The 144,179-nt window shown below is 39.5% G+C and overlaps 1 long non-coding RNA gene across 2 annotated transcripts; it reads right to left on the reverse strand.

The window, feature by feature from the left end:
- Positions 1–12,251: 12,251 nt before the first annotated feature.
- Positions 12,252–117,758, reverse strand: LOC124106794 (uncharacterized). 2 transcript variants are annotated; one of them, XR_006856162.2, is made up of 3 exons: positions 117,476–117,758; positions 42,227–42,281; positions 12,252–12,511 (listed from the first exon to the last, which is right to left on the reverse strand). It is a non-coding gene; the product is annotated as an uncharacterized LOC124106794 (long non-coding RNA). The 2 variants fall into 2 exon arrangements; XR_009228687.1 differs by having other exon boundaries at positions 117,618–117,755.
- Between the last annotated feature and the right edge of the window lie 26,421 nt (positions 117,759–144,179).

Here is a 144,179-nt window from a genome sequence, read left to right on the forward strand (position 1 = left end):
ATGGAAACCCCTGCTTGCTTCTGCAGTCCATGTTAGTGATATGATTTGTCCCATCTTTTTACCTTCAGTCTGTGGATGTCTTTACCTATCAGATGAGTCTTCTAGAGGTGGCATATTTTTGGGTCTTTTAAAATCCAATCTGCTAGTCTATGTCTTTTGTTTGGTGAGTTTAAGCCATTAACATTCAGGGTTATTATTGAGACATGGTTTGTATTCCCAGCCATATTTGTTTATTTTTGTAATTTAACTTGACTAATTTTTCTTTTTTGATTAGTTTTTCATTTAGTGTACTACTTCCCTCTGCTGATTTTCATTGTTGTTTTTGTTTCCTCTTCATGGAATATTTTTCCAAGGATGTTTTGTAGTGTCATTTTTCTAGCTATAAATTCTTTTAACTTTTGTTTATCATGGAAGGTTTTTATTTCATCTTCAAATCTAAAGCTTAATTTTGCTGGATACAAGATTCTTGGTTGGAACCTATTATCTTTCAGAGCTTGATATATGTTGTTCCAGGATCTTCTAGCTTTCAGGGTCTGTGTTGAAAAATCTGCCATTATCCTAATTGGCGTTCCCCTATATGTAATCTGATTCCTTTCTCTTGTGGCTTTTAAAATTCTCTCCTTATTCTGTATGTTGGGCATTTTCATTATAATGTGCCTTGGTGTGGATCTGTTGTGATTTTGTACACTTGGCATCCTGTAGCCTTCTTGAATTTGGATTTCCAATTCATTCTTCATGTTTGGAAAAATTTATGATACTATTTCATTGAATAGATTGTTCATTCCTTTGGTTTGGAACTCCATGCCTTCCTGTATCCCAATAATTCTTAAATTTGGTCTTTTTATGCTATCCCATATTTCTTGAATATTCTGCTTGTGGTTTCATACCATTATCACTGTGTGGTCTACGTTCTTTTCAAGATTATATATTTTGTCTTCATTGTCTGATGTCCTATCTTCCAAGTGGTCTACTCTGTTGGTGATGCTTTCATTTGAGCTTTTAATTTGGTTTATTATTTCTTTTCATTTCAAGGATTTTTGTTTGTCTGTTTGTTTGTTTGTTTAGCACCTCTATCTGCCTGTTGAGGTGATCTTTTGCTTCCTGTATTTGTTTATGTTGCTCCTTGTTGAAGTGATCTTTCACTGCCTGTATTTGCTCTCTTATATCTTCCTTGAGTTCACAGAACATTTTAACCATGTACATCCTAAACTCCTTCTCTGTCATTCCTCCTGCTGTGGCTGCCAATGATCCTAATGATGTGGTGTCTCATTTGTTTGGGGCACTTCTTCCCTTGTCTTTTCATGTTGCTCATGTGTCTTCTTTTCCAGCTCTGTGGGTCTGGGGTGTTATTGTTTTTACCCTATAGGTTTGTAGTGCTCTTGTAGGGTTCCAAGACCTCTCCTTTGTGGGGAAGGACAGTGTTAACAGATCCCAATATCAACAATATACCACCTATGAACAATTTGTTGTTATTAAGACGTTTACAGTTTAGTCTCAATGTACAGAAATGTTGGATTCAATTATTATCTAAAATATAATCAGTAATTTTGTAAAAAGGTTTACAGTTTCTGACAGTGGACAATAAACTGGGGGTGGGGTGTAGGACGATATGCTGAGGAGGTAGGATGTGAGGATATAGAGTTAATATATCTTAGGAAGTATGAAGGAGAGATCTAGTGAAGAGGGTTAGTAGCAAGATAATAGACAGGAAGTAATTTAGGTTAGGCAACTACGTGGGAAGACAGTAGAGTACATAAAACAAACACACATATGTGTTTAGAAAAATATAGATGTTAAAACAGTAAAATTTGAAGGGGGAAAATGAAACAATAAAAAGAAAAAGAAAAAAAGGGCATATACAATACGTCTATATTATATTACTCAGATGACTCAGTCCTCAAAGTCTTGGTTTCACATATGTTGGGGATGTGAGGGCTGGAGGATGGAGGGGGAGAAGAGAAAAGACAAACAAACCAACAAACCAATCAAAAAATAAACAAAAAACTCAAGCCAGGCTAGCTTTAGAGATTCGTATCTTTCCTGCTTCTCTTCACATCCAGGAGGTGGCGTCATCTGTTGTAAACTGTCGTCTCTGCCCTCAGGATGGTGGAGGTAACCAGGGTGGGTCCTGGCCCAGTGTGCCTGGATGCGGGGAGTGGCACCCACCAGTCTCTGCAGAAAGACTGCACCTATTGGGTCTCTTTTGGGGACGGCTCGCTCGTATGACGTGAGTACCTGGTACTATCTCCCTCTCTTGCCTGGAGATTTCCCAGTTCCTGGTCTCTCCCTCTCCCTTAGCAGTCAGTTCCCAATTGAGGAAACTCTCACCCCAGGGCTCCCGTGGGCGGCTCCCTGGTCACACTGCTCCCCTGTGTTGGGCAGCTACTGTGTTGGGTTACTGCCGCTGGGGAGGGGGAAGGTTGGAAACCTGGTACCTGGCCGCTAGAGATCTCATCTGAGAACTGCCCCCAGCTGAATGATGAGAATGTTGAGTCAAGATGGCGGCAGTCTGCTTTCAGCACCAGGGTGTCTGGTGAGGAGGGGGAGCCAGGTGAGGTGGGGGGAACCTGGTGAGGTGGGGGGAGCCGGGCGATGACATTGTGCTATGGGTAGGTGGCAGCTGAGTGACTTGAGTGGGAGAGGAGCAAAGTCTTGACAATCTGCAGATGTGTCAATAGGTGATTCTGCTAAGGCGCTCCCAAGTCTTGTGTGGACTGGAACTTTGGGCTTTGGGTCCTGCTCCAAAGCCGGGCATCCTACTTGAACGCTGAGGCCCGGAGCCCAGCATGGTGGTCGCAGTGCTGGTGATTTCTGTGGCGAGCAGCTGGATAGGGGTCCTCTAACACTCTCAGAGATGGAGTATTCTGACTAGGCGAGATCTGCCAGTCTGGCTGCATGGGGCACAGGGTAGCTCACTCCCATTCCGCTGCCATGTTTAGTACCCACCTCCGCCATAGTTCTTAATCCCTAGAATTCTCAAGCTTGAACCAGAGTAGCCTGGATAGCATGTTAAATCATGTGTTGCTTGGACTCATTCTCCTAGATCCATTCAACAGGTCTAGAATAGAGCCTGATCATTTGTTCTAACATGTTCCCAGGCCATATGGATTCTTTGAAAACCAATGTCAATGTTATTTGTTTTTCATTGTATTGGTATGTAGTGTTTCAAATATATTATTTTAATTTTTAATGGTAGTGGGACAAGGAAGGAGGAAATTGGGCATATGTTTTGGCACAAAGCACTGGGGTGAACTTCACTGTACCCCAAATCCAATATGGTTGAAACACTACTGCTCTACAAGTTTATAGCGTGTTCCCATCTATTTCAGCACCTCACCTGGGCTTTGCCCACAGTTTATGTTTCAGGGTTGCTTCACACAGCAGGTATTATTGCCATGACTTCGCACACCAGTGAACTAAGTCAAGATCAGTAAGCGAAGGAGACTTTCTAGACTTCAAGTACCTTCAGTGCTAGTCTCTGTCCTGAAAGGTGGAACCAACAGAAACACCATCTTTATTCCATCCCCTCAACTAAAGCTTGTCAGCTTGCTGCAAACATTTTTCTCAGGGCCCTTCAAATTCTTTGCCCGTCACCTCAAACTCCCTATTTCCATTTTTCTGACTTTAGGCCCTGCCACTTGATGAAGGCAAAATGTTTTTCCTACCAGTTAGTTTAGAGGAAACTTTGAACGTTTGATATTACAGCAGACAATGTTTCATTATGCTCTTTTGATTGGAACAGAGAAATGGCTGTTCCTGAAGGCAACCAAAGCACACTGTGCAGGATAAAGTTACTGAGCTGCAGCCCAGAAACCGAGACCACAGGGAGCTGGACTCCATTGAGAAAATGCATCAGCAAAGTGGGTACCAAGGAATGCTGAAGAAAAGGGTTTGTGCTCGGCATCAATAGACGTGTGTGTGTTATAAATAAGAATAAGTGTATTCATTTTCCTAAAGGGCTTCAAAATCTCTGGCTGAAATATACCCTTAAGATTTGCTTTTAAGGCTCTCCCTATCCTAAAAATAATGTGCCATTTCCATGTGGGAAGTGTTAACTCAGAGTTTGTTCAGTGTCCTCTTCACTGACGAGAGGTTATATCCTAATTGTCGAACACCCCAAACCTTGTTTTTCAGCATTTCTTCAGCAAAAAAAAAAAAACAAAAAACAAAAAACTAAAATCAATGGTCAACGTTATTTCAGAATATTCGTGTCCAAAATACACAGGCCGTCATACATTATAGCATAAGTAAACATGTAAAGTTTTCTTTTTTGAGGGTAGGAAGTTTGAAGAGATCATCAGGCCAAAAAAATAAAATTAAATTAATAAAAGAATATTCCAGGTGGAGAGGTCAGATGATGGCCTCAAGGTCAAAGGCATCATGGTTGTTGGGACCCAGATGTAGTCAGTAATTGACTGGAAATAAAGTTAGAGACAGGGACTTCTGTGGCAGATTAAATCCTATTCAATCCACAAGTCTAGCTAATGTATATTAAACTTGTGTTACACACATTTATATTTATAGTTTACATATTCTACCAAGTTCCTCTTTTATTAAACTTGCATTTTTCTAGTGCTTCTGAAATTGTTTCCATTTATCTCAAACTTTGAGTTTCTCATTGTTACTGTTAAAAATGGCACTAATGATCAGAACAAGGTGTAATTGCATTTATGTCACTCAATTCTCATAATAGCACTAGGGACATGGAACGATTGATTTTATTATTTCTACTTTCCAAATGGAAATCCTGAGGCTTAGAGGCTTTTTAAAGGAAGTAAGAAGTGGCACAGCAGGCGCCTGTGATATTCCTACCTATCTAATGACAGTCCCTCTGTTTCTTTCAAGCCCTGCCTCCTCTTGCCAATATTTAGTAAGTTACATTTCACTCTGAGCTCAGCTTCAACTGCTGGTAAATACCTGTTATATCTTCTTTTAGGTTTTGAAACATAATCTGCAATCCAGCCTTCTCTTCTATGTTGAGATTGAAACATAAATTTTTTGGGGGGTAGGGGACAGGTACCAGGGCTGAACTCAGGGGCACTCTACTACTGAGCCACATCTCCAGCCCTATTTTGTATTTTATTTAGAGATAGGGTCTCTCTGAGTGCTTAGTGCCTTGCCATTGCTGAGGCTGGCTTTGAACTTGTGATCCCTCTGCCTCAGTCTCCTGAGCTGCTGGGATTAAATGCATGTGCTACTCCACCCGGAGAATCATGAAATTTTTGAAGCCAAACGTGGGACATGATGGTTCATTTTATGTGGTATGCTTCAGCCTGACTTCTCTGAATAATTTTGTTATTCTGATATTGTCATCTAGAATGTTAACAATATTCTATACTCCTGTGTCACCCTGGAACTCGAGACCAGGAGTTATCCAGACCCTAAAGGAATGACAAGCAGAATAAACCCATTTTTCTAAGAAAGTGTAAAGTAGTGCATTTCCTAGACTTTTTCCAGATGGTGGAGACCGCCCCACCAAACAAGATCTTGGGGCATCAAGTTGAATACCAAACTTGGCAACTTTCCTGCCATTTTATTTTGCATACTCAATATAAGGATTTACCTATAATTTACCCTATAGATATGAAAACTGCAGACACACCAACCATTTCGCTATTTTCAGCATAATAGCCTCTGTGGTCTCTACGAGTGCTGCTGGATAGAATACTGTAGTAGAAGCTGGTAACATAGGGAGACAGATGTTTTACCTGCCCTCAAAGAGGTTACTATCTGAAAGAAATTTAACAGAACATGATAGAAGTTCTAAAGGCAATGTTTGCTCAAAGACATTTGTTAGAATGGAACTTTCTTTGGACTCTTCTCATTCACCTCTTTTTAAGTTGTCTTGGCAAATGCAAATTTTCCAAGTTGTTTTTCCATAAAAAAAAGTATGCTGTGAGCATAGGAGATAATTTTATTATCTTGGTTTGGTTTCTATTTATATTAAAGCAAATGATGAGCTCGTTCTATTTGAAGTTTGGAAAGTTTAAGGGTAAGAGATAATTAACTAATTCCTTCAGCCCCTGTCTCCCCTTAAATATGGCAAATTTGCCCATCTTGAAAGCAATTTCAGTTGTCAAAACATTGGCCTTCTTCAGGGTTTTTCAAATCCTGACAACCATCAAAACTTGGCAAGCAGCCGCTACCTGCCTGGCAGGATGTTATATTTAGTTCTGTGTGAAACTTTATTTTCCAGTTTCAGACATAGTCAGCCCTTGTCACTGGGTTCCAACACTCACACTTCCAAATAAAGAGAGTTTCTGGAATTCTCTTATGCCTGGTCGATGCTTTGACACATGTTCTCACCCTTTAGAATAACCTGACACCAGTCAGGCCCCTACTGCTGGGAGACAGTCTGTTGTTGTTTGGAATTTGGCCAAAATAAACAAGCCCACTCCCTGTCATTTCTTTGCTGGTCCATCAGTCCAACCCATGTCTCAAGGTGAGCTCTGTTGGCACTTAACATCATATGAAAAAAGAGCAAAAATGGGAGCAAGGAAGGAAAGAAGGAAGCAAAGAAAGAAGGGAGGGAGGAAGAGAGAGAGAAGAAAAAAATTATTCTCATATGAGACTCAGCCAGTATTTACTCAGTAACATCACCACAACATGCAAAATGTTATTTGAAAATCTGATTTGGCCCCAGCATTTAATCATAGTATTCATGTTGGTATAAAAATAATCTGTCTCTATGCTTTCTTTCCTTGTAAGTGTGCTCTGTTTCTGAGCATTCTGGAGTAGTGCATTAAGGAAGTCTAAGATGCCACCAGATGGTAGTGAAGTTCTAGTTCCCTTTTCTCCCTGCTCCTTCCTCCCTTTCTTCACAACTGTGTGACCTTGGAAAGACTGCCGAACATTTCTGATCTTCAGATCCCTTGTATGTAATAGGATAGTAGAAATTCTCCACTGCATCCATCTCAAAGGGCCATTGTGAGGGATGAGTGAAATTAAAGACAACTTTTCCAATAGATGAATTTAATCCAAAACTAGAATAGAGTAGGCACCTGGTGTTAGGTGGTTGAATGAATCAATAGAGGAAAGCATTTTATATGCTATCAAGTAGGACACAGAAGGAGTGCTCCTGAGAAGAAGGCTGAGCTTGAAACTGGTCAAAACACTTGGTGTTCATAATGATTTCCATAAAGGGGATTCTCAAAAAAAGAAAAAAAGGCATTCTCCAGGACTTAGAGTATACTTTAACTAATTGTGATGGTATGAATCAATGAGGGCGTACTCACAAGTCTTGAGAAGGTCTTGCTTAATGCTCCAAAATTGTGAGTGGTCATCAAGGCTGAAAGCAAGAAACCATTAGTGATCTAAACATCTATATAGAGCTACAAATAATCACAGAAACTTTTCTTGGGTATTTATTAAGAGACCTCTAGCATTTCATCTCTTTCTCACCTTCAGCCCAGTCATCCACTCACCTCCATGTCAATCAATGTAAAAAGACATTTCAAGTGAAAAATAGAGGAAGAAATTTGTCCATGTAATGAGTTGTTGGACTAGTAGCATATGCACAGGGAAGTTCTCCTACACACAAGGAAGTTCTCCTACACACAGGGAAGTTCTCTTGGCTTTAGAAAACTAACGCCAAGAGATGGGTGTGGCTCCATAGGAATCACACACAAATATTGGAGACCTACCTGGGTAGCTTGCATTCTCCAGGACTGGACTTCTTAGAGTACATTTTAACTAACTAGCACCCACCTGTGCAGGTGGGAAGCAAACAGTGAGGAGGGACAGAGAAAGCAACCTAAATGCCTGCCAGTTAGTGAGGCAGCATATGTGAATTCTCACAGATCTGATGAACACTAGGAAGGGAGTCTTACTTGGATTCATAGATCCACTTTTGATGGTGGGCTAAGGTCAGAGACCACATCATCAAAGCTGTAAGATATACAGAAAACAGATGGACAGAGGAATAAAAAAGAGAGCCATTGCTGTACCTTATTCTGGGCATCTGTAGAAGGCCCTACAAGGACTACAAAAGAGCTCATGCTGACCCTACAAGAAAGCCAACCATCAGATACTTCCCAGAACAGGGTTGTGAAGAGCAACAGCTGATACTGAAAAGACAGAGATACTAACAGAGAGGGAACACATGTCCTTCTTGCCACATCTCCAAGTCCCAGTGCATGTTCCACAGGCTGAGCTGCCGGAGGCAGGAGATGATGCTGGTTCATCATGACAATTGAGGAGAGAAATCTGAAATTTTTCAAAACGATGTTAAGAGTTATTGGGTACAAAAAAAATATCAGGTTATCTTTTTGTTACTCATAAGCAAGAACATCTATGGGTTTGTCTGTCTTAGCGAAGAATGAGCTCCGTGTCCTTGGATTGATAAATAGATGGTATAGAATAAAGTTTGGGGTTGTTAGCAATGTTCAATGACCTGGGTCTTCCAAATGAGTATGGCAGATCCATTACTTGACTCCCATCTTGCCCCAGATCTCAGGTTCTCCAAGTGGCAAGAATGAAGCACTTTCTCAGCCCTTGTGCCTATTTTCCCATAAATATGTTTTCCAAATATTCACACTAAATTTAATATCACCCAAGAAATAGCCGGATGCCTGAGCAAGACCATCCCATATCCAGTTAAGTCAGCCACTAGGAATCATCCTTACCTTTCAAAGCTGAAGTTGTCCTCCCTTACCATTCTTGCATTCTTTTTATTAACTCCACATATTGCCAGCATGAATGTAATAATAGTATATATTGCCACTAGTCCCTTCTAAATGAGAAATCTATAGTTACCTGTGTAGAATTTATAAAATTGGAAAGAAAACACTACCACCTCAAAAATCACCAGCAATTTTATCATTTGACAGACACTTTCTATCAGGATGTTGAAATGTTTCCCTGGCTTAAATGGTATTAACTTTCAAGATGTTAGGTTATGTCAGATCTTTAGGGTGCAATATTTTAGATCTGAAGTTGGCAAATGTCCTCTGTAAGGAGTCAGAGAGTAAATATTTTTTGGTCCATATGTTCTCTATCACACCTGCTAGACTCTACCATATTAGTGCACAAGCAGTGGTAAATAATACATAAATAAATCAATGAGTGTAGTTCTGTTCTAATAAAAGTTTATTTAAAAAAGCAGTGGCAGGTTGGATTTGACCCAGAGGTTATTGTTTGCTACCCTTTTGCTAGAGAATTTGCTGATTGGAATGTTCAAAGAATATTTCACTGGACTCTTATCACTATAATAAAAAAATTGATGCTTGTTACTAAAAATAATTGAAATAACATAAAGAAAATTAATTAGCATTCTCAAATGATCACTATTAAATCAGTAGGTTTTTAGTTTTTAATAGGTTGTTTTATATACTGTGAAGCTTACTGTTTAAACAAATTCATATCCTGCTTTTGTCCATAACATGACTTTACAAGTTTTAATGCATTATTTTAAACTATTTATTGACATTATCTTTAATAGCTGTATAAGATTTCATTGAGTAAATGTGCCAAAGCAGAAATTACATAAGCAGCCGTTTCTCCTGTTAACTATTTGGCTTTCCATTCTTTGTTATTGGAAGAAATATGACAGAGAAGCACATTTGTATATTTTCCTATGTATTTTAAATTATTTTCATAGATTGTCCTCACAAATGGAATTCTTGGATGGAGATTTTGAACACCTAAAAGCTCTCATTTATTACATACTTTCAAATGACTTTCCAAAGCGTGTCATCTATATTACCCACAGTAATGAAGAACCCAACTTACTTTAATGCATTCTTAGCATTACTAGGATTTATTGTTAAAAGAAAAAAGTCAATGTTGTATTTTGCAAAAAAGTGCTATTCAATTTTATTTTCTCTGGACATTTTTTTTGGTGTTTTTTATCCATTCATTATTTTTCATTTTGTGACTTACATCTTTGTGACATGATAAGACAATTGTGTCACATGATGGTCATGCAAGTGTGTGTGTGTGTGTGTGTGTGTGTGTGTGAGTGAGAGTGAATGATTTCATTTAAACCTTACATTGACAGTATACAGATAGAGTCTTTTAGCACAGGCCGATGTAGCTTATATACTGAGTGTCACTTGAAGTTCACAGAATGGATTTAGTTTTCATTTGCCTAGAAATATATACGTTTACTCCACTAATAACCCTAGCCTGCATTTATTAGACACTTAGATGCCAAGAATTGTGCAAACTATTCTACATGTACCATCTCAGTTCTATCTCACAGTAACTGCACACTGTAGGCACTATCTTCTTATTTTTACCAATAAAATAAGAAAAGGAATGCACTCCTTTCCCTCAGTCAATATGACCTGTAAGTGACACAGACAGGGACTAAGGTGTCCCTGCTTCCACAGCCCGTCACTACACACTGAGCTGTAGTTCTCTTTCTTCTCCATTCCCTAGGTTTGAGGTTTGAGGTGTGGGGCTCTGTACCCTTTCATAGTTCCTTTCTTATAACGTGATTGGGGTTCCTGGTTGGTGCCTCTTTGAGCTTCTTAAGCTTCAGCTTTTAAAACTTTTTTTTTCTTTTTGCCCTACCTGCTAGTTCATGCAGAAGCGCACTCCCATGCCCACACACGTAGGTGTGACACGCACACACACACACACACACACTCATAAGATCTCAGATGACAAATTTTCATCCAGAATGCTTCCTAGGAAAGAGGAGACAAGGCTTCAAATGACAAATTCCTTTTATGCACAAGTTGATTTCAATGTTTAAATTCTTTCATTGAGGAAGTGCTGGATTGTTTTAAGCTCTTCATTAAACATCACTCTCCTATCAGTGCACAGTATTCTACATCTTCTAAGATAATTTTAATAAGTCATGATGTGGGTACAGACAAAAATTTTAGCAGAGCAAGCTCAGATTATGCAATTTTATAAGGTCGGTGTTCTATCTCATGAGTGTGAGGGACTTCATAGTCAAATCTCTTTTTCTCTTTGCAAATAAGCTTCAAACAAATGACATTGTTGATCCTACCTCTTCCTGTTTCCTTCTATGCCCTGTTATTTCCCTTTTGGCCCAAGTCAGGAACTATATATTTGAATACATTCATGATTTATTTTTCAAAGTTGGTTTTGGTTTGTATTTAGAAAAAGCATCTTGATCCTGAAAAGTTACACTTCTGTGGTCTGTGTCTATCTATAAGTTCAGAGAGGCCTTTTCTTGCTTCAGTCTGGTTTCCTTTCGAACCCATGCAATGGTGGACAGATGTCTATTCTCTGTGTTAAGCAGGATGCTGCTGAATCTAAATTACTTAAGTACTCCAAATCATTGCGACAGATCCTTCACTGGACTTCCATCTTGTCCCAGATCCTAATCTTTCAACCACTCTGCCTAGAGAGAACCCAGCACTTAACCATCCCCACTGCCTGTTTCCCCACAATATGTTCTCTAAATGTTTGTCCAGAATCATCAGATGTAATACCACCCAAGAGGTATCAGGATACCTGGGCAAGACCACTGGTATCTGGATAATAATTCAACCATAGGAATCATCCTTATCTTTCAGTGAAAGCTATCTTTCTTGTACCTCTCATTCTTTTAAACCCTACATATTTTCAGGTTAAATTTAATAATGGCAATTATTGCCATACTGAAATGGATAAATTTAGAAGCATTTTTGTAGATTTGGAAAATTGAAAAAAAGTACCAACTATCCTAAAATCACCAATGATTTTGCCATTCAATCAGCACTTTCTACTGGGATACTGAAGGATTTCTCGCTATTGAACACCATCCAGTTGTTGGGCCCTGTCATGGCCCCATGCGGACAGTGAGGTCCTCACAGACTTCTCCTTTAATCAAGCCTGTGGCCCTAAGTCCACCTCCCTGGGCTAATCCTTATCATTCTAAAAAACTATGTATCAAGGAGTCACTTCCAGGATCAGAACTACTATTCCTGGCCAGGCATGGTGGTGCACGTCTGTAATCCTAGTGGCTCAGAAGGCTGAAGCAGGAGGATTGTGAGTACAAAGTCAGCCTCAGCAAAAGTGAGGCCCTAAGCAACTCAGAGAGACTTTGTCTCTAAATAAAATACAAAATAGGGCTGGGGTGTGGCTCAGTGGCTGAGTACCCCTGAATTAAATCCCTGAAACCCCTGGGCCCCCAAAGAAAAGAAATACTAATCCTGGGATAGTCACAATATAGTGGCTTCTATGTAGAATAGAGTGGGTCTTATTCTTAGGCAGGGAGATTGGCAGATACAAAGATAAGAAGATGACTTAGCATTATCTTTTTTAATTAATTAATTTATTTTTACATACATGACAATAGTGGAATGCATTACACTCATTATTACCCATTTACAGCACAATTTTTCACAATCTAAAAGCACTCCTGGACTAACTTCAAATCCAGATACTCAGGAAAAAGGTTCATGACTTTGCTTCCCAGTTTCATGTAAACTCTCCATATCAACACAATTTTCCTGAGGATAGAGAACTGTAGAGGGATTCCATCTCTTAGGTCCCCTTCTTACTCCGGGAGAAGTCTTTTCTGCTGTCCTTTAATAAACTTCTAATTTCCACTCTGAAAAAAAAAAAAAAGAGAACTGTAGAAATTTTACTAGATTTGTAATTGAAGCCTTTTGGGTTTGAATCCATACACTTGGGCAGGTTTCGGGATCTATTTAAGTTTCCTTGTAGAGATGATAATAGGTCTTGCAGAGTATTTGCAAGGATTCAACATTCTGAAGTATACGAAAACATGCAGGCAGCATAGACATTGGGCCAAATGTCCACAACATCATTTATTGCCTATTCTTTCTCTTTCCTTTCTCCTTCTCTTCCCCTCCTCTTTTTGTCCTTTATCTTCTTCTGTGCAAAGTCTAGCTTTTTTCACCCTTTCTATGGAAGCACACACCTGTTTTGGAAGGCTAGTCTGATTTGAAGAAAGGGTGATTCGTGTGTTTATGATGGGCTAAGAATGGGGGGAAGTACAGAATGGAAAGTAAATAGAAGCAAACATTTTGAGGATGAACCAACAGTGACATCTCCAAAGACCACAAAGAAGCTGGCCTGGATCTGGACCCTCTTATGTTCATTCCCCAACCCTCAGTGGTGCACATAGTGACTCCCACCCATGCCTTTAATGCATTCATAAGGTTCTAGCTTCCTCTAAAACCACTAGTTCTCAAAATGTGGTTCCTAGATCAGCAACATCTGCATCACCTGAGTTCATAATGGAGTTGTCAATTCTGGGGTCCCATTTCCTACTTACTGAATCAGAAACTCAGATGGAACCAACAAGCTGTGTTTTACTAAAGCCTTCCAGGTGATCCCATGGGACTCTCCAGTCTGAGAACCACTGCTTTTCACTAACGCCACCTCATATGGCTCTTCCTACACCAGGATGAGAAAGGCAGCCCTGGAACTTCTCAAGCAGATGTCAAACATGTGGGCCCTGGGTTAGCAAAGGCACAACAGAATTCAGTGCCGCAGGCTATGATTCTGATATGGGTGAGGGATGTTGATTCACCTAACTTCTTTCTCCAGTAAATGCTTTTGAAGTGTCAGTTAAGTAAACATTTGCCGTGAACCCAAACTTTTCTACTTGGCCTCTTTCATCAGGTCCCTATCAAAATCCTGGATCCTCCTCAAAGGGGATTATAAAGGCAAGGCAGGTTTATGACTCCTGCTTCCCAGGTCACAGGATTTATGTGCTATGAGAACCAAACAGCTGCATATTTTCATTGGTCTCCACCCCTACTCTAAAGCATTTAAAGAAAACATTTCTTCTTAAAAAATGGATAGGAAAAAAAATAAATGCCCACAACTGCCCTCTATGGTACAAATTATATTTTGTATTACAAATCAGGAAGTCAAGAATGAGATTAATTACTATAGCAGATGCAGTGGATTCCAGTCCCACATCCCCAAAGACCAGTGCTGAGGTCACCTGAAGCCCACAATATCTCATGTCAAGAACTTCTCAGTCCACAGGCATGGAAGCCCAGAATGGACAGGGACACCTCTCACACAGCGAGAACAGAATAAAGGATAAGGATTTGGGCTGGTCTGTCTCTGGGCAGGACAAATCTGAGATAAGTTTACATATTTACTCAGATGACCCCCAGAAGGACTGAGTGCCAGAGGCCCACATTGGCACGATGGCTCATGCAGACACTCTTCATTGCTTTGCCCTTTCTCTGGCTCAATTTCCTCTGCCCCTCTCTTCTCCTCACATTCCAGATAAATTCCTTCCACTCATGGGTTTGTTCTGGTCCAATCTTAGGATCCCATCAGATGACAGTTGGGTAACTTCATCAAGGTCATATGAACAATTTTGGCAGACTAGCATTCATCCTTCTCTCCACTTTTGAATTGAGCTGAAAAAGCTAAACAAAATACCATCCTATCTAATCAAGGTATTACTGTATTGCAAAGAAAGCGTGAGATCCTGATGTTGCCTTTAGTACTTAGCTCTATTCTTGCCAATACCCTTGAGGACCCACCATTGTGCCAGCACCTAGGAAACAAGACTTATTTAGAAAATCAGTGACTATTGAATTCTCTCTTTCCCTGAACCCCTGTACAGCAAGTGGAGACTCAAAATACACTTTCATATTGCCTATCACTGCCTATCCCCAACTCCTATGTAACAAGCACAGGAACAAAATGTCTGACACATAAGTTCTTAAGTTGAATGAATGAGTAAGTCATGTAGCACTTTTCCCAGTAGAAAATAGGGACCCCAAATTTTGAATCTCATCCAAGGTCACGTCCCTGTTTAACAATGCAGGGTCAAAGCTTAGAAACTTCCTGCCTTAAAAAGTGATTTTCCTACTCTTTCTTGTATTGTCCTTTAAGGTTATATGTGTTCCCAATATTTGTTAATCACTAGAAGAAAATTTATATGGCTAGAGCAATCTTTTATTATGAGTGCTAATTAAAAAATGTATTTACAAATTTATACTGAAAAAACTCTTAATTTACGTTTTAGGACAAAGAAGATCTTTTGGTAGCTGAATATAAAAAACACAATAATTGGTATAGTGCATTCTTGGATAGATTGAGAACAGAGGATATCTTCAAGCAAGAATCTTCTGAAGACTGTTAGAATTTCCAAAACACACTACTCTGAAATGGTGGCAATTCTCATGACATTCTTTATCCATAGGTCAATATGCATGTTTGAGACATTTTCTTTTATGTGCAAAGCCCTAGGTGAGGTGCTTCCTCAAAAATGTGTGTGATGAGATAGCATCCTGCTTCAAGATAATAATTGCTTTATATCTTTTTCTGTCTAGTGCCACCAAAACACAGGCCACCATCCTAAGACATAATTGTCTTTTATAGATTTTTTAAAAAAACAATTCTTAACCTGATGTTTGTGTTGGATTTTAGTAAATGTCCTTTATTAAGTTGTGAATGTTCTCTTTTGTAGTTTGTGAAGTTTGTCTTGAATGGGTGTTGAAAATTTTCAAATGATATTCTGTATCAGCTGAGATCATAGGATTTATTCCCTTTAATCTATTATCATGGTAAATCATTTACACTGATTTTTTTAATGATAGACCAATCTTGATTACCTTAGGTACAGAATTGGGTCATGAGATGTTCTCATTTTGATATGCTACTGGATTAGATAGGCTGGTGTTTTGTTCAGCTTTTATATCTGAATTCAAAAGTGATTTGGCTTGTAATTGTATTTATTTTGTATTTAGTTTTACCAGGTTTTGTTATCAAGATTGTTCTAGTCTCAGAAATTGAGTTTGGAAGCATTCCCTTTATATATCCTGGAGGAATTTAATTAACATGAGAATTATTTATTCTTTGAACATCTGATAAAACTTATCCAGAAAACCATCTGACCCAGTGTTTTTGTTGTAATGAGATTGTAAATTATCAGTTTGAGTTCTTTAATTTTTATAGAAATGATAAAGTTTTTAAATTTCTTTTTGAGTCAAAGTTGGCAAACTTTAAATCTATAAGAATCTTCCTTATTTTAATCAATGCATTCATATTCATTGATACAAAGTTTACTCTTAATATATGGCCCCATTATATTCTTAATTTTTTAAATAACCTCTTTTCAGTTTTAAACCAAATTTGGCAAGCATTTCTGCATTTTCTTGATCTTTTAGTGAGTCACCTTTTGGCTTTGTTGAATCTCACCATTGTATACTTATTTCCTAATTTAGTGTGCCAAATGTTTCCTAGGGAGCACCCTCGTATCCACACTTCTGTAAGAGATGGAAAGGGAGCCGGGCTGAGCAGAGGGGGAGACTGAACAGCAACACCAGCTTCACAGGAGACCCCACCAGACACATAGGGAACTCTGGAGCTGAAAAGACCAAGCTGGGTTGTCCCGAATAGGGGCAAAATGTGTGTGTCTATGCACCCTGCCTGGACTAGTCATTGGAGGTGGGCTGTCTCAGGCCAGAGCATGACCTTGGGTAAAGCACCTGCCTACATCTTAGATAATCCCAGAAGAGGATGCCTGTCATTAACCTGTCAGTTAACAGCACACCCAGGAAGGAGGGAAGTGTCTTTCCTTGAAGCCTTTCTTGCTCAACTCAACTTCATTGTGTTTCTCCTCATTCACTTTTCCTAGTCCCAGATAATGACCTTATGGATTTTCAACTGTTCTTTTCTAAAACAAGCTTTGCGCACCCCCAAAAAATGTGATTCTGATTTAAAGTTCAATTCAACAAGGTTTGGCATGAAGTACCTTCACTATTGTTTAGTTCCACTTATAAGTTACTTTGTATTGGATTTCTAAATTTACACTCATAAATAATTTCCCATATTTTAATTATTTTCCATATAACAGGCATTTTCAATAGGTTCCCTAGTGTACATCTAAAGAGACAATTCTGAAATGATAATCTGTTCATCTGATTTCAAAGATTAAAACCTACGCAAGTGGTCCACATTGTGTACCAAATAGACTAAATTATTTAATGCAATTTAAAGGCTCTTGCTAATGATGGCTTGGACAGAATTTCTTTTCACCACTTTTGTACCCTTTTGCCAATTATTTAGCTCGAATTTTCTTTTATTTCCTCTTTCATAAATCTGGCCCTCCTTTTCTGTCTAATTCATACTTTAAGTGGATCAGATATTTCCTCCTTTTCAAATGTTCCTCTCAGCAACCTTTCATAGAATATGTACCTTCTCTGAATGTTTTGCCACCAAAAGCTTAACTTCAGTGTGTTTAAATTATGTGTGTGTGTGTGTGTGTGTGTGTGTATTGAGAACTGAACCCAGTGGCATTTAACCACTAAGCTACATCCCCAAACATCCTCCCACTCTTTTTGAGACAGGGTCTTGCGTAGTTGCTGAAGCTGGCCTTGAACTTGCAATCCTCCTGCCTCAGCCTCTCTAGTTGCTAGTATTCAGATGTGCTCTACCATCCCTTGCTAGACCAAATCTTTTGCTAGACTGTAAACTTCATGAAGACAAGATACATATATTTTTAATTCTCTATCGCATTTGCAATGCTTAACCTCAGATGCATAGGTATTCAATTTACATTTATCAAGTATTTATTATTAGACATTGAGAATTTGCTAGAAATTGTGCAACAGTTAGTATAGTAAGCCAAATGATGGCTTCTATATTCTAATGCCCAGGACCTGTGGATATGTTGTTACATGGCAAGTGAATTAAAGGCAAAGGTAAATTCAAGTTGAGCTTGAAATTAAAACTGATTATTAATCAGCTGACCTGGAGTTGGTGATATTATCTTCTATTATCCCCCATGTGCCCAGTGTAATCACAGCAGTCCTTACAAATGAAAGATAAGCACAAGAGTCAGTGTCAAAGTGATGCAGCATGAGAAAGCCCTCTCCAAGCACTGCTGGTTCAGAAGAGGAGGCTGCCAGCAATCGCAGAAACTGGAAAAGGCAAATAAAGGGATTCTCGGAGGAGCTCCAGAAGGAAACAGGGCTCTCAGCAGCTTAACAACTTATGTTTAGCCCAGTGAGACCCATATCAGATTTCTAACCCATAGACTGATAACATAATGCTTTTGTGTCAGTTTAAAACACAAAGTTTGCATTCATTTCTTGCAGTAGCACTAGAATCCTAATACAGATTCTTAAACCTAGAAGCTGGGTGCTGCTTTAACAAATTCCTAAAAATGTACCTATGGTTTCAGAATTGGCCAATGAGCAGAGGCAGGAAGTTTTGAGTACTGTGATGAAGGAAAAAAATAGGCTAGATTCTCTTGAACAGATTGTTAGTATAAATATGAGTGTTAATGAACCTGTTAGTACAGACTCAGAAGCAAACGAGGAGCAAGAGAGAAAAATTGTATCCCATCTTAGAGACCAGCTGGCCATGTACAGACAAGGGGCAGAAATACAAATGTTCAGAGGCCCTGTTGGTGGGACTTAGGAGGAAATGTTATTGGAAAATGGAGGAAAGAGGGAACGTCACTCTGCAGCAGCAGAATATTCAGCAGAACTGTGTCCTGAAGTCATGGGGAAAGTGGTGCTGTAACTAATGAACCTGTATGTCCTTCCGAGGAAATTCCCAAGCAAACCACTAAAGGTTCTTGTTGGTTTCTTCTTGCTACCCATAATAAAATACAAAAGGAAATGGATTTGGGGAAAATGATCAAACAAAAAAATCTTCAACACTTGATGACTGGTAAATTCTCAGCCAATTACATATTTAGGAGACTTCAGGAAATGATCTTAGAGATGCTGGAGGTAATAAAAAATCAAAATTGTTCTGTAAAATTGACATGAGAACTTCAACTTTTGGAGTGAATCCAAGTAGGTGGGTTGAAAAGGCCCTATATGGAAAGGAAATGTAGAAACTAAAAGGAGATAGAAAAAAAAGAGAGAAAGAGAGAGAGCACATCGATGTTTATAGCAGCACAATTCACAATAGCTAAACTGTAGAACCAACCTAGATGCCCTTCGATAGATGAATAGATAAAGAAAATGTGGCATATATACACAATGGAATATTATTCAGCATTAAAACAGAATAAAACCATGGCATTTGCAGGTAAATGGATGGAGTTGGAGGATAATGCTAAGTGAAGTTAGCCAATCCCCAAAAAACAAATGCCAAATGTTTTCTCTGATTTAAGGATGCTGATTCATAATGTGGTTGGGGGTTGGGGGACATGGGAGGATTAGATGAACTCTAGATAGAGCAAAGGGGAGGAAGGAGAAGGGAGGGTTCATGGGGGTAGGAAAGACAGTGGAATGAGATGGACATCATTACCCTAAGTATATGTATGAAGATACTAATGGTATGACTCTGATTTGTGTACAACCACAGATATGAAAAAATTTGCTTTATATGTGTACTATGAAGATTGCAGAAAGCTGCAACTGAGAAGAAATGGTAGTCACCAAGGAAATACCCAAAACTGCACTGAGACAGAAGCAGAGAAACTGAAGCCTCTAAGAGCCAATGTTAAGTGATGTGTTGTGAAGGCCTGCAGGATGTTTCATGCTTCAAAATGTCAGTTAATCTTCTGGAAGTAGTAGAAAACTTAACTTCTACAAGATAAAAAGGGGTTCTAGTACAATGAAGTAAAAGAGCAGGAAGAAAAAATATCAGAGAAAATGGGAACAATGGTGATTGGAAGTGTAATTCCTGAAAATTTACTCTCCTCCTGAGAATCTCAGAAATGGCTGGGGAAGGGTTATATTAGGAAGGGGAGAACTTTGGGGCAACTTCCACAGGGACTCTCAAGTCTTGAGTTGATTGTTTTTGAAGAAAAAAAGGACAAGGTGATCTCCACAACCTGAAATACTGGGGACACTCAGACACTTGATACCTGAAACCTGTGAGGAAAAAAAATCACACCAGAAATAAACGTTTTTCTTGTTTTCTTCAACATCCAGAAAAACAACAACGTGGGAGCCTAGGATGCTCCAGTCCTGTTTCTCACTATGCTGCTGTCTCCGGGGTTAATCTTGGGAGCCTCTCTGCCTTAGCTGCCCCTGGGGAATGACTGCATTCCTGAGAGCATGCCGCAGGACTCCAGCAGGCCAACTGTGCAGGGCTCTAGCCATGACGTTTGCTGGAGTGAGTTCACTCTCCTCGGAGGTTACTGGAGACTTGGGCTGAGATGCCTCATTTCCAACCAGGTGTCTGGAGAACTAACCATTTGTACCAAGTATTTTGATTTCTGGAACACCAGGATGAGTCTTTTCCTGTCGCAGTACAGAGATAGTGGTGACAGAATTAAACATCATCAGTCATCAAGAGACTTTTACACTGACCATGCATTGTTTTCCTTAATACTGAAACATTTACTTTGCTCTATATGGCATATTTTATAGAGGGAAAAATTACTTTTCCTCCAAAATCTGGTTTTAAACATTTTTTTTCTCACTTTCTTCCTAAATATAAATCAACAGCATTAAGTAGGTAACTCTAGACATGCTACTATCCTGGTTTACTTGAATCTTAGTTTTTAGATTTAATCCCATTTTACATAATTGCAACCCCAGTGTGTATATTTTGGTATGTTTTCCTATTTTCCCCTTTGTATTGTCTTGCAAACATTTTCTCATGCTTTCACAATTTTCATGATTATAATTTTTATTGTTGGTGTGTATGAATTACACAGAATAGTGGGTGGCATTGTGGCATATGCACATATATATGTATATTTATAAGTTTTGTATCCTCCTACTTTGCTGGATTTATCAGGTGCAGAAGTCTTCTGGTGGAACTTTTAGAATGTTCTGAGTTTAGCATCATATTACCTGAGAACGGGAATAATTTCACTTCTTCCTTTCCTATTTAAATTACTTGTATTTTCTGTTCTTACTTAATTGCTCTGGTTAAGTCTTTAAGTTCTATATTGAACAGGAGTGGTGAAAGTAGACACCCTTGTCTTGTTTCTAATTTTATAGAAAATACTTCCAGTGTTCCCCCATTCTATATTATGTTGTCTTTGGATTTGTCATATATAGTCTTCATAATATTGAGGTAAGTTTCTTCTATTCTTAGTTTGCTCAGTAATTTTATCACAAATGAGTGTGGAAATTTGTCAAAGCTTGTTTCTGCATCTTTTGAGAGAATAGCGTGATTTTTGTCCCTAGTTCTACTCATGTGTTATATTATGTCTGTTGTTCTGCATATGTTGAATCCTCCTTGCATTCATGTCATGAAACCAAACTGATCAGGTGTTTGCTCTTTTTTAATGTGTTATTTGATTTGGTTTGCTAATATTTTATTGAGGATTTCTGCATGTAGGTTTATCAAGGATCTTGGTTTGCAGTTTTCTTCCATTAAAATGATGTTATCTGGTTTTGATATTGCAGTGCTACTAGCTTTGTAGGAAGTGTTTGGAAGCATTACCTTTCTTTCTGATCCCTGGAATAATTTTAGGAGCATTGATGTTAGCTCTTCTTTAAAGATCCAGTAAAATTCAGAATTCAGAATCCATCTGGTTCTGTGCTTTTCTTCAGTGTAAGGCCTTTTTACTTTTCTTCAATATCATTGCTTATTACTGGTATGTTTATGTTTTTTCTATATTCTCTTGGTTCAATTTTGGTAGGTTGTAGGTTTCTAGAAATTTTACCAATCTATTGGGACATACATTTTAAACATAGTCTCAAATGATTCTTTGGACTAAAGTTGTAATATCTTCCTTTTCATCTTTTATGTTATTAATTGGGGTGTTCTCTCTTGAGTATTATTTTGATTCGTTTGACCAAAAGTTTTACAAACCATGTTTATTATTTCAAAAAACGACTCTTTATTTCATTAATTTTTAAAAATTCTCTATTTCATGAATATAAGCACAGATCTTTATTTCTTTTGTTCTACAGGTTTTGGGAATTTTTTTTCTTGTTTTTCTAAGGACTTGAGATGCATCATTAGAATATTTATTTGGGATCTTTTAAAGCCACTTATGTAGGTTGTAATAGTTATAAACTTTCCTCTTTATAATACCTTTGCAGTGTCCCAGAGACTGGTATGATGTATTTATATTTTCACAATTCTAAGAATTTTTAAATTTCTCCTCTGACTTCTTTGGTGTCCCACTAAGCATTCAAAAGTATGTTATTTAATCTGCATTTGTTTGTAAAACTTCTCTAGTTTTCCTTCACATTGCTTTTTAATTTCATTCTATTGTATTCTGATGAGATACAAAGAAATATTTCAACTTTTTTATGCTTGCCAAGATAGACTTGCTTTATGATACAAAATATGATTTATTTTGGAGACAGTTCCATGAACAGCTACAAAGAAAGTGTATTCAGCTGTTGTTGAATGAAATAATCAGATGTTCATTAATCCCTTTGATCTATAGTATGTTTTAGCTCTGTTATATATTCATTGACTCTATGTCTATGTGACTTATCTCTTAGTGAGAAAGATATGTTGAAATCAGATATTGGGTTCTGTCAGATCCTTTATGTGAGGTAGTGCTTGTTTTGTGTAATTAGGGTCATTGAAGTTAAAGGCATAAATATTTGCATCATTATTATATCCAATTGTTGGATGGTTACCTTTACCAGTATGTTGTAACTTACTTCATCTCTTCTGATGACTAATTTTGTCTTGAAGTCTGCTTTGTTGGGCATCAGAGTAATCATTTCTGCTTCTTTTGGTCTCCATTTGCAGTAAATATCATCTGACACCCTTTCACTTTCAGTCTGTGGAGTCTTTGCCAATGAGGTGTTTATCTGGCAGGCAATATAGAGTCTTATTTTTTTTTTTAAATCAAACTTGCTAGTCTATGCATTCAATGGAGAATTGAGATCATTTACATTCAGTATTATTATCCATAGGTATGTATCACATATTGTCATTTTCTAATATGTTTTTAATATTTGGTTCAATTCTAATTCTCATTTGCTTATATGATCTTCTAGTAAGATTTATTCTTTCCTTCTTCACTGTCTTTTTTCTTTTTATGGTTGTTGTTAAATCTTCTTATGCGTATGGGATTCCTGTAAGTATCTTCTGCAATGCTGAATTAATAGTCATGAATTCCTTTAGTTTATGTTTATCTTGGAAATTTCCTATTACTGCTTTGATTCTGAAAGATAGCTTTGCTTGATATAGGAATCTAGATTGAAAGTTATTTTCTCACAGAACTTCAAATACAATCAAAGTTCTCATGAACTTTGGGATTTCTACTGATGAATCTTCTGTTAATATGATTGGATCTAGCATTTTTCTCTTGTAGTTTTTAAATTTTTTAAATTGTTCTGGATTGGGGGCATCTTACCTAAAATTCGTCATGGAGAGTTTTTTCCCTAAATGATTGGAGTGTTTGGAAGTCCATCTCATTCTCAAGGTTCAGAAAATTAGTTGTCACTATTTCATTGAGAAGGTTACCAGCATCATTAGTCTGTATCTGCTCTTCCCTCAGTACCTATGAGCCTGAATTTAGGTCTCCTAATGTCGTCCCAGGGTTCTTAGATATTCTAATTTGTTTTTTTTTTTCTTTAATACTATCTGAATGTACAAGTTCATCCACTTTTTCTTCAAGCTCTGAAATTTAGTATTCTACTCGAAGTTACTCTATTAGTGTGATTTTCAACTTGATATATTATGCATTTTATTTCCAGGATTTCTGTTTCAATATTTCTATATCTTTATTAAATTTCTCATATTATCCTATACTGTCTTCCCTAATGTGTATGGATGCTCTTTTGTGTTCTCTTTAAATAATTGATCTTTTAAAAATTATTTATTGGGTAGTTAATCCACTTTAATATATTTGGAGTCAATTGCTGGCAAATAATGAGTCTTAGGAGGTGTCATGTTACCTTGTTTTTTTTCATTTCTATTGTATTTATATGTTGAAATTTGCCAAAATATTTTGTTGGATTTCCCTTCTAGTTTTATGTAAAGAATTTTTAAAGCACAAACTTCTGAAGATGATGTGTTCTTGGATATCAATTGATGTGAATTGTTGAATATATTTCCATGTAGGTTGTTTTAATTTGAATATGAGGTGTCCCCCCAAAATACTCATGTGTGACACAATGCTTAAATATTCAGAGGTGAAATGATTTTGAGAACTGTAACCTAATAAGTGAAATAAGTCAGTTGATGAATTAATAATTGTGGGGACCACTGAACTGAGGGGTTACTGTAGGCATGTAGGATATAGCTGGAGGAAGCAGGGAACTGGAGGCATGTCTTTGGTGTTTGTATATTGACCCCTCAATCTCTCTATTTCCCATCTGTCATGAGTTGAACAGCTTTCCTCTGTCAGGACCTCCTTCCATTATGTTGTGTTTTACCTCAGACCCAAAGTGATGGAGTTTACTGACCATGAACTGAGATCTCTGATATCACGAATCTAAAGTAAAGTTTTCCTCTTCTAAGTTGTTCTTTTTAGGTATTTTAGTCACAGTGATGGAAAGCTGACTAACTTTTTCTTCAGTGATGACCAATGCACTTGTACACAGTGTGTATTATGTCAGAGTTTGAAGATCCCACTTTGAATGTATGTCTCGTATGAGTGAGATCTTTCTAGTAGACCAGGCAATTGTGTTATAGATAGCAGGGCATATGGGAGATAGCCTCTGTGATTGCTCTGCTACTCTTCACAAATCTGCATGTTCTGAGATGGTATGGGAGTGACCTTTGTTGAGGCTCCTCCTAGGTGTGGTGTTCACAGTCTTTGTGTTATTTCTCCCTGTGTTTCTGTAAGAGCTGATGCCCATGTGTGGGTCTTCAGCTACAGCCTGTCTGTTTCTACTTGGGACCTAGTTTTTGGCTTGGGGATTTTGCTTCTGCTATTATTTATGTTAAAGTATGATTTTGAGAACTGTAACCTAAGTGGTATCTAAAGTTTAAGTGGTATCTAATGATAATGTGAAGAGTAACATATTTTATCTCTTACCTGGGTTTCAAGTGTAGCTCAGAATCAGAGACCATCTATTCTGCAAACTTCCAGAGTCACACTAAATACCTGGCACTTCACAAAAATGAATAAATAAACAACAGTGATATAGGCAGCAATTAATATACAGCAGTAAAATAAATACTAATTTTTATTTTTTAAAAAGATTAAAAGATTATTTCAAGAAAGAGAGATTCTGAAAAAAATATAGCAAAAATCCTCAAAATGAAGGAATCAATAAACCAAATTAAGAATTTTTTTTTTAATATTTATTTTTTAGTTTTTTCAGCAGACACAACATCTTTATTTGTATGTGGTGCTGAGGATCGAACCCGGGCCGCATGCATGCCAGACGAGCGTGCTACCACTTGAGCCACATCCCCAGCCCCCAAATTAAGAATTTAATGGAAAACATCACCAACAAACTAGATCACTTGGAAGACAGAGTTTCAGGAAATGAATACAAAATATATAATCTTGAAAACAAGATAGGGAGGAACTACACTAGAAGAATAGTCAAAGGAGAAAATAATTCAAAGTAAAAATCAGAAATAAAGCAAAATGACAGGAAATAAAAATAATTTCTCAGTAATAATATTGAATGTAAATGGCCTAAACTCATCAATCAAACGCCATAGACTGGCATATTGGATTAAAAAACAAGACCAAACAATATGTAGTCTTCAAGAGACTCCCTTCAGAGGCAAAGACATCTGCAGACTGAAGGTTAAAAGATCAGGAAAAAACATATCATCCATATAGATCTCATAAATAAGCAGGGTTTTCTATCTTCAAGCCAAAGTTAATCAGAAAGAACAAAGAAGGCCATTTTATACTACTTATGGAACTATATATCAACAAAACATAACAATCATAAATATTTGTGCCCCAAACAATGGAGTATCTCTGTACATCAAAACAAACAAACAAAAAATTCACCTCAATTTCAAGAATCAAATTGACCACAACACAGAAAAACTGAGTAAATTTAACATGGCTCTTCTTTCTGTCACCACTAGAAAGATCCTACAAACACAAACTAAATAAAGAAAGTATAGAACTAAAAAAGCACAATGGATAATTTAGACCTAACACACATATATAGAGTATTTCATCAATCAATGACTGAATACACTTTCTTCTCAGTAGCACATGGTTACTTCTCTAATATAGAGTATGTTATGTAAGCTATCACATATGTTGGCATACGATTGTAATATTGCTTTAATATATTTTCAGCATCTGATAGTTCCCTTTCCATTAATATTAATTTTTGTGTTCTTGCTTTTTTCTTGATTAGATTGTTTGATTTTTATCACCTTTTCGCTACATTATTTATTTTCTATTTCACATATTTCTGCTCCTACTCTTACTTTTTCCTTCCAACTACCTAATTTGAAAATAATTTGATTGTTTATCTAGCTTCTTTCTGTTAACAAGTACTTTAAACTATAAACGTTCATCTGAGTACTGTTTTATCCCAGAGATTCTGATATTTTAAACTTTTATTATCAATTAGTTAAAAGTACTGTTTACTTACTTTTCTTGTGCTTTCTTCTTTGACCTGTGAGATAGTTGTAAGTGTGCCATTTAATTTTGAAGTAGTTGAGATGTGGGGGTGGGGTCCTATATGTCTTAAGGTGATTGATTTCTAATGTTAAAAACCATCAGGAAACACAGCCTGCATGATTTAAAATTTTAAAAGAAACATAATGGAAATACTTTTTATATTGATTGTACCAGTTATATACATGTCAAAACTGAGCAAACTGCATACTTCAAATATGTGCATTTTATTGTACTTCAACTTTACTTTCATAAAGCTAAGTGGGAAAAATGAAATAATTGTCTCCACTGAGGTGGTTGAAACTGTGGACAAGAATGGGTATTTACTACTTATGTCAATCTGCAATTTTTTTATGTTTTCTCTTAGGCTATGCAACCTGTAGAAAGAGCAAGGGTCGAGAGTTATCAAACCCTTCTTTATTCTGTTGCCAGCTGGAGTGAGCTGAGGCTGAATCTGGTTGAAATGACTCTCAGCTTCTCCATTCACCAATGCAATGTAGAATGTAAGGGTAAGTACCATCTACTGAAGTGTTCTCCAGACAATTAGACAAATTCCCAGTGTGAGGCTGAATTAAAGTTCTAAATGGGAAGTTCTAGCAGCTGGTGTCTAGCTCTGATCAGAACTTTGTTACGTGAAGTCTACTCCAGAGAGATTTAGATCAACATGCCCCTATTGCTGAACTGATGCTCAGCTCTGCTGGGCATCTGCATCTCAGGCAGCCAAGAGAATCATATTCTTAAGGTAAGGTAACCAACTCCTTGGTGGAGGGGGCATGGCTATCATATGCACTCCACCACCCATGATTATGACTTTCCAAGGCTCAATTCACGAATGTAAGCATGCCCACCTGTTTGGTTTTTCTGACCTTCTTCAGCTTGTCAGGGGAGACAGCAGACTCAAAGGGAAAGTGAGGTGTATCCCCTCCACCATGTAGCTGACTTAAATACCCCTGGATACAATCTTCTCTGTGCCTGTATCATTGGTGTTCCCCCAGGGCCATCCTAGGCTCCATGGTAGGTATCATCAAGGACAGCAAGGAAATATTTGTGATGATCTCCATGGTTCCCCATGATTATTATTCCTAAACCACAAAGAATACCACAATTTGTAAGCCACTTAGGAACTTCAGCTTGTGTCTACATTACCATAATACATAATGTTATAATAATTATTTCATGCCCCTATTGTGTCTTTGCTATAGAGTACTTTCCTTAGCATAAATTCATTGGAATAGAATATGTGATTCAATGTATTAATGTGAGCTTTTTAACTCACATTAACCACAATTTCTTGATTGACAAGATAGATATAAAAAATACACAAACACAATAAAAAGACCTTGGGTTGGTCAGTCCTATTGCTTAATGAAAATGACTTCAAATACCTTTTAATATGTTACACTCAACTCAGGGAACATAATTCCTTCCAGATATGAAACATTACCTTTGCCAGAGGCATCCTGCTTTTATGACCTTCACTTTTTAAGATGCAGTCTGGAGTAGTTGGTATTTATTTTTGTTGATTTGATTAGTCATTGTTGTTGACAGGGATGTTCCTTCAGAATTCAGATCATTCTCAAAATCACGGTGCATTTGCATCTACTATTGGGAAACTCATGCATCAAGAATGCTATGGAAAGCCACTGACAAGTAATAGAGATAGTTGTGAACCTTGCTCTAGGAAATAGGATGTTTGGCAACTGTGAATGCAAATTAAAGTTGATGGAGAGACATTTTTTTCAGCTCTCTTGAAAAAAGCGTCTTGAGACATGCTTATTGTCCAAAACCACATAATTTTGAATATGTTTATCAATTACCACTATTTGATATCTCTGAATTTGGTTAGTGAAATCAAGCAATAGGAGTGATTAGTTAGTTACTTAAATACTAGATTGAGGCTTATGTGGAGAAGTACAATGAAGAATGAAATAAATGGAAGTAATTGTTTTTTTATATGTTTACTATAGATTTTTAAATCTCAGCAACAAATTTTTAATTATTAAAGAGAACTTCTATAGTGTTACAGCAACAGATTTCTCAAATAATCCATCCTCATATCTTTGTCTTGGAAGACCTGTCCTACTTAAGTTATTATTGATTTACCTTGTCCTTTTTATTCACAGCATGTTCTCTGAGAGTGCAGAGTTTACCTTTATTTCTTTTGTGTGTGTGTGTGTGTGTTTGTGCGAATGTGTGTGTGTCTTATATGTACCTTAGCAAGAGAGCACTATAGAAAAAATTATCAAATGAATGAGAAGTTGGCTTTTATGAGTGGTTTATATCCAGTCCTTTGGATTTCATGGCCTATAATTTCCAAATGAGTTTGGTAACACTTGGGATAATAATCTTTATTTTTTCAAAGTTAAAAATAAAAGAAAATGCCTAGTAAAAACTTATACCTTTGGTATAATCCTTCTGGACCCCAATCCTTGCTGAATACAAGTATGCACTGAATAGAAATGTAAGAATGACCTAAAATCAATGTAAAATGAATAAAAACAAGCATATTCTGTACAGGAAGTATAAAAGTTGGACAAAAGAATGTCATGGGATGAGTTAGCCATTGTTCTCAGCTTTTAGTCTGATGGAAGACTGAATCAATGCTACTTAGGGTAGCCAGTACTCTAATTAGAAAATATTCAGTGTTTATAACAAGGTGACATAATTCAGGGAAAAAAAAAACAATTGAAAAGTGATTGCATAAAGAATTTTTGGAAATAACCCAGCCAAAAAGAGAAAACCCCAAATATTAGTGATATCCATGCCATGTTTGTGTGAGGCAGACACAAAGCAACATGTACAAAGAGGAAAGAACTGAACAGAGGTATTGAAATAACTTTACCGCATAAGTTTATACACATAATGAAGAAAAAAGACAGGGAAAAATAGGATAAAGCTAGATAAATAGAATTTATAAAATCTGAAGAAAAGAAAACAAATTGAAAAGATTGAAAATAAAATGTTAGATTCTCAGGAAGCTATGGATCCCTATGAAATGATCTAATGTATGTGTAATTGGAGGTAAACAAAGTTAAGAGATAGAGAATGGGATAGAATTTTTTTAAAAAACATGCTTTTCTTTTTAATTAAAGTGTATTTCGTGGACAAATTTGTGTGTTCCAGGATAACATTTCCACACATGCATATATTGTGCATTGATCTTGCTCATCCTCCTTCCCCCACCCCAATCCTTTCTCAGTCCCTAATAGCCCCTCTTCTACTTTCAGATTATCTATTATTGACAGATCTATTTTAGTTTCTATGTGGAAATCATAAAGTATATCACAAGTTATAATCCACTTCAGGTAATATCCACATTATTATCATTCATATTGCTATAGCAATATAATGCATGATTTTACTTTTAGTATTAAAGACTATTTTATTAAAATTTGCTCCATTTTTTCAAAGCTGTACCATGATCATGCATGTGACATCCAAAAAAGTTGGCAAAATAGCTTCTGGAAGTGACAAGCAAGGACAGTGAGGGTATGGCATAGGAGGTTAATATTCCAGGGGCACTAGCTTTCCTATACACCAGTAATGAGAGCGCCGAATCCTAACCACTAGACCACCAGGGAGGCTATATACACCAGTAATGAATGGAATAATTTGAAGTTAAAAGCAGATTGCTATTTATTTATATTGGCAACACGATAAATGAAGTATCTATAAATTTAACCAATAGGCATAAGATCTACATGAGAAACACTACAAAACTCTGATAAAAGATATCAAAGAACTGAAAAAATAGAGAGGTTTTTCATCTTCATGGATAAGAAGACTCCATATTATCAAGATGCTGTTTCTTCCCAATTTGACCTTTAGATAAATCTAAAGAGTTAATGCTATTCCAATCAAAATTTCAGCAATTAGTTTTGTTAATACGAATGAATTTATTCTAAAGCTTGAATGGAGACACATACAAAAGGTCTAAAATAGCCAACTCAGCATTGAATAAGAGGAGAGTCAGGAGACTAATGCTGTTCAGACTGCTATAGAGTCACAGTAATCAAGACAAGGTGATCATGGCAATTTGTCAAATAGGAGGAAAAAAACAGAGCAGAGAGCTCCCAAATAGAGCCACATAAACATATCCAAATGATCTTTGACAAAGGAGCAATACAATGAAGCAAAGATTTTTTTTTTTTTTAAACAAATGGTGCTGGAACAACTGGACATCCACATCCCTCCACCTCTAAAACAAACAAACAACAACAACAATTAAAAAAAAAATAGAATCTAGATAAGTTGTACAATCTTCACATAAATTAACTCAAAGTAGATCAGAGACCTAAGTGTAAAAAGCAAAACTGTAATATCCTAGAAGATAACACAGGAAAAACCAAGATGACCTTGCTTAGGGCAATAATTTTCTATATGCAATAGTGGCATGATTCATGAGAGAAGTAATTAATAAGCTGACCTTCATATGACTGATAGCCTGGAATTCTATAAAACTAAAAGTGTCTTCTTTGCAAAAGGCAAATGTCTCTACAAAAAGACAGAATATACAAATTACTAGCAATATGTAAGTTTAGGAGCAGAGCAATTATAACTTTAGACGTTAAACTCTGAATACACATACTTCTGTCATGGAAGGCGTAACCACACCTAACAATTTCTTCAGTTTACTATTCCATTCAGAGAAGACCTGTTTGAATTTAGTTTTGTGTCCCAAAGGTGTGACCCTGGACTAGCAGTGTTAGCATTATCCAGGAACATTTTAGAAATTTAAATTATAAGACATGCCTTCAGATCTACCAAATCAGAAACTAGGGATTGGGATCAGCTATTAGTGTCTTAAAACCCTCTAGGCAATGCTGGTGCTTGCTAATATTTAAAAACTTCTCTTTCTAGGCTGGGTGGTGTGGCTCATGCCTGCAATCTCAGTGGCTCAGGAATCAAAGCCAGCCTTAGCAATTTAGCAAGGCTATCAGCAATTTAGTGAAATCCTGTCTCAAAATTTTAAAAATTCAATTAAATTAAAAGACCTGGGGGTGAGGCTCAGTGGTCAAGCACCCCTGGGTTCAATCCCTAGTTCAAAAAAAAAAAATTCTGAGGATGTACAGCTGCTGCATTCATTCAACCAAGATGTTATTTGAGTGCCACATGGTGTATACGTTATCCAGGAACTGTCCCAAACTGACCTAAGTAGAAAAAAAGAAGGAGGAGGAGGAGGAGGAGGAGGAGGAGGAGGAGGAGGAGGAGGAGATGATGAGAAAAAGAAAGGAAAAGGAGAAAGATATAATGTATTTGAAGTTTACATCTGGGTAATTAAGACAGAAACCAGTAGACCTCAGCAAGAATAACTGAAGAAAAGGAATCTCAGAGAAACTGTTTTAAACGGATGCTATTTCAGCTTCCTGCAGTGCAAGTGTGACTTTACTGGAGCCAGAATGCTAGAACACAGTCCACTAGTAGTAGAGAGAGGAGGGGTTGGCACTATGACTGACAGTCCCAGTAAGTCCTTACCTAGTGGCAGTTCTAGGGAGATGCATGATATAGCAGGTCAGACATTCCATTTCCACCCTGGGAAGGCAGCCTGACATAGTGGAAGGCAACTGACTTTGACACTGAACGTTTCTGGATTTGAATCTCAACTCTCTGCTGATTAGCATTGATACCTTGGAGAAATTATTGAACCTTCCTGAGAATCAGTTGCAATATAAGCTGGTTGAATGAGGATTAGAGAAAATGTCAATAAAGGGCCTGGCACATAGTAGGTAATAACTATCATTGGGCACAACCACCAATCTTTGAATCATCAAGTATTGTTTTTACTTCCCACAGATTCTGGGAGGGTTCCTTGGATACCACTTATGTATTCCCTGTGTGTTTCCCAAGGGTACCCTAGAGATCAGAACAGGTCTATACCCTTCCTAACATGTTCTAAACTTCCAGAGATTAAATTCAGTTGTAGAGGAATTATCTGAAGGTGGGGGAAAGTAGCCTTTGAAATAAAGTCATTAGGAGCTCTCTGTTGTATTCCAGCAAAGGGAGTGAGTCACCACTTCCCTGCCAGCATGTTTCTCATGCCAACAGAAAAAGCAAGGTTAAGCAACTACCTGCTCTTGCTTTATTCTCCGTGGCCCTAACCTGCTGCCATAGCAGTGACTTGTGAAATGCTGAAAAATGCAATGGTTGAATGACCTAATTCAAGTCTGGTGCTTCAAGCGGGGAACATGTATGGGCCTCTCTGTCTTACACATACACTCAGAGCCCTAGAGCAACCGGCAGCGATTTTGAAACAGGTCCTGGTGGAAATTAATCCAGGGCCCTACACCTACACATTACATAACTTGAGGTTAAAGAAACAAAGCCTTGTGGATGGGTGCGCCTGACATGCCAGCCAGAAAGATATACACAAGATACCTGGAGCCCTACCCCATCCTTACTAAGCAGAAAAGTTCAACCAGAAACAACCTCTTTGTCATGGGTGGCTAGAACAGTCTTTTCTGAGGATGGTCATGTGAGAGGAGGGAAGAAGTGCTTGACATCTGTGAGAATTCAGGCTGTGTGTGTGTTAAGGTCATCTCTACCTTTAGCGTGGTTTCCGTTTCTTGAGCCGAGTGTGATGAGGCAGTAATTCTCAAATCAGAGAAGAAGAAACTGAGGCTTGGGAAAATGGAATAAAATCACAAGCAAATGGCAGTGACCAGCACGAGACTGAGATGAGTGTGGCCCAGAGGTTCACGTTCCATTTCCGCCCCTCCCTGGCTGTAGGGAAGAATCATAGCCTACATTAGTGTGTGGCCCCATCCCAGTGGGGAAGTAAAGTGAAATGAGATTATTCACATCCCACCAGAGTGAATTCCACTTCTGCAAGTGTTTCTGCAGTAGAAAAAGATAGACAGCATCCTAGTAGCCAAAACTTGGAAGGGGCTATGTATTTGATATAGAAAGAAAAATATTCAATCTTCCTGAGCTTGCTTTCATTTTTCCACAGGATTCTCAATAAGAAAGAGAAAAAAGACTCAAAAGACAAAAGCCTTTTCTATCGCCCAGAAACTATAATTTTTTTCCTACTATTTATTTTTCAATCTTGGCATTGTACTGATCATGAAAAGATAGTCTGACCAATGCTTCTGAAACCCACTGCATCACTGTTCAATTAAAGGGTTTTACAAATGGGTAATTCACAGTTTGAAATAATACATTTCTCCCTGCATTGGCACGTGCATTTATTCACTTACACACAGTAAGTATTGACTGATAGATTGTTATATGCCAGGAATTGTACTTGTTGAGGACATTGCAGAGATAATTAAGACCTAGACCTATTCTTAAGGAGCTCTTAGTCTAGCAGTGAAAATAGTAAGACCTGAGAAATGACAGAGAGATATGCAGGAACTCAGCATGTGGGCTCCTCAGAAGCGGGCATCCAAGGATTCCAAGGAGCAGCACCTGTACTAGAGCCAGAGGCAGGGAGGGGCAGCTGCTGAGGCCAAGGCAGGACAGGGCAGCACTTCGAGCAGAGGGATCACCAGGAACAGAGGCAAAGAGTCATGGAACAGTTTCAGCCTTCTGGAGAAAAGCAAGCAATCCAGAAAGTTGGACTGTGAAGCTCAAGGAAGAGATAAGAGAGGAAGTTGGCGAAATTAAAAAGCTAGATCAGGAAAAGTATTAAAGACCTGCATGGCAAGCATGTTGTGGTGAGCATGGATCTTGATTTGGATTCTAAAACTGTATTCACTCTACAAAATGAATTCTTCAATCTATCAGATCCCTGACCTTCAGAGATAATTGAAAACTGGAAAGAATTGAAGAACTTTTTAATTTCCTTCTGACAGAGCATGCTAACTCATATCTTTTGAAACATATCTTTTATGGTGATCCTTCTGTAGGAAAAATCCATAACTTTTACCATAAAATAACCTTGAATAATCTCTTCGTATATGGCTAAAGTTAAATTAGACACTTCCAAAGATCACTGTTCCCTTGCCCATCTATTCATCCGTCCATTTAAACACCTTTGGAGTCTACTTGTGTGCCACAATTTAGCTTCTCCTTTTATCGCCTGTCTCTTCTGACCAGTGCACTGCTTCAGAGCATGTGTCTTTAGAGAATAAGCCGCCATGTAAAAGCCCAAAGACTCTGGATCCACCATGCTATGGAGACCATATGGAGTGATAGCACAGAGACAGAGAAAGATGTCCAGGGAGTCCCAGATGTTTCATCCCCCATTTTCTGAGTGTTCTCAGTCTAAGCACTTGACCAAAATTCTTGGGTCATGACCATAGCACCTGTCACCATCTGACTACTATCTCATAAAAATCCCAAGTCTGGAAAGTCCAGACATAATGCTTCCAAATACTTGACCCTCAGAAACTGGGAGATAATAGATGATGATGATTGTTTAACACACTTAAGTAATTTGAGATGCAGAAATCAGTGATACAGATCATGAATGGTATTTTGAGTGGAAAAACCAAATGATGCTAATACTGCTTCTTACAAGGTCTCCAACTCTGTGTTTTTGTTGTACTTGTTCTTCTTCCCTCCATTTATCCAATCTTGCCTATGCCCGAAGGTTAATTTAGATTCCAACTTCTCAATGAATCATTCTCTGATCATCTCAGACCACAATATCTCTGTAATGGGAAAGACAGTAGAATTGGACATAGCTTTCCTATGTTTGTATATGACTACATAACCATTGGAATGCCATATCTTGTACAATAACAAGAACGTGAAGTTATACTCCATGTATGAAGTATATATGATTTGTCAAAATACATTCTACTGTCATGTATAACTAAAAAAAAAATTCTAGCCTGGCTCCTCTGAATCCTTTTGGATGAGGCCTCAATTTTAGTCTATGAAGATATGAATGAAACACTTATAAGTTTCTAACACCTTAAGGATCTATCATCTGTGCATGACCATTAAAGTGCACATCTGGGGGAAAGAACAAACCAGGAATGTATGCATTTATGTACCTGCCTGAAAAAAAGAATCTTGAGGAACTTGTAAAGGAGACACCTACCAGGGCCTTTCCCAGATCTACTGAATCAGGATCCATCATGGTAGGCACCAAGAACCTTTACTGGCTTGACATCAGTTGGTGAGTTGGTTTGGACCCGCTTTCAGAAACAATTCAGCTGAATCACAAATCTGAGCAAAGGATTGCTCATTGCCCCATAATACTCTCATTGCAATGAATCCTTAAAACTTTGAAGAGTAGAACCCTGTCCTTTTGTTCATTCACTTAATGACAATTTATTGGGCACTTTGTGTTTGCTGGCTATTATACTGGGTACCGGCAACATGGAGATGAGTAAGCACTGGGATTTATCTCCAAGAGATCTCAGGCAGTCGCTGCAGGGCAGAAGAGTGGGCAATGACTCAGGGAGGCCGCTGGAAGTGAGATGAAGCAGCATGCTCAGCTGGTGCTAAAAAATCTCTGAGGCTTTTATAAGCACAGTCACCCCTGCAAACAGGTAGGACCAGGTTGAGAAGGCTGCCTGTCATCTGCTTGCCTTCCTTCTACCCGTTCCTGTTCCTGCATCAACTCTTCCCCCACTTCAAGGCTTTCCTTTGTATTTATCATAAGCCAATTTTACACACACAAAACCATCTTCAGGGAGGGGCTAACAATATATTCTCTGAAGTCTCTACTTTCCAAAGGATCACCTTACCCACAGCAAAGTCAACACTGACAAATGATTTTTCAACCACATACTAAGTATGTATTATAGTCTAGGTTGCTGTGCTAATTTTTCCCCATTCTTTGCTCAGAGTAACTCCTGAAGATAATTGCTAATATTGTACCCTCTTGTCCACCCATCTCCTCTGTTCCTGTTACACTTTCCCCTATCTTACTTGGTATATTTATCTTACTCAGTATCCCCGGGGGCACATGCATCTGCACCTCTCCTGGATCCAACTAATCCAGTCACCCACTGCTAGAGGAAACTTTTTTCAACGTTACTTTTAAACTCAAAGTGTTATTTTCCTTTTGCTACTACAAAAAAAAAATCGCCATAAGCTTAGTGGCTTAAAATAACACAAATTTATGTCCAAAATGGGTCATAACGAGCCAAAGTTGAAATGGCTATAGGGCTGCATCCTTTCTGAGGCCCCGAGGAAGAAGCTAATCCCTTGCCTCCTCCAGCTTCTAGAAGTTATCTGCTTTCCTTGGCTCATAGCCCCTTTTTTACAACATCAAAGCCAGCAGTATAATATTCTCTCTTTGTTTGGACATCCTGTTTCCCTTTTTTAAGGACTCTCTTGATTACACTGGGCCCCCATTGATAATCTCTCCATTTTATGATCCTTCATTTATTCACATAGGCAAAGTCACTTTTGTCCTGTGTTTAAAATTTTTAAAAAAATGTGAGGGAATTAAGATGGAGGCCTCTTTGAGGTGCCATGAACCTGCATATTACTCGAGTGTTTCCTGGGAGATGGGCAACATTGTTGTCTCTAAGTTCTCCTTTCTGCCGTTACCGAGCACATTTCATTCAAGAACCAGAGAAGAGGAAGCCAGTGTCCATACCCAAAATTCCAGATCTTCTACCAGAGTAATACGGAATTTAATAGTAGAGAGAAGTCATTCGTCTACAAATGACTTTCATTAGTCTTATCAATAATGTGGTCCCACTAACTCACTCTGCCCCCAAAGTACAGCTTTACTTAACAACTATGACAGTCCCTCAGATTAAACTTCCTTCCTCCATACAATTTTGTGAGTTTCCTCTTCTCTCATGCTCCATCTTGTGGTATTTATCTTTCTAGACCATGAGGCCCATCCACGTCCTCAACCTTTGTGTCTCTTTGCCTACACTGAACTGGTTGCTTCCTACAACACCCTGTTCACTATAATCATCTGATGCAGGATCCTTGTTGACTTTCATCCCACCTCTTCTAGATCATGTCTCACGTTCCATCCTTTACCTTTTCAACCACTGTTTTGCTTGTTCTTTTCTTTGATGTTCAATGGCAACCACTCTACCCATGGTTGAATTTCCCCTGCCTCTCTGGGTGCATCCACAAAGACAGTTGTGAGAATAAATGACACAATAAATGTGCCATTTTTTTCTCACAACTGTGTAGACAGGTGATGTTACCAGCTCAAGATCACCAACCATAATTCATTCCCCAACTTGACTCCTTGACTTGGCAATAGCTCTCCACTTGGCACCTTTCCCTTCACATTTTAGTGCTCTTATTCCTTTAGCATACCTCAGGGGCCAGATTGTCTCCTTACAAAGCCATGCCTAAAACCGCCAGCTCCAGACACAACCAACACCTCCTGCTGTCAATTCTAAGAGTCACTGTGCTTTTTTTGGAGTATACAAATATTCTCCCTTGAAGTGCATTGTACAAAGTTCCTATTTTCACAGGTTTGTAATCATTTAAAAGCACATTTTAATTTTTTAAATTACTTTCTCTTTTTTATTCTCTAGTAATTTGTGTTGCTTCATAACAGGCTCCAACTGCATATTTCTCAAGTGCAACCAGAAATAAATGATTACAAATCCACAAAGTGTTCTTTAGTGATACCACCAGGACAAGTTGGGAAACTCAAACTACCAGGCTTATGAAAGTCAACATTTTCCTTCAACAGTATACCTTTCTCCAACAAGAGACCCAGAATACCAATTAAAAGAAGAACCTCCAGTCACTTGTAGTGACAAGCTTTCTTTCCCAAGCTTGCAAATTCCTGTTCTCAAAACAAAACAGAGGTTGTACGTGAGGTATATGTATGGGATAAATATATAAATCTTTTCAAAAACAAACTCTTGACATTGGAATTTTATGTTTTGCCAACAAAGTGCAATGGTCGTTACAATCCTTAAATTATTTTCAATCTTCATACCCCTGGTATTCTAACTTTTCTTGGTAGAGCCAAAAGAAGGGTGGAATAAAGTTGGGGTTGGTGGGGGGAGCAGGAGAGTTTAAGAAGGATCTACTTCCAAGTTGAAAGCACAGAAAATGAAACATCCCTTCCAGAAATGAGACTCCATGCAGTTTTTGACAACAGTTCAAAGCTGTCACGCTTCTTTAATTCCTAGATGCGTCAGCAGAGAAAGGTTTCAGTATTCCCACCGAAACCAGAGATACTTCAGATTTATGTGATCCACACCCTTGGAATCAAGGCATTAGCATGTTCTGCTGGAGGCACTGAAAAGCTTAGCATTTCTCTTTCAAAAAGGAAGAGTTTCCTGTAAAACAAATGGAACCATCATAGATGGACCCAGTCCAGGTTATTATAGGTGCTCACGTGGCTTAGGCCCGGCCCAGCTAAAAACGAGTTTCTACTGCTTTTTGAATTCAGTCTTTCCTTCCCTGATGCATTCCTTGCCATTATCTTTGCCAGTTTCCATAGGTGGGCAGATCATGCTGTGTGTTTTTAAGTGCTTTAGGGATTTAGTAGGATGCTCTGCCCTTACCTAATTCCCCCAGTTCAGGGACAGGCATGTGATCCAGCTGTATCAAGTGCCTTGGGAATCCAGAGGTGATGGGTGATTGTCCTGAATGCCAAGTTAATGAGCTCTTGAAGCACTTAACTATTACAACTATGTTAACTGCACACAAATATTTACTAGCCAAGGCTAAAGACCAAGTGGAAACTAAGGTCATCAGCAGAGAAGCAGATACATTTGGTAACATTCACCTTCTATGTATTGTCAAAGCTTGTCTTTTTTTTTTTTTTCCTGGGTCTGCATAAAGTGTGCCTTTTTCAAAATCACTCAGGAGTAAAGGAGAAACAAAATGAATTTCTCTATAGGAATAATACCTCATTGGGGCACATTCCCTTCTGAGTGGCCTTAACACATTTGTTTCATGGGGTCAGTGGCACAGGAACCTAAGGGAGACTTGTTCCCCAGGCTTGCTGTAAGGTGGAGAGAGCTCACTATTGTAGAGGGGAGTTGAGTAGCATTCCTCAGGTTTTAGGGAGAAGAAAATATGTGACCAACCACTAACCTCAAATCATGATCATTTTTAAATTTTTGCTTCTTACAATTGGAACCTTGATCTAGTTATTTAAACTTGGTATAAAACAGGTTTTAAACCACTGCTGTATATATGAATCATTTCTGGTATTTAAAAAATTCTGGAGCCAAAGTTCCTTACCTGAGAATTACACTTTGTTAGATTTGGCACGAGCCTTTGAAATAGATTGATAGATAAATAAACAGATAGATAGATAGATACATAGATATAAATTTGATACAGATTAATAGATGCTTGATGCTTATTTGATCAATGACCAAAATCAAATAAATATCTTATCATTTTTGTAGCATCACATACATCTGGCACAGATATTGGCATATGGTAGCAATTTCATACACACCTGTTAAATTAATGAGTGACTTTATATCCTTCCTACAGCATGTGTGTGTGTGTGTGTGGGGGGCATTATTTTGATGCCACTTTCTTTTCTCATACATCAGCTTTAGGGAACATCAGTATTTTTTTTCGTACTGAGTCATATCTTTGCTTCAGTGAGAACTTGCCATGTTCTCTCCTACAATAGGGATGTTAGACTGATATCCCTCCACTCACCCTTCATGGTTGACCTCTGTTTACCCTTAAATCTCAGTGAGAGACCACTACCCTGAGGATGCCTTCCTTATACTGCAGGACAGCCTTTTCCCTGCAGGGGCAACTCCACTCTGTGTTCTTTCTCACACTTTCAATGAGATGTGACCAATCACGATTTTTTCTCTCAGGACCCCTTTTTCAAGTTTGAAATTCTTTAGTCAGAGATGTGATTCCTTGTTTAATTTGTTTCTTCTTCACCCCTACCACACAGCAATCACCTGTAGACAGGCACGGGAAGGGTGTGTGCATCACCAGAAGTTCATACTGCCTGAGGGAGCACTCCAGAACTCTTTGCATCCAAACTATTTAGATAATGAGTAAAAGGCAGTGAGAGGTCCTTCTATCAATGCAAGAGCTGACAGGCAAAGTAACAAGCAAGTTGAAAGGATTAAATAGCAAATGCACGTTCTTGCAAAAGACTCGGAACCAGAAGAGCTGGGAATTAGAGTAAGGGGGAAGCCAATATTCTTGGTCCCTGTCCCAGGGGAAGAGATGAAACAAGGTGGCATTGCTGTTGCCCAAACAGCACTTATTAGGTTGATTTATGAACCATGCACGAGTAGTGGTGGACAGGTCAGGTTTTAGCAGTCAAGGGGAAATTTCTGTTCTCATCTCATCTGTCCACTTTCACCTTTTAACAAACTAATTGAAGATACCAAACAGGACAAGTAGTTCTGCAGGGCATGCTAAGAGGTGCAAGTTCCAGAGGCAAAAATACCTGGATTGAACTCCCAGTTCTACCTCCAAGTAATGTGAGAACAGGAAAAGATCTTCATCTCTCTTCGCCTTGGGTTTTTTATTGATGAAACGGGGAATGGTAGCAAAATCAAATCCTTGGGATGGTGATGAGATTTAAGTAAACTAATGTAAATTAAATTCTTAGTTCATAGGTTGGCATATGGTAAGCTTTCACTATTTTATTAATACTTAATTCTTACTAGGTGGATGAAGAATTATTGCAGGGGAGACTACCCACAGAGTCAAAGTAGCCATGGGGGTCTATAGCCACCTGCTCTTGCAATCCTGCAGGAAGAACTGCAAACAGTCACACAAAGTAGCGACAGGAGAGACAGGAGTTTATTAGAAATGTGAGAGATGAGGACAACCTACAGTATGGGTACACCAAGGACCACCTCTAGGAGCATGCTGTGGCTCTTACAGAGTCAGGGTTTTTAAGAGTTTGGGTTCTTTTGTTCTTGCCTTAGTTTCCCATTCCCCCCTAAAGTGGTGCATTGCCATCTGTATAGCCCTCAGTAAATTTCCTTTGGAGGGTTGTGATGACCTGGTCACAAAGGATGGGTATGACCTGGTCTTGAAGCAGTAGTTCCCTGAAGGGGTTATTATTACTCTGACCAGGGGAGTTTGGCATACCAATTCCCACTTTCCAGATGTTTGTCTGTTTGCATAAAGTTCTCTGTGATTCCAAGTCCTGTGACCTGTGACTCTGATGGATCTGACCAAGTCTTCCCTATAAGTTTCCACCCTTCATGCCCTTCTATCACCTACTTTTGCATGACAGACTAGCTACTTAACGGGAGTGGGGGAGATAGCATGTATTGGACATTTACTACATGCCCAAACTTTCAAATCAAATAAGATTAATCCTCATTTATTCCTCACAAAAATCCCAAGAGCTGATTAAAACTCAGCTGCAAGGTGACCAAAGACTTAGGCAATTTTCATAAAGATGACTGCTGGTATCCAGCTTTTCTACTCTGAGAATCCTGGTTCTTTAAGGGGAAGAAATAGATTACATCTTGCCGAGACTAGTTATGAGAGAACTTACAGTTAAAGGAAATTCCTTGCAGTCCATTAAAACAACATTTGTATCCACGGTAGTAGCTCTTTCTACTTGAAAGGCAATGGCAGTCATTCTGATTTTTCCATGTACAACCTCAAAGTATATTGACATTAAATCATTCTTATAGAGAAGAAAGAACCCAAGGCTTGGCATCAAAGGTCCTGGTAGCTTTGGGATCTTAAATCAGGTCCTTGACTACTCTGAATTTCAGTTTCCTCCTTTTAGCAATAAGGATGAAAAATGGGGAATGTTTAACCAACATCTCTGTATGCCTCCCACATCCAGCCCCGGTAACTGCCATTCTCCTCTCTGCTGCTCTGATGTAGACATTTTAGGATTTTAAATGTAAGTGATACCTGGCAGCATTTGTCTCTATGTTCAACCTGGGTATGTTAGTTTGGTAGTATTCATTTTGGTGGGAAGAGGAGGAGGTAAAGTGTGGTAGGAGACAATATGTGGTAAAGTGAGGGCAGGAAGAGGAGAGGAGAGGGGCTGGACACTGGAACTATTCCATAGTACACATTTACCTTTTCCTTATCCATTCACCTGATGATGGACATGTAGTTTGATTCCACACCTTGGCTGTTGAGAAGAATATTTCAGTGAACATAAATCACCAAACATTGTGTTGAACACCATAAACATGCAATTTTTGTTAGCCCACAAACTTCAATAAAACTATGGGGAAAAGACAGTAAAAAGTGTGGATCATAATTCTGACCTTACCTGTCCCATAGTGTTTTATTGAGGATTAATTCAGTACCAACCCAGGCATGGTCAATCCATGACCATGACCAAACACCCGACCCACCAGACCCAACCCAGACTCAATGAGTCAGAATTCCTGGAAGTGGGATCAGGAACCCATTTTAACAGCATGTTTTTTAGATGATTCTTCTGGAGACCATGCAATGAATAAATCATGCAATAAATAAAAGATAATTTTGTTAATTTCAAAAATGTATACAAACTTAAAATGTGTTATACTTTCCTACTACTCTTCCAACCCTCATTCTAGCCCCTCATCCTTCTTTTTGTTCCCTATCTTCATTCTACCTCCTCTACCCCGGGTGTCTCCTATTTGGCCTCCTCCTATCCCCACCAAACTGAAAATATTTAGTCTGTGGCAGCCTATACCCTTAGCAGTCTTCAGTGTTCTCATAAACAACAGGTACAAATAATGTTTGATGAATGAATGAATCTACCAAAGAATACACAGAGTGTACTTAACTATGTCAGATTTTTTTCTTTTTATGGACTAAATCATATTCCATCTATGCATAATTTTATTCTCCAGTCAATATCAAGTGTTTCCACATGTGCCAACTCATGCATCTTCAGTTTCTGAAGCAGGAAAAGGGAGGAAACCTACTTCCAATCTGAACCCCCAAAACCTGAAAGATCCTGAAATAGAAGTGGGAGATGTTTGATACTTGCATTGGTAGCCTGCAGGAAGGAGGAAGGGTCATACTTGCAGACTGGTATTTAGATGTCTCAATCTCTGACCTGATGCCCTTCATTCCTGGGGGTTTTGGATTGAGAGAGAAAACTATCAGCTCTTGCTCCCCTCACCCCAGCAGTTGGTCGAGGCATGGGTGTGTAACTGAGCTCTACCTCTGTACACTTTGACTTAAATTAGAGTGGGTTTGTAAAATGCCTGGAGCACAGTAAGTGCTTTCTCCATGTTCTTTTGGGCTAGCTTCTGCGAGCATTATCAGCATGGTGTATTTGGTTCTCCCCAGCAGATGTATTCAATGGAGGGCAACTGAGTACAGTCCTGGCCTTTGATCAGCTTTCTGTCAACATCTAGGGCAAATAACTTGTTTAAACTGAAAATGAGAAATGTGCTCATCTGGTTTTCTCAAGATGTGCTCCTTGGACTACCTGAATCAGAATGTCTGGGTGTTGGTTAAGAATACAGATTCCTGGGCTCCACCCAAATTACTCATATTCCCAGGGAATAAATCTTCCAAATGTGTTCTTCTTAGTTATACTTAACAGTAGAATCCATTTATAAAATTATACAAGCATAGAGTATGTCTTATTCTAATTAGGACTCCATTCTTGTCGGGGCACATGATGGAGAGATTCATTCAGGTATTGAAATCTATATTTTGAGTAAGCATCACAGGCCAACCTTCATGTTAGGAATGATTGTTTCAGGCACACACCTATAATTCCAGCATCTCAGGAGGCTGAGGCAGTAGTATTGTGAGTTCAAAGCCAGCCTCAGCAACAGCAAGGTGCTAAGCAACTCAGTGAGATCCTCTCTCTAAATAAAATACAAAAGAGGGCTGGCTCAGTGGTCGAGTTCCCTGAGTTCATCCCTTGTACTCCCCCCCCCCCAACACACACACAAATAAAAGATTGCTTTAGTTTATTAGCTGTCAGTCAATCAAACTTGAAAAAGAGCTGATAAACGTTTTAAAATTATAGAAGTTCAAATTCATCTCCAGAAAAAAAGAAATAAGAATATCCAAAGTGGTTGGGAATTGAATGAGGGCTAAGATGGATGGAAATGAGGACACTGTGGGCCAACAAAGCCTCTTTTGACCTCTAATATATCCACTAGAATTTGAATTTGTCTGCTGTCAGAGGAGAAAGAAAATCAAAGTGAGAAATCCTGTAGATAAATAAATTAATTTTTTTTTCTAAACCAAGAACATCAATGAGGTGTCTATGGCATTTTAAAAAGAAGACCTTTTCTCTCTTTTCACATAGGATTCACTTGAGGTGTAAAGCCAGAATGGACTGAAGGTAAGGTTAAGTTTTTTTCTGAAGCTATCCTCTAACAAAGATGTGTTTCCCTTATGACCAATGCACAGAGGAACCCCTACCTAGCATTTAAACAGTCTGCTCTGTTAATTATTGTACTAACATTTTGTCAACTGTCAACTGCTTGGAAATAATTTAATATCCTCCCATCTCTATGCAACACATTTATTGATATTCATGAAGCGAGTTCCTCCAGCCGCGTCTAGACTGAATGTCAATAGGGTCTGCTGAGGGAGACACTTTTCACAGAGGGAGGATATTAATAACGGAATTGAGAAATTATTTTTAATTTGGTTTAATAAAGGATTAGATGGGACAAGACCACTGTGCCCCCTTAATGGTCTAATGCATAAAGAAATGTAACCTGGCTAAATCATTTTGAATATCAAAAATGAGAAATGACCAACTTAACATAATTCACTTTTAGCTGACATTATATTCATAATGTTACAGACCAAACTCTAGTCTTCTGTTATACCAGAGAGTTATTCATGTTCTGTATAAAAAGGACAGTGAATTTTCAGAGGCACTCGCTCCCATTTTTGGAAAACTGACCCATGGAAAAGATTGAAAATTAGATTTGGGGGACAGTTTTGGCATAACTTGTTCTCCCAGAAACTCTAGAAATGCACCTCAAAAAACCATTCAGGCTTCAGATCCAAAAATCTTATAAAGCTGTGACCATCATGGGGTATACAGCAGGTGCTCTGCTAAGCCCTCCCCAGTTTTTAACACACTTAACCCCACCAGCCTTAGGAAGTACACTCACTCATTGCCTGTTCTGTTGTTGGGTTTTTAAGACTTCTGCTTCAGAGAGTTGAGTTAATCATATTCCTCAGTATGAATATGTGGCAATGTGTTTTAGCTATTTCTTACTTTTTCATTAAGATTTAAAGATCCACTGGTGTAGCTCTGTGTATCTCTAACATGATGTGTGTCTGTGAGCCCAGCTTTACAGATGAGAGAACTGCCTCAGAAGGCAAATTGTCCAGCACAGCATTGCAGGGAGGTTAAGTTATTGAGCTGGTCTCCAGGTCAATTTACTCCAAAGATGGTGCTCTAACTATTCTACTGTATTGCTTTCCTTTCAAAAAGCTGTGTAGTTTAGTTACCACAACCATCTGAAGTACAGAGAGGTTAAGTAACTTATGCAACTGATGCAGCTAGTTAATGGCAGAGCTTGGGTGACATCCCAGGTTTCCCTGACCCCTGCAACCTCTCACCACTAGAGTCATCTGAGTTAGACCCCTTCAAACTCCTTTCTCTGTGGTCTCTTTTTGTTTAGTAGCCAGGTGGGGAGAAGAGGGCACTTTTCCTTAACAACAGGCAAAATGTGGAGACAAGAAATCCTGTGGAGAGAAGTGTTGCATGTGTCTGTTCCAATATCCCCACGGCCCATGCCATGGTGCTTAGTCCCATCGGGAGCCAAGGGAGCCTCCGTGGACAATCTTCCTCTCAGGGAAGACTCTGCCAAGGTCTCCTGCTGGAATGATGACAGAGCTCTTTGGTTCTTTTTTTAAGGCTGACATGATGCAATAAGTCTGGTGACAGGAGGTTTTCCTTTGTCTAGTTGTCCTTGGACACTTCATGGCTATGTCTACTAGGGTTATGTAAAACTCCTTGTATTCCTTGGCAGGTGGCCCTGGGAACTTGACTGCATTATCCTTGTGTTAAGAACTAAACAGAGTGAAAGGAGGACCTAAATAATTTCTAAAGAGTTCAGGTCAATCTACTTGGAATCTGGTCTGGTGAACTAAGCTTCGTACACCTCAATTAAACTAAAAGTGTAAAAAATTCGATTGCATGGTTTAAAAACAATTGATTTCAACAATTTGTCACCCAGGCAAGCTTTCTGAATGAGGCATATTTCCTGACATCTTTTTTAATAAAAGAAAAAAAGACATTGACATTTCAGAATAATCTAATTGGGTTTTCTTATTCTAATATAAACTTGAGGGGTTGTCTGGTGGGGGGGAATAAAATGTGGAATGAACTTTAGAGTAAAACAAAGTACACATCTCAGATTCACTTCTTTCCAATGTGACCTTGGGCAACTGACTTGACCTTGACTTATTTCTTCAAATGTGAACTGGGGACAATGACATCCATTTCACAATAGTATTGTGAAATGATACCGTAAAATCCACATAAAATATCTGGTAGAGTAGGAGATATTCATTGAATGTCAGGTCACCATCAGAAAGAAGAGATTAGCAAATATTTTAGAACCTCAGCTAATTTTAAAGATCTTTCTAGTAAGAGTTAAATTATAGATTTTTTCCCTTTGCCCTTTCAGTTCATTTGGTAGAGGACAGCTTAGCTGGGCCTTGAAGCATTTGGAAGGTCATTCTGTGCATGAATTTGTTTTGGCATTTATTTCTGCCTTCTTTATTTTATTTTATCCACTGCCAAGGGGGCATTTTGATTGGCACCGGAGCCAAGTGAAACGAAGCACTCCCTCCGAGGGACATACGAGCAGGAGCTCTGTGAGAATCACCTTCTTTTTGTCTGATGAGGGCTGACTTTCTTCCCCATCACTGTATTTCTGAGAGATGTTTGATGTTTTCCTGGCCCTGTCAGTTTCATTCCTTGCCTGCCTCATTCACCAACACCACAAGGCACTATCAGCTCAGACCCAGAAACATGATGCCAACATTGTAGAATCCATTTAGACATGCTAACGTCTAGTCTGAGGCTTGCGGGGGACTCTGACGAAATTTATGTTAAAGCCTAAACAGAAGGAAAGGTTTCTCTGCTTCTCTGACATTTGGTTTCATTGCTGTGTCTCTTTCCTAGTGATAGGGATTTTGTTCACTGTCCCTTGAAAGATATCAATCACCTGAGCTCACCTGTTCCCATTAGCTGTACTTTTGATCAGTGGCTCCAGAATAAATCATCTGAAAATTTCTACTGCATTAAGCAGAGCCTCTTTTAAGTAGCCTGGGGATGAAATGCATTATTCAATGAGTTCTGTATTCTCCAGCACCCAAAGAAATTTGGGGAGATACAGTGTCTCTGCTTTAGGAGAGAATGTGAGCAGATCAGGTATTCACCAGAAGTGTTTGTGGCACTGTGCACTGTTGAGTCCTCGGGTAGGAAACGTGTCACAAGCAGCAAGGCAGCAGATGAAGTGGCAGCAGTTTGAAATCTTAGCTCAAGTCCTGTTCTTTCAACACATGGGCCCCTACCAGACACCTAGGGAGCTGGTCCTGAATGCAGGATCTCTCTGCTTCTCCTATAAGATTCTAACTTTAGTACTTGGAGTTCTAGAGTTTGCAGGTTACTCTAATGAACACTGACACTTGAGAATCTCTGCGTATTCTGAACACCTTCTTCAAGGACCATATGTTAAGTTTCTTTACAAAATGTCATTTAAAAATTATAAATAAATAAGATATTTACATGAATGGTGTGATAGAACTTTGAAGTTTGGCAGATGTGTCTTTAGCTTTTCTTCTTGATAGCTTTATTGGGATAATATTCACATACCATGCATTTCATCCATTTAAAGTATATCACCCAGCTTTTTTTTTTTTTTTTGTGCACAGAGTTGTGCAACCATCACCTCAGTTGGCTTTAGAACATTTTTATCACAAAGAAATAAACTCCGTAAGTATTAGCAGCCCTCTACATTTCTCTCCCACCACCAGGGAGGGGTAAATGCAGTGTCTACAACTAAGGGGTTTCTGGGAAAACTAAGAAAAATTAATTGCATAAGAGGATCTAACTTCATTCCTAACAAATAATAATCACTGGATATTGATTAGCTTTTGTCTTTCTTTCAGTGAACGAGGCTGCATAATGTTTATGAACGTGTTCCTAATAATATCCTATGTAGAATACCAGCTTCCTACAAATAAGTAAGTTGAGATTTGTGAAAGAACACTTAAAGAGAAGCAGACAGTCATTCTGTGACCTCAAATAGCTTAGCGGATCAGTCAGTTAGGGTATCTCGATATCAGAACCTTGAAATTGAACATAGAGGATAACCATGCCCCACACAGAGATTAGCATATATGAAGATGAATACAACAGATAAGACCATCATTTCCGTCTTCAAGAAGTTAATAGTGCATTTAAGGAGACAGAGTGAACTTATACAATGAGACAAGTGCTGCAACACAGATAGGCAGAGTGCCTTGGGAAAATGGGAGAGTGAATGATGGATTGTGCGTGCCTAGCTGGCGAGGATGTGATAGAGATTTTGTTTAATGTGAGCCTAAAAGCGACAAGTCAGCATTAGGGACATGCAGAACACAAATAAAGGCCTGAAAATCCATGCCTTGTTTAAAACATTGTGGACAAAGGGGTTTGGAGATGAAAAGAAATAGGTATCAAGGAATCAAATTTGGGACCTGAAGGTAAGTTAGTCACCTTTGGTAAGTGCTTAGTAGGGATCTGCTAAGCATCAGAATAGGAAGAGGACATTTTCAAGTGTGTGTTGGGAATGAGACTTATTGAATACAGGGAGCATATGCAGAATGGTTTCAAAGTTTCCATTGTTGAGAAATGCTGAGGCTTCAAGTGTGAAGTTATTGGGGATGAAGATAATGATTTAGGTTCAAGAGCTCAGCCTAGGTAGAATCCAATGGATGTGGGAGACAAAGCAAAGTAAAATAAATGTGGTTAAATTTTCTGACTATAGCAAATAAATGGATGATATTGACTTTGACCAAAAAGGGAACAGAAGAAAAATAAGTGCATAAATAAATTATTGGGATGGGAATAACATACATTTAGTTTTAGGCTCTTTAATATAATTATTAGGTAAAACATAAAGAAAATTCATAACAATATGAGCAAAGCACAATTCATAAGTGAATACTTGTGAACTTGCCACACAAATTTAAAAATACTGTGGTACTAGTAACATAAAAGCTGACTCTGTGTTTCTTCCCAAACCACTCCCCCAACCAGAACTGTTATTTTGTTTTCATAGTTTTACCATTTATGAATATATTCTTATATATTTTTAAATTTTGCTACAATATATAGCATTCTATAAGTTGAATCTTTCAGGTTTTATTATTATTATGAATGTTGTTATTTTAGATTCATTAAAGTTGATTTGTGTAGCTGCACCTTATTCATTTTTCCCTGATGTACACAAAACAGGAAACTGACTATGACAATTTATCCCACTCCTGTGGATGCTCTTGGATTATTGCTATTTTTTATTATTGCAAGAATGCATCTGCTATGAGCATTCTTGCACATGTCTCTCCATTTTGATCATTTTGACTATGAGGAACACATCCAGGTGTTCTAAAGCTCATGATAAACATCCAAGCTGAATACTGGAACCTGGGAGTCTCGGAGAAATAGGTGATACTTAAAGGCTGCTGTCTTGATTGAGCCGACTCAACCAAAGTATATAGAAGACAGGAAATTTAGGGACAAAATCTTTGCAAACACTAACAAAGTATGAAGGTGTGTGCATTAAAGGAGTTTTCTGAGAGTATAAGAGAAACCAGGAGGAAATAATATGAGGGAAATAAATGGAGGAGACTTCATTTAAAAAGTACAGTATATACTTTCAAAAGCAGAGAACATTGAATGGAATTGCCTATTATAACATTATCGTGTCTTAGTGAAAGAGAGCTCACCCAAGGGATGAGGGGGAAATCAGATAATGGAAGAATGTAAGACGAGGTATATTTGTACTGAAATAAGCTGGTTAAAGGAAGGCCAGAATTGGACTGTGAGGTTGAGGATTTATGCGATTCTCCAGTAGTTACATTGAATTAGGGAGCATCAATTTCTGCATTCTGATGATTTCTACATTTCTGCTACTAGTAAAATAGAAGAGAGTGATTACATTCAGCTCACTGCAAGCTTTTTTTTTTTTTTGTCTCATAAGAATCAGAGCATTTAGTTGACTCAATAATCAGAAGAGTTCTTCTTTGCTAATCTTTTGATGTAACTCTGGGGGTTTTCTTTGCATAAAAATAACTTGACTAAAAGAAAACACTTGAATTTCAGTTTCTTTAGATTATAGAACTTAAAAGCACCTAAATCTATTTAATTCAGAATATATCCATATTTTTATAATTTTATCCAAATCTTATAAAGTTTTATTGCCCACATCTATTTCATCATAAAAATAAAGTTGTTCACCCTTATCAAGTCTTTCTAAATTGCTCAGCTAATTATTCATAGAGACCATTTATTTTCCTACTCAAATTTTGGCAATTTGTAAACCAATAGCTATTATAGAAATATATAGATTTGGAACATGGTTATCTCTTGGTGGGAAAAGTGGAGGGAAAAGAAGGATCAATGATGAGCTGTTTAGCTGGCCTGGAGTATCACGCATGCCATGGATGTCAGACAGCAGGTTTCACAGTAGAAGAGTAGAACATTATTAATGTAAACGGAGTCAATTTAAGAGATAACTAACTAAATTTTATTCACTTATAATTTGTACACCAGCATACTTATTTATAAAATATAAAAAAAAGAAATCCACAATATTAATGGTATTGTCACTGTGCTCCCATTATCTCAGGAAACCTAAATTTAACCTTCTTGCAGACCCCAAGATGTCCCACCACCTCCCAGACGTAGGAAGCTTTCTATCTGCTCATCATCCACCCACAGTATAATTGGCTAATGTGCTTCTTAATTTTCATTTCTGAGTCATTAGATAATTTTCAGTTTCCTCTCTCTTATTTGACATTTTAAGGATAAGTTTATGGAATGCAAAGTACAGTTCTGTTTTTTTTTCATAGTGACCACAACTACATAGTCTAATTTATGAGCATATATTTTATGATGCATTTTTATTATAAAATACTAACATGACTACATAAATTTTTACACTTTATTGTGTCTATAGTGCTCATTGCCCTTGTTTGTTAATCCAACAAATAATTATTGATCAGTAATGCCCAACTAGAGTCTCTCTCTAGTTTCAGAGGTCAGAAGGTGTATTTAGGCAGAGAAATAAAGGTGAGAAACAAGCAGACCTGCAATAGAGAGGGACAACTTTCTTCAGGCTCCCCAGTAAGAAGATGGGGCTTGTTAGAGATGTGGTCATAAAGGTGCAGGGAATTGAAGGAGAATGGCCAGAGATGAGGAGGGAGGCTGGGCTGGTGGTGAAGGTAGGTCAGATCAAAAAAGTCACATGGTCTGATTCACATTCAAAAGATTCATCCTAGCTGCTGAATAGAGAATGACAGAAGCTAGGACATCAGTTTTCAGATTAATTTCATGGACAATACGTTAAACAAAAAACGCCAGACACAAAAACATACATGCTTAAAACCTTGTATGTTGACATGGAGGGAGGGGTGAGATTATGCTCTATGTTAGATTAAAAAAAAAAAAAAAACAGGAAGAACCAAACACCTTTTCCAAAATCCCAGTGGGTTTGGGTTTTAAATCTAGGTTTTCCCACTTATTTTATTAATTTGAAAAGTTCAGGTGTATACATTTATATAAAGGATTTTCACTCAGCAACAAAAAGGAGAAGATGACTGAGCATGTGACAACATAAAATAATTCCACAAACGTTATATTGAATGAAAGAAGCCATAATGGAGTGCCTGTTATACGAAGTCCTACAACAGGAAAAATGAATCTATGATCCATGGCAACAGACGTGAATATTTTTGAAAAGTAATAATCTCTCTATGAAAACATGGTGGGAGTGGTGACTGCAAAGGACCCTGAGGAAACCTTCTGGGGTGATGGAAACACCCCATACCTTAATCCACACATGGGTTACATTAGCATACAGATTTTCCAAAGTCCATTGAATTGAATTCTCAGGGGAAAAAAAATCTCAGAAAACTCAGAAGATCTCCTAAATATGTAGGGTGTTAGGGTCTGTAAACAAGTCAAGATGGCTCCTGGCATTTTGCCAGAGGGAGTGGTTTGTGAAGTAACGCCAGCGAGCCATTAAGTGTGGAGATTCCTTATTGGTTGACGGCTCTATCTAGTTTATGTTAATTAAGATAAGCTGTGTGTGATGTATATATACCCCTCCTGTCCTACAATAAACGGCTCCCACTCCTGCTGTATCAATGTACACAAATTGTTTGTCATCCCCCGGTTATTTTGCTGCAGCCGGACTGCCGCAGTAGGGTCCAGATACAACAGTGCGGGAATGGGGAGCCAAGTTTTCTAATGTCAGGTCAAATGCTATTGCCCTGACATAGATCGTGGGCCTAAAATTACTATACCATCCTGCTTCTTTTGCCCTCACCAAGTGCCCTGACTCTGGTACCTGTACAAATCCTCTGCCCTTTGGAGAAATGGTTAATCATGCCTAGAACTCAAAGTCATGCCCTTCCTGGGCAATGTGAATGTCCTTCTAGAGCAAAAGGGCCTGTGTTTGGCACATTTTTCAGGACAAAAGAATAATTTTAGATCCTGAATCACTTGAAAAAAAAAAAACTTCTGTTCTAAGAAAAGCTCTCAGGATCCAGAATGAGGCAAAGAACCAAGACTTCTTAAAATAATCCCTGTAAAGGGACTAGGTTCACTTATCAGAATTAAAGTCACTCTAAGACACTTTTGACAATGGTGTCCACATGATTGATGCCACTGAACTGATAAGGGGAGGCAATGCCCTTACAGGAATGGTATTTTGGCAAAACTCAGCATCTTCTGACTAACAGTTCATTCATTATAAGATTCTATTCATGGATCACATAGTCATACAATCTCATTAGTCTGTCTTTTATCATTTCTAGGTCTACTACAGTCTGTAATTTTCAAGTCTTGGATTTGCATACATGAAAATAAACCTTAAATTTATATTTGATATTGGTTTACAAAGTATTGGGGCCCTGAAGCATGAGACAATCAGGGGAAAGTGAGAGGTGGTAGGTGCTCCATACCTTACCCAGACTTTTGGGTGAGCTGAAGCCACAGTGAAGTATGAGATACCAAGAAATCCAGCTCAAATGATACCTGGACTTCAGAGGAATGCAGAAAATGGAGAGGCTTGCTTTGAGGATAAGGCTTTTGTGGATATCCAAGTTCTCTGGTCCTGTGATTTTGGTCCTTGTCAATGGTACATGATAGTGTCACAAGTCACTTCAGAATATACTCAAACAATCCTTGATACAGATAGGAACATTCTGGAGAGCATAACAAGTTTAGTCTCATGAGGGTCTGGAGGCCAGAAGTCTTGATGTTGGCAGGGTTTATTCTTGCTGAAGGCTGTGAAGGTTCTGTTCCAGGCCTTTCTCTTGGGCTTTGTCTATGCATGTCTGTGTCCAAATTTCCCATTATGATAAAGATATCAGTCATATTGCAATAGAATTCACTTTAATAACCTCATTTTACCTTGATTACTTCTGCAAAGACTGTATCTACTGAGTTCACATTCTGAGAAAGTAGGGATTAGGACTCCAACATGTCCATTTCAGGGGACATAATTCAGCCCAAGACAATCAAGTCTAGGTTTCCATATATTAAAACAAGTTCATTCATCTCACAGGGTTACATAAAAATGAAAATCAGTCAACGTATATAAAAACACTTAGTAAACGGCATATTCCACACAAAAATAAAATAGTAGAAGTGGTGGGATCTAAATACATACACACACACACACACACACACACACACAAACACATAATCATAAGAATTCTTTCTTGCAGAGAGCAATTGTACACCTGGTACGATTCAGAATGAATTAACTCACAATATATGAAGTCTCCAGTGGAGATTAGTGGTAGAAGTGCTACCTTCATTCAATATGAGGAAACTGAAGGACACCAAGTTGATGCAACTCGCTAAAGGCCACAGCTTGAAGGTGGCGTGCCTGCTTGCAAGTCACTGCACTCGGGGCCAGAGCCTGTGGGCCTAATCCCTACCCTCTTTACCATACAGTTATTAGTAATTGTTATAAAAATAGAAATAGATTTTTTAAAATGAAAATAGAAATGATTTCTATAGGTAACTAGGTAAAAAAAAATAGTTGACTATGAGGATGTGGTAGATAGCTAAACTAGTGTTATTATATAGTAAAAAATAGTTATAGAAAAGTAAGTTAAAGTGGATGGGAGAGAAAAGTAGTAATTTTAAAATTTTACCCATAGCGGTTTTCTAGTTAAAGGAGTAATGTCGTGTGATAAAGAGCAAAATCAGCCTGCTTTCAAATCCTAGGCAGGGCATTTGCTAACTTTGTGATTTTGGTAATGAGGCACTTTATTGCCTCAAGTTTTTTGTTGTTTGTTTGTTTTTCATTTAAAAAATATATAATAAAAGCAATATTTTTATAGTTGTTATGGGGAGGGAATAGTCTAATATTTATAAAATGCTCAGAAAATAATACTTGACATAAAGTAAGCTATAGATTATTATGAATAATCATATTGACAAAGTAATTCCAGACTGTAGGATGGAATTTGAGTTTCAAAGAAACCTTGCCTTGTCCCTGAGATCCTACCTCACAGCTGGATTGAAGGAGAGCTTGGAAATAATAGTTAATATAATAGACTAGTGGCAGCACCTTTGACCCACAAATAAACAGAGCTTTTCTAAACAAATTATTTCAGCACATGTCATGTGCATGGTCTAGCCCCTTCTCCAATGGCCAGAGGGTGTAAACGGATAATAAACCTATTTTAGAGATGCTTAAATTGAGACTTGTCCAGGAATTTGGGATTCTTGTGCCAAACCCAGGCCTGTTAGTTTCCACCAAAATTAGTAAACTGAAACACAAACCACATATCCCTTTTTTGTGTCTTTTCTTCTAATTCCTGAGAATGAATGTTATTACATCTAAGGTGCTTAGACTGATCCTGTATATTGTCAAGAGATTAAGTTATTGAGTTAAGAAGAACAATGTCTTTCACCCAACAGAAGGCACCTTACAATTTCTCTGACATTTTTTTTCTTCTCCTAATGAGTTATCAATATGAACTACACAAAGAAAATTATAGTTACAGGTCTTCTGATTATTTTATTTTCTTTGAATATTGCTTAATCATGACAAAATTGTCCATGGGGACAGTTTTTCCATAAGATTTTCAACAATAATATAGACACGGAGCTAAACAGAGTAAGAGGTTTATAATGTAGTATAGACAGCTGCTTTGGGAGATGTATGGAATTCTGCTTTTGCTGAAGAATTAGCATAAGATTATCATCTAATTATTATTATCAACTCATAATCCATGTGAACCCGTATGGATGCCTTGGAAGGGAAAGGGAATGGAGGGAATGGAGACTTTGGCCTCTCAATTTAATATTAGAAAACTAAATTGAGTGTGTCTGTACAGCCTTACCTGAACTTGTTATGCCTCATCTATTCCGAGGCACAGATGCATTTAGGAAAAAGGTGGGGAGGAGCAGAAGTTGCTGAAGCACTTGGGGCTGAATCTGAGTAACTAGAGGGAAATGTTCCAGAATCAAGGTTTGAAGGAATCTTGCTGGGGCCAGTCTAAAGAGGCACCATGTGTATCCTTGTCCAACAAGAGAATCCCAGACAGTCTCCGCCTTCCTTCCTCTCCTTGTCTTTATCTCCCACCAAGGCCAGCCCTTCCCTTCAGTCTATGTACAGCTGGGGATCAATTCCCACAGGACAGCTCAGTGGACCTGCTGAGCTGGTGACTGACAACCACATCTGCAGTGAAGCATTTAGGAAGCCCATCTATGATTCCCAAGTCCATGTCCTCAAATCAGCATTACACATAATAAAACTGACATTAAAGCAAATGATAATGGAGTAATATGGTTCCTTCTGTCTGTTTCCTGTTGTTTGTTTCTCATTCTTTTCCAAAACTTTATTGCATCCTTTGCCCAGTCTCAACAGACTAAATGAGTTAATACGTGTAAAGCATCAGTATGGTGTCTGGAACATTATCAGTCCAATAAATATTAACTGTTGCATCCTCTGGCTCCTCACGTTATGGGAACCAGAGGAATTCCAGGGAGGTGGGATGAGTGCAGCCTGTGGGGTGGGGCTGGAGGTTGGATACTGTGGGTAGCTTGCTCTGCAAACTGTGATATGTACTAAGAACATTCTTGAGGTTTTGGTTCCATTTTTGAAATTGTTGTTCCATCAACAATATTTTATTCTGAAATTTAATTTACTTCTTTCAAGTTTAGATCTATATGAGGCATAATAACCAACCTTTTCTTAATTTGGTTATTTCTGACTTATCTATGGCTGTAATTATTTCAAGGACATATGTCAGAGTCAATATCAGAGCTATGAGAAATAGAGATGTGTGCTTTCTGGGCTGTGGGGTTCCTAATTTTATACTTTAAAATCCATTAAGAGGGCAGGTCTAGGATGCCCAACGTGTGGTGTTCTGCTTCATGTTTTACTATTATAGAAGGAGTTGTGCCCCACTTCCTACCCTTTCTATTTTTAGTACGGACATTGGTCTCATCCTTCAAGAAATATGGGTTACGAGCTGGCAGAGTTCACTGGGATAAAATGATAAGCAAAGAGGAATCTGCCAAAATGCACAGCCAGGGGATGATCCCGGTTTCCTGGGGGCAATGAAGCTCATACAATGGGGGACCCTCTTAAGGAAAAGAATGAAATTATGAACACAAAATGGGAGTCCTCAAAGAATAAGCTTCATTAACTTCAGAGTGAACTAGCTTCCGTAGGCAGCCAAGGACTGTGGGCATGACCCGAAATTGCATCAAATCATCCCTTATACTGTTTCCCCTGAGGCAGAAATGGTGGCCACAAAGCAACTTCCAATCAGACCTATCTCCTTTCATTTGACACACTGATGGGGGAGCTCCGTCTCTAATCTCTAATAGAAACATTAAACAGCAGGCAAGCACAATTTCTATCTGAAAAGAATTTTTGTACCACCTTTGCAAATGTCCCTTCCCTGTTGCATTGCAAATGCTGCATGCCCTCTTCCCTTGTTGCAATATGCATAATGTACCATTAGGAATATAAACTCAATACTATAGAATATGTGACTCAGGATGTGTTCTCAGTTACCAAGTATCAAATTAAAAATTCAGAAAAAGCCAGTGTGAGAAGGCTTCATATTCTATGATTCCAACTACATGACACCGAGGAAAGGCATGTCCCTTGACACAATAAAAGATGTCAGGGCTTAGAGGGAGGGAGAGATTAACAAGCAGAGCACGGACGATTTTTTTTAGGTTAGTGGGATTGTTCTGTATGATGGCAGATATATATCATTATAAATTTGTCAAAACTCATAAGCCCTCGTCTATTTGGGCTTCTACAACAAAATATTATAGACTAGATAGTTGATAAACAACACAAATGTTTATCCCACAGTTCCAGAGGTACTAGGAGAGCTGTATTCTCACTGCAAGCTTACACTGTGGGAAGGGCATGGCAAATTCCATAGCTGCTTCTTTCAGATCATTGATCAGATCCTGAGGCTTTCCCCTCATGGCCTGGTCACCTTGCAAAGACCCAACCTCTTAAAATAATTACATTAGGATTGGGCTTATTGGGCATGGGTTTAGTGGGAACATAAGCATCCAGACCAAAATCTCTGGGATTGAATTTGTGGATGGTGAACACAAACGTCCAGAGCACAGCATTGGAATATCATGCTGAGAGTGAACTCTGGGGACACTGAGCAACATCATGCAGGTCAAGTTTTCCTCTTTCCTCTTAAGTTCAGTGTTTGGGAGACTTTGAGTTAGAATAAGAAAGGCAAGATCAATAAAAAAAGAGTCATAACATTTGAAGTGACATTTACATGCACAGGAATGCAGAGCAGAAATAGCAAAGAAGCAATTAGACACAATGCATCATAAACCATTTTAACAACGGAAGGGGTTTGGGGCTTCAAAGGATGGTAAGTCATGGGGAAGTTACTAGCAAGCATTATGGGGAAACTAATGGGAGATAAGGGTTATTTGACTTATTTATCTCAAACTCATCCTGGGGCAGTCTCTCCATCTCCAGTGTGAGAGTTGTGGGACTCCTCCTAGTACGTGAGACTGGACATCTTCACAAAGGGAAATGTATGCCCTGCTTTTTAGACAGATAACAGGACAGCAGAGAGCTCTTCTGCATCTGCTGATTCTCAATGGCCTTTGGGTCAAACATTCTTATGCCAAAGTGGCATATTTTGGATAGACATATTCTGATTCCCTTCTATGACAATTATATGTCTGTATAGGTTCATTGACTGTAACCAGTGTGGCACAGGATATTGACAGTAGGACAGGGTGTGGGAGTGGGGGAGAAGGGAGATCTTAGAAACTCTGTATTTTCTGCTCAATTTTGCTGTGAACCTAAAATTGCTCTAAAAATGGAAACTTATTAAAAATCTAGAGTGAGGTAAGTAGAAGATTTATTTTAAAGAATTACTGAAAGGAGAAAGGAACTACTATAATAGGGAGAACTCTTTGACTATAAAATCTCAGACGTCTCACAGCTTAGGCAGAAAAAGGCTGATCAGGAGGAGTGGACAGGACTAGCAAGGACCAGGTGTCAGAAAGTAGGACTGTCCGGTGGAGTAGTCTGATTGGTTAATAGATCAGAGGATATTTTCCCCTTTGCTCTTTCTGGGAGAAGCTGTAAGGAAGAACTAAATGATGACTTGGTCTGAGAATGCATCAAATTTAGGCATTAGGGAGAAGGGAAGAAGCCTCAGCAAAGTTTTATCAAGTCATGTTGGTGGGCATTTTGAGTTCATTGATCAATGGAGACAAACAGTTCAGCTCATAATTTATAAACCAAAAATGGGAATTTGGAGGATCAGTGTTTGGCCTTGACATAGGCAAACAATGGCAGCATCCTTGAGTTTTATCTGACTCATATGAGGAAGGGTGGTTCTTTCCAATAAGCCATTTCCTGGAACACTTTAGTCCAAGAGCAATTTATTTTACCAGCAAGTGCCCTGATTGTACCTTGGCAGGAAAGTGTTGGTGATGTTGTCAGGAGAAGTTCAGTCAAGGAGATTGAGAACTTTGCTCTCTAAATGGACGTCACATATGCTCTCCAATGAGACTGTGATTGTGGCTGGAGAACAAAGGGATGACCACAAAACCCATCTTCACTTATTTAGATGCCAACCAATAATACCTCATTTTTAAAAAGGATACTATGGAACATATGCTAAGCAGTCAGGGCACTGGAACAGCAAGCATGAACTAGGAGATATGGTCATTTATCCTTCACATGTCTGTAAATAGAAATGTAGTAATAGTGCAGACTAGCTTGTGTGGATTCCCAATAACAGAAGCTGCATGGTAATGGAGAAAAATTGAAAACATTTCCTCTAAAACCTGGAACAAGACAGGGATGCCCTCTTTCACCACTTCTATTTAACATAGTTCTTGAAATTCTAGCCAGAGCAATTAAACAGATGAAAAAAATTAAAGGGATAAGATAGGAAAAGAAGAACTAAAACTATCACTATTTGCCAATGATATGATTCTATACCTAGAGGATCCAAAAAATTCCACCAGAATACTTCTAGAACTAATAAATGAATTCAGCAAAGTAGCAGGATATAAAATCAACAACTATAAATCAAAGGCATTTCTGTACATCAATGACAAATCCTCTGAAAAAGAAACTGGAAAATCACCCCATTTATAATAGCCTCAAAAAAAAAAGGTAATACTTGGGAATCAACAAAAGAGTAGAAAGACCTATACAATGAAAATTACAAAATGATAAAAAAAGAAATTAAAGAAGACCTCAGAAGATGGAAAGATCTCCTTTATTTTTTAATAGGCAGAATTAATACTGCCAAAATGTCCATACTACCAAAAGCACTACACAGATTTAATGCAATTCCAATCAAAATCCCAAAGATATTTCTCATAGAAATAGAAAAAGCAATCATGAAATTCATCCAGGAAAATAAGATACCCAGAATAGCTAAAGCAATCTTTAGCAAGAAGAGTAAAGCAGGTGACATCACTATACCAGACAAGGCCTATACTACAGAGCAATAGTTAAAAAAAAAAAAAAAAGCATGATATTGGACCAAAATAGACTTGTAGACCAATGGTATAGAATAGAGGACACAGAAACAAACCCACATAAATACAGTTATCTCATACTAGACAAAGGCGCCAAAAACATATATTGGAAAAAGCCTCTTCACAAATGGTGCTGGGAAAACTGGAAATCCATATGCAGCAAAAATAAAATTAAGCCCCTATTTCTCGCCATGCACAAAACTCAAAGTGGATCAAGGACCTAGGAATTCGAACAGAGACCCTGCACCTAATAGAAGAAAAAGTAGGTCCTAATCTTCATCATGTTGGATTAGGCCCCTACTTTCTTAGCAAGACTCCTATAGTGCAAGAAAAAAAATGAAGAATCAATAAATGGGATGGAGTCAAACTGAAAAACTTACACTCACCAAAAGAAACAATTGGTGAGGTGAAGAGAGCCTACAGAAAGGGAGCAAATTTTTACCACACGCACATCAGATAGAACACTAATCTCTAGGATGTATAAAGAACTCAAAAACTTAACACCACAAAAACAAATGACCCTATCAATAAATGGGCCAAGGAAATAAACAGACACTTCTCAGAAGAGGATATACAATCGATCAAGAAATATATGAAAAAATGTTCAACATCTCTAGCAATTAGAGAAATGCAAATCAAAACCACTCTAAGATTTCATCTCACTCCAGGTAGAATGGCAGCTATTAAGAATACAAACAACAATAAATGTTGGTGAGGATATGGAGAAAAAGGCACACTCATACATTGCTGGTGGGTCTGAAAATTGGTGCAGCCAATCTGGAAAGCAGTATGGAGATTCCTTGGAAAACTGAGAATGGAACCACCGTTTGACAGAGCTATACCACTCCTCGGTTTTACCCAAAGGACTTAAAAACAGCATACTACAGTTACGCAGCCACATCAGTGTTTATAGCAGTTCAATTCACAATAGCTAAATCATGGAACTAACCTAGATATGCTTCAATAGATGAATGGATAAAGAAAATGTGGTATATATACAGAATGGAATATTACTCAGCATTAAAAGAGAGTAAAATCATGGCATTTGCAGGTAAATGAAGGAGTTGGAGAATATAATGCTAAGTGAAGTAGCCAATCCCCCAAAACCAAATGCTGAATGTTTTCTCTGATATGTAGATACTGATCCATTGGGGAAGTCCAGGGGGAGCATGGGAGGAATGGAGGAGCCTTAGACAGGGCAAAAGGGATGGAGGGGAAAGATGGTGGAATGATATGGACATCATCACCCTAAGTACATGTATGAAGACACAATAGAATGACTCTGTGTACAACCAGAGACATAAAAAATTGTGCTCTTTGGGTGTACTATGAATTGAAATGCATTCTGCTATCATGTATAACAAATTAGAATAAATAAATAAATTTTAAAAAACAGAAGAATTCCCATTATGTGTTATGTATAACACATAAAATAGGGAAACCATTGGTTACTATGAGATGCTGAAATTTCTTAATCCAAAAACAGTAGACCTCAAATAAATATTAGATATTAAGGAGAAAGTAAGTTAAATAAATTCCTTCTTGCTAAGGTGAAAATGGCATCTATTTTATACTTACAGACAAACTACAATATACTGATGAAAGTGGTTATAAAAATGCAATATGTGCATGTTCATCTGTTTATGTGTGCATACATAGAGAAAAAAAAACTCAAGTTTCAACAGTTTTGTGATTAAACAGGAGATGAATTAAAATATTTATCATTGCAGGGTACAATTTTAATAAATTTGGTTTCATTTTTCTCAGAACCCACTGGAAATCTTATAAGTATTCAAACTGCAGCATCAGCTTCTGAAGCTTTTTTCAAACTGTATTTAAGACTCCAGGAGAGCAGATACTCTGCATGTAAGGGAATGGGGCAGTAACTGGGAGACAGGCACAATGGAGTGCTTCTTGGGTAATCATTTTTCTTTCTTAACCCTGGTTGCATTGTTGGTTTGCCAGCATGTTCCTTTTGTGGAATTTCGCCGCTGTGTGCACTTGAGATCCCCACGTTCCTCTGCATGTATCAGTTGAGGATGCCATCACTGCATACCATAGACTACATAACTTAAGCAAAAGACTTTCTCATTATTATGGATGCAGGAAATTCAAAGTCACAATCATTTGTTATCTTATTGTCTAATTTTTTGAGTTCTTTGTATACTCTGGATATTAGGGCTCTATCTGAAGTGTGAGGAGTAAAGATTTGTTCCCAGGATGTAGGCTCCCTATTTACCTCTCTTATTGTTTCTTTTGCTGAGAAAAAACTTTTTAGTTTGAGTAAGTCCCATTTGTTGATTCTAGTTATTAACTTTTGTGCTATGGGTGTCCTATTGAGGAATTTGGAGCCCAACCCCACAGTATGTAGATCGTAGCCAACTTTTTCTTCTATCAGACGGCGTGTCTCTGATTTGATATCAAGCTCCTTGATCCATTTTGAATTCACTTTTGTGCATGGCAAGAGAAAGGGATTCAGTTTCATTTTGTTGCATATGGATTTCCAGTTTTCCCAGCACCATTTGTTGAAGATGCTATCCTTCCTCCATTGCATGCTTTTAGCCCCTTTATCAAATATAAGGTAGTTGTAGTTTTGTGGATTGGTTTCTGTGTCCTCTATTCTGTACCATTGGTCCACCCGCCTGTTTTGGTACCAGTACCATGCTGTTTTTGTTACTATTGCTCTGTAGTATAGTTTGAAGTCTGGTATTGCTATACCGCCTGATTCACACTTCCTGCTTAGCATTGTTTTTGCTATTCTGGGTCTTTTATTTTTCCATATGAATTTCATGATTGCTTTCTCTATTTCTACAAGAAATGCCGTTGGGATTTTGATTGGCATTGCATTAAACCTATAGAGAACTTTTGGTAATATCGCCATTTTGATGATGTTAGTTCTGCCTATCAATGAACACGGTATATTTTTCCATCTTCTAAGATCTTCTTCTATTTCTCTCTTTAGGGTTCTGCAGTTTTCATTGTATAAGTCTTTCACCTCTTTTGTTAGGTTGATTCCCAAGTATTTTATTTTTTTTGAGGATATTGTGAATGGAGTGGTTGTCCTCATTTCCATTTCAGAGGATTTGTTGCTGATATACAGGAATGCCTTTGATTTATGCGTGTTGATTTTATATCCTGCCACTTTGCTGAATTCATTTATTAGCTCTAATAGTTTCTTTGTAGACCCTTTTGGGTCTGCTAGGTATGGAATCATGTCATCTGCAAATAGTGATAATTTAAGTTCTTCTTTTCCTATTTTGATGCCTTTAATTTCTTTCGTCTGTCTAATTGCTCTGGCCAGTGTTTCGAGAACTATGTTGAACAAGGACCTGAACAGACAATTCTCAGAGGAGGACATACAATCAATCAACAAGTACATGAAAAAATGCTCACCATCTCTAGCAGTCAGAGAAATGCAAATCAAAACCACCCTAAGATACCATCTCACTCCAGTAAGATTGGCAGCCATTATGAAGTCAAACAACAACAAGTGCTGGCGAGGATGTGGGGAAAAGGGTACACTTGTACATTGCTGGTGGGACTGCAAATTGGTCCAGCCACTTTGGAAAGCAGTATGGAGATTTCTTGGAAATCTGGGAATGGAACCACCATTTGACCCAGCTATTCCCCTTCTTGGTCTATTCCCTAAAGACCTAAAAAGAGCATGCTACAAGGACACTGCTACATCGATGTTCATAGCAGCACAATTCACAATAGCAAGACTGTGGAACCAACCTAGATGCCCTTCAATAGACGAATGGATAAAAAAATGTGGCATTTATATACAATGGAGTATTACTCTGCATTAAAAAATGACAAAATCATAGAATTTGCAGGGAAATAGATGGCATTAGAGCAGATTATGCTAAGTGAAGCTAGCCAATCCCTAAAAAACAAATGCCAAATGTCTTCTTTGATATAAGGAGAGTAACTAAGAACAGAGTAGGGACGAAGAGCATGAGAAGAAGATTAACATTAAACAGGGATGAGAGGTGGGAGGGAAAGGGAGAGAGAAGGGAAAATGCATGGAAATGGAAGGAGACCCTCAGGGTTATACAAAATTACATACAAGAGGAAGTGAGGGGAAAGGGAAAAATAATACAAGGGGGAGAAATGAATGACAGTAGAGGGGGTAGAGAGAGAAGAGGGGAGGGCAGGGGAGGGGGGATAGTAGAGGATAGGAAAGGCAGCAAAATACAACAGACACTAGTATGGCAATATGTAAATCAATGGATGTGTAACTGATGTGATTCTGCAATCTGTATATGGGGTAAAAATGGGAGTTCATAACCCACTTGAATCAAAGTGTGAAATATGATATATCAAGAACTATGTAATGTTTTGAACAACCAACAATAAAAAAATTAAAAAAAAATAAAAATAAAAATAAAAGTCACAATCATGAATTAGGCTCTGAAGCAAGATTGCCTGGGTGTGACAACAGTTCTGCCACGTGCCAGCCATGCACCCTGTGACTGAGTCTTTTAATCTGTAAAATGGGGATAATGATACTTATCTCCCAGGCAGCTGATGTGTGCAAAGCACTTAGAACCCCACCAGGTGTTGATGCTGTGTAGTTTCAATGAGATCACATTTAGAGTTGCTTCTGTGATAATTAGATTGTTATTTTAATGAGACCCACAGTGCCTCATTTTTGCATGAGCTTTCTATCCAGTGGCTGGCACAGAGAGGTGGTGCTGATCTGCAGGCATTCACCCTTTCTCTGATGTTGCTGTAGGGTTTGCATTGCAGCATGGTCTCTCTTGGCTTATTCCCACAAGTCGTCATAGAATGTGTGCTCTCCATCACAGAGAGCATGATGGTGCAGCAGGAGCCATAGTAAAGTTCTGAGTTTAAACGGACTTTTCAGTTGTTTACTTCTGGCCTTAACCTTTGCAAAGTGAGGCTGAGCTGATTTGTTGGTTTCATCTTGACTTGGGATTGCCTCCTCTCTTTCCCCATACTTTTCTCCCATCACCATCTCCATTACCTTTGCTAGCACGTCCTGCCCTGACCAATGATATACATGACTGTAGTTCATTAGAGGATTAGTTTGGTTGGTCCTTCCTGTAGGAAGTCCTCCCTGATATCACTCATCTTCCTTTGCACCCAGAAGATGGGATGGGGTCGGCACCAGCTCCATTCTTTCTGCACACTTTGATCATAGCACTTTCCACACACTCTTAGCTATGTGTCTTTTTCTTCCACCAGAAGATATGCCTTGGCATCAGGGCACCAGTGCTTAGATCTTATTCAACTCCAGATCACCAGAGCTGGCCACAGCACCTGGCATCCTGGGGCTCAGGAATGTTTCCTGAATGAATGAATGAATGAATGAATGAATGATGACTAAACAAGTTGTCTTCTTGAATTTCCTCTACACAGCAGACACCCCCAGCTCCTGAATTCCCCGCCCTCAGCCCCTGATTTTGCCCGCACAGCATCCTGCACAACTCTTATGGCATCTTTTTCCTGCACACATACCTCACCTTTGAGGCCATCTGCTCTATTGTTAGGCTGCTCTATTTTTAGAAAAATTATTTGAGCAGAAACTTCACTCCAAGCATCTTCTAGCTTTAGGGATTAATTCTGCCATCTGGAGCAAAGCAGACCTACTCTTTCCTTTATAAGGTAATCCTTCCCATACTCAAGACCATTATTCAGTCTTTTAAAAATATTTTAATTGATCAACAATAGGAGTATATATTTATGGAGCACATTGTGAAGTTATAGCACATGTACACGTTGCAGAATAATTAACACACATCTAATTAATATATAAAGTCCCACACATTCTTAGCATTTCTTTGGGTGTGTATGTGTGGGGGAGGGGGAGTACTGGGGATTGAACTCAGGGGCACTCAAACACTGAGCCACATCCCCAGACCTATTTTGTATTTTTATTTAGAGACAGGGTCTCACTGAGTTGCTTAGTCCCTCACTTTTGCTGAGGCTGGCTTTGAACACGTGATCCTCCTGTCTCATCCTCTGGAGCCACTGTATTATAGGCATGTGCCACTGCACCGGGCTTAGCTTTTCTTTAGGGTGAAAACATATGAAATCTATTCTTTCAGTAATTTTGAATATACAGTACATGAGCTGTAGTCACCATGCTGTGCAGTTGATCACTAGAACTAATTTCACTGATCTAAACTGAAATTTTGTACCCTTTTATTGCCATTTCTCCTTTTTACCAGCTATCTAAAAACCACCCAGCCTTCAAAAACCCCCATTTGAATCTCTCCTTTGATCTTTTTGGATTCCTCATACTAAGTGAGATCAGAAGGCATTTGTCCCCATAATCTTGGCTTATTTCACTCAGAATGATGTCCTCCAGGCTCAACTATGATGTTGTCAGTTTCAGGATTCTCTTCTGTTTTAAGGCTGAATAGTATTTTGTTGTGTATGTATAACACATGTTCCTATTCCGTTCATGCCTTGATGGACACTTAGATTGTTTCCAAGTCATGGCTCTTGTAAGTAGTGCTGTAGTGAACAGGGGAGAGTATATTTCTCTTTGATGTATTGATTGCATATCCTTCACATACAAGCTCAGGAGTGGAGTCACAGGATCATTTGATAGTTCTAGTTTTAGTTTTCTATGGCACCTCCATTCTTTTTTTCTATAATAGCTGAATCAATGTATATGCCCACCTACAGTGTACAAGGATTCCTTTTCTCACATTCTCATCAACACTTGTTATCTTTCATCTTTTTGATAAGAGCTATTTTAACAGGTGTGAGGAAATACTTCATTGTGACTTTAATTTGCATTTCCCTGATTCTTGGTGATAACTGAGCTCTTTTTCATATATCTGTTGCTCATTTATCATATCTTCTTTGGAGAAATGTCTATTAAACTTCTTTGGCCATTGTTTAAAAAGATCTGTTTTCTATTAAGTTCCTTGTGTACTTTGGATATCAACCTGCAGATATTTTCTCAACTTGTAGGTTGTCTCTTTACTATTATTTTCTTTGCTATGAAGAGGCTTTGTAATTTGAAGCAATCCAATAGAGACAGAGAAATGGTCTCATTTTCTTTTGTGGCCTATGCTTTTGGGATCCTATCCAAGAAATCTTGATCCAGACCAATGTTGTGAAGCTTTCTTCCTGTTTTCTTCTAGTAGTTTTTAGTTTCAACTCTTAAATATAAGTTATAAATATAAGTTTTTAATCCAATTTGAGTTGATTGTTCTACATGGAGTTTGAGAAGGGTCTAGTTTCATTCTTCTGCATGTGAATGTTCACTTTCTCCAAGACCATTTATTCAGAATTTAGTAAAGATGCAAGATATAAAATCCCTATAGAAAAATCTGTAGCATTTCTATACAATAATAATGTACCAGCTGCAAAAGCTGAAAAAGAAATTACAAAATAATCCTCTTATGATAAGATCCAAATAAACAAGTATATAAAACAGTAGTAAATTTAACCAGGGAGGAGATAGACCTACATACTGAAACTACACAATGCTGATGAAAGAAACTAAAATAAAAGACACAAATGTAAATATATCCCATGTTCACAGGTAGGAATAATTAATATTGTTATGATTTTCATGCTATCCCAAACAATCTACTTATTCCTTGCAATCTCCATAAAAAATCCTAAAATGTATATGTAATCACAAAGATTTATAAAGCCAAATTAATTTTTGAGGAAATAAATGAAGTCCAAAGAACTATAATACCTGATTTCAAAATAGATTACTAAACTATAATAATAAAAACAGCCTGATACTGCCATGTAAGCACATTCACAGACCGGCAGAATAGGAGAGTCCAGGAATGAACTTAGACATTTGTGGCCAACTGATTTTCATCAAAGATGTCAAGAACATACACTGGGGAATGGATAGTCTCTTTATTTTCCTTTTCACTATTTTTTCACATCAGGGAATATTTCCAGTTCCCTCAATCTCATATTTGTTCACTTAATCTTTCACTTACTCATTCATTCATTCATTCATTCATTCATTCATAAAATCACTTATTTGTTTAATCTCTCAGTCCAAGGCTCCTTCATTCTACAAATATTCTAATTTCCTATTATAAATTTTCTCAGAATTGAAGGAGTAATGTTCAATTCAATAGCTATAAATTCCAGTCTCTCGTGTCCATATTTACAGTTTGGTGAGGAAGCCCAGTTCAACATGGGGTAATGATTGCTTTGGTTTGAGAAATTCAGGGTGGTAAGAGAACACAGGGTGGCCCCCAACCTTCATTGAAGGAGCCATGCAAGTCTTGCTGGTGGGCATGGTAGCATCCTAAGCCAAGACAAGCAAGACCAATGGGGTCGAGAAAGGGTCAGGAAAAGCATTTCAAGCAGAGGGAGCACTATGTGGCAAGGGCAGGGGATATGGTAGAGAAAATGGGCAGTGAGAGAGGAAAACAGAGACCTTCAGCCACTGGAAGAAGAGTGACAAGTTGGAACAGAGAAGGCATATCAATTTCACAGCAGCAGGACTCTAAACCTAGTCAAGGAGCTTGGATCAAATCATAACTGAAGTGTTTCAAGAAAGGACGTGAAGTAGTCACATTTTCATTGTACACAAATAACTTGTTCCTTGTAATCATGCTATTTTTTTCTCCTAACTTTCTGACTTCTCTTTTCTAGATAGTTCAAGTCTATATTTGCCAAATATTCCCACAATTTCTCATGGAGAACCCAAACTAAAAATGGGTTTGGGTCAGAGTCAGATGGCAGTTCCGGCATGTTTTTCTAAAGATGTGCTTTCTGACATTATGGAAACTATCTTAGACTTTCACTTGAGTCCTGGAAAAGAAGGCACCTGTTTAAAGGAATGTCCTGCCCCATCTAACTTGGCAGCTGCCCCTCCAAGCTGATGACACTCGGGATGCCACACTGAAGAGGCTGGCCATGCTGTTTGGTCAACTCATGGCTATTTCCCTCTGCTTTATTCTGCAAAGTCCTGCCTGTGGCCACAGAGGGGACACAAGATCACTTCAAAATTCCTTCGCCGTATTAAGATACAGATACACCCAGGACACTAAAAGCCAGAGTATGGTTGAAATGTCAAAATGAGGACTTGGTGAACCTAAATTATGTCCCTCAAAAGCCAACATCTTTCTCCACCTGTGTCCAATGGGTGGAGTTTCCAAACAGAGCTCACTCAAACCACAGACTTTCAAAAAAGGAAAGTCAAAACCCTATGGACATCAGGACAGTTATGGAATCATACTGTTGGAGGAGGAAGGCTGACTCAGTGCCCAAACGATGTGCTAGACTTTCCCCTGATAAAGACAGTCAGCACCACACAAATGCCCAATTTCCAGTTGGCCCAGGACCACATCTTTCATACCTTTCCTGATGACTCTCATCTTAAACTCACAGTTCTGCTCTCCTGCCCTCCTGTCTTCCTCCTCGTTCCACACTACTGAAGCCCTACCCCTTAATTCCCGCCCTGCAAGATCACTGGCTTTTCATTGCATATTTTGACCTCTCTGGCCTCCACTTCTTTGAATTCAGGCTTTTCCTTCTTCACAGATTACCCTCCACCACCATCAGGAAAGTATTGTCCTTCAATAGCAAACTTCGTATTGTTTAAATCACAGCCTTCCAGATTATATGGTTCTAGTCTTTTATTGTCTTTGAGTCATTTTACAGCTCTGTGAACTAGTAGGAATGCATATAATTCTTGCCTAAGGACATGTAAATTTTATCCAGTGGAGGTTAAATTGACTCCCCTCCCCCACTCTGGTAAAGGCCATCTTCCCCATTCATTTTTCTATTTCTGATTCATAAATCTATTGTTTTTTTTTTATTTTCTCTTAAACTCATTGTACCATTTCACCAGTTTCCTCATTAATAAGTTAAATCAAACCTTTAACACATGTTTATATTTCTTTCACTATGAGAATATGAGAGTTACCTTTTTAAAAAATTATCTCTTAATAGATAATAAAAAGGGTGGGGGCAAACAAGGAGATCTGAGCTGCTGTGCGATCTGGACAGGACTCAGTGCCATACTGTGGGTTGGGGTTTCTTCTAGGACCACCTTGTAAGAATCATTTGGATTGGCACAATTGCAGGTTCCTGGTTCTAATGTAAGACCTACCAAATCAGACACTACAGGGAGGAAGTCAGGGATTTGCACTTTAATAAATCAATGTCTAGGACAGTCGCCATGAAAAATGACAAAAAGTAGAAAAAAGAATTCCCAGCACCTTTAAAAGTTCACTTGGAGAGACAACGTGTACGTAAAACTATGGATGAGAGCTGGGACTGTTATTGGTTGCACATTTTTCTAGAAATGCATGTGTAAAGCAAATACAAGTAAACCAAAGGAGATTTCCCTCTAAGAAATAAAGATAAAATAGTTAGGAGGATGCCACTCTTTTAGTTATACATGACAGTAGAATCCATTTTGAGATAATTATACAAGCATGGAATGAATCTTATTCTATTCATGTATTGTGGATGTGTATGATGGTGGGATTCATTGTGATGTTTTCATGTATGTACACAGGAAAACTATACCAGATTCATTCCACATTGTTTTAATCTAAACTGGTGCTTGCATTTGAATATGTCCCTTCCAAAAATCAAGTGTGGAAACTTGATGGCCAAAGTGACATTATGAAGAGGTGAGCCCTTTCAGGGGTGACTGGGCCTTGAGTCCACCTACAACAAATGAGTTTAGGGCCTGAATGAAAGGGACTTCACACAGCACTCTGTTGTCCTGCCTTTTTCCTGTCCCCATGTGAGGACACATTGTTCCTCACCTCTGGAACAACAGAATGTCATCTGAAAGCAGAGAGTGACCCTCACCTGATAACTGCAACTGCTAGCAACTTGACCCTGCACTTTGCAGCATCCAGGATTACAACAAAATAAACTTGATAAATTACCCAGTCTTGATATTTTGTTCTAGTAGCACTAACAGACTAAGAATAGTGGTATGGAATTTTTATATTGGTAAACAAAATAATAATGAATATTTGCTTTTAAGAGAAAGTCAATTAACAAATACTCTATTAATGAATTAAGTCAATAAACACTGAACAAGCACCTACACAGGGATGTGACATTAAGTCAAGGTCTTTTCTTTCAAATTGGCACTTTATTGCTTTCCAAATAGAAAAATATATATATGGCCCAGGCAAAAAAAAAAATACAAAATATAACATAGTGCCTATGAGACTGTGGGAAATCCTTTGAGGTGGTAATTAATGTTGTCACTTGCCAAGCTTTTTCCCAAAAATATTGTGGTGCTCACCCATCTGCTTGAGTTACAGCATTTGTTGTCTTTCTAGATGCAAATATCATAAATTCATAATCAAAGAATAAATCAAAGTTATAAATTGATAAAATCACATATAAGAAGTGTTGTGGAAATATGTGGAAGATATCAATAAATAATTTATGATAGTATAAAATCAAGTGCAGAGATCAGAATGGAAGGCCTTCCCCATGAGGTATCAGGGGTTTGTGTTTGGAGGTGAGCATAAACCACCTGGGTGGAGAAGCATCAGTTAGCAAGAACCTGTCTGACAAAGACCAAACCTGAGCACCCTTCCTCTGTACGTCATCTGTGTGCAAGACAGATTCCAAGTGCAGATCCCTGAAAGGACACTGACATTCCACTGCTACACTGATCTTCTTTCGTAGCTGGGTACAGAGTAAAAGTTTCACCCTGAACACCAGATGCCTCCAAACATCTGGAAGCTTGGCATTATGCATTCTGAGCAGCTGGTTTGATAAAGCTGTTTTCACTCTCCACCTGGATCTTGATTGCCAAGCCTATCATTAACTTCGGGGAGATACTAGCTCCTCGGGGAGAGAAATGAGAAAACACTCCTGCCTGCAGTCAAGAGCAGGCTCTGAGCCCCATGTGGCTACAGGCCTGTGTTTAATTGGAAATGGCTTAGCTCCTGGGACTCACTGTGGATTGAGTCTAAGAGCTAGAAGTTTTCAACCTGAGCATTTCACTCCCTCCCTATGGACATTTTATCAAATTTCTCCTTTAGCCATACGAGTGTTTTCAAAGTTGACATTCCCCATGTAGTTTCTCAGGGAAAACTAGCAGTATGGTTGTGACATGCATTGCTGGTAGACTATGCCAAGTTAAAAAATAAAATGTCGCTAAGTAAAACTATTTTAAACATGAATTATGATGGATAAATTTTCTAATCCTTCAGATGTTTTCCAGTACATACGTATTACCTTTCAAAGGAATTGGTTATATTCAAAGCTGTTTTAGTCAGAATAAAGTAAATGATTGATGCTGTAACCAAAAGACCCAATAAGGACAATTTTAGAGGAGGAAAAGTTTATTTAGGGGCTCATGGTTTCAGAGGTCTCGGTGCATCGACAGCCAGCCTCATCCCTCAGGGCTTGAGGTGAGGCAGGACGTCCTGGTGAAGGGGAGCAGATCACAGGATGAGGAAGCAAAGAGACACTAAGCTTAGCTGGACAAATACATACCCCAAAGGCACACACCGCCCCCAGGGATACGCCTCCTCCAGCCACATCTTTCCAGCCTACAGCTACAACTCAGTTAATCCCTATCACTGATTAATTCACTGTTTGGAATGATAACCTTATTATTTTATTGCTAAGCCTTCTTGTCTTACACATGAACTTTTGGGGGACACCTTACATCCAAAGCATAACAAAGGCTATCTTTATTTCATCTTTTTGTGTCGCATAGTTTCATCTTTCTTTCTCCACGTAGCTAGGGTCTTCTGTCTCCCAAATGTAGATACACCCCAATAGCAATCTCAGAGTCATTCTGTACCAGATGTACCATGGATTTAACCAGTTTTAGTTCCACTATCTGGACATCAGCATCATCACCTGGCCACTAAGCCAAACCTGAGCATCCATCAATGCATTCTTTGCAGAAGTGTGATGTCATGAGATGAACGGAGATGCATGATGGAGTCTTTTTGTCTAAGGAGTTCATGGGCTAGCTGGAGAAATAGGTCTTTAAATAGAAAATAAGCATGGCACTCCATTTACTTTATAAATGTTTTTTAAGTACCTAAGGTGTATCAAACACTGTGCTGGCTTCTGAGTTATAAAATGTAAAATTCAGAGACCACAAATTTAAATTTTGTAACATTGAAATGTAATGTTTAAATATGTCAATACTCATAGTAAGTGCCCTCAAGGAGTTGTGGGAGATTCATTTCAACATAAAGAAAGAATACATTATTTGAAGAGCTGGTTGACCTTGTCTACAGAAACATAGTTACCCAAATACAGAATTCAGTAGTTGGATTACAAAATGTATGGAGCCTCAAAATGGGTTTTTGACCCTAAAAACATAGAGGTAACACTCCCACACATTGATTCAGGCATCAACTTCCTTTATAAGACTTATAAAGGTAAATAAATAAAATCACAATTAATAAGTATAAAAACATTATATTATAAAGCTTCTGCATAGCACAGGAAACAATAAGAATGTGAGGACAGAGCCTGAAGAATGGGGGGAAAAAGTATATGCCAGCTACCTTTCTGAAAGAATTAATAACCAGAATATATAAAGAACTCACAAAACTTAACATCAAAAATAACACCCCAAATAACTAATAATCTACTCAATAAATGGAGGAAAGATCTAAAGAGACACAAAGATCTAAAGAGACATAAAGATCTAAAGAAACATAAATGGCCAACAAATATATGACAAATGTTACCATCCCCATCCTTAGCAATCAGGGAGATATAAAATCCAAACTTCATTGAAATTTTACCTCACCCAGTCAGAATGTCAATCCTCAAGAACACAAATAATGATAATTGATGGTGAGGATGTGGGGAAAAAGGTACACTTATACATTGATGGTGGGTCTGCAAATTAGTACAACCACTCTGAAAAGCAGTGTGGAGATGCTTCAAAGACTAGAAATGGATCGCCATATGATCCAGTTATCTCACTCTAGGAAATTTATCCAAAAGAACTAAAATCAGCATACTATAGTGATACACGCGTACCCATGTTTACAGCAACACAATCCACAACAGCAAGTTATGGAACAAGCCCATAACCAGCAAGAGATGAATGGGTAAAGAAGATCTGGCATATATACACAAAGGAGTTCTACCCAGCCATAAGATGAATGGGATTGCATCATTAGTAGGTAAATGAATGGAACTGAGGGACATCATACAGTGAAATAAGCCAGAATCAGAAAGTTGAAGATCAAATGTTTACTCTCCTAAGAGGAAGATAGGGAGAAATAAGTAACAAAAAGGGGCATCTCATGAAAATAGAAGGGAGATGAGTAGAGTAGAAGTGTGAGTGTCAGGGGAGGGGAGGAGGAGAGGGAAGGAAAAAATTGGGAGTGAAATTGACCAGATTGTGCTATGTGCATGTATGATTATGTCACGGTGCATTCCAATATAGAACTGTAATACAGCAATTAAAACTAAATACATAGAAGACTAATAAAATAGAGGTGGAGGAACAGGGTGAGGGAGGACAGGGAAGGAGATAGCTCTGGGGATTGAAATGGAGAAATGTATGCTATATAGACTTAGGAATATGTCAAAATAATCCCCACTATTATGTATAACTGAAATGCACTAAATAAAATAAAATAAAACAAAAGAGTTTGAGTGAAGGAAGTTTCCCATAAACACTAGGAAGGGTTAAGAAGAAAGAAAGAATGATGTTACTAAAACCTGAGTTCTCACTGTGAGACACATGAATTTGGAAAAATAAAAGCTTAAAAATCCTAGGCTGACATTTCAAATTGGAAGCATCACTGCCTATTCGGGGTTCAAACAAAAAAATCAGGACCACTGAAAGATGTACATTAGAAGATTTACTGCAGAGGATGGGCCTTCATGATGGTGGGTACAGCTAGGCCATTCCCAAATCCGCAGGGCATCCTGCAGCCTGGGTCACAGGCTGAAACTGCAGTGCACAGACAGAAGCTGCTCCTCCTCAGCAGAGAACCAGCTCTGCTCTTCAGGGCTTTCAACAGATTGAATCAGACCCTTCAGAGTGTCTAAAATAGTCTCCTCACTTAAAGTGAACTGATTATAGCCTTGAATCACATTCACAAATACCTTTACTGTCACCTTTAAGTTAGTGTTGGGATAACTGGGAGGTGTCACCTAACCAGAATGACACATAAAACTATCACAGTGCTCAATAAATAGTTGGTAAACTAATAGGTATATTAATAATGTAATGAAAGGGGATGATGATCGCTACTTCAAGGTGCTCCTGAAAATCAGAAGGGTTTAGCATAGATAGGTCACCTAGCACAGAGCTTGCTCTTAGAGGCCGCCCAGTAAATATGGATTTCCATTTTACTTTGACCTTCACCACTTCCCACCCTTGAGGCTATTGGAATGTCACCTCCCTTCCTCTGAGCTCCAGTCCACATATTACCTATGCCATTTCATAACCGCTGAAGTCCACACTCCCCATGGTATTCACCCAGCCTAGCTGCCAGCCAAGGGCATCCCTTCTTCTCATAATCTAGGGAGAGGAAAGAAAGGAAGAATGAAAGGGTGGGAGGGAGAGGTAAAGAGAGGAAGGAGAGAAGAGAAGCAGAGAAGGAGAGAGAGGAAGAGAGGAAGGAAGGAAGGAAGGAAGGAAGGAAGGAAGGAAGGAAGGAGAGAAGGAGAGAAACAGGAGATAAAAAGAGTTAGAAAAGATTTAGGCAGAGAACGAGAGAGAGGGAGGGAGGAGAAAGGGAGGGAAGAAGGGAAGAGAGAATAAAAGAGAAAGAGGGAAAGGAAAGAAAGCCCTCTCCCAATTCTGGAACACTTGAGATTAAAGCCCTTTGCCTTAAGCTCTGCGCCAGGTGCTGGCTTTGGGTCTCCAGGCCCCTGTCCTGCAGGTCTCCTGTGTCATTTCCTCTCACCTCAGCACTTACTCTCCCACCCCTAACTCTACTCCCACCAAGAGTTCTTGAACACAGCAATTCTCACCCACAGCGGGAATTCAGATGGAACACACATCATGCACCTTTAATTAGACATCCCCATTCTTATCAAGGGCATCCACTGCCCCTCCCTTTCCCATAAGTTGGCAGGCAAGCCCACTCCAGACTGCTCTTATTTCCCTGGGCCCCTGACTCAGCAGCTCATGACCTACCCTCAGTCTCTCCTCTCTTTCTCTTTCCTTCATGCTCAAGATCAAGTTAATTAACCCATCCTTTGCCCCAGGCACACAGCTTTCTTCTCCCTGAGACTTTTTACCTCCTGACTGCAACAACCTCAGATCATACCTCCTCCACTCCAAGCATTTTCAAGAGTTCTCTCCCAAGACAAGTTTATTTCATTTTTTTTTCCTTCTCCTTCTTTGCTTATGTCCACTCGTGGGTACTCAACTTCCCATCTAGTTCAAGTGATCTTTGAGATGGCCGATCTTAATTTATATTTCTATTCTTCCCTTTTCATCCATCATGGATTTTAATCAATTAAAAGGTGTCGTGGGTAGGAGAAGTGAGTAGGTGAGGAACGATGAGGTGGTACAGGAGATAGTAGAGCTGCTGAGATTGTGACCATCTTGTTCCATTAGCAGGTATGAATAAAAAAAATTATTGAATGAATTAGTGTTTAAAGGCAAAATGAGGGTCTTTAGATCAAACTGGGTTTACTCAGTGGCTCACAAAATGTTTACATCCTAATCTCAAGACCTATGAATGCCATTTGTCATGACTGCAAGGACTTTACTGGTGTGATTAAGCCAAGGCTTTTGAGATGGCGGAGTACCAGGATTATACTCATGCAATCAATGTCATTACTAGAGTCCTTGTTAGTAAGAGAGAAAAGCAGGAAAGTCAATGGCAATAGGCAAGGTTAGAGTAATATTGGTTGGAAGGTAGAAGAGGGTCATAGCTGAGGAATATAGGCAGCCCCTATAAGACAGGAGAGACAAGGAAACAAATTCTTCCGTACAGCCTCCAGAAAAATACAGCCCTGCCAACTCCCACCTTGAGCCCAGTGAAACCCATTTCAGACACCTGACATCCAGAACTGTAAGATAAGAAAATTATGTGTTTTAAGCTACTAAATATGCAACTTGTTATAGCAGCAATGGGAAACTAATACAGATTATATTCTAGTTCAAATAGCATCTCTTCAAATTCTATGGACCTCAGATTTCTTTTCTGAAAAAAAATAAAAATAAAATATATACAAAGCATTAAAAATAATACCTAACAGTTTAACATACAAGTGCAGAATGCCTGTTTACTTCAGCAATCAGCAGTTGTTTAGTCTCCTAGTGAGTCTGAAGATTAAGTTAAAGAGCACAGATAAAGGACCTAGAGACATTTCTGCTAAAAAGTATGCCCTTTGAAATGCAAGAGTTTATATTCTGAAAATTTACAGAGCAGATGAATTGGTTACCAGTTGGGGAGTTTAATTTCAAGAACCAAAGGGAAAAGAGGCTGCTAATAAATCTATAAAACTTTTTATGAGTAAACATTTAATTTACTAACATACAATAATAGACATCTCATTGTAAATAAGACAATGTTAAAAATTTTTCATACATTTTAAATGTGCAATGTCAAACCTTTGACTCTCCATAGATTTCTAGAATTCCTTGTCACTAGAAACATTTAGGAAAGAACTCCTACTTTGTTCCAAGTATGTCCTCACCTTGGCACATTAGGATACTTGTTTGCTTATCAGCTTGTACTTCCTGCCTGAGTCCTCTAAACCCTGCCTGTGGGTTTTCTGATGACAAGTTTTAATGCCTTCTATCCCCCACCCAGCCTCCCTGGGACCTGCCCCAACAGCACCTGGCACACCTACTCCACACCTGTTGGACACCTGCAGAATGCAATTCTAAAATTCAATTTTATTTTTTCTTATTCGTTTCACCTTTTTCAACATTTCAAATTTAAAATAAAAAATCCTTAAACTTGTCTTACACTGCTTTATCTCTATTTCCTACACCTTTTCTAATCATGTATAATAGATATTACAAAACTTGCATATACTGGAACCCAAATCTCCATAGTTGCCAAAAAACATACAGATGTAAATTTGCATGTAATTAAACTTTGCATAAGGGAAACTCTCAGTTGGGCAGGGATGTTTTGCTCAATAAATAGCAGTTCTCTTCCTCTTGTCCCCACTGTCCTCAGGCAAGCCTCTCAGCCTCTGTGCTTCCTCCAGGCGTTAGCTAGCCGCCGGGCTCTGCTCTGGGAGTTAGAGACTGTGTTATGGAGTTTTAATTGAACTAGCCCTCACAATCTGGACCAGTAGCTTAAAAAGCTTCCTAAAAGAAAAGACAAAATACTAATAATTTAGGTACAAAGCAATAAGTAGAAAAGAGCACCTGAGTGAGTACCTCTCAGAATCCTTGGCCAAGGTTTTTCGGGGTGAATTAGTAGGAAAAAGCAGGAAAGATGTAATGAGAGCTATCAGGAAACTAGTTCAAACATTGACATGATCACTAGAATCAAAGTGTGGAATATGATATGTCAAGAAATTTGTAATGTTTTGAACAACCCACAATAAAAAATTAAAAAAAAAAAAAAAAAAAAAAAAAAAAAAAAGAATTCTATCTGCAACATGGATTTACACCCCTTGATGTTAACTGTGAGCCTCACCTCAGCATTTCTCTTCCGGAGAAAATCAGATAGTGACCAGATAGTGACCATCACCATCGGCAAGATGTCCTGGAAGCAAGACCAAAGAACACGGGGACTGATCTTAACAGTACTTTTTAAGGAATGTGTTAAAAAAAAATCAGTCAAATACTTTAAAAAATCTTGATAAACTTAAAGATAATTTAGAAGCTTTTGTTTAAATTATAGCAAAATATAAAATTTTTGTGGCTGAATCCTGTTCCACCATAAAGGGTGACATGATAGATGGAAAGCAAATGGTTAAAAAGCCAAAAAGTATTCATGTCATCAACATATTCTACTGTGCTAGACAACATTGCTGAAAATTTAAGGAGGTAAACATTCAAACAATTGCAGAGTAGATAGAATCTGAGTTCTATGGCTGAATGAAAGTATAAGGGCTTTTAACATGTATCTGCTTATAGAATTTTCATTAGTCACATTTAGGATTAAATTATATGAAAAACCAATTCTTTGCACGATCCTGTAACAAAGACACCCTTGCAAATAGTAGTTAACTTAAGCACAATACATTATAGAAGAAATACCTAATTATAATCATTATTAGAGCACATGCTCTCATTAGAGATAAAGAGAAAAAATTGGGTTAAGTTTACAAATAGCAACACATACTTAAAAGTTATTTATTCCTTATATCATAGATAAGCTATTGCACCAAAGTTGAAGTTGAAAGAAGACAAAATGCGACATCACCTGCAATTAATGTGGTTGATGTGCCTAAAACAAGAAAAATCAGTAAAAGACATGCAATATTTTCCCTGAGATGGGAAATGATCATAGAAATCTTTTTTATATTATTGATTTTGTGAAAATAATATTATGGCAATGTTTTAAAAGGAAGTGCAGAACGATAGAGATATCCCACTTCTCTTACAAAAAGGCCAATGTTCCAAATTTGCTGACCTTCTCTGTAAATGAGAAGTGACTGTCAGTAGCCAGCAGATACATTTGTAAAAATAAACCCACTGGATCTGTCCCTGCAAGGTAAAAGTGGCATTTGCACAGTGAGAGAAGTGCTCTCAAGAGAAAGTTACACTGTGAAGACAAGCATTTTGAAAATATTTATATGGAAATATTTGCTTTATATGATTTATTTAATTGTTCATTTTGGTCAAAAAGCCCAATTAGGAAAACTCTAATTTATTCCATATAATACAGATCAGGCATTATATTCTATATTTAGACTTCTCTGATCATCTTGCAAGCTAGTTAACCCTTTCTTTGATTTCTTCCTTTTAACTTTCTAAAAATATGTGATCATTGTGTTTATAACACAAGGTTTATAAGAGTGTTAGAGGATGTTATTTATATGTGCATCACCCTCAGTAGTTTGGAAGTTTATTAAGGGATAAACCAGTTGTTCTGCCAGGATGAGAACAGTATTGTTAAGGGATGCTTTAATGTTTGACCATTAGACTCAAAAACAAATCAGCAAACAATGAACAATAAGCTGAAATAAATGGCTAATATAGTAATAGGAATAACAACAACAATAACAGTAATGATGATCACACAATGCTTGAAATATTTGTGCTCCTTCTATACGAGACACTGACCAAAGTACTTTGAACATGTTATTTAATATCCACTATAAGTTTGGTATCTGGCATCAAAGGAGAATTTCAAGCTTATGGAACATATCAAACCAGTCATTTCAATACTAGCTAATTATATACAAAGAACATTTGATATAATAAAATTATTCCACTGCATATATGAGAATTTATGTACCATCACATCACATCACAGATTGTTTTCCCAGTCTGAATCCCAAGGACATGTATTATTGGTTCTTTATACTATTTGGAGAATAGTCTTTATTATCCTAGAGTTTAAAATGAAAGACTGAAGGAAGGAACACTATGTCAGGGCCTTGATGATGTTCATTATCTCACTTCATATTCACAAGAAAATAACTAATAGTTCCAAAGCGCAGCCTAGAAACGTTCACCTCAGAGAGGTCCCGCAGTTCCAATCTCCATACTGCTGGAAAGACACCAGCACTTCACTTCTCCCAGGCCAAACCACTCCTATTTCCAGCCAGACTGTCACTCTTGGTCCTGTTCATCTCCTGAAGAGGGTGTGCCTAACTGGAATTGTGCAAAAGGGTGTGGCCTGAATATTGAGGAGCTCAAAATCCACATCAGCTGATGAGGCTGAGGACATTTGGACTGAAGGAAGGGAGCTACAGGAAGAGGACATTAACAGCCTTAAAATATTTAAAATGGCAATATGGGGCAGAGGATTAAATGGTGATAACCAGGCTCCAGAAGGCAAATCCAGGAGACCTGGGTGGAAATGAAACAGAGGCAGGTTTCATCTAGATAGAAGGAAGAGCTATCTGGACTTTCCAAATATACTCTGGTGGGAGAGATCATTTCGTGAGCATGAAACAACATGTAACCAAGGAGTTGCAGATGCAGTTCCTGTGGGGTGCTGGATGGAATGGGTCTACCTTCCGTCTCATAGACTACATAAATAAATTAGGTCATGTGGGGCAAAGGAGGGGGGATACTTCACTAACTATGAGATAATATCAATAGTTTATAATTAGTGCTCATAATCAATTTCATAGTTAATAATGGCAAATCAGTACTATGTATAACTCTTTGATACAAATTATCAGCATCTATGTTGTTTCTCCAATTGTAAGTTGATCCTACTAATAGGAACTTCGTCATGGGTTAATTGAGAAGTTGCTAAAATTAAAATGTATAAAGTACTAAGAATGATGTCTGAAACATGGTCAGCATGCCATCTTCCTTATATCTGCATTAAGAATAGTGCATACACACATTTACTGCTATATACAACATTTTATTTATTTATATATGCTATATACAACATTTTATTAGGTATCATCACATTCTTAATGTAGGCATTAATATCTTAATTTACAACTGAACAAACTGACTCTGTATATATGTTATGGTTTGGATAGGAAGTGTCCCCCAAAACTCCTGTAGCAATGCAGGAATGTTTGGAGGTTAGATTATGAGAGCCATAACCTAATCAGTCCATTCTAATTTAAAAGGACCACTGTGCTGGGTGGTCACTCTGAGCCGGTGGGGCATGGCTAGAGGGGGTGGGATGCAAGAACATGCCTTAGAGGCTTATATTTAACCCCCTCACTCCTTTCCCTCTCTTTCTCCCTCTGCCTTCTGGAGCTCAAATCCACATCCCATGAGGAACAGCTGATGGGGGGAGTAGTTTTCTTCCACCACACCCTTCTGCCATGATGTTCTATCTCACAGTGAGCCCAAAGCAATGGAGTCAGCTATCCATTAACTAAACCTCCTAAGCCATGAGCCAAAATTTATTTTCCTTTTCTAAGTTGTTCTTGTCAGATATTTTGGTCACAGTGACAAAATGCTAACTAACACAGAAATTGATATCAGGAATGAATTCATGGTTGTGACTCACCATGTGGTTTAGAAACTTTTGTAAGTGGTATTTGGAAAAGTTTGAAGGTGTAAACTAAAGAATCCTTAGAATATTGTAAGCAAAGCTTAATGGTCAACTCTGTAGGAGGGCAAAAGACTTGAATGTCAACAGGAATATGGACAGTAAAGACTATGGTCAAGTTTCAGAGGGAAATAAGACTACTCAGAATTAGACTAGAGGCCATATATGTTACATTCTGGAAAAGACTTGTGTAAATTTTGCCTGTGTCCTGACATTGTATGCTGGGCTAATTTATCTGGTGGAAGAAATTCCAAGGCAGTACACTGTTTACATGGTGGTATGAATATTGTTGGTTAAAACTGGGGCCGATGAAGTTGTGGTCATTAAAGAGATTATCTACATTAAAAGATGCAAGTACTTTGCACAGAAATAATAAGAAAGATGGCTTGAGGGCATCTCAATATTGGTAAAAACACACTGGTAGCAGGTTCAAGAGTGTAAAAATAAAAATTCCTTTCAGAAGAGATCCAAGCTCCCTGCTTATGTGGGTGGGGAGCGAGGAAGTTGTTTTACCATGCTAGCCACCCAGGCACACAGAGGCTGCTACAGCCATGATCCCAGGCAGTGTAGCTACTACATGGGCTGGCAGCAGATTTTAGCATCATCCACAGGAATGCAGGATGCTGGTGTTAAGGGATCATGAAGGCTTCCACCAAGATTTTAAAAGAGGGCCTGGTAGACCAGGCAAAGTGTTGCAGTGTCATAGTCCCTGAGGACTGCCCCTGAGAGGGTGATGCATAAAAATTTTAAGGTGAAGCTGAAGCTAGAAGGGAGACCCCAAGAGATAAGAGATCGCAGTAATATGGTCCATCTGCTATGGAAAGCCTCTGTCTGTGGACAGAGACAGTCTAAGAAAGAGGATGTGAATGCTGCAACCAGAAAGGCCAAAGAGGTAGGGCTGACCAAACCCTTTGTATCTCGCCTCTCACCACCATGTGCATTAGGTGAAGGATGTGAAGCTATAGGAAGTGTTTGCCTGGCTGTATTTGGGTTTTGTTTTGGTCTCATTCCTTCTTTCAATGTCCCTATTTCTCCATTTTTGAATGGGAATGTTTACTCTGTGCCATTATATATTTGAAATATATGTGTGTGTGTGTGTGTGTGTGTGTTTGCTTTTGTTTGTATTTGCTTCTGAATTTTGCAGGAACTCACTGCCAAGAATTTGCCTTAGGTCTCATAAAAAAAAACTTGGAACCTGAACTTCTGGGCTGAAACTGTTAGTACTATGGGGACTCTTGGGCTGAAGGCATTTTGTACTGTAAAGTGGACGTGAACTTTTGGAGGCCAGGGATGCAACCTTATGCTTTGGATATATGAGGTGTGAGGTGTCTCCCAAAAGCTCTCGTGTCAATGCAGGAACATTCAGAGGATAGATGATTAGATTGTGAGAGCTGCAGCCTAACCAGCCCATTCTAAAGTGAAAAGACTGTTATGCTGGGTGGTAACTCAGGGTCAGTGGAGCATGACTGGAGGAGGTTGGGTTGCTGGGGCATGTGCTGGGGGATTATGTCTTGTCCCCTTTGCCCTTCCCCCTCTCTTCCTCTCCCTCTGGTTCCTGGCTGCCATGAAGTAAAGAGCTTTTCTCCTCCATGCCCTTCCACCGTCATGTTCTGCCGCCCCTTGGGCCCTGAGCAAAGGAGTCACCTGCCATGTCTTGAACCTCTGAAACTGTGAAATGAAATAAACCTTCCCTTCTCCAAGTTGTTCTTATCAGGTATTTGGATCACTTGATAAAAAGCTGACTGACACAACCCAGGACCCCACGGTGTACCTCAAAACAAATCTGCCTGATAACTTATGATAAAGATCACAAGCTTGAGTCTGGGTGAAGAGTCTGATATTGACCATATAAAAGTCCCCTTGACCCTTGGTTGTTGCCACATTCCCTGCTCCACAGGCTGCTCGTGAACAAGGAGGCCTGAGACACCCTTGCTAATGGTGGTCCCTTGATGATAAAGTGGTCCCGGTGGTCCCAGACACATGTGGGTTAGAGGAGGGGTGTCACATGAAGGTGCCACTTGCTACAGCCCCACCAGGTGTCTCTGTGTCTGTGCAGAGAAAAAGGAGGTGAGTCACCACCCAGAGTTGAGTAGAATGGAGGGAAAAGCCTGGCCTGGAGACCCCCAGACCTCTATCCTGTGGTGACTCCACCACTTAGACAGGGGAGTTAACTTCTCTAAGCTCAGTCCTCGTTGTTAGAATGAGGAGTCACAATGCCCACTTGTCGGGGACTCCTGGGACTGACAGACGTAACATGTAATGAGGCACCTGTTGGGACGTCTTCCAGGAGCCCCGTGAAGTCAGCCCTCTTCCTACTACTTCCTGCCCTTTGTGGTTTTCTGTCACTTCTCCCATCAACACTCACTCACTCCCCAGCCATGCCCAACCCTGGAGAGCAGAGAACCTACTGGCTGGAAATCGTAATTTAAAACTTCAACCCAAAGCAAGTATTCTTGGGATCTCTAGAAACTGCCCAGGAGACGAGAGATTTGAATGGGCCTCAGGAAGCTGTATCGATAGCTGAATGATTAAATGGAACCGAATGATAGAAAGTACTCCACATCTACATCTGAAATTTTTGGATTTCTATTATATGACGTTTATACCACAAAACACAGGAGTTGATTGAATGGCAGAATAATGCCCCGGGGACTTGGGAATCTGAGTCAGGTCAAAGTGGTGCGATACTCAAAACTCCAAGAAAGACTGGGGATGCCACCCAGGAGGTGTGAAATATTTGAATCTGCAGGGCCACCAGAATTTAACAAGCTACTGCAGCACATGGGGGAGCCTTGGAAACAGATGTCACAAATGCTTATTAAACTGCCAAACACTTTTCCAGCATTTCCTCTCCCATCAGAGCTGATTATCAAGATATATAGACACACGCACACACTCACATAAATATCTTGATAAGTTACTGGAAAAGGCAGAAAAATATCTGACAGTTTAATGAGATTTGGGTGGAAGAAAATTCTATATTTTAATGTTCTTCAGACAGAAATGATTCATCAATGTTCCTAAGACTGATTCAGCTTGGCTACAATTCTCAAAATATTTTCATAAATTTTCAAGAACAAATACTACCACTGGGCACTGAAACCGCTGCCGTCTGACAGATTGGCCATTTCACCTCCATTTGCTCAGTGCAGCGTTCCCTGAGCTGGTTCTTTCTGATGATTGTCTACACACATAGCATGGTGCTCCTGACTGCCATCACTCGATTCTGATGAGGCTTCCTTCACATACAGGGATGGCTTTCTGGTACATTAAGGTGACAGCAGGTGGCTGTAGAGCGGTCCTTTTAGGATATCATTTTCCAAAGCATCTCAGGAAGTGTGGCCCGGTTCATTGAAGAGTAACAGTGAGGGGGTTTCCGCCAGCAAGCAAATAATTTCCTTACAGTGATGATGCTAAGGTGGAAACCTTCCTCGTCACAAACTCTTAAAATCAAGGAGGAGGGGATTGTTAGGAGGAAAGAAACCACTGGACAAGGAAATTGCAATTGATAACTGCTCCAGTCACTTTAAGGACTGAGATTCTGGGTTTCTGAGGGGAAGAAAGAAAATGTTCTACAGCCAGGCACAGTGGCACAACCCTGTAATCCCAGCAGCTCGGGAGGCTGAAGCAAGAGGTTCATAAATTCAAAGCCAGCCTCAGCAACATAGTGAGGCCCTAAGCAACTTAATGAGACAGAGTCTCAAAATAAAACATAAAAAGGGCTGGGGATGTGGCTCTGTAGTTAGGCACCCCTGAGTTCAATCCTCAGTATCACACACACAAGGAAAATGTTCTTCAAAGTGATGGACAAAGAGACTTACTTCCCGCCCTGAGTTCAAGGAGTCTGAGCACAGAGAGCAGTTAGTAATTGCATGGTTGCAGGCTCCAGATGAATCTCTTCCACTTTTACTAGAGGATTTAATAAAATTATGATATGAAATAGGCATTAAAATATTCTGCATTTCAGGAAGCTGAGGATTGTAGGCTGAAGAACAATTTCAAATCACTCAGCTTGTAAAATTCAGAGCCGGGACAGCTCCATGCTCTCTGAGTGTTATGATATACTCTTGATTTTCCTGGAGCAGGCGTGAAAGCAAAGCATCAGGAGAAAACGGATCAGAGGAAACCACAGAGGATGTCCCAAGACACCTGTGAAGTTCTGAGAGAGCTTTAACAGGAGACAATACAGATAGAAATTGCGAAGGCAGGAAAGGAACTTCTTGTTTGGAACTTGTTAATGTTTCAGATATTTACGTGAGAAGATGGCAGTGGTCAATGACAGGACAAAATCCAAAAAGCAGTTATGGAGTAATAATAGGCAACATTTAATGCTTGGTAGATAACTTTGCAAGATATGTTTGCATATTAGCCCAAACAGCTTTAAGAAATAGGTAGCCCTGGGCTGGGGGTGGAGCTCTGTGGAACATTTGCTTAGAATGCACTAGGCCATGGGTTCAAAACCCAGTGCCAAAAACCACAGACACCATTAGTAAAGAAACTGAAGCTCAGAGAAGTTAAACAACTGATCCAAGGCCACACAGCTGATCAGTGGAAGAGGGAGGACTGGAACTCAGGAAGACTTCTCAAAAAGAGCAAAGCTTGAATGAGATGGTTAACAAACTACTTTTTAATATACCGGTGATAGGATCTTCTTTGATAAGTTTATTTTTTCCTCATAAAAAAAGACCAAAGAAAGGAAAAGTGAGAACTAGCTCTGTACAAACATATGATCCCCAAGGGATCCTCTTGTCCATACTTATTCTTATCTACTCACAGGACTGGTTTGACTATTTGAACTTAGAGACCAATCAATTTAATCATGTACCATAACAACCCCATGTTCAACCTTCAAAACAGTTTTCTGCCTAGACAAAAAATTTATTTAACAGAATAAAGTTATCAGCAAAGACACAGGCAAAGCCATAGAGATGTTTATGTTTAGTAGCAGGGTGAGGCCCAAAGCAGAAGGAGAATATTCTACATTCACTTATTTTAATGCATATTTGGCTCAGGATAATGGACAATCAGATTCCCAGTGATGTTTGCTGGGAGACGACGTCTTGAGACATTAGCTGTAGAAATGTGTGACAATGACTTCATTGGGGAGAGTTGGGTTGAGGCAGAGCAGTGTAGATGGTAGTCTCCTGAACGTATTGTGGGAACATCCTTTGGGTACGGTGCTTGAATGAGGATATGATTTATTAGTCCTGGAAGGGTACATGGGAGAAAGGAAGTGAGAGGTTATGAGAGAGTGACCCTCCTGTAGTGATGGGTGGGAGAATTCCTGCAGTATGTATGTTAGCCCTGCTGTGTGGTGAAGGGATTTCCAGGGCCTGAGCCACCCAACACGGCCACTCTAGTCACATGTGGCTGTAGAGCGCTGGAAATGTGACTCGTCTGAATTTCAAAAATGCTCTGAGTGTAAAGTACAAAGTGTCTTTCAAAGACTTGGTATGAAAAATTGAAAGCAAAATATCTCGGTGACTTCTATTTGGTTATGTATTAAATATCAACATTGTTGATATATTCAGTTAAATACCATGTTATTAAAATTACATGTTACTTAAATTACAATTTCCCTTTTTATATATGATGACTAAAAACATAAATGTCACGTGTGGCTCACTTGTGCTGCTCATGTTGTACGTTGTCCCTTGGTTGCTCTGCACGCAGCTCTGGGACATGTAGGACTTGTCCCCAGTGGTATGGAGAAAGCCACCATCGTGGTTATTGGTTTGGGAAGTAAACGGGGCTGGTAACAGGTGGCAACAGCTCACTTGGTCTCAGAGGATGTCTGGCAACACTGCTCCCTGACCCTGAAAAATCCATCCTGCCTTGGAAAAATAACTTAAGGAAAAGTTTGACATTTACCTGAGGGAAAGTCCTTATGCATTCAGTTTGAGACCGGGCAAAGAAGTCAGTAGTGGGCTTTCTGGAGGCCAGAGGATGTGAAAGGGAGTCAGGGAGTAGCACCCTCTGAGAGTCACCTGGGGGCCTGAAAACAGGCAGAATGCTGGTCCCAAGGTGGATTCTCAGACCAGTTTCTTGCTGTGCAGTTACCTGCTCTGTTAAAGAGTCTAACTGACCACTGCTCATACTTCTGCCTTCAGTTCTTTGTCACCTCTTAGTAAGTATTGTTTTCTTAATTTCACTGCATCTCCTGTTTACGCCGAGGAAACAGATTTTGCACAAGCTTTAGGCTTTGAAAAGGAAGCACTGCACTACTCCAAAAAGCATGTGTGCTGCTGTGTGCCAGGGCCTCCATGTCACCAGGCACTATGTCATTATGTCTCTGAGTCCCTCACACTTAGTGTTGTGCCTGGAACACAGTGGAGATTCACGAGTTGTCTTATCAATAAATTAACGACCCAAAGAGTAAAGTGGTTTTGAAAAGGTCCAAGCCAGAGAGTGGGCCTCCCCTGTCAGAAGGGACTTCTTTCCAAGATTTTCTGTTATGGTTCTCTGAGGATCTTTGTCTTATAGAAATCAAGTCATATACTGAAGTGAAAACCAGATCTTTCACACAAGAGTGGAGGAAGTGAGTCTAATTTAAAAAAAAAAAATAAAGCCCCAATCAAAGAGGAAGACCTCAAGGACAGGGATAAGGAGTTGACATGAATTATCTCATTATTTCTATGCTAAAGAATTGATGGTGACCCACATAAGTCTAAGTCTCATTTGTAGATAAAGAAACTGTGGTGTCAAGAGGCCAAAGCACCAGGTGAAATGGGCAGAGTTAGCAAGAATGGAAGAACTGACAAGTGGATTTAGACAGTTTGACTCCAAAGGGCATTCTCCAAATCATTATGTCTTAATTATACTTCAATTAGTAGCATCCATAGATTGAAATACGATACAGTGTGTCTGTGAAGTCGTTGCTCATTGTGTGGACAAGCATGTGTACACATAGCTGCACGTGTGCTATCATGAGATAGAAGCTTTGTTTTGTTTTTGGTCCATTTCCAGTAAGACATGTGTATTTGGGTTCAGACATTTGAACATCTTAATTAACTAACAAATTTGCTTTAATGTATTGAAAACTAATTGCTGTCAGCTTAGTTGCATATGTGATCATTTGATTGATCTTTTAAATTATCAGGTTTGTTTGCATACTGCTTCTGCACACACACACAAGCTTTCTCAAGAGTAGGTGCAGCAGGTCATCTAGAAAGCAATCAAGCCTATTCATATCTCAGCAAAATAAAGATCAGGCTCTGACTTTACATTTAATTGGGGTTATTGTTGTTGTTGTTGTTGTTGTTATACATGAAGCTATTTCTTGCTATATTACACACACACACACACACAATGTGACAACAACTTAAATGTCAAACAAGAGGAATACTTAAATTATAGTAATTCCATATGATGACACATTACAGACTATTAAATTGTAAGTATGACGAGGTCACTGATAACTACAAAGAAACCATGATAGAATGTCAAGTGAAAAAATAGAATGTAACTGTATTTGAATGAGAGCATCTATTTCATAAAGCAGTATTGCAGAAAGTGGAATATATCACAAAGTATTAGTGTATCTCTCTGGGGGCAAAATTAGATGGACTGACTACTTAATCTATATATAGATTCATATATATGCATATATATAAGCTTTTGAGGTTTTCTACTACATAAGTTTATTTTCTACTACACATATATTAATAAGTGTGTATGTGCATATATATATACATAATACCCACCTACCTACAGCAAACCTAAAGGCCTTGTTAAACAAAGATTGCATATTGGAGTAACTGGCAGTTAGTTATGTCTTTCCCATGAAAAGTCTTATGACTGTGCAGTTTAGCATGGAACCAGTGGCATATTCTGAAATGTTCTAGTACTGACCCTATGGTTATGGGTCATTTCAGAAGCAGAAGAAAGAGGTTTTAAGGACACGTGCCATTAAACCAGGGGCTAAATACACACACACTTCACTCACTCACACACTCACTCTCAAGTCAGTCAAGGGGTTGATTCTACCTAAAGAATTTGGCCATGGATTTTTCTTGGCAGGTTGCTTGTTCAGTATGTGAGTTTCTCTGAAAAAGCATGACTATTGCTTCAAGTGTTACTAGGTTCAAGAGCATGGTATTGAGAGTCGCAATTCCAAAGAAGAGGAAAATGCATCTTATCCATTCTCAGAGACATTTTAACATAAATGTTAAGTATACAGACAAAGTGTTTATAGCACAGGACAGAGCCCTGGGAGCCAGAACTGAGTGTGGGAACAGTCACTGTTGACTTTTGCTCCAAGTGCAAAGGAGAATTTATCTCCACATCCCGAGAGAGGGGGCTAAAGAAGCAAAGGCTACAAAATTCAAGAGAGCAATTAAAGAGCACAAGATGAGTGTTCTCAGACCACACCCAGATCAGACTGCAGGGAGGGTGGACTGGCTGGTCTGGGGAGGAGAGAGGTGGCTGCCCAGGGAAAGGTTAGATAGCAGGAACACTGACCCCATGCACAAGGCTGCTTTGAAGAAGAGAGAGATTTGCATTACAGTGGAACTAAGTGCATAATTCATTCATGGAGTGGAAGAGGTGGGAAGGGCAGTTCAGGTCTGGGCTATTCTGTGTGTCTAAATGCCCTTAAGACCTTCATTCAGTATTGCTCTTAAAGGATGCTCAATAAATATTCATTGATTTAACTTGACAAAAAAAAAAAAGCCACAATCAGAGGGCCAGCACTTCTTTAAGGTTTCAAATTAAATTCCAAGAAGTCCAAAGATGTCTCAGAGGTCATCTCAGAGAGTTGGTGGAGAATCAAGGGGCAAAACTCTGAACTCCTCCCCATCTAACTCAGGTGGTTTTGCTCAACTGAGTTGCAAACAAAGATGTCAGGCAGATTTGGAAGGAGGACTGCTAGAGACAGTGTTTGAAATCCCTTCCTTGGGAGCCATTTCAACCAGACATACGGGAGTTTGCAAAAAGGAGGACGGGATTCCCAGGGAGGTTCCTCCCAGACAGCCTCTCCATGGATAATCCATGACTTAGGGAAGGGCAGTGTCCCTGAGCAGAAAACACCTTAACTGGCCAGCCTGCTAGAGAGTGGGGACCACCACAGTTAGCGGTGTCCACTATGGTTTAGCCAAAGGAATCCTAACCTTCCCCACTTTCTTCCCTTCCAACACAGTGTATCACTGGGAAATCCCATGCTCCTTCTATTTCCGACATATATGAACAGAAGTTCCCTACTGGTCTTGGCTCATGACCCTCTGGGGTGTGCTGGAACCTTCTGTGAGACCCTTAGGAGTTTCTTGGGCAAGTCCTGCAGTGAGCTGTTTTCTTTGCCTTTGGTTCTATGATGTCTCCCATAAGAACTTAAGGGGAAACAGAGAGGAATCTTCTGACCTGAATGTTTTTATTTTATTTTATTTTTTTAAATATTTTTTAGTTTTCAATGGACTTTTATTTTTTATTTACTTATATGCGGTGCTGAGAATCGAACCCAGTGCCTCACACATGCTAGGCAAGGGCTCTACCACTGAGCCACAACCCCAGCACCCCCGACCTGAATGTTTTTAGATGGTTAAAATGAGGAACAAGAGTGTCAAGCTTTTCGCATAAAGGGTGATATCCCCAGATTCTGGGATGACTTTAATTAAAAAAAACACAACTTAAGTGATGAGATGTCAATGCACAAGATTTACAGAAATGGTCAGAATGAAAGAAATTTGCAGTGAATATTTTGGCAAACTTCCTTCATTCTGTGTGTATGTGTGTTTGTTTGTTTTTTAACCCCATATATAATATCAGTTCTGGACTTTTCATTTTTATTTTATATTTAAATGACAAATAAATTGTCAAATGGTACCTCATCATTCTCTCCCATCTTCTTAGAAATATAAATTGCTGGAGGGGGTAGTGCATAATTTTAGAGCAGAAAATACGTGCCAGATGTCTCTTATACGAAGCTGTCCCGCCCAAGGACATATGCCTTAGTCATTAGGATGTGTTCTAAATATTACTGCAAAGCCTGGGAGTGATGGGCCTGAACCTCACTTATACTTAACTGCTGGCATCCCGCTTTGTCTCTGTGTCTCGTGCTCCTATTTCCATTGATGTGGAGGAAGCACCAATTAGATAACATTCCATTATTAGTGCGCCAGGCACAAGTCAGAGGAGGCAGGGACCCGCCTTCTCACCCAGAAACAGCGTGAAGCCTGCCTGGCTGAGGGTCCGGGGCCTCCCTGGGCTTTGCTTTTGACGTTCTCCAGCACACCCTATAAACATGTCTAAGGCTGTCCTGTTGGGTCTGTTTATTCAAACTATATTGTCCGGGGTAGAGAAAAGGGAAATCTAGCTGGACCCTGGAGATGATGACAGGGAGGGAGAGAGGGGCAAAAAAGGCCAAATGGGGAAAACAGGAAACAGGCCAGTGCAGAGAGCAAAACTACTCCAAGTCAGGAAGCAGGACCTCTGAGGCTCTAATCTCCGCCGTGCAGCTGGGGAGCAGCACAGGTTGCACCGTCAGTGGCCACCTCGGTGGGCTCTGGGATCACCTGTGAAATCAGCACTTATCTTTAGTCTCCAGAGGAAAGAATGTTCTTTATTTCTGTTCTTCTTCTGCATGACTGGACACTCTCCATGTGTAAGGTCTCAATCTTAAGGCCACCTGCTACTTCCTGACCTCTCTAGCTAATGAGTAATGTCCCCAATTCCGTTACTCTAGTCTCTATTTTTTATTTCCAGCATAGCTCTTATTTGTAATGGCTTAGTAACCATTGGATTTCTATCATAGTTGTTGACATTACTGTTATTTTACTTATTTGTGACCTTCCCCTTAATGCCAGAGTCTGTGAGTGCCATGAGGGTAGGAACACATCTCTCTTGCCTCTACCTATTGCAGGTATTTAACGTATCTAAGGCCTATAAGAGATCCTCAGCTACTTATTAATAATGTCCATTAATCAGATGGTATAGATGACATGTGAAAAAAAGAATTAGTAATGTTTGCCTTTTCCTTCAAGATATACTAAACATAGGATTTTGAAAAATACATTCTTAAACATAAAGTCATGGCCACTGATAAATACTAAATAAAATATGTAAAAATCTCAGATGTCTCAGAGAATTTACTTCAAGGAACTCCCACTGTATTAATTTTGGAAGCACTTTTAATATTACATGTTCCAAATATGAATAAATTAGTGTCCTCTTACTACTTTTAACACCGTTCTTAAAACATCGTCTAAATGGAAGCCGTTTTGTGCTGATAAATTACATGCTGGATTGTAATTCCTGCTTGGACTAAAACAGGCTTAATTCCCTTCCTTTCTCAACATACAATTCACAAAGAGTTAATTATTCTCCTGGAGCAACTATATCCTTCTCGATCACCAATTAGGATGAGAGCTATACATTACCATCATAAAAGAGGAAATGTTGCCTGCGCCAGGAGGAAATTTGGAAAGGAAATGTTATTGGAGAAATTATTTTGAAAGGTGAAATGAAGGAGGAAAGAGAAAGAAAAAGAAACATTCGACACTGGAAATGAAGTCATTCAGCCCATCCAAACAACCTCTGCTCGGGAGGCAGAGGAGGCAGGACAGAGGGGGTTCCACAGACTGAAGCACGAGATGCTCAAAAGATCCTTTAGTAAGTCGGGGGCTTGGACCATGGCCTTCGACCAGCAGTCAGGTCCGGGGCCTTCTGATTTTAATTTTTCTCACTTGGAACATGGGGAAATTAACTTTCCTTCAAAGGGCGATTGTGAGATGAGGTGAGATTGTACATGTGAAGGCACCAAATCCAGCTGTTGCTATCCCCTCCCTCCCATCCCCCAGCCCCACCCAGACTCACAGCCAGAATAAAGCCAGGCTCAATTCTGCCTCAGTACAGAAACCAAAAAGCAAACACTATTAACTCAAACATAGAGCTTGGGATTAGAAATCCAAAAAGTGCTATCTCATCCCCTGAAATTGCAATTTTTTACTTAGAGTGAATATTTCCAAAACTCAACTTCAGCCAACCCACTGTTGAAGAGTTAACTTTCCTCTGATTATAGCTCTTGAAAATTGTCAGAGCTATGAGTTTAATTATTTTTTATTGTCTCTTATATATTAAATAAGGTTGAATTCACATTCAGCCATAAAAATATGTATATATGTATCCAAGTAGTGTATGTACACTCTGTGTGTGTATATATATATATATATATACATATGTATATAATATACATAATATTATGAATATGTTATATATACAATATAATTACAGGTAATGTGTTTATATAATATGTATATATGCAAAGTTCGACATTTATCGTGTGTGTGTGTGTTTATATGTGTGCTAAACCTTTCCTGATAGTTGGTTTCCTTGGGAAGAACTTCCCACCCTTGTAGCAGAGACTAGAATCTCCAGAACCACTTAATTGAAGACTTAGTGGCCACCCATTCTGACTGTGTGGAAAATGTCCCATCCATCACAATTACAGGGTATTTGAACTGGTTTCCCAAATTCGGGTTTCAGATGGAGTTTCCTGATGCCAAAATCAAGCCCTCAAGGATTAAGTGAGGAAGACAGGGGTTGGTGGGTGTTGTCTGTGGGACTGTAGCATTGATCCTGCCAGTTATAGTCTGCTTTCTATTGAGGTAACAGAATATCTGAGATGGGATAACTCACAAAGAGTTTTATTTTGGCTCATGATTCTGGAACTCCAAGAGCTGGGTACCACCATCCGCTTTTTTTCTGATGAGGGCCTCCTGGTGGAAGGACATGCAGACACAGACAGAAAAGAATCAGGTATGCGAGAGTCAGGGAGGTGCCTGGGCACTTATAACAACCTCCTCTCAGGAGAACTAAACATTCCCATAAGAGCAAATCCAAATCCAATCTCACAAGAAAGACATTAATCCATTACTGACTGTTACCTGCACTACCTCTCAGTACCGCTGTGCTGGTGATCAAATCTCAGCAAAAGATTTGGCAGTGACAAACCACAGCTAAACCATAGCTCTGCCAAAACATTCACTTTTTAGGCTACATTAACAAAGGTCTTCAGTCTAAGGCAAGAGAGGAATTGAGCCCAAAGGAATGGGCAGTAGGAAGGCCGTTTTTTTCAGACGCCAGTCTTTAAAAGGGTAGGGCTATTCAAGGAGGCAGGGCCTTCACTACTTATTTGCTGATAAATACTACAGGAATCCAGTTGTGCTTCTGAAGGAGAAGGAGCCAATGGAGACATGGTCACTGACTTCAAATATTTGACAGACAGTTGGGAGGAAGAGGGATTAAGCTTTACCTGACCTAAGAAAAGCAACACTTGCTTTAATGGCCAGGAAACATAAGTACACATAGATTTGCATTTTCAAAAGTAGAAAGGCTCTTCTAACTGCTAAATTAAATGACAACAAAATAGTAGCCTTGTTAGATAGTTTTCTATCTCCAAAAATATGTGAGGTGGGTTGGGACTGATGGAATGCATTTCTGGGATATAAGATCCCTGCCAGGATTTCTCTGAAGAACAAATAGAGAGTCAGGGGCCAGGCATGTGGCACATGCCTCTAATCCCAACGACTCAGGAAGCAGGGGCAAGAGGATCACAAATTCAAGACCAGCCTCAGCAACTTAGCAAGGCCTTAAGCAACTTAACAGACCCTGTTTCAAAATAAATATAATACTAATAAAATGGGCTGAGGACGTAATTCAGTGGTAAAGCCCTTTTGAGTTCAATCCCCAGTACCCCTCCAAAAAAATTAAGAAAAAATTGGAGAGTCAGAAAAGTTTTCCAATGCTAATACTTTCATTTAATATTTCAATGATACATCAGAAATGTATACATTACTAGGTGTCATGCAAAGTTTTAATACATGTATAAATTACATAATGTTCAAATCAGGTTAAACATATCCATCTCTTCCCTTGATAATTCTTGTCTCATTTCTGAGCAGAACAGAGATAACAAATAAAGTAGAAAGGGCATATGACTAGAATTCCTAAAATCATAAGACCCAGCAATCCCACTACTGGCATATATCCCAAAGAATGAAATCAAATATATCAAAGAGACATCTGCACCCCAGGTTTATTGCAGCACTCTTCATAGTAGACAAGATTTGAAAGCAATCTAAGTACCCATAAACTGATGAACAGGTAAAGAAAATATGATATATATACACAAAGGAATATTACTCAGCCTTAAAAAGAAGAAAATACTGTCATTAGCAATGATATAGATCAACCAGGAAGACTCATGCCAAGTGAAATAAGCCAAGCACAGAAAGACAAATACCATGTGGTTTTACTTACATATGGGATCAAAAAACATTGAATCTGCAGTAGAGATTAGAATGGTTGTTTCCAGAGAATACAAGATGAGAGTTGGAGGATAATGGAAAGATGTTGACCAAAGAGTACAAAGCTTCAGTTAGACAGGAGAAATAATATTTGAAGATCTACTTTATAGCATAGTGATTATAGTTTATAAAAATATATATTTCAAAATTGCTTAGAAATAAATTTTCTCACTACAAAAAATAATAACTACAGGAGGTGATAGATATGTTACTTAATATAATCATTCTACAGTATATATATTTATCAAAACATCACACTGTACTCCATGCATATATGTAATTTTATGTCAATTACAAATAAAATTTTCAAAAAATATATATAAATGAAGAGTAAACCATGTAGCTCTTGAGCTAGACATGAGAATCCAATCTGAAACAAATGGTATATTGTGTCCATCATTACACAGATCTGGGACTAGGCTGAATGCTCACAGAACATACTGGAGGAGATATTTGGCAACCAAAAAGGCCAATTGGCATTTTCTAAGGGGAAAGAACAGTGGAGGAGCCTTAGGCCAAAGCCACAGAGTTTCTGCAGGGTCTGAGGCCATGCTAGATCCAAGAGTTTGCTCAATCTGAGCAGCTCTTGAGGACCCACAGGCAGACTTTGACTCAGGGAGCACTTCCTGAATTCCAGAGCACTGGAAACGCAATGTGCTGCCACATCCCACCCAACCACAAGGGATGCCCAGCTACACGCAGCAGTCAGGAAAGATGCCCAGATTGAGATGCTGCATCCAATAAGCTCCTGCCCAGAAGGAATCTGTAGACACAGAGCAACTTTGAGCAGTCGCCTGGTAAAAGAGCACACTGAGCTAAGGTGCCTGATCTCCCCAGTGACATCATTCAGAAGCACATAACTCATGCTTGCAACACTTATTCAAGAGAGACCAGCTACACTTGGTGGAGACAGTCTCGGAAAGTGAAGTGACCCAAGGGTTTAGGAAAGCCAGCTGTTTCCACTTCTGAAAATAAAAATAACCCAATTCAAAATGATGCAAAGTTTGAAGTTTAACAAACACATCTGAACATGTGAAGGCATCTGTGAGCTCTAGATAGTGTGTGGTCTTTATGGTGGGAATGGTGTTCTTGGTTTAGTATTACTTATTCCTGATTGGTTCTTTAGCTTTGTGTTGCTCTGACAAAATTACCTGACAAGAACAATCAAAAGGAGGAAAAATTTGTTTTGGCTCACAGTTTCAGAGGTTCAGTGCGTGATCAGCCGACTGTTGTTCTGGGCCCAAAATAAGGCAGAACATCATGGTAGAAAGGTGTGGCTAAGGAAAGTGGCTCACCTCCTGCAGCCAGGAAGCAGAGAGAGGGAAGGGGAAGGGGCCACAGGAAGATGCACCCTTGCAGGGCATGTCCCAGTGACCCATATTCTCTAGCCATGTCCCACTGGCCTACAGCTACCCTCAGTCAGTCCATTCAAACTAGGATAGACTGATTAGATGACAGCGCTCACAATCCAATCATTTTACCTGTGAGTATTCCTGCATCAACGTAAGAGCTTTTGTGGGACACCTCATAACCATCCATAACCCCTGGCAAATCGTATTTTGAGATCAGATGATGTGGTAGAAAGTGAAGTTGGAAGTTTGGAGATCTGGATTGAAGTACCAGGTCTACATTTCAATGTGTATGAGTCACCCAGCCTCTGAACACATGCAAGACAGGAAGAGGGAATGAGTACTAGTCTTTCCAAACACAGGGGGGCTGTTCTTGCAAGAGGGCATTTCTGGCAAGTGCTGAGCTGTGAGCATCAATCAGTATAGGGCCTGGGCTTACCATGGTGCCTAAGGACTTTAGAAAAAAGGAAGACAGTGATAGAAAGGAGACAGAAACCTGGGTGTGGTGACATGTTTCAGTGTGACTCGGAGACCAGTGATAGAAGCTTGAACTAAGCAACTGGTACATTCTCTGGGAGATAGAACATAAAGACGGAAGCTAGTGGTGGAGATAGTGCAGGACTTGAACAAGGAAGTCAGGAGCAGACCAGGAAGGAAGGAGGGAAGAGACGACTTATTCTGTGCCAGGCTCTGTGTCACCTGTTCTCTGCTTTCCCTTGACTCAACCGCTCCCTGTACTTTTGTTGGGCTCAGTCTTGTCCATCTTGGAAGACTAACAACAAGTATCTCCACACCTCAAAATCGTGGCTGCCTCCTCCACCTGGCCTGGCATTTCATCTGGTTGACTCCTCAACCCACGTCTGCCTTTCTCAGCAGAATCTGAGTTCCAGGGGCGGCACGTTGCATGCTATTCCATTTTGGAGCCTCCATGCCTAGGACGCAGCCTAGCACATAGGAAGAGCCTAGTAGTTACTTCTGAATGGAACAAATAGCCTCATATGGTCCCCACAACAACGCTGAGCAGGGCAGTCAAGTAGGGCAAGAAAACAATAGGTGCCCCCAAAGTCTGAGATCTGGTAAGGTAACATGGGGGAACACTGATCACGCCCGTGGGCTGAGGGCCCTTGTAGGACATCAGACCAGAAGACGTGAACGCCCGTCTGATGAACCTGGGCTGGCTGATGAGGATGCCTGGGAAACTACATGCAAGCACAGATCCTGAGGGTGTTCCCAAGTCGGAAGGGCCAGACGCTTCCCAAATCCTCACTTCAGAAGTGACATCTCACTTTTGCTCTAGAAAAGGTGGTCATCCTCAGTGGTCAATCCTCATTGACCACTTCATCCTTATTCAGTTCTTCACCAACTCCTGTCATCGTGTCCTGCTAAATACTTCCTGCATTCATCAATTTCTCTGTCTCCACTATTACTATTCTTAATGAGTACATGGACCACTGTCAGAGACGCCCGATTTGTCAACCAAATGCTACACTCCTTTTTGCTTTTGCAGCCATATTGATCTTTTTAGACAAAAATATAACTTATCATTTAGCCCTGAATGAAATCTTCCATGAGGCCTCCCACAGCTCTTGGAACAAAAGACTCAACTTTAAACTCTACAACATGCTCTAAAGTTTCCCTCTTGGTCTGCACCCTACTGGCCTCTCAGGGTTCCTTCCTGTGCACCAGCCACTTGGGCCTGTCTTTTATCATTCAAGTGCCACGTGCTCCTTCTGGCCTCAGGGGCTTGGTACAAGCTATTCCTTCTGCCTGAGTACCTCCCATTTCTTACCTACGTTCACCTACTTGACTTCTACTTAACTTTTAAAATTCAGCTCAGACAAGTTTAGATTCTGCCATGAACATATTCCTAGCACCCTGAACATTTCTTTACCATGGTTTATTATTGTATATTTATTTGTGTGGTTAATTGGTTGATGGCTGCCTGTCCTCCACTCTCTTAAAATGGAAACTCACATTAGCTTTCCTCTATCCACAGTGCCCAGCCCAGTGTCTTGACCAATAATGGATGTTCAGTACACATGTATTAAATAAGTACAAGAATAGACCAGCATATGAAGAATTTGATCCAGGAATCTCAATTATTGTAATGCTAAGGGATTTACAGATCTGGGGGAAATTATCTAAAAATTTCATTCAAAGCTGAGAAGCCATGAGTATAGGGAAATGGCTTACTCCTTAGCACTTCCTATGTACAAGCTCATGGGTGCATCTATGAGAAATGTCCTACATATCCAGGGTCCACAACAGGCCTTCTGCACTCAGTGCAGGAGGTACATTCTCTACACACCACTGGAGTGGCCAGTACCGCTGGCTTCTTGCTGTGCCAGGTCATTTCTAGGTTCCCCTCAGTCTAGTTCCATTCAGTTATTTTCTGAGCACTTTCTCCAGCTAAGCAACCATAGGCTCAATATTAAGTCTGTCCTGCCTTTAAGGGGAACTCAGTGTATAAGGCAAGGTACCCGTGAACCCAGGTCACTGGGCTCAAGTGTAAGAGAGGTATTGACTAATACATGTGGTCTTACATGAGCCCAGTGGAAGGAGTGGGTGAGTGAGTGGGATGGATTCCAGGAGGAAATGTGGCTTGAACAGATTTTCTGGGGTGAGTTAGAGTTTGTCAGACTTTTAAGGAGATAGGGAGGACATACACAGAAGCAAAAATTGCATTTTGCTAATGTAATAGTGAGGATCCTGGATGGGGTTCACTACGTTTGGAGAGCAACCAATAACTGTGTGGCAGAAGCAGGAGGCTTGAGAAAAGTGACACTGGAGAAGCCGAGGAGTCACAAGGCATCTGACCTTCCTTTGAAAGTCATGTCTTTTCTTGTCTCCTGCCATTCTAAATTCAAGTTTACCCTCCTCAGGTCATTAAACCCAGCTCTTTCTCACGTCCCTTGTCTACTCCCTAGACCCTGAGTCCAGTGTTGCACTTCCTGCTTGGCCTATTTCACAGGCAGGAGACTGAACATCCTGCAAGAACCCATCTTGCTGAGATTTTTCCTGGCAGATTTACTTCCAGCATGATTGTTGCAAGAATTTGTCTAACGGAATGAATGATCAACCTTGAGTAAAAAGGATTATGAAAAACTTAATAGCACTGTAGCAACGTGGTTGTTAATGAAATACAGTTGGCTGCCCCCACCATTTGGCACCAACCGACCCAACACTGTCAACATCACAATACGATATTTGTTCCCAATTATTTTATGGCAACAACTGAAATACAATATGGTATTAATCATATTTATTATAAGTATCAATTTGAGAAATTTCTGACATGCCAGAAGATGAATAGGTTTATTATGAAAAGCAATTCTGCTTGGTGCATGCGACTGCCTCTGTGTAATAAATAGCCTCCGTAGGAATTTTTTTAAGAAATAAAGCAAAAAAAGGGTACGGAAAACAAAAGCGAAGCATCAGATTCCTTCAAATGCCTGCTGTGCTCATGGGTCAAGCAACACCAGGGGACCTCTGCCCTTAGCGCTCCAGCAGGTTGTACGAAGCTGGTGGGACGTCCCCGGTTCTCATAAGACAAGTGAGGGAGGTTTTCTGTCTGGGGCTCCAAGAGAAAGAGACTGTGGAGGTCCAGGACGCTTTCTTCTATCATCCTCCAAACCTCTCCTCTTCCAGCATCATCCCACAGGCACTGTTGTAGGGACTGCAAAGATGCTGTTGTTCCTTCAAAAAAAAATTACTCCCTCCCTCCGTGGACTGCTATTGCAATGTCTCCTTATCAGAAAGTTCCATCTGGCTAGTCCATGAAAAAGACACACTAGCCCCACAAGCCCTGTAGTTCTCATTTCTCCTAGCTCTCTATGTCTATGTGTACTTCTTCTAATTTCCCTCTGCTAGGCTGTAAACCGAAAGAGAGCAGAAAGTTCATTTTTATTCTCTGTCCTGCACATGCATGTCTGGCCCCTAGCAGTGGAACATAAGAAATGAGTGGAACAATGAGCATCAAGTGGAGGGCTGAATGAATCCATCAATCCATCAGTTGAGGAGCCGATGTCTTCAAACTAGAGTTGAACCATCTCGCCTCTTTGAAATATTTTTCGAGAAATATTTCTCACTTTCATGCTCGTTCATGACCCCTTATACTGCAGTCCTGCTGTAGTCCCTCCTCGTTTGGGGCTTTGTCAATAGCTTGCCAACCTGTTGCTCCCCTATAGCCCCTTCAATCCATTCTCATTATTGTCACCAAAGTAACTTTGAGAAGAAATCACTTTACCTCCTTGCTTCTCAGCACCACCAGTTGCAATCCTGAATTTGCTAAGTCCAGGATGAAGCTCAAGTCTTCTGTGTGACAGGCACAAGGCTTCAGGATGTGGAACTTGCCTGGTTTTCCAGCTTCATCTCCTGCCTCCCCTCAGGCACACTCAGGAGCTGAGGTTGTTGAGGAGGTGTCCTCAGTTCATCCTGTCCTCTCCTGCCCTTGGCCCTGCCCGTGGATGTCTTTTCCTACTGCCCATCTGAAAGCTATGACTGCAATACCAACTTGCCACTGTTTACTTCCATTTGTATTCAAGAAAGTCCTCCCCTGGTCCCCCCTCTGTGCTTCTGTCTTCATGGTTTTTCTGCTGTTTTGCTCTATTGTTCTCCTTAACCTTATCATGTGACTGGAGCAGAAAGAGAGGGAAAAAAAAATGAGTTCATGGAAAGATGTTGGGGAATCCAGATTTGTGTGGAACTTACTGTAAAAACATGCAATGAGATCTACTTCCAAAGAGACCCATTGAAACTTACTGGAGAAATAATAAGGAGGGATTTCAAACAAAGGCTGATCAAAAGTCACCTGCAATTTTGAGGATAGGGTCACAAGTAGACAAAATATTTCCCAGCTGTAAAGGAGTTTGCCCATTGTCTAGACTTAGGAAAGGACTATTGAATGGAAGAAGCAGCTGAAGGTCTCTGAAGCCTAAAACAGTAGGTGGAGAATTTATTTTCTTGAAAGCAGGATCTGTCAGATAATGCAGCTAGTCTCACAAGAGAGCTGTAATAATTCCCCTGTTTATCTCCACAATTCACATCAAGGGTCACTGATCCAGGGAGGATGGCCCTTTGTCCAGAAGCTAACAAGTCCTTTCCTCTATGCCCAGTAACTTTTATATTTTATTAAAGTACATGCCACAGCATGTGACATTTCTTTGCTCACATGGTGTTTCTCCACCTAGAGCATGGGTCTTAGTTCACTCACCCTGTGTTCCTACTATGTGCATGTCATCAGAGCCTTAGTAAGTATTCAGGAGATATAGATCAAAGTTTGAAAAACAAAAGAAAGCAAGCTCATCCAGTGTTATACTACATTGAACTCTTCTGAAACTTTGGCATTCCTTTACTTTATCATTAGCAGAATGAGCTATGAAAACTGTAATGAATAAAATACGAACCCTTCATTGCTGTGGTCTGAATGTCTGTGAACAACTCTAAATTCATACATTGACATCCTGACCTTCAAAGGGATAGGATTAGGAAATGGATCTTTGGAGAGGTGATAAGAATCATGAGGGTGGAGTCCTTGTGAATGGGAATTAATGTCCTTAAAGGAGATTGTAAAGAGCTGGCTAGGACACCTGTTCTGCTACTTGAGGACACAGCAAGAAGGTGGCAATATGTAAATCAATGGATGTGTAACTGATGTGATTCTGCAATCTGTATATGGGGTAAAAATGGGAGCTCATAACCCACTTGAATCAAAGTGTGAAATATGATATATTAAGAACTATGTAATGTTTTGAACAACCAACAATAAAAAATTAAAAAAAAAAAAAAGAAGGTGCCATTCGATGAACCAGGACATAGAATGTACTGGTGCCTTGATCTTGGACTTCCCAGAGCTAGGACTTTGGGAAATGTGTTTATATTGTTTGTAATATATCATGTTTCAGGTGTTTTGTTAAAGTGGCCCAAACAGACAAGATAGTAATAAAACCCAGGGAAGGGTGGGAAAGAAAGTTTCTGTGAGTAACTATATCAAAGTCACATGCTAGTAGCAGAAATATTGGCCCATAAAACAGAAATAACCTGGCATATAATAGGAAATCAATTAATCAATCAGCTAATCAATTAGTCTACTAAAAGCTGAAGACAGAAATTGACACAAACACTGAGATTGATATGCTATGGGTCCTTAAGGAGACCCTGTTAACTGCTCACTCTTTTCCTATTAGACTAAATAAGCCTGTTTTGATTATCATAGATAGGACTATCAATAAAAATATATTTTGTAGGCTGGGGGTTTAGCTCAGAGGTAAAGTGCTTACCTAGCATGGGTGAGACCCTGGGTTTGATCCCCAGCATTACAAAAAAAAAAAGTAAAACCTAAAAAGTGAAACATTTGGCTTTATTTAGTCACCTCACCCATGACCCCAGATTGTACCTTTCTACACTGCTATTATAAGGAAGGACAATTTCCAACATCACTACTCCTCTCTGATTTTTTTTTTCAGTAAGTATTCTAATACTTAACTTCAGTTTTTAAAAAGGTCGGTAGAAAATCATAGGTCTACATTGTTTCTTTGAACTACTTTGTTTGGCAGAATTTAGTTTGCATACACTTAAGTATTTGTTTGTTTGTTTGTTTGTTTTTGTGATTGCCCGAGATTTAACCCAGGTCTTTGCATGGACTAGGCAAGTGCTCTACCACTGGGCTGTGTCCCCAGCCCTGAAATCACCTTTTAACTACAGCTTTTGTTACATGGGATTTTTACAACCTTATTTTCTCTGCTTATACAAATGGCTTTTGATCCTTAAAAGGGCAGGGCTGTATTTCTCTTCAAACATTTTAAATCACTAAAAACAATTTGTTTTAGTAATAATGAAGGAATTGCATTTTATTCATCACACTTAAGAAATGGGAGGTCCAACAGCCAGATGCTAAAAAACATATTGAATTGTTTCTTCTTGTTCTAGTATCTAGACACTTGACAGGTCAACAAAGGAGCCTAGATTGCATGCTGAAAATAGAAACAATAAAAGTGACAATAAACATGTTATTTTGTATTTGCAAAGCACTTCCACAAATGTCCACCAATGTCTTTACTTCTGATTTTATTCTTAAAATGAGAAGGAAGCAAATCATTCTGGAATTCAGGATTTAACTTGAAATATAGGCATGGTCATTCTAACTAGGGGGAAAGAGCACAACCCAGCCCTTGAATCTTTGTTGATGAGTTAGTAGCACAGAGTAGAGAGGGTTGCAATTAGCAGGAGAAACTATTGTCCTCCATCCTTTGTTAATAAACAGGAAGTGACATTCCTACAGCAAGTTCCAGAACTTGCCTGACTCTGGTCTAAAGTCAAGTCCATATGAGAAATTCCTATAAGAAAAAGTAAGAAATAAACATAAGCATCGTTTTATGGCAAGGCAAAATAAAAGAGGAAGATAAACATAACAAGACTACAAAATTATATCCAAATATATATTTGGGAGCTAGGCTGTATGATCTTCAGGATATTGGAACTTGGAGTTTCCTGTTGCATAGGCACAAACAATTCACTTGCTTTTATCCCACTTCTCAAAAAAGCAAAACAAATGGGGTTTAGGCCCCAAAGAAAGAATTTTTAGCTAGAATCAGTGGTACTATAGGAAAGCAAATAGGAAGCTATTTGAAAGGACACATTTTTTTCAAAAGAGAGGGTAACGCATTGCCTCTAAAGGGCAACTCAGGTCAGGACAAGTGCCATCTTCCCAGCTGACTGCAAGATACATACGGGCAGTTCTTTTAGTCTTAGTTCTTACCTGCTGTGGCTACAGAAGGTAATGCATCTTTAAAACAGATTCGGTGAGAAGTGCCTCTCAGAGCCCCAGACTAGAACAGGGACAGGATGGAGAGGTAATAGACACAAAGACTCCTGGCAGTGGGCTCATGCCCAATCAACTTCACCAGCTGGTACTCCTCATTCCTAGCTCTATGTTATAAGAGGGAGTTCCTGGGGCTGCGTGACAGTACGAGGGCCTGGGAGAGGCCCACCTGCTGTAGCTAGCAGAACACTGAACTGAGGGTCAAAATTGCAGGTTCTCATCTGAGATGTGATACAGCTAGTCCAAGTCAAATATCACATCTAGGCCTCAGTTTCATCATCTAAGATGAAAAGAAAACTAGGGAAATTAGATTGGATTAGGTTTCAGCAAACTATATCCTGCTGGCAAAATCTGGCCCACAGCCTGTTTCTGCATAAAGTTTTATTGAAACTCAGCCAGGCCTGTTCATTTGCATACTGTCTGTGGCTGTTTTATGCCACAATGGCAAAGCTGAGCAGTTGCAATGCAGATAGGTCTGTAAACAGAAAGTATTTACAGATGGTACTTAATAGAAGAAGTTCATTGATTAGTACCAGAAGAATTCATGGTCAAAATGATTCTCTAAAAGATTAGGCATCTGTTATGGTTTGGATGTGAGGTTCCCCGGCAAAAGCTCACATGTGAGACAATGCAAGAAGGTTCAGAGGAAAAATAATTGGATTGTAAGAGTCTCAACTCAATCAGTTATTTAATCCCCTGTTAAGGATTAACCGAGTGGTAACTGAGTGGTAGGGTGTGGCTGGAGGAGGTTGGAATTGGAGCATGGCTTTGGGTATCTATTTGCATCTGGTGAGTGGATTCTCTCCACTTCCTGATCACGGTGATGTGATCTGCTTCCTTCTGTCACTCTCTCCCACCAGGATGTTCAGTGTCACCTAGAGAGCCCTGATGAATGGAGCTGGCAATCTATGGACTAAAACCTCTGAAACTGTGAGCCTCGAAACAAACTTTTTCTCCTTTTACATGGCTCTGGTCAGATCTTTAATCACAGCAGTGAAATAATTGACTAAAACAGAATCTGAGTTTTCATTGTGACCACACAATATGAAACACATTCTAGAACATGACACATGACTCAGTAGGTAAAGCTATCCATGTCACTTCTCAAATGCAAAATTCATTCACCTGAAAACATAGCAATTTTTCAAGTTTCTTATCATGTCTGAGTTTGGTATAAAGAAGTGTGGGGGGTAGGGAAAGAAAGTGCCCTGAGCATTTTAGGTTTATTTCACTTTCATTATGAGACCACTGAGGCTTTTCTTGAACAAGAGAGAGAGAGCGTGAAATAGAATAAGGCATCCAAATCAATAGATTAAATTTATTGAAGGGATGAGTAATTGGAGTAATGTTACAGCATATCAAGCAGATTATTTAGATAGCAAATGCGTTTCCAGTTTGATCAGGTCAATTTGCAGGCCATCAAAATGTACACAGAGAAATAGTAGGTTTGATCCAAGTGCTTTTTGCATTAGAATGCAGTCCTTTGCTCTCCGTAGCTATTTAAATCCCATCCCTGTGTTCAGAGGAAGAATAGAAACCGAGATGAGGGAGGAAGTAGTGAGATCACACTGTAATTGCTTTCATAGATAACAACAACAGAAGCCTTTCACACATGCTAACATGTCATATTGTATTTACAATATGAAAATACCCTAGACAGAGTCAAGATTATATATAAGGAAGGAAATCAAAAAAGTCTTAGAGTGCATCTAGGGAAGTGGTTGCCAAACAGAGCCAGGCATCAGGACTACCAACCTAACCTGTGCTGCAGGTCACCTGAAGCATGCTCTCTGGTGGAGCCTGGACACTTAGGTCTTGAACCTGATTGTAGGGGATCTGCTGCACAGCCAGAATTGGGAGCCGTCTGTGGAATTCAATCCCTTATTGACTCATTGAACTTGTACCACATGTCCCACCACTTCGCTTCTTATCTCCAGCTCATCTTTTCTCAGAAAAGAGGACCACGTCCCTACAATGGCTTTTCAGGGATCATTGGTGATGACCCTTTCACCTAGATATCTCTAGCCAGCCCCCATGCTCCTCCTCAAACACACCAAGTACCCTCCTGCATGGGCAACTGTGGGTTTTTATATCATTTCCTGATTTGCTCTTCTCCAATATCTATAGAAATCACTTTTCTACTCCATCCAAATTCTGTTCAGAAGTTACCTCAACATTTATTTTCTTCTTAGCACTTGCCATCACCTATCATCTCATATACTCGGAGTAATGCTACAGAATATCAAGCAGATTATTTAGATAGTAAGTGAGTTTCGGGGCCTAGTGCTAAGCTTGTTTGTCACTGTCTGTTTTCTGAATTCTTTTTGTAAGCTCTGCATGAGGAAAGAAAAGCTGTATTTATTCATAGGCATATCACCAGCATCTATATCTAGCCCATCCTAAATACTCAGTATATAAATAACTAAATATTGCCTTCTGGACTGACAGACCAGTGTGATCATGGAAAGTGGAGCTATGTAAAGAGCTCTGACATAAGACAGATCTGGCTTCAATCCTTCGTGCATGGTGTTGAGTAAGCTACTGATCCTGGCTGAGGGTCATTTTCCTGTGTGTCCAGTGGGGGCACGGACATTGGAGGACCATCGTGAGAATTGTATGGAGCAAGCCAATAAAAGCTCCTTAGGGAAGCAAGGCCAAAGTGGACCTTAGGCTTGGGTTCCTCCACTGGGAACTCCAAGGGCTACGACATTGATTGGAGCCAGAAGTCTACTCAAGTTTCTTCACCCTGAAGGAGCGGGAGCTTGTGTAATACTTATTGGTGCCCTTTTGAACCACATTTCATTAATATATTGTGTAACAGGAGTTTCCTCTGGCCAACATGCATGGGGCCTAGTGCTAAGTGGGATGTGCCCAGAGGACAGAGGAAATCCCTGGTTGCACTGCTGGGTCCCCTTCATGCCTCGGCCCTCAAGGGACTGACTGGGAACATCCAAGTCACTCACCCCATGGAATAGCTGGGACCAATCAACAAACATTCTCCTGTGGACACATGGAACAGCAATGTTCTTTGTCCACCAAGGTGAGATTTAGGGTTTGTAATTTTGCAGAAGAAAGGAGAAAAAAGCATTGACGATTCTACTGAAAATGTATATTCTCGGGGGGTTGGCTACTCACTTTCACAATCTGGCCACAGATTTATTGAATCCTGTCAATCTATAAATAGGATTATTTCCCTATTTTCCAGAGGAGAAAACAAGGCTTAGCAAGGTATGGTATATGAAAATAGCTTGTAGCTGTTTAACAAATAAACTTGCAAATGTCCCCAAGGACCTTACCTTGTCCTAAGACCTGATTTTGACTCTTACTAATTCGGTGATTCCTTGTTGTGTGTTTGTGTTCTACTTTGTGTAACATAACAGCAATAATGATCTTTACCCATGGAATGTATTGAGATTAAAAATAAGCTGTTGAAGGTAAAGCACTTGGTCCTGTGATTTATTGTATATGTTCAATAAATGTTGGCTATTATTGTTAATAACACTGTTAATAAGGTAACACAACCAGAGGCAGAGCCAAGATTCTGACTCTGGGCCATCTAACTCCAAGCTGCTTCTTTTCTTTAGCACCACATTGGGCCACAGCATGGATCTTCTAATCCGAGGAATTTACATTACTAAAGAGCATGAACTGCCTCCATAGGGCCTTCCAAACACAAGACTCTGTAATTCCAGTGGGGGAGTTGAGCAGCCTATTCTGAGAGGTCCGCAGGAAAGGAAGTCTGGAACCTTCCCTGGAAACACATCCCCTTGCGGCACCTCCCTACTCTGCAGGATGTGGAGGCCCTCTGGCCTCCATGGACGCCATCCTCCCATACAATTGGTTCCCCTCACAATTAGTTTCTGGCACCATCATCAAAGTGAGCTCTCTCCAAGGACATGGAACAGGATGAAAAACAAATCTTGCATCGTAAACTCCAAGTGCAATCAGGGTGGGCACAGCAAAGGAGGAAGGTTATGTTGTGGGAATCAGGGGTCAGCAATGGAAGACAGCCTGCTGCCTGCCTCTGCTGGGAGATTTGTGGGGCTGGACCCTTGTCCGCTTCTGCCCCCAAACCTTCCATGACAGAGCAGTGTCTAAGAAGCAAAGCTCCTTAACATTTCACCTGAAATTTGGATCATTTTTCTCCAAGTCATAGCAAAGAAGTGAACTGGCTCCTTCTATGCAGAAAAGTATCAGGTTTATCCCATAAAATCATTAGAGCAACTGTGGTTTTCCCTCATCTCCCGACAGCCTGGATGAGGAGAAGGAGCCAAAAGACACAGCATCTCTCTTCCAATGAATACGCAACTTCAAAGAAGAAAGTGGCCACTGTTAAGGAGGTGAAGTCATAGCCTCAGCAAACCTTTGAAGCTGGAGGAGAAGATGTAAATTAAGTGCAGACAAGCAGAGTATAAAAATAAAATCCTTGAAGGGAAAGCAAATGTCCTCTGCAATGGGTGTGAAAGTAAAGGAAGTTGGCCAAGGCAAGGAGGAGATAAACAGGATTACATGATGTAATCACGCTATGACAAGGCAAATTAGATGAGAAGTCGAGGGAAAATACATGCAAGTTGTAAATTGTCTATTTTATCTGAGAACTTGGAAGAATCAAAGTCGAAACAAAGTTAATTTTCTCAATATTCAGCTCATTATAAACCCTCACGGGGACAGGAAACATGCTTTTATTTGCTGTTTCTGCAGTTGTGTTGTTTGGTATGTGACAAGCCTATGGGGTTCTATAATCTCACGTAGGGCCACATGCCAAATGTCATTCCCCAAGCACTTTGTAGTTGTCTTTTTTCCCCCTATTTCTTCTCTTCATTTAATAATTCATCTACGTATTCATTCATTCCATAAACTGATTTTGTGCCTGCAATGCACAAGGCACTTTATAAGATTCTGGATAATGAAGATGAACACCCAGGGTCCCTACCCTTAAAGACCCACAGCCTATGCAAAACCTCATTTGATTGGCATCGAGAGTATACAGTAGAGTTAGTTTCTGGTAAAAGGAAGCAAATGATTCCAAAGGGAGACAGAGTGTATGAGTTTAAATTGTCCCCTCCCCAAGTTCGTGCCTAGCCGGACCCTCAAGCGATGAATGTATGTGGAAATAGGGTCTTTGCCAATGTAAGGAATGAGATCATAGATGATGAAGACAGGATGCAAACCCAGTGACAGGAGTCATTATCAGAAGAGGAGAGAGTGCACAAACACACACACACACAGAAAAGACCATGTGACAATGGAAGCAGAGATTAGACTGATGTGACCACCAAGCAAGGAGCTCCAAGAATCCCCAGGAGGCACCAAAATATGGAAGAGGCTCGGGGGTCCTTTTCACTGGAGCCTTTAGAAGGATCATGGCCATGCTGACACCGTAGTTTCAGACTTCTGGTCTCTAGAGCTATGAGAGAATGAATTTATTTTCTTTCTTTCTTTTTTTCTTTTTTTTTATTTGTAGTACTTCAAGTACCACCTGATTTGTGGTACTTTATTTTGACTTACCTAAGAAAGTAACGTAGAAAAAAAGAGCATTAGAACTATCATGGTGAGAAAGAAGTTGCCCTAAGACATCTTTTGGTGCCGTCACATGTTTCTTAAGTCACTTTTGCTGTGGGGAACTACATTCTTCATTGCCTATCACAAGACTTTGCTGCGCGCATCAAAGGATGACTCATATCCAAAGTGGGCCTTTTGGGGACCCCTCCTGTAGCTTGGATCTTTATGCTAATGGCAGCTCCCTGCAGACACAGTCCCATTTACTTCCTTGATTCTAGGAGTTTCCTGGTTCTTGGGCTTCCTAAAACCCAGGGCTTTGGCTTCTCCATCATTTGCTTAAGTTAACTAAAAGCAATTGTTGCTTGTAACCAAGAATTCTAACACATACAGGGCCCAGGATAATTTTTCTTGTTGTTCTTTTACAGAGAACATGTTAATCTTCTCTGTTTACTTCCATCTTTTCTCTTTTCTATTTTTTATTTGCCCTACTGCAAGATAGTCTGTGCAATATGTATGGCTACTTTTGGCAATGAAGAAGACATTTCTATAAAAATTCCTCTCCTACAGGCTATGCTAGAAAGAATCAGTAGAATCTTCTGTCCTTTACCAACTCCACATATCAAACAATACCCATTTTTTTCAGATCCAAGAGGTACCTTGAAAAATGAAAAGGAGAAATAACACAATCGTTGATGTTTAATTAGCTGAGATTTAACTGAGGTATCATCAAGTGTGTGTAGTATAAATTTCAAGCAATCACTTAGCCTTCCTCAGCCACTGATCTCCTGGCTTGTTTCTCTCCTTCCCTGGACAGAAATAATAAAGGAATAAATGAGAACAGTCGTCTTTTCAGTCCTCTTGCCTTCATTAGCTTGCTGGGGTCTTCTGTCTAGATGATTCTCAGCTCAAGAAATGTCCCCCTCACCTCAAAAACAGAAGTGTCATCATCACACAATATGATTTCATTTCAACTTTGAACCACGTTTTGCCTTTTGAAGTTCACATGTTCATGTCTCTTTCTACAATGTATTTAAAATTGTTTAATGGGGAAAAAATACCTTGAGTCATTGAATGTTCATCTGTGTCTTTCTAAGTATGCATAAGCATTTTGCTCGGATATCTCCAGGTCCTCAAAGAAATTCTGAAACAGGTTTTCATTTGAGTGACTTAAGGATTTACTTTGATGACAGCCCAAACATTCTTGCAACAGAATAGTCAATCCTCCAGACCTGTTCATCTTGTGAATTGATTACTATTGTTCCTCCTCCAAAGCATCCACTATTGACTGTGCATCTCTCAACTGAATTTGAGTAAAACTGCCTTCTCATGGACATGACTTGATTCCCCATTTGACATCATCATTTCCACACCAGTACAACTGAGTTATCAGGGTTTGCTTGGACCAGGCTATTAACAAAATTAGTTTAAGTATTTTTTTATCTGGTGTGCAATTTACTTCAACTTTACTACTTGGAAATTTCCAGAAATAAGACATACGTAATATCAGTGTATCAGTCTATCAACTAGTTTAGAATTTCCTTCTTGGTGTTCTTCCAGCACTCCCATTATACCCTATACCTCTTTATGGTATTAGTTACCAAAATTGCCCCATGACAAGGATGACCATACAGTTTTATCATTTAAATTGTGCGTTAATCAGCTTTGCATCTCTGTGACCAAAAGAACTGACCAGAACAACTCAGAAGAGGAAAAATTCATTTTGGCTCATGGTTTCAGAGGTGCAGTCCATGGTTGGCTGACTCCTTTGCTCTGGGTCCAAGGTGATGCAGAATATCATGGCCGAAGGGTATGGCAGAGGAAACCTGATCAGCTCACAGCAGATGAGAGAGAGGCGATCCAGGGACAAGATATAGTCCCCAAAGGAATGTTGCCAGTGACCCACTTTCTCTGACCGTACCCCCCCTGCCTACAGTTGCCTTCCAGTGGTCCACTCAAATTACTAATCCTTCAAATGAAGTAATCTACTAAGGAGATTCTGACTCTAATCATCCAATCTTTTTCACTTCTGGACATTGCTGCCACACAAGCTTTTCAGGGGACATTCCAGACCCAGACCATAACACTGGAACACTTTGGGGAATGAAAGGAAAAATGTTAATAATTAATCTAGAACAGTGGAAACCGGCTGAGATGCTCCTTAGAAAACTAGGCCACTCTCATTTTAACCAATGCATTCATTTGGTTCCTCGTCCAGGCATGAAGCCTCACGCCGTGCTCAGTTCATTCCCTGCTCTGTCTCCAGCATCTTCCCAACACAGGGAAGGTCCTTCACTTCAGCAGTGGCCCTGTATCAAGGATATACAGATGAAATGGTCTTCCAAAGTCCTCTCATTGTAGCCACCAGCATATGACATACATGTTAGTATTTCATCATGAAGCTACTTGTCCAGCCACCCCTTTTTGCCTAGCCAACTGCTTGTCCTTCAAGACCTCTAAATCCAAATACGCGAGGGGACATTTTTGAAGCCCAGTATCACTCTATCCTTACATCTTTGTGTTCATCATGCTTCCTTATAGAATGAAATTCTATAAGAATTCCATAAGAATTCCTCATGGAATTCTTAACCTTTGAGCCTATAAGCTCCTCTGGACTTTCTTTGATTTTTACATGAGCATTTACGTTGGAACCTGCTACAGGATATGGAAATAATACTTGTTATTTAGATGAACAGACAGATTGATTCCTTAGTGGAAAAATGAACTAATTAGAATGAAAATGTAAAAATCCCTTACACCAACTTGCTGTTTAGTTTGCTTGATATTAATTATGTAGATATTTGGTAATATCTATATAGCCTGTGTCCTGCACACAGAGTCTAAAATAAACTTAGAGGCATTTCCACATATTAGCAAGGTAAAACTTATTATATTATATCATAAAAGACTTAATCTGATGCTAGTGTCACTAATGGCATGATGTGTTTAAAAGTGAGGACAGGGCTAATGTTCATATAAAAATCATCAGGTGGTATTTGTTGTGGTTAGTATTTTTTTATTCAATCTCAGGGGAGAACAAAAAAGAGTGATTAAGAGCCTAGAAAATAGAATTCATAAGAAAAGGTGAGAGCAATTGGAATTTTTTAGCCCACACGGAAAAAAAAATACATAGTCATTCAGTAAAACCTAATTTTCCAATATCAATTTGTACAAATGAGGGCATAATTTAAACTGACAGCTATATTTTCAATGAACATATGACCTACTATTCTTTATAAAATAAAAAAAGAAGAATCATTTAAATATTTTTTTTTCTTTTTGACCTTTTCATTTTTAGACTACTAAATATGCTGGGTCACGTCCCTCATGGAGGTGGAAGCAGCAGTTTATCAGATATGATCAAGGGGGTCCTGCCCCACCCTTCTCTTGTCCTGAATTTGCTAGTTTCTAAAATGAGGTGTCTATTCATTCTTTCAAGTTTGTTTGAGGGAAGTTTACTATATGCCAGGCTCTGCGCTAAGCATTAGGAACATAGAAGTCGTGACAGACAAGATGTTTGCATTTTTATGAGATGTTTCACTAAATCTCTCCCTACCAAGCTTAAAGATATCTGGAAATCTATTAGAAAGTCACATTCCCTGCCAAAGTACACATACTCAGAGGTTGGGGGAAGGAAAGCAGCAAATTTGGCTATTATCTGGATTTTTGCCCCCAATTATTGTTCAGATGGATCACCGTTCAAGGGTAAATGAGATGCAAATCTCAATTAATTAAAATTAATTTGTTTTAAAATATAAAGACAAAAGGAATTTTTTTAAAACTTAGGCTCAAAAAATATTAGAGCTAAGAAGTTTATAATATTAAGCTGAGAAAAGTTAATTGATATGCACAGGTTAACACAGTATGTTAGTAGCACATTCATGATCATAATTTAATCTTCTAAATATCTTCTAAGTCTTTATATTATCTAAGGACTATTATCTAGTGCTCCCACCCCCCATTTTGTTGGTAATCATATTCAGTTACTAATATTAACTATTAGTGTATTGTTGCTAATAATAGAACCTAGCTATAATGACTCAACACATAAAGGTTTATCCACACACACAACTCACGATAAACAGCTCATAGCTGCTATAATAGCTCCACAAAACCATCAGGGACCCAGGATTCTGTCATTCCACTTTACTTTTTTTCCTATGTAGCTGTAGTCATCAAGGTTACAAGAAGACATCGAGAGCTCCAGCTATCACATTATTTTTAATTAGGTATACTATTATGTGACATGTATTCAGTTTGGTACTAAATGGAAGAAAATGAATATTGGGTAGGCAAATTGTACTTGTATACCATATCATTATTAGCAGACAATTTCTCACGAGTGTCTTGCATTTCTACACATTACATATGCAGAGCTATGACCTCCTTTTGTCCTGGACTGGTTTTTCAAGACTGTTTGTATAGCTAATAGCCTTGGAAGCTAGAGGTAGCATTTCTCTTCATAGCAGAAGATCTGGTTAATGTCTGGTATGATATGGTTGATTTCTCTCTCTGGGACAAGGTTAGTATGTCCCCACCCATTATAAAAAAACTCAGTTTCCCTAACCTCTGGGTTCCCTTCCTATAACCACCTACCGTCTGCACGGGCATCGCACAACCCTCTCCGTGTCACCTGTGGAAACTAAGGCTCTGGGCAAGGGCTTGAGGAAATGCTGTTAGTTGGTTACTGTGACCATTGCCAGTAGACAGCTAGCTGTCTGTCTCTACTCAGAAGTCTCCTGTCTTCTGCCGGCCTCCCAGCGCGTGTGGCAGGCCAACTTGTTAGCTTGCAAGGAAAATAAAAATCTCAGACCTTCCCAGTTCTTGACAATCACTCAGAACTCGCTTTGTATGATAAAATATCTGAGGTATTTAATGCCAAGTCATTTAGAACATAGTGCGGGGGGGGGGCATATGTACATAAATAAATTTAAAGATGAAGAAGTGAAAGTCAGGGCACTGAGGGACAGTCCCAGCTCTGTCACCAAGGAGCCCTGCAACCTTCAGCATCACTGACCCTCCCTGCCCCCACCTCGTAGCGTCCTTGTTTACTCTCTAACCCACTGTCCTCTGGCTTGGGGCCTTGTCACTCCTCAGAAACTGTTCTTCCAGGGTCTCTAGTGACCTACCAGCTGGCACAGCCAAGTGACCCTTTTCACTCCTTATCTTGTTCCTTGCTGCTCTGCTGACATTTAACTCCCCAAACTGTTGACTCCCTTGCCTGTAGGGAAATCTTTCACTGATGTCCTCCAGGAAACTCTCTCTTGGTCTCTTCTTTATTTCCTCACCCTCAAATGCTCTTCTCGGCTGTGAGTGCCCATCCTCTCCTCTGCCTAGCCCTCCTCTCACTCAGAGTAAAGCCTATGCTTATTAAAAGACAGCTTAATTACCATTCATGTGCTGATGACTTTTAATCTGTTTCAAGCCCAGATTGTTCCCTTGAACACACCAAACCTACATTTTTGACACCCTTTCCACCACAATTCACTATTTTCCACCACAATTCACTATTTCTACCTGCGTGTCCCATTAGGACTTCAAATACATGTGTTTGAAGGCAAACTCAACATTTACTTTCCTTTCTTCTTAAAACTAGTGAACCTGGAATCCATCTCTTGGCTAATGGCATCATGGTCCGTGGTGTTTTTCTTGTCATAAATCTTAAAGCTCTATGGTCAACATTGTCATCTGTGCTCTCATAACTCTTTTATCAATAGCTCCCAAATCCTATCCTTTTCCCCTTCCCACTGGATTTACACTAATTCAGGCTCTGGTTTTCTCTTGCTTCAGCTCCACCTTCAAATGTGTCTCCTGGATGTGCTCTATTGGATCGTAATTTCCTAAAAGCCACCTGTGGATGAAAATCTCATAGTGCTACTACCCTGCTTGGCTGCACAGCTGCCCCAGTTGAAAACCCACATTAGCTTCTCTCAGTCAGAACAGGAGGAACCCCAAACTCTCTAGCACCAGGTACAAGTTCCCCTAAGCTGCTGCGGCTTCAGCGCCACCTCCCATGTCTCTCTCTCCCCCAACCCATGCCCCAGCCATAATAACCACTCACAGAATTCCACCATGTGCCCTGTCAAGGCAGACCAGGGTCTTCTTCCGGATTCACTGTTGCCTCAAACCTTATTCACTTTCAACACTGAATAATCTTTTGTCTTTCAGAACTAGCTTCACTTTCTCTGATTCTGGAGATTTACCTCTAATCATCCAGCCCTCCGTGCCAGGACTGGCTCATTACTCCTGTCCTCATGCTCCTCTCTCTTCCTGGAAGACACTTTTTCTTACAACTATCAGGGCACACTGGGCTTACTTGATTATAGGCCTGAACCACAAATAAAAAATGTGACCTCTGTTTACCCAGTCTAGGGCACAAATCCAGGCACACAGCAGAGACTCAAGAGAAGTACATGGCAAAAAAGCTAAAAAAAAAAAAAAACAATCAAGAATACCAAAAAAAGGAGAAAAAAAGGCAGTCCTTGAAGTGGGAGGGAAGAAGGGACAAAATTACCTTCTTTGCAGTTCACCTCAAATAAACCCTGCAGTATTCTTAGGCAATGTTCACCCTCCTGAGTCCCCAAATAAGAAATCAGTTCTCTAAGAAGTAATGAATTGGCAATAGCACAGTGTCCTTCACCTCCCAGTGGCTCCAAAGATAAGCCACCGGGGGAAAGGGCAGCTACAAAGTGGTGGCTTGCCTTGAATGACACACATAAGAACATGTTGGGACCATTGGGAAACCGGCTAGCTAAGAGCACGTGGTCTGGCTGGACAGAGGCTGTATGTGAGGAGTAGGAGAAAGAGCACTGGGGACCGAGAAGGGTCAAAGAGGGTCCCCAGTGCTCACTGGTCCTGTTGTTGGGCAGGTTTCTTCACCTCTTTAAGCCCTTGTTTTCCCATGCAAATTGGAATCATAATTATAATGCATGTGTCTAAAGGGACAAATAAAAGAAATTCAAAGTGCTGAGAACAGTAAGTGTTCAATAAGTGGTAGCCATTACTTATAGCATAGGCAATACCCAAAACCCATATTTTTTTCTAAATATCAAGCTCCTGCATTAATGATAGAGAAGTAATTTTTATTTGAGTGGTGTGAAGATTAAATAAGAAATACATATTAATAAATTTCTTAAATTAAACGCAGTATCCAATTGGAAACCTACTTTACTGCCACTATTATGACAAGTTAAGAATCAAAACTAGCCAAAAAAGGTCAAAGTACATCTGTGATATTAACTCAGAACAAAAGAGTGGTACCTGTATGTCTGAGAAGCCTGAATAAACCGCTTTGTATGTTTAGGAAATATGTGTACTGCTATTTATTATGTATATTCAATGAAGACTGTATGATCTTTATTAAACTATTTATTAACTTGCTAGTTTCTCCCCAAACTATACCTTTTCAATGGTATTATAGTCCTTATTTTAGACTAAGAGATCCATACAATATTAATATAACTTAAATAGGACTTAAAATACTTAAGTAGGACTTAGATCTGTTCCAGCTATTCTGCAAGAGATGTTGGCTAAACAAAATCATAATAAAAATTTCATTTGTTTGGTTCAAGCATCTCTCCTATGCCCTGACAATATGTGATGGGACTCCTTTAATCTAGATTTTATTCCAAAGTTAATTTGAAATGACAAAATATACCCAGTGAATGAAATCATAAATACTTACAGTAGCATCAGTTGCCAAAGCAGGTACATAAAGAACAACCTCATGCCTGACACCCATTATCTCTGCTGTTCTCCTCGGTGCCCTCCCGAATAAGAAATTGACGGCAACATTAGCTGAGTATAACTAAACTAAGGAGATTCTATGTCTTGAGTCTCTTCAGTCTTCCCACTGTCTTCATGAATATCCTCTGATGTTCCCTTTTGTCTTTGACACCCCACAAAATTTTATCTCAGATGCTTTACACCTATATTGTTGCTTCCTTTATTTGAAGTTTTATATTAACTTCAAAGAACTCTCAGTCTTTTTGTGACACTTTTCTCAGGGTTTGTCCTTTAGGTGCAGCCTTCATTGATTTTGATTTTGTTACCAATATCCTGCCTGGTTGATAGTTCCAAGTGTCATTCCACAGACACATTTCATAAGTCTAAATTTTAATTCGTGTTTTCCCATATGTCTTATAATAGCAGATAAAAATCTCCTATCCAGGATAGCCCAAAATATAATATCAAACTTTTTAAGTTTAACTTCTGGATCAAATGAGCATTTGATATGAGACCTAGAGCAAATGATCCATCCCCCGTGCCTTCTTTTCCTCGTCTGATGTTGACGTTCTTTAACTCAGAGAGTTTTACAGGGAATAAATGAATGCAATAGTCAAGGGAACATAGCAATTATGTAGCAAGTAGGAACTCACCAAAAAAATATAACCTGGAAGATATACTTGCACACCCACATCAAATCAATCCCTTGCTTACTAAAGCTTTTGAATATTCCCACATAAACATATCTCCACCCTCATTACTTTTAAGTCCCCTCATCCTTACTCTGAATAGCATAGCAGGCTCCGAAATGTTTCACTCAATTGTCAACCATCACCCAGCAAATACTCACTTACTCCTTACTTGGGACCTGCCAGTTGGAAAGAAAAATTATCCAGAAAGGCATGATCTCCTCTAGCCTTGCCTCACCTTGTCTGCAATGCTGCAGCATTGCTGCTCTTTGGTCCCCATTGCATCCATGTCGAAGTCAGGACTTCCACTGTGTCATGACCTGCCCCTTATTTACCAGTCCATCTTGTTCATTCTTTAGTCTCTGGTGGAACCTCAGCTGAAAGCACTCACCACTTTGTTTTTCACGGAAGATGCCAAGCTCCCTTTATTCTCTGGGCCTTTGCACCTGCTATTTCTTCTGAATTCTCCCCAAAACCCACCCTACCTGTCTCCTTTTGCACAGCTAATTCTTATCGGCTGTTTAGAATTCAGTAAGAAGTCTTCCCTGGTCCTCCACTCTATGTTCCTCAAGCAGGTAGAACTCAACCGTATCAAGACACAAATATGGATGAGGTTGTTTTCTAATTTTTTTTATTGTTCCTACACAGCAGAGGGTGTATTTTTTAAAGAAAACACTAGCTAGTGTAACAAATAAGCCCTAAAACCTCAGGCTTAATATGGGTTATATGTGTATATATATATAAATAAAACATACCAATTATGTTTATGTATAATGTATTATATATAAATACGTATAATACTGAAATATTATATATAAGTATATACTATATTAAAGTATAAGAATACATAGTATTTATGTGTAGCCATATAATAAATAAAATAATTTATATATAATTATATAATAAATTTTTTTGTACTGTATGTAATATAGTAAAGTGAATTTCTTGCTTATTTAGCAATTAGATGCAGATTTGAATGGTCAGCAGGTAAGAGTACACATATGACTCAGGCATTTGTGATACAAGGTTTTAGAACTGTGTTCACATTGCAGATGCAGAAAGGAAAAGTGGGTACAAATCCTACATTCCTTAGGTTGTTGGCCCCAAAAGTGATTCTCAGACATTCTACTCCTTCCATGGATGGGAAAGCACTCTGTGGCCCCAAGGGATATAAGAGAGGCTAAGAAGTATTCCCTACTGGACAGGCTTTTGCAAAAACAACTTCTCTGGAAGGTATGGGGTCTTTCTTAGTGTTTGTTTTCAATGGCTAACACACAGCATGGCACAGAGGAGGCATGCGGTGTGTGTCCAAGGAGATGCTGCTTCACCTCTCTGGCTCCAGCTTGCACTATTCCTAATAACACAGGTAGGGGGAGATTGTGCAGGCTTCCAATACATTTTTGCAATGTGCTTTTATCTTTTTGAATTGAGAAACAGCATCTCTCCAGTCCTATGCATATCACTTTCCTTCAGCCTCCTTGCTCTGAGCACTTTGTGGGTCACTCCTGGGTACAACAGCAACAAAAAAGAGATACCAATTGTGGTAAGAAGGTGCCTCTAATGTGAAATATTAGGTTTCTTTTCCTGTTAGTCACTTGCAATGATATTTTTCACAGATCTCTGTAGCTTTCTAGAGTGGAGAGAAGAGGTAATTAAGTGCTATTTTAGTTCCAACTCAAGGCCATTGCTAGAACTTAAAGGGATCACAAAACTCCCTGTTCTATGATGTCAAATCCTTGTCATATATGATACCAACCCCTTCACATGGCCCAGGAGAGCATCACCAATCACACCCACCTCCCAGCCTGTCTGTGGCTTCAGAATGATTTTCAACACAGAGATTCAGGTTGTGACTCACAACTTAGTCTGAATGGCATTGAGGTGCGTCTATTCCTCATATATGTTCTACTCCACCAACATTTTTGTGCATATGAGGAAAGAAAAACAAAGTGACTCTACAAAGATCATACAGAAGGTTGACAGCATAGCGAAAACCAACATTTAGAGATCTTTATATCCTCAGTCCGGATTCCTTTTTATTCCCACCACTTGAAAGTAGGACATCCAAAAGCAAAAGGAAAGAAAGCCTGGTATATACAGGAGATGTATACCATATATATATATAGAAGCCCTAGTGTGGGTGGGTGAGTGGATGGGGCTGTATGCTCTAAAGACAAATTTTGAGACTTATCAGTTGGCTCTGGGCAGGCTCTGGCACTTGGGAAGTTGGAGTTTATTCATTTGCTTCTCCATGGTACACCTTGCCCTCTCAGTAAGGTGAAAAGTGCATTGCCAGCAGAGCTCACAGCCTTGCTCTAACCCGGGGGTTCTGTCCTCAGTTGTTCTGATCTTGGGCGAGTTGCTTTGCCCTCTGGACTTCAGTTTTCTCACCTGTGAAATAGGGTGATTGGAAGACAGTCTCTAAGGTCTGTTTCATCTTTGAACTCCTGTGTTCTGTTTTCTAACCGACTGCATTTTCCTGGGTATGTCCCTCAGTGAAGAGTACTTATGAGGAGGGCTGCTAACTAGGTTTGCTCTGGGTGCCCTGGCCAGTCGCCCTTGCACTTGGCATCAGAGTTGATCTCTATGAGCAAGGTGGACTCCAATCCTGACTTCACCTTGCTGGCTCCACACTGCCACTGGATCCTGCCAGCAGGACTGAAGGACTCTTCCAGCCACAAGGAAACTATTTTTGCTATTATTAATGGACATGGGTGTGTGAAAGGCATGTCCCCTGGGCATTTCATTGTGCCCACCTCAAAAAGGTCATCCTAGCTAAAAGTTCTGTGCAGAGAAATGCTGGCAGAAATGTATGGCAGAGCTCTAGCCCCCAGCTCCTGGCAAATTATCAACACCAGCAGCCTAAGAAGCTGAAAAATGTTGGGTATGCGGAGAAGGCAGGCCATGGCCATGGCATCCTGAAGCACACTTCCCTTCATGCCCAACGTCATGCTGGGTGCTGGACACACAGTGATGACAGAGATGAGAAATGTGGTTCCTGCTTTTAAGGAGACCATAGGTTTCTAGTGCAGGCATGAAGGTATTTAAAGCAACTTTATTACAGCTGTATCATAGAATATCACAGATATTCACCCAGAGATTAAAATTATGATTTAAACAAGAGAAAGTCGTCATCAGATTATAGATGAGAATGAGGGAACTTTTGAAATAACCGCTGGGAACTCCCTTAGAAGAGAGTGATTTAAAAGCATATGGATCTTGCCAATGGTGACCGCCATTCACAGGCAGACTCTGGAGGAGGGGACTTGATTGTGTTGGAAGTAGAGTCGGACCTAGGAGAAGATGTATTACAGGGAGACAAGGATATTGATTCTGAGCTGATCTCGTGGAAGTCTCCAGAAATAGTCTTCATGTAGATGCTCTGTTACTACACTATGCACCCAGCTGAGTGTGCAAATTAGAAGACCTAATTGCTAAGGTCATATTAATTTTCACTTTAGGCTTGTAGATTTTCACTGCCTAAACTATAGTTCTCTACAGCTTTCTGAGGCTACGTTTTCTTCCTGGACTTACCTACAGAATAGTTCTAAAAGCAAAGGAAGCTTCTCTCTACCTCTAACATCAGCTGATCCATGCTTGGATAAGAATAAATGCCACATTTCAGCAACTTTGCAGGAGCTCCTCACCCACATCACAGTCCAATGAGGGTTGCTCTCTCTCTTATTTCCAGCTCTTCCTCTGGGATCAAGTCCTTCTGCAGTGCCTTGGAAGGGAAAAGAGAGTGTGAGGGTGAGGGCTATAAAGACCAGGCCTAGAGTATCTTACATCACTTCCACCCACATCACATTGCACAAAATGCACCCATATATGACCCCAATATACCAGAACCAGAGGTAAGGAAAATCTTCTCTTATTCATAAGAAAAGGAAACTGTGAGGAGTGGGGACACAGGACATTTACTCCTGTATACTCTTCTGTAATGCCAGCTTTTCTCCAGCACTTCCCCAATACATGGCCACAGTGCCCAAGCCTTTTCTGGCACTTGAGTACTGTGTGCTGGTTTAATATGGTTTGTAACAAACAAGCAGTCCCACAATCTCTCTGAGTATTGTTCAGCCACAGCTCCAATCTGCACTGATGTGTGCCACTAGGGTAACTGGAACATGAAAGGTCTTGGATTTCAAAGGCCCTGTCTAGCTCAGCTGGAGCTCCCCAGGGCCCCAAGATACCAGAATTTCTGTGGCCACACTTTTCTGCAACAATGTTTTGGATACAAACCTGCCACTGTCAGCTCCGTGCATCCCCCAGCATGTCTGTGCCCTAGAGGACACGGAGGAAAGACAAGTCAGATAGATGAGCCACCGTCCACTTGGAGGAACCTAAGAGTCATCTGGAAGTCACAGAATTCATAGCAAGAAGAGCAGAAGAAACTTAAAGAAGTTTGAACTGCAGTTTCTCCAGCTACTATAGTCAATCAAAGAGGAAGCAGGAGACACAGTTTTTTTGTGTTTTGGGATGGAAGAGTAAAGTTAGTTGTACCTCAAACTTGATAGAAGAAAAAACTCATTATCATAATTTGAACCCAGTAATTAATAATATAGGAAAAAGGATTTTGCCAAGCTGTCCTAGAGGAGAAGGGGAAGAAAACGTGTATTTCAGGCATAGGAATAGCACGTAGCATGGAATTATGAAGTAAACACATTCCTTATACCTCAGGAATAGTCTGGAAGTCAAAAGTTAGACTATACATTCCCAAGGAATTTGAAGGTCTTTGCATTGTCTTATTGGGTATAACTGGATTTTCAGAGTCATAAAGTCTGATTCATGATATTCCTTTGCAAAGTGGCTGTCCATGAGCCAACGTAAAGATAGAGTCCATTTTATAAAAATAGTGACCACAGGTTGATCTGACCTCAGAGAGGTTATGAAGGTGGTCTTTTGTTAAGTGGGTCATTACGACAAACACACAGCAAAGAGCCAGAAAGAAAGCTGAGTTTCCCTTGGTGTGAGAAGGTGGAGCATCTACCCATTCATTCACCAAAGAAAGAAAGACCTTTAGGACAGTGATTCAGGAAAATTCTACTGGGAAAGACCAAGACAATATCTGCGTCCGTGTGCTTTTCAAAATGGGGTTTTGAAAAGCTCTGTAAAATTGGAGTAATATATGTACCTACTCCTTAATGTTGCTTGAGGATTAATTAAAGCTATGTAATGCTAGGTGCCATTTATGGAGTACTGGCCCCTTTCTACATGCAATTCTAATATGTGGCATATAACAAATACTCAATAAATTTCACATTATAATCAATGGTTAGATGCCATGCTCTTCTCAGGGAAGATCTGTTGTCAGTATCAAAGCCACCGTGAGGGATTTTTTCATAGCCCACCGCACAAAATCACATTCAACGGTGAGAAATATTCACAGCATACTACAGGGACACAGCCACATCATTGTTTATAGTAGCACAATTCACAATAGCCAAACTGTGGAGCCAACCTAGATGTTCTTCAGTGGATGAATGGATAAAAAAATGTGGCATATATACACAGTGGTATTCCTCAGCAATAAAAGAGAATAAAATCATGTCATTTGCAGGTAAATGGATGGTGTTGCAGAAGATAATGCTAAGTGAAGTTAGCCAATCCCAAAAAAACAAATTCCGAATGTTTTCTCTGATATAAGGAGACTGACTCATAGTGGGGTAGGGAGGGGGAGCATGGGAGGAATAGATGAATTCTAATTAGGGCAGAGGGGTGGGAGGGAAAGGGAGGGGGCAGGGGATTAGCAAGGATGGTGGAATGTGATGGTCATCATTATCCAAAGTACATGTATGAAGACATGAATTGGTGTCAACATACTTTATATACAACAGAGGTATGAAAAATTGTGCTGTATATGTGTAATAAGAATTGTAATGCATTCTGCTGTCGTTTATTTTTTTAAAAATCAATTTTAAAAAAACCTACTCCAATTTTACAAATGAAGATACTGAGGCTCAAAGATCTTATTAAATTGCTCAAGGTCACATGAGTAGATTTGTGGATCCATTTGACTTTTGCTAAGTTTATTTTTAAGCTGTAGTGGGACTACTCCGGGGTAGTTTTGTGCTTCCCAGGGTGTGATCTCTTCAGCACCCCTGAGCTTTCCACAAGTCCCCTATCCTCCAGCTGGTAAGAACTCAACCCTCAACCAGTTCCTCAGCTCTTTGCAAGCTCCAGCAACTTGCCAATCTAGGGCTCCCGATCATTCTTTCCACAGGCTCTTGCTTGTCCAATCTCACATTCTGCATATACAAATCACTATCCTGGTGTCTTAAGGGGACATCATGTCAATTTCTAGGATTCATCTTTTCTGGCATTTTCCTGCACAAGTTTGAATTACCTGAATCCCTGCCCCCAATGACCTCTTACTTCGCATCATCAGATCCCCTAAGGCTGAGCCAGTCCCTGCCCCTGGGCCCACAGCTCATACATTGCCTGTTGGCACAAAGCTGGGTTGATGGCTGTGGGTTTACCTCATTGTTTTCCCTTCTTTTGGCGATTACATCCCTCGACTACCTGCTGTGCTGTGTTGGACAATTGTTATTTTAAATGCTTCTTTCCATTTTCTAGTGACCACCTCAAGACAAGTCTCCCAATACATGACAATCTTGGTGGTGTTTTAAGGGAAAAAATAGCACATCTTAATGCAACATACACACTTGATGACATGAGGTAAAAATATAAACATTCTCACAAAGAATCTGAAAATATAGATATAAAATGTTTCTAGGTGGGTAAGGTTGTATTCATTTTATTTTTTTCTTTTCAACTCTGATGGGAAATGTACATGATTTAGATAACATGGTAAAGAAAATCTCATGGAAAAAAATTAATGATAAAATATACAGTTCTCACAAGCAGTATTAAAGCTAAAATACACCATCTGCATTCATCATTAAAGTTGAGTGGTGCCAATCAGAATCAGGGACATACTGCTGGCAACGTGATGGTACTATTTATGTATTCTAGAATCACTTATTGCTGTTTCACTTAACCCAATTTTTTTCTTTTTCTCAGACTGAAAAATTTGGGCCCAAACTGCTAATTGTTCCCAACAACTCCCTCAAATTCCTGCAATGCCTCTATCTTGCAAGACTTCTGCTTAAATTTCCCCTGGACCTATTTGCCCCTCTGAGTTAAAGAATGTTTCTGATTGTGCTAGCCACTTGTCTCATCATTTTTCTTTTATTCTTTCTTTCTGACAAGCCTGTTCTGAGGAATAAATTAACTAATTTCAGCTACTTATTTATCAGGTACTATATTTTTCATGAACTTTATCTGAGTTGATCTTCAGAATAAACCTGCCAAGTACTTTTAATTCACATTGACAGGTGTAGAAATCAAGTGTCAGAGGTAAAAGGACTTGCCCAAGATTGTCAAACTAATTAAATGATCCATCCAGGACTGCACCCTGGACTTAGATGTACTTTCCAATGTTCTGAAAGACTATTATTTAGGAATTAAGTAGAATTTCACTCTCTTTGCTTCCCCCTCCCAATCTCCATCAAAGTTTTAGAACACGCTGGTTACTTTATAAAGAAAAAAAAAACTGTAATTCTACCCTCTTCAAACCACATACCTGGGTATTACCCTGCATGGTATAAAAACCAAAAAAAAAAAAAAAAAAAAAAAAAGAGTGTTCAGCTTGGTTCCTGAGCCAATATTCAGATTTACGAGGTTATTTTTACTTTGGTGTTATCTCTCCTCTGCTTCTGCAATACTTAGTTGGTTCATTATATATTCTTTCATTTAAAGACATTTCTGTACTAAGTGATAACGCTTGAGAACCTGGTTATGCAGTGGTACGTAACCCTCAAATCCTGCCTCCAAAGGGCTCAGAGTTGAACACCCTGTACATGGAGTACTAAGTCTGATGCTACAGATTTCTTCCAGCAAGATCAAAGGAAGTCAGCATACCTTGTCTTGAAGGGTCACAGAAAGCTCTGGAAGGGGTGGCAACTGAACCAAGTTGAAAGTGGGCATAAATCATTCAAAGAGGGGGAAGCATCTCAGCCTCAAGGGACGGGAAAGCTAAAGAGCACAGAGCAAGGATCCTGTGTGCAGAGCTGTAGGAACAGAAAAGGGGGTGGGTCACGGGCCAAGGGAGAAGAGAGACAGACACTCTGCCTCTTCCTGCTGCCAAGCCCCTCTCCCAGCCTCTCTTGGCCCATCCCAGTGTAGGAAGCCATTTTGCAGGTTGCCATCAGGAGCAACTTTGCCTGCTCTAAAGACATGGGCTGTCCTATGCCACAAAGCAGGTCAGCCAGTGGATGCGAAGGTCAGAAAATGACTTTCTGTCAACATTCGTCCCCACTCCATGGCCCTCCACCCCCACAACATTAACAAGAAAATAAGAACGCCTGCCCAGCTGTCCTGCTCCATGTCCCGAGTAAATTATCTTTCACTAAGGATCAGTAATTGTTCTTCACTGAGCCGTGACCTAAATTTAGTGGTGCTGAGGAGTGAGCCCTCGCCAACAGGATTTCCCTGAGAACCGATGAAGTTCCTGAATCAATTCAATTCATCAACTAGAAAGAGAACAAGCAGCCAGGCTTTGTTTATTTGTTTGTTTTTCCTTTATTCTTCACTGAATCGTTTGTTTAGTTTCACCAAAGTTTTTCTAGGATCCAGTCTGAGACTCAGTAAGGAAAAGAGACAGCACGGCTCATTCAAATATTTCCCGCAGCAGTAACTCCGAGGCAGAAACCAAATCACATTAAGTGGATCTGACTTTCCCGCCATTAAGGACCCTGGGTTTACCCACCGGATTCAGCCAGAGGAGAAGAAATGCCCTCAATGTGGGAAGGGTAACTTGGGGTGAAATGAAGAGAAGTCAACTTGGTAAAGGAAGAGGAGAAGGGAGGAGGAAACAAAACTAAAACACCATAACAAATAAAATACAAAGGTGGTAAAAGTCCCTAGTGGAAGTGCCTGTGTAATAAAGCTCATGGGAAGGAAGGGGACTAATGGAAACACTTCCTTCTTCCAAAACACCTTTATAATGACAAACTAGCTGGGGGCCAGAAAGGGGAAGTGATTTTCCTGGGAACGCACAGTTTCTAAATAACTGAGCCAAAATGTAATCCATTTTTTCTGACTCCAAGTTCAATGTTCCTTTACCCCAATACTCATTCTTGCCTTTTGATGGTGCAGCCTGCTGACAAGGGATGACCAAACATGTCTTGGAACTTCATAGGCTGAGATCCATACGGTCTGAAACAGCTCTCAACACCATCCCTCATATTATGATAGCAGTCCCCCAAAAAGAATCACTCATGTCTGCACCTTCAGATGGCTGAAGTGTTACCACTAGGTAGTCCATGGCCCCTAATGTGAACAGGTATGACAGGCCACAATACACCCTGGAGAAGGCTGATCTTTAACTGGGAGGCTAAAGGATGCACACAGCTGGAGAATAATTGTGATTGACATCATGATGTCACTGATATAATCTCATTGGCATTTCATGGCAAATTTGTGAGGTAGACTGAGCAAGTCACATGCTCTACATTGTACAAATGAAAGAAACTGAAGTTGAGAGGTTTGGGTCATTGACTCAAGGTCACAAAGATAGTGAGTGGTGGAACCCAGCATAAAGGTCAGGGTGTATGGCTCCTTGGGTAGTGTTTTTCCCATCCACTGTAATAAGTGTCAAGGCTCTGCTTTTAAGACTACAGAAGTCTTATGTCAAATGATGACGGAAGCAGGGACCTTGGCATCTGAAAGTGGATCTCCTTGGGAAGAGGCATCACACTCTCTTAGAATAAAAGTCTCCTACTGTGAGTCACATTTAGAGTCTCATATCCTTACATGATGGGGACAACATTAGCCGAGCCACTCATCCCATTTGACATTCATTTTGGATTCTTCAGAGTAGAAGGTGCAGTTGTACAGATATGAAGTCTTATTGTCTACTGTACTTGACAACCACCCAGAGTGGTCCATGACACTTTAGAGATAAAAGTGACTTTCAGATATAAAGTGCTTCACAAATCCCAGAATGCTCTTAGTGCCTGATGGCCCAGGCATGTGTGCACACACACTGTTGAAGGCGACCCTTCAACCCCCACCTATGGACAGGCACTCCTTCCTCCCAGGCCACACACGAGGCAACTGCAGAGTAGTATTTTTACCCTGCAAGTGTTTAAGGGAGAAAAGTTGAGCTTGGGCACGTTAAGGGATTCTGGCCCAAAGTCAATATAGTGTAGATTCGCTTTGGACTTAGAGCAAAGTCTTTTGTCTCTTGAGCAAGATACAGACTCAAAAACCTTTCGGGCTCATGTTAGCAGATGGGGAACTTAAATGAATGAAGCAAGCTGGAATAAGAAGCCACGTGGCTTAGTGTCGGGGAAGCAGTAGGGCCTGGTGAGGCCTGTAGAAAACTGGAGCAAGCATGGTTCAGTGAAGAGAGCAGCAGCAAGTCAGCTTCATCTGATTGTTGCCAGGCAACATGAAGCCCAGGGTTTTTAGAACTTTGTTTAAAAAATAGAAACCAGAAACCTGTATTTTTATGCAAATTACCCAATTTGAAAACAATGGTGATTAACTCAAATATGACATTCTTTATTGGATCAACACTATCCTGGTTCTCATGCTCTGTAAACAGTTTGCTTCCTGCAGGCACACACTGTTTTAAACTATAACTACTCAGGTATGCAAAGGAAAGCTCTGGGGTGTCACCAGCGGAGTGACTGTGAGCACATTCTCCAGAACCAAGATTCAGATCCTGGTTCTGTCATTAACCAGCTAACTAAACTTGGACACGCCACTTTGCTTCTCCAATCCTCAGTTTCTTTGCCTGTAAAGTGGGAGTAATCATGATGCACACCTTTCTCAGCTATTGTGACCATCAAACAAGGGGACATATGTACAACACTTACAAATAGCTCCTGACCCACCGTGACAGCTCTGTGGCCATCAGGACTTTTCAGCACATCCACCCCAGGATGAGCACCCCTGGAACGTCTTTTTCTACACAGCAACTCAATCATGCTGAAGTAGCTAATGTTCATGTCCCATTATCTTATTCCTCCTGGTTAGATTAGCCTGAAGTTACTCTGTTTATTGTGACCTTGAAAAAGACAAAGCAAGTCCAAACACTTCCCCAGGGATCTAGCAGTCTAACTGGGATTGATCACCCAATTTCCCCTAGACCCCAGCCAGCGCTTCTCTATTCACAGCTGTGCTGAAGAGCTTCCTTCCTGGCTTGTGTCTCCTAAAAGGGGGAACTCTTGCAAGGTCTCTAAGAGGAAGGAAAGGGGGCCTTTTTAATTAGCTTTCTCTTTTGAATGACGCCATCACAGATCTGATTCATTTCCATGAATTGAAAAAAAAAAAGCAGGGTAGGTGGTCAGTCTCTGTGAGGAGTGAATGAGACTACCAGGGTAGCCCAGATGAGAGGAAAGCTGAAGTTGGAGAAAACAGCCATGTGAACTTGGCCGTCCACCACCACCCACGTGCACGCCAGGAGATGAGGTCAAGATCTAAATTTAAAATGGAGGCGGCGAAAGGTCTGTTTCCATGGTTGGCAGCCGGAAACCAGAAGAGAGATGGAAATAGTCCAGTCCTCGGTGTTCTAGAATGAACCAACTGGCATATCCAGAAACTTGCCACAAAGGGTCTCCTGTTGGCAAACTTATTTCTGACTATGACAGTCCACTAGTCGGAGGGTGACACCTTGGGGTGTGTGTGTGTGTGTGTGTGTGTGTAAAGTGACATACACATGTGAAATTTCACAAACTTGAGGCAGACTATCAAATGTATAATGGCCTTCTATAAATGTCTACTCTGTGATAAACCAGTGTGTCCCTTTGGAGAATGAAAAATAACTAGAAGCCCACAGAGCCAAGAGGCCATCATTTATCCAGTACCTTCCATGTTGCAGGCCCTATATTCAAGCCCTTAATACATTCATTTACTGTTCTCATAGTAGTTATCTGAGGCAGACGTTATCAAGTCCACAGTGTAGATACAGACTGGCCTGCAGAAGTCTTCTTTTGCCTTAGCTGTACAACTGCGGAATGAAATTTTAAGTTAGGTTTGACATATTTAAAAGCCCATGCACAGTTGGGTGCGCTGATACATGCCTGTAATCCCGTCAACTCTAGAGGCTGACGCAGGAGGATGGCAACTTTGAGTCCAGCCTGGGCATCTTTGGGAGACTGTGATTCAATATAAAAAAATTAAAAGGGCTGGAGATGCATCTCAGTGGTAGAGTGCCTCTGGATTCAATCTCCACCACAAAAAAAGGGAAGAAAAAAATCCTATATTTTCTTTTAAGTCCCTCACAATACTTCCAAAAGAATTACATGAAAAAAATAAGTTTTTGCTTATAGATTCCAAATAAAGGCACTGCTACCAAAAAGTTTCTTACATACAATATATCTCTCCTTCAATACATCCCCCACTCTGTGGCCAGAATGTTCTACCCCTAATGGTATTTGTCCTGAAATATTTGACTTCTCAAAAAAAAATTCAATAGCTCCCCATCACCCATCATGTAATAGTACCTTAGCAAGACCCTTCTCAACCTTTTGCCAGCCTACTTCTATAAGCTCGTCTTCTACACTAAAATGTTGCCTGTATCAAAGATACACAAGGTCATTAACCTTTGCCCAAAATACCATCCACCTTCATTCTATTGAATTTGTTTACTTCTGCTGAGAAAGTTGTAGTGACTTTTCAGGATCTAATTAAAAATCTGGTCTGAGTCAAGGTTTCAGTGACCTCCATCCCTATCCAGATGTCACCCTTCCCACTCCTGTGATCCCACAGAGGATCAGCTGCCAGTGGACATGCTCTGTTATTGGTAGGAGCGGCTTTTCTGAAAGCTGATGAACTTCTTCATGCCTTGGCCACAGTAGTCCTCACTGATACCCAGCCCAGCACTGACTTGCGATGTCAGCAAACTTATCTGGTATGTGTGTGTGTGGGAGTAACATAGGAAAGAAGGGAGGGAGAGAAGGAAGGAAGGAAGGAATTTTGATTCTATTTTTATAAGTAAAAGAGACATAAAAATAATTGCTCGGAGTAAAAGTCTTCAGTATTTCGATCCAGAAAAATGATTCCTAGTCCAGGTTCCACCATTGGATGATATCTCATAGTGTGCATATATATATGCACTCAATTTCCCTAAACTGACCAAAGTCCATTGCCTGCCTCTAAATGTTTTCACGCTACAGAGCCTGGTTCCTGTTGATTCTGCGAATGCTGATTTTATCCTGCTAAACTGAACTCAATTCTGGCAACAGGGAAGCCAACTCATGTGAGACTGGATGGTTCTCCTGAACGTTATTTGCTCTGCTGTCAGTCTGTGTTCTTGCTTTTTGTGCTTGTGCAATTCCAAAGCCTTCCCGCACCCCACTTGGAAGACAAATGTCCCTCTGGGTCAACAGGGGTCACTGTTGAGCAATACAAACATGCCTCCGTGACCCCATCCTTCTGATGTTGAAAATCCTGGTGGGTCAGAAGACCCACCCTCTGTTCAGTCTTCTGCCTCCAAGTAAGTAAGTTAAACTTCTAACTAGGGTTATAACCAGAGACCTGATGGTGTGCCCAAGGGGCAAAGAAACTACAACTCTTTCCATTTGTGGGAAACGCACTGGATGTTTGCAGGATGGCATTGTGCAGCAGGGGCTGACTCCTGGCTATTGTCAGAGGTCCCTGCTTTGTGTGCCTTCAGCCTCCCTAACCAATTGCCACTAGCACAATGGGCTCAAGCCACAGGTGCCAACCCAGCAAGCCGGAACAGGAGGGGAAAAGGTTGCAGGTTACTGAAAGACCTGATTACTGGTTTTGTAACAACAACCAACGTTTAGTGCCACTCTGCCAAACCCTCTGTGCGTATGATTGCATTTAATTCTCATGTATGTCAAATGGCTTAAGTAATATTTTGATTCTTGCTTTATAGATGGGAAATGGAAACACTGAAAGGTTAAGCTACTTGCTCAACATCACACAGCTGGAATGTTGTGGAACCAGAATTCAAACTTAAGGAGGGTTGGCCCGAGCTCCTACATGCTCAACCTCCTCACATACTGCCTCTCTCCATGTCAGGCTCATACTTATGACACTGCAAGTAGAAATAGTGCACTGATATCAACTATATTTTAGTCACAAAATGTCACCTGCAAAATCACTGGAAAACTTGGCAGAGGAGTAGCTCTGACACATGTACAATAAAACAGGGCACATTCACAAAAGCTCCCAGCTCTGCCTCCATATTCAAGAAAGCAAAGCCCACTCATGCTTTCCCTTTAAACTAGGTTTCCCCGTGGCTTGACTGTGCGTATTAACCATTTCCAAGCCTTTCTCACCTGCTCAAAGGATATTTCTAAGGGTCTACAGGAAATGCATACAACTCAATCACTCACTTGTTCATTTAACATTTGAGCACCTGTTCTTTCCCCTGGGTTTTTAAGAAAGAAGATCTTGTTGTTATAAAAATATTCTCAACAGTAAACGGAAGAAGACGATGCAGGAAGGGATGAGGGTAAATAATCAGGTAGCTAGAACCTTCCCTTTCCTAAGCTTCTGAAATGCCAGTTCCTGACAATGTCAGTGAGGATGCTAACAGCTGCCCTTGTTGAGTGACACCACTTGAGAGGCTGTATCATCTGCAACGGAGAGGGTTTAAATCCTGGCTTTGTCCCCTGAATGAGCTACTAAAGCATTTTGAGCCTCAGCGTTTTCATCTGTTAAGTGGGGATAAGAGGACAGTTTGAAAGATAAAACTAATTAATGTACATGAAACACTTAGAACACTGCTTGTTACTGGTAAAGAATTTAATGTTAGCTATTACTATTGCTCAAACTTTGCATCATGTGCTTAATTGGCATCATCTTTTTTTCCTGACAGTGCATATTATGTACTATTTTTAAAAATGGATTTTATTGTTTAGAGCACTATAGTTTCACATACACACACACACATACACACACACAAAAAAAAACTGGCGGAAGATTTAGGAATTCCCCATATACTCCCTACTCTGTATAGGGAGTATATGGGGAATTACCTCTCTTGTCAATATCCCCACCAAAGTGGGAAATTTGTTACCATTGATGAATCATTATATTATAATGACATGTATCCAGCATTATAATATCAAAAAGATTATTTTTACTATCCTAAAAATCGGTGTTCTACCAATGTGTGAGAACAGAATACATATGCAGATTGGTCTCTTTTTCATTTGGTAATAAACATCTAAGTTTTCTCCATACTTGTTCATGGATTTATAGCTCATTTCTTTTTTAATGCTGAGTAGTGTCTTATCTGACATGCCACAGCTTATTTAACCATTCAACTTCAAAGGACATCTTGTTTGCTTCCAAGTTTTGGCAGTTATGACCAAGGCTCCTGTAAACATCTATGTGCAGATTTTGTATAGACATAAGTTTGCAACTTCTTTGGGTAAATACCAAGGCTTAAATGTCAAAAGTATGTTTATAAGAAATTGCCAACTGTCTTCCAAAGTGGCTGTATCAGTTTTGTGTTCCCATCCACAGTGAACCAGACTTCCTCTTGCTCCACATCTTTGCCATCATTTGGTGTTGTCGTGTTTTTGCATTTTAGCCACTCAAGTGGGTGTGCAGTGGTGTCTCATTGTGATAATTTGCGTTTCTCAGGTGACACATAATAACATGGAGCACCTTTTCATATGCTTATCATTTAAAACTTCTTTGATGAGACATGTTTTAAGATATTTGGCCCAATTTTTAATTATCATTTTGGTTTCCTGTGTATATTTTGGATAACAATTCTTTGTCAGATGTCTTTTATAAATATCTTCTCCCAGTCTGTGGTTTGACTTCTCATTCTCTTGACTTTGCGTTTCACAGAGCAGAAGTTTTTAATGTTAATGAAATCCAGCTTATCAATTATTTCTTTTACAGACCATTCTGTGTTGTATATTTAAAAGAAAATTTGCTACATTCCCAAGGTTATCCAGGTTTCACCTGTTATATTTAGGAATTTCATAGTTTCATAATTTAATTTAGATCTAAGATATGCTTTGAGTTAATTTTGGTGAAAGATTTCAGATTCATGTTTGGATTATTTTATTTTTCTCTTCATGTGAACGAACATTTAGTTGTTCCACCATCATAAAGGCCATCTTTTCTATATTGTCTTTGCTCCTTTGTCAAAGATCAGCTGATTATATGTATGTGGATTTGTTTCTGGGATCTCTATTCTATTGATCTATTTGTCTATTCTTTTGTTAATACCATACTGTCTTGATTATTTTAGATTTTATTAATTTTATTGATGTTGTCTGGTATTTATCTTCCAACTTTGTCCTTCAAAAATGAATTGGCTATTCTGGGTCTTTTTCTGTTACATATAAACATTAGAATTAGTTTGTGGATACTTACAAAATATCCACTTACAAAATATTGCTGAGAGTCTGAGTGAAATTGCATTGAATCTATAAATCAAGCTGAGAAGAACTGAAATATTGACAATATTGCCTTCGTATCCATGAACATAGATTAGCTCTTCATTGATTCAATTTTTTTTAAATTTCTTTCTTTTGATTTCTGAAATTTTCATCTTGTATATATTTTGTTTGATTTACATGTATATATATTTCATTTTGAGTTTTAATGTAAATGATATTGTTTTTAATATCAAATTCCTCTTATTCATTGCTAGTGTACAGGAAAGGACTTGCTTTCAATACTAACCTGTTAACCTGAAACCTTACCATAATCATTTATTGGTCTTAGGATATTTTGTGGTTGTTGTTGTTAGTTATGTTGGGTTTTTCTACATAGATAATCATGATATCGGCAAAGACAGATTTATTTTCTTCACCATCAGTATACTTTTATTCTTTTTCTTGTCTTATTATACTACCTAGGACTTCCAATTTAACATTGAAAAAGTGTTGAGAGGGAACATGTCTTGTTCCTGATCTTAGCGGACAATCTTGTAGTTTCTTACCATTTAGTGTGATATTACCTGTTCATTTTTGCAGACATTCTTTATGAAGTTGAGGAAGTTCTTCTCTCTCATTAATTTACTAAGAATTTTTATCATGCATGTGTGCTGGATTTTTGTCAAATGCTTCCCCCTCCCCACATATATTGATATGATCATGTGATCTTTCCTCTGGAACCTGGTAGTGTGATAGATTATATTAGTTAAATTTCAAAAGTTCAATCAGCCTATTTCACACCTGAGATAAATCACACTTGGTTATGGTGTATAATTCTTTTCATGCACTGTTGGATTTGATGTGTTGGTATTTTGTTGAGAGTTCTAGATTTTTATTCATGAGATATTAAACTCTAACGTCTGTGCCAATGAGCTGCAAACTTCACAAGTGTTTCTCAGTTCCTCATCTCCCCCTAGATGGTTCAGGTTGGGGAGAGACAACAGAATTGGGTTTTTATTTTTCTCAGATCAGTTAGATTCTAATAAAACTTCATCAGGGTGGACTGTGGTTTTCCCTGAAGGCAGATCTTGTAAAAAATATGTTCTATATTTCAAAAATGGTTTATTTCCCCTCTACCATCAGAGGCCTAAGGGATTTTCTCCAATATTCCCTGTGAGAACTTCTGAGAGCTCCAGGGGATAGAACTCACGAAACGGTGGGGTTCCCTAATGCTGAGTCCTCTAGGAGATTTCTGCTCCCGAGCTGTCCACATCAGTTCCTCAATCACTGCTCAGGTCTCTAACCTGGCACTGGTTTCCCATGGATGGTTTAGCTCACAGGTTTCTGTTTCAAAAAATGTGTTTCTTTTTATCTGTCCCCAAATTTCTAATTTTGGGGGGGAGTGGTTTGACCTGAGACCTCTTATCTCTAAGGATCCACAAATAGGTATCATTCAGTTTATTCAGCTTTTCAGTTGTTAGGATGAATCGGTGCCTTTTAAGCTTCTTAAATATAAAACAAGAAATCAGAAGTCTCCTGGAATTATCTTTGTTAATATTATTAACCATCCTTTGAGGTAGGTGTTATAATTTTCACTATTTCACAGATATGAAGACGAGAGTTCTGAGTGATTATGTAATTCACTCTAAACTACATCTACATCGTTAGTATGCAGTAGACCTGAGTTTCAAATCCAAGTCAGTCTAACTCAAAAATCAGGGCTCTTAACCATGATGCAATAGTACCTCTCTTTCAAGCTGTTAGGAGGTCTAAATGAGAATAGGGAAGGACACCCAGAAATTGTGCAGCAATGATAGGTTTCACGTGGTCTGTAGGTGAAAGGTTGTGAAGGGAGAAAGTAGTCCATGGGTAGATAGTGATGAACTACGTGAAGAAAAATTTAGAAACCACTGGGGTGTCAAAGAGATGTGACACCTCTTCCTGGAAGTGGCCCACAGTTTCCTGAGGGCCCCACCCAAAAGGCCGCATTTAACCTCCTCCTATATTTACTCCATTTCAACTGGGTGCCTCTTGCCTTTCTCCTATCACAACCTAAATGAACTTTTTAAATACAACCTAATGAACACAGTCATGCCTACACAGCAAGTAAGTTAGTTATGATGACCCTAGAAATCAATGTGTCCAGAATGCCCTGCAATATCAGGCATTACCTAATGTGATGTCACTCTGGTCCAACCCATCATCTTCTCACCCCTGACCTCTGCAGTCATTTTCTAACTGATTCCCTTCCACGTACACTAGTCATCTCCCAATCAACTCTACAGTCTATATCTAAAGTGCCTTTTTGCCAAACATAAATCTGATCATCTCATTCCTTGCATTTGTAAGACCTGATTTCCATCACTCTTAGAAAACATCCAAATTCTTAACAAGAAGTGTCTCATGTAAAGTCCCTGTGATGAATGGGAACATGGTCATTCACAGACTGTATGACTAAAAGGACGGTGATGGGTAGAAGATTGGGAAGTGACAGCATCTTTCAACTATAGTGCTAATCTCAACTTGAAACTTTACCCTTCCTTGGGGATTATTTGATTCATCTCAGTAAATAAAACCCAAAGTTCTCACCATACACTATCCAAACTCAGTACCTCTCCTTTCTCTTAACTCTAGCCCTCTGTCCTCCTTATTCCCCCTTTACATCTCAAACATACCCACACCTTGATGTCTTCAACCTCAGCATTCCTTCTCAGATATCCTCCCCCAGATATCCACAGGACTTTCTCTTTAATTTCATTGAAGTCTCAGCTCAAATATCACTTTATTAAAGACAACATCCTTGATCATCCTACCAAGCATATAAGCACTCATTTTTTCTTTTCCCATTCTCCTGTTTTAATTTTCTTCTTATCATTTCCTACTATCTGTCATATTATTATTTTGTGCCTGTTGCTCTCCTCCCCAGCCAACCTATATGATGTAAGTAGCATAAAAGCAGGAATAATATTTGTTCATTTTCTACTTTATCTTTTATGCCAAGAAAAATCCTTGCCATGTAGCGGATCCTTAATACCTATTTGATATTGACAAATGAAGGTCTATTAACTAAATAAAAGCTATGAACTCACAAGACCATATTAGATCTCTGAATCACAGTGGAGGCTGGTTTATAGAAGTTGCTCAATAAACATTATTGACTTAAGGAGTAAGTGGAAGAATTAATGAATGGTCTAGAAATGTCAGGCAGGGCTACCTGCCAAGTAAGAAAGTCATCTGTGAAGAACCAATAAATGTCCTAGCTTTAGGGATCCAAGATAAGGTTCTGGGCAAGACAATTAGATGTGGATAAGGGAGTATCCTTGAGTTCAGAAGCAGGTCACAGGTTGGGCCTGTAGGGTGGGTCATTTATACTTATATCAGAATGTTAGAGCCTGTGAACTTTCTCCAGTCTCTGATGAACTTTTGAAGGAGGTAGGAGAAAATGTTCAGTTGAGTCATCCAAATTTCAGTGGCTCCATATAGCTGGGGAAGTGGGGCAGGGCAGGCTGGGACAGGCAATGCTGATGGTGTACCTGTGGCATTTCTGAATTGGATTTTGGTTTTCTCAGACAGTCTCACTTAAGTGGCCAGAGGGACTGATGGTCCAGAGGGAGCCTTATGGCCTGGCCTGAAGGTGAGCCCAAGCCTGCCACAGAGGCTCTGTGCATTCCAGGACACTTGACAACTGTGCAGGCTCAGTGAGAGTGCCACATTCTGCTGAGCCACTTGAAATGCAAATAGGACGAGCCTGCCTCGCTCCAGCTGCCGCATCACCTCCAACTCTGCACGAAGCCAATCAATAATGATTTTAGCTACGACACGAGGTTCCAAGGGATTGAGCCAGAAAAGATGTCTTGATATAAAGATGGAAAGTAAATGGAGGATAGAAGAAATGTCATCCAAATTTCAGAGAACATAAATAATGAGATGTCTGCTAGGTGTCTAAGGACGAGAGGATGAGGAAGACAGAAACAGAGCCAGGCCCGGGGGCACCAGCCTCAGTTCCAGTACCTACAGACTGTAGTACATTGAGATGACACTTAGGATTTCTAAGTCTCCTTATACAAAGAGTATCATGTATACCTCATAAAATTAATTAAGATGTCAATAGCAGCAACATCTGCAAACTATCTTATGAAGTACTTACCGTATTCTTTTGTTATTAAGACCTTATTAATCCTTTAGAGAGGATTAATATTCAAATTTTCCAGAGGAGAAAAGTGAAGACTTGGAAGGGCAGGTGCCTGCCCCAGGTCACATCTCTCCTTTTGGAGTCCTTTACTGTGGGGACCATGCTTCAGGGAGCGTAATCTATAAGGAAAATAAACCAACACTCTGTAAATAGCCAGAGCTACACCAAACATCTCTCCATGTGGGCTCTGTACTAAGAAATTTGGATTACAGGAATCTCTGATTCTACCCTGTTCTCCAACTACCTCTTTATGTGGTCATCTGGAAAATGTGTGCAAAAAGACTAAGGATGAAAGTAAACAGGGTCTTGGTTATCTTGAGCTGGGGTGCTGCTCTGACCTTAGTAAACTGGAGTTATAGGGCCTGGTTAATAGACTGAAGCCCTCACCAAGGCTCTTCCCAAATTTCACTATCAAACCACAGAAGACAAATGAAAAGGAAAAGAGAAAGAATGTATGTGTGTGTGTATGTGTTTGTGTGCATGCACACGTGGGCACATACACACAAACACACTAACTTCTAGAGGGAGTCGCATTGTAAAGAATGGGAAAAAGAGAGGAGAGAGACCCACAGTTGGGTAACCATCCAACCACTGGTGATTCCATGCAATGGTCAACCTGAGCACTCAGCAGGGCAAGATCAGAGGGAGGCAAGTGAGCCCAGGGTGAGCAGCTTAAGGAGCCACGTGTTCTCAGAACCCTGCACCTGAAGGGGTGAATGCTTTTGGAAATATCACTGTGTTTGAGTTTCACTTGGCTCCCTGTCACCCTGGCTCTGTATTCAGTATCATAAAACCAAACCAATGAGATCAATCAAATTCTGCATCTAGCAGGTCCAGTTGGAAAGAGAGGTGGAGACCTGTATCTCCCTACAATACTAAGGATGGACTTACTGTTGGTCCTCCATTTACCATTCCTCTGGACTCTCAGTCTTTCTCAAATTTTTTTTTGTATACGCATATGGACAGGCTAGGAATCTTGTTAAATCAAATTCTGATTCAGTAGGTCTGAGAAAGAACTCAAGATGTTAAATTTCTGACAAGCTCCCTGGTGATGTTGATTGGTGTTATTCCACTTAAACTGTCTGAAAAGCGAAACCCCAAGCGATGATCCTCAAGTTCAAGTGATGCTATGTAGTAGTTAAGTTCTATAGCCAAGTCATTGCAAAGCAAGGGGAATAAAACCTCTGCGGGGAATGGGCATTCATGAAGGTCATCTGGAAGGAGGGACTCAAGGGCCTCAAGGAAAAGGAATCTCATAGGCCTCCAGATACATGCAGAAATGTTAGGAAGACATAAGACTCAGGAGCTTGAGATGGGTCTGCTTGTTTCCATCTGTTCTCTTTCCAGATTGCTTCTTTCAAGGTCTGACCATCCTCTCCTCGGGGAAGGCTTGAATCATCTCCTGGTAAGACTCAAATGGCAAGTTTAATTTTTTAGGCACCTTTGTACATGCATTAGCTCTGCAAAATTCCTGATAAACTAGGTATGCACAATGAATGGAAAGAGTTTTTCAGAGTGGCCACCACAGAATTTTTAAAAATAAGAGTTTGACTTTATGAATCTTTAGGATATTTTTCAAAGAGTTTAAATAATAAAGATCAAACCCAGAAATATCTATTACCTAATGATGCTATCAATTACCAGCTTAAACTTTATATGGAAATGCTTTTATCATCAACAGCACCATCTCCTGAACCTAGGTCTCTGTACTTTTATCTGTGTGGCCTGCAGAATTTTCCTAGAAAGTTTTTCAGCATTGCTTCATGTGAGCACCTTGAGTTACTGTTGCTCCAGAATCTGTGTTCTACATTTGTTAAGGAAAGCCTATAATTAGATTTCAGAGGTACCAATTAGCAGGAATTGGGTCCATTGGTCAGAATTCTAGCCAATTGTCTTCCAGGTAGCAAATATGTCTCTGTCTCATGCTCAGCCCAGAGATGGTACTTTCTAATTTTAAAAGGCATATCCACAGTTTTCTGTAGGTCCTTACAATGTGTCCTAACATGGATGATCTCAACTAGGAGGAGGGAAAATTATTGGAACTCCTTTTTTTCAAAGTGACATTTTCAAGCTGGGCATGGTAGTGCACACCTTTAATCCAGCTATTTGGGAGGCTGAGGCAGGAGGATTGCAGGTTCCAGACCAGGCTCAGCAACTTAGCAAGGCCCTGAGAAACTTAGTGAGACCATGTCTCAAAATAAAGAGAATGTTGCTGGGTGGTTAAACATCCCTGGACTTAATGTCAGGTACCGAAAAAAAAAAGTATCTTCATACAGAGGAGGCACAAGAGCATTATCAGTTTCTCCTTATGTTCAACAAGTTTTAAGAATAATTTGTAAGTTGTTTCTTAGTTAAGTCAATATGCCAAAAGGAATGCATTAAAAGCTTAAGGTGATGTTTAACTCAAGCATACCTGATACAGTAGAATCCTCATCATAACTTTTAAGTCACATGAGCTAATCACTACTCTATGTGAGTAAATTTTAACATCACGTTGGCCTGAAGTTCCCCAGTACTGTTCGATCTCATTACAAGCACTAACTGCAAAATTTGACATATCAACCTTTTCAAATAATCATGAATTAATGAATGTATGCATGAACAATTATTCAAAGATGGTAACCACAAGGGAGGCCCTTATTGCCACCTGGTGGCAGCATACCCTAATTGAAGAATTATTTTTTAAGTGAAGTCAAGAAACCTAAACTTAAAAAGTGACAGAAGACACATTACATTAGAAAATACAAAATATATGAGATATTAGAGTGTCACTTCCTGAGTTACTAAGGTTCATGGCTGATTTCCATAGCGTAGAGCTGAGAAGGTGTTCTACAAAGCTCTTTACCCATAAGGTGGCCCCAGGCCTATTCAATTGCCATATTGACTGAAAATTCAAAGAATTATTTTATGATGTCATTTCTAATGGGCACAGCATAGTGGAAGTAACATTAACTCTAGAACTAGACCAGTAGTGATTTCTACAGAGAACCTCCCTGACCCCTACAAATTCTTGTAGTTCAGTGGACTCATTCAAATAGTTATGGACAAAAAAATTATTTGATTAAACTAGTCTCAACAACCACACCATCAATCAGAACAATCCCATCAGCATCTCTGGGGATAAAAATAAGCACTGTTATTTTTGTCAAACTTTCCAAAGGTTTCCAATATGCAGCCAGTGTTGAGAATCACTGAACTGGAGTCAAGGAAGGTTAAAACTTGGGCTAGGAAAATATTATTTTCCAGTTTACAATTAGGCAAACCTATAGCAAAGCTAAATATAAAATTCAAGTAGATATTTTTATGCAGCAAAAAAAGCCCAAAATGTCATTGCCACCTATCTTCCAAAATTCTTCAGAAACTCTGAAGAGTCATAAGAAAATAGAAAGTGAACTAACGTTAATTGATAATTTATTGTGCAGGTGCTTCCTGTATATATTTAATTTAATCTGCACCCATAGTCAGCAGACTGTATTGTCTCTCTATCCCTCACAGTTTCAGAAACTAAACTAAGAATAGATCAATCAGCACAAGACCACACAAGTTGAAAATAGCATAGCACAGATTTAAACCTAAGACTGTCTGACTCCAAAACCCATGGACATTTCCTTGACGTGGTGAATAATTCAAATTGTTTAAGAAACAGCATATCCATCAGAAGCTCTAAAGAGCTTCCTTGGTTCATGAACAACTTCTTTTCAAGTCTTACAAACTACTGGGCCAATTTCTTTATAGTGGTGCCCCAGCCAGCTGCTAAGCCAGTGGATGTAATTG

This window comes from Marmota monax, unplaced genomic scaffold (genome assembly GCF_021218885.2).
Source record: "Marmota monax isolate L192 unplaced genomic scaffold, Marmota_monax_Labrador192_F-V1.1 WCK01_AAM20220418_F8-fsc00003, whole genome shotgun sequence".
NCBI classification, from domain to species: domain Eukaryota; kingdom Metazoa; phylum Chordata; class Mammalia; order Rodentia; family Sciuridae; genus Marmota; species Marmota monax.